The sequence below is a fragment of the Pelophylax lessonae genome (genome assembly GCF_965119305.1).
Source record: "Pelophylax lessonae genome assembly, chromosome: 1".
Taxonomy (NCBI): domain Eukaryota; kingdom Metazoa; phylum Chordata; class Amphibia; order Anura; family Ranidae; genus Pelophylax; species Pelophylax lessonae.
Window position 1 is genome coordinate 189253415 of NC_138768.1, and position 144179 is coordinate 189397593.

Genomic DNA, 144179 nt, shown 5'->3' on the forward strand with positions numbered 1-144179 from the left:
TGGCTAAAGCGATTGGTGTGAAAAAATGTGGTGTAAAATTTTCACTAGTAGGACAGTCGCTATTGGAGTGTTGGACAACAGGCGGCTAATCCGCAACATAAACAAATGCTTGAAACAGACTTACAAAATTACCTTGAAATTAATGACACCAATGAAGTCAACAAATGTACCCTTTGGTCTGCCCATAAGGCATTTATGAGAGGTGTACTGATAAAATTAAGCGCTACAGGGCAAAAACTTAGATCCCAACATTTCAATGATCTGACCGGGAAGTTAAGAGAACTCGAGGAGGCCAACAAACGGAACCCCACCTCTGACAGGTCTAGCAAACTCCTGGTTCTCTGTAATGACCTCAGAGACTTGTTGTTATATGAACATGACAAATCCATCTGGTACTTAAAAGCTTCCAATTATGCCCTCAGCAACAAAGCTGGAGCCTACTGGGCCAACCGCTTAAAAAGGCAAATAACTCCTACCAGAATACCCTTTTTATAAATGCCCCCAGTCGGGCACAAAAATCCATAACCCAACCCATATAGTTGAAACTTTCAAAGACTACTATTCTGCCCTGTACAATCTCAAAAAAAAACAAATACTCACCAACCAACAGCCGATCACATCAATAACTTTCTCGCCAAACTCACTCTTCCAACCCTGTCCCTTGACCAACAACAGACCATTTCCCAACCATTCACAACAGCAGAAATATTAAAAAGGTATCAGTGGATTACCCCACACTAAAGCTCCCGGTATTGATGGATTCCCCAATGACTACTACAAACACTTTTCAACTACCCTCGCCCCATATCTCACGACCATTTTTAATGCAGTTCTAACGGGAGAACAATTCCCGAAAACGAGATGCTCCAGACAGTGATAGTCATCATTCCCAAAATAGATAAAGATACTGCCCAACCAAGTAACTATAGACCAATTTCACTTTTAAATTCAGACTTGAAAATCTTTGCGAAAGCCTTGGCACTTGCTGGACTTACTCCCCTCGCTGATTCATCCCGATTAGGTGGGATTTATAAAAGGATGTCAAGCACCGGATGCCACTAGGCGTATGCTCCACCTCCTCAAACACGTTGAATTACACAATATTCCATCCCTTTACTTAGCCTTGGACACTGAAAAGGCATTCGACCGAGTGCACTGGGGGTACCTTCAGGCTGTCCTGCAGAAATTTGGATTTCAGGGCCCCATACCCACTGCCATCATGGCGCTGTATACACTCCCTTCGGCAAAGGCATATAAGTCAGGTACACTATCCACATCATTTGACATCACAAATGTCACAAGACAAGGGTGTCCTCTATCACCACTTATATTTGCCCTCATGATGGAGCCCCTAGCACACTCGGTTAGATGCTCACCGCACATTACAGGCATTAAAATAGGCCCCATAGACAATAGAATAAGCCTCTTTGCAGATGACGTCATACTTACTCTGTCAAACCCACTAGTATCCATTTTGGAGGTTAAGAAATTGCTAACATTGTTTGGAATGGTATCGTATTACAAAGTCAATGAAACTAAATCCCAAATTTTAGCTTTAAATATCTCCCCCCACTTGCAACATAATATAGAGACTCAAGTCCCTTATCAATGGTCACCTCACCATGTCAAATAGCTAGGTATTCTTATCCCCTCTACTTCCTCCAAACTATTTGCCCTGAACTATAAACCCCTATCAGATACCCTCCCCAAAGAATTGACTAAATTAACGACTACAGAACTCTCAGTGATTGGTAGGATTGCGGCTTTCAAGATGATATTACTCCCCAAAATACTCTTCTTATTCCGCACTATACCCATTCCTGTCCCCCAGTCTTTTCTTTCCAATTTGCAATCCCACCTCATGAAATACATTTGGCAAGGGAAAAAAACCTAGAACCGCAGCTTCAATACTAACTAAACACACCTCCTTTCTGTCCCAAAGATCGTGTGCTGCTACCTGGCTTCCTTACTGGACCAATCCAAATTCTGGTGGAATCCTCAAACCAATAAAATTTGAAGCTGAATCCCTGGCACCTTCCACAACTAGAAATATCTTAATAGCATCACTAACAAAACACGACATCCCCCAGTCCCCTTATCCAGCTATCCAAGCCACTATTCAAACACTTCGCTCTGCATCCAAAGACATAAGTCATGGAAACCATCTCCAAAATATTCTAATCCCAATTCAATATATCCAGATATTCATACCTCACATTAATATCTCCTCTTGGGAAAAGGCAGGCATACAACATATGAAAGACCTGGTGAAGAATGGGAAACTACTTCCCTTCTCCGAAATCCAGCAGAAATATGACATCCCCTCCACGGAATACAATCGCTACATCCAAATTCTTCACTTGTCCAAAAAAAGAATACCCTAACCAGGCATCACTCTGTTGCAACCAGTCTTCACGTTTTACCAAAGTGAGTCAGCAACTGTCAAGGGAATATCCCTATTCTATAGAACTCTGAGTGGCATGTGTAACCTCCGAAAAACCACTACCAATGCAAAATGGAAAAAGAACTGGGAAACACATTCTGTATGGCAAAAAGCCATAAACTAAACATATAAAGCAACACTCTGCTCTGACCACTGGCATTGGACCACAAAGTGCTTCATAGGTGGTATCTCACCCCATACAAGCCCTCCAGAATATATCCCTCGTCCCCTGCATTCTGTTGGCGCCACTGTGGAAAGACTACTCTCAGCTAAAGTAACCATTACAAGAAACTAGAAATCACTACAAAGTCCCAACGTATCAGACATGATTCATGACCTGAATCACATTTGCTCTCTAGAATGCCTATATGCTCTCAGAAACGACAACTATCATAAATTCCTTTCTGCATGGTCACCATGGTTGTCCCACAAATACTACTCTGGCCCCTAACTAAATAACTCTACATTCTTGATTAATAAAATACTGCTTACTCTCTCTGATGTTGCCCTCCCGTTGAATTACTGCAATGTTATCTAGTTGCTGTTCCACATCCCTAGGCTCTGACCTCAACCTTTACCCCCTTACCCTCAGTATTGTAGTTGTTTAGCCGTTAGGGTTTAGCTAAGTCACAGTATACTAATTAGGTAGGAGATGGTACGCACCTGATAGCATTCTCTGTATTTCGTTATCCCAGGTCTATCATTTTCAATCCCAATGTAGCAGACCCCCCCTAGCCAATGTGAGAGACTAGTAAGGGGTTTGCACTTAAGATATGGTTAGATATGACCTTTGTTATTTCACTGATTGTTTCAAGTTACTATCCATCTCGATGCTGTCAATGCTTCTTGTAGCACTGTATACTATGTACTTACTGTATTTATTTGCACTATTGTTGTACACCTGTTCAAAATTCAATACAAATCATTGAAAAGTGAAATTCAGATTTGAAGATTATCAAAGGGCTAAGCTGTTAAACCGCCCCAGGTCATCTAAAAAAAGCGGGGCAAATATCATGGTCAAGTTAAAAAGCTCTAATAAGATCATTAAACAATGCTGCTGGTAAGCAGAAATAGGGTAGAAAAAATATAAACTGAATGAAAAGAGCTAATTACAAATCCAAAATGTACCCCAAACTTACTCTCAGGTCATACAGTCTCTATTAACTCCAGCATGGGAAATGCCCAAATGCTGAATGAGGATCGCTCAATAAATAATGGTAAGTGGCTCCCCACCACAGTTTATCTGCATATATGGAGGCAACAATGGTGAGCATAATCCTGCAGGTCTCGGCCGCAGCCAGAAAGGGCAATGGCGGAACTGGAAGTGACACAGCCATCATGTGTCACACTTGGCAAGAGCCGGAAATGATGCGACTGATCTGCACCAACTCCAGAAGTCCCCACCCTGTTGTGAGCGCAAGCAAAGAAAGGAAGAGGATACCATAGGATGCTCAATCCCCATGTGCTCCACATTGGAGCACAAATAGGGAAGGAGATCCCTAAGAATACAAAATTCTATTCAACTATGGCCAGCTTAAGATGGACCAGGATGCTTTTCACAACTTTCAGATAAATCTAACAAAGAATTGTACGAACAAAACAAAGACTATGTGAACTATACTGTGGCCAGGCATGAATGCCTGAGTACTAATTGATATTCAATCTTGCGTTACTTGTCAGAGTCATGCTGTCACACACACAATCCACCACTCCGGCCAGTGCCATTTCCTGATTCTGTTTGGGAAATGCTTGATTGGGTTTCTGATTTGCTATAAGTTTAATAGATTTTTACAGTAAAGAGCCATAAATTGCATTTGTCTCATATATAACATTTACTAATGGAATTATATTGTGATTAAAATGCAAGGTAATGTTATAATTCTTTAAACTGTTGTACTATTAGGGAAATATATGATGTTCAAACCTCTATCCTATAGATGTCATTATTTTCAGTTGCTTATTGTATAATACTTTTTATGCACTGTTTTCTCCCACTTTCTGTACCTGTTATGATATATTAATGGATGCCTGCACTTGTCAATGAAGCTCACTGTGACTGCTCTTCCCACTGATCCTGGGGCCCTTTACTCTCATTGCGGGGTCCTTTATTAGGGTTCCGCAGCGAGACCCTTTCACAAGTTCTGCAACGGGCCCCCTTCCTGCCATCTTGGGACCTCCCCACGGTGGTGGAATGCCAGGGCCCGGTCTCAAGTGTGACCTTTTTGTGATCCTGGAAGTTCACCCACTGGTGTCAGTAGTTTTTATTTTTTGGTATTTTAATTGTATTATTTTTTATCATTTTATTTTTTTACAATGTCACGGACTATGACTCTGTCCATTCAGAAAAGGAAGGAGCTGGTAAAGCATACAGAGGAACCAATATCCTCCATTTTCCTCCTGCAGCTACAGGAGGAAAAAGGTGGACAGTGATTTCTCTATATGCTGCCCCTGCCGCCCTTCCTATCCAGGTGTACAGGGGAGCCGCACAGGCCCCTTGGAGCATGGGGCCTGGTTGCAATTGCAACCCCTGCAACCCCTATAGTTATGCCCCTGCTTCCTTCCTTAATTGAAAGTGTACTGCTTTAACTGCCATGGAGAAGCATAAATGGTCAGAATATTGAACAAAGTACATTATAGGTCTCTGGATTACAAGACTGGCCAAATATTTTCCCAATTTTTTATTTTTTTAGCAGATAAAACAGTTCATTTGTATATGCCTCTAGGGGTGTAACTAGGGCTTTAAGCATACAACTGCTATTGAGCCCTGTGGCAGAAGTGCTTGTTCATGTCTGAAAAAGGATTGTAATTTTGCTGGCTGAGGGATTGTGAATTGCAGTCTTTTCTTCACATCCATGTCATATTGCTCCAAATGACTGAACCAGTTTAGCTCTGTTTGACTGAGAAGGTCCTCTCATTTGGTGTACAGCCCATATTAACAGCAGAGACTTATGACTAGAAAGCTACATCTTTGAACAGCTATATCTGAGACAGCAGATTGTAGGAATAATTCAGATTGCCTGACTAGAACTTTAGACTGTTTGATTACAGTGGTCACAAGTTTTAATGGATATAAATAGGAACACTCTAGGGGTGTATCATAGGCAGCCTACTTTAAACTACCAATGTTTAGGGGGTGGAAATAGGGGAGCACTGATGAGGTCCTGTAATATTTTTTCCATAGCTATTTACTGTACCTGTTTGACTACATTTATACTTTGCAGTTACATTTTTAAAGGTTGCAATGGGATTCTTTTCATTAATTCTTTATAAATTGGTCTTTGAATCTGTGCTTGCATATTGTCTAGCAACATCCATCATAGAAATTTTGATTACCTGGAGCCAATTCCATATTTTTCCAGGACAGACATAACTACACACTGGAGTAAATAGATCTGCATCGTCCTCTTCTACACAGTTAGGCTCCTTTCAGACGGCCGCTCAGAAGTCACTTTGTTTAGTTAACCATGCCGTTCTATTAAGATGGGAACATTAACTTCATCTGTGGAAAATGTAGAAGGTTTTATTTTCAATAGTCCATTAAGGCAATAGCCTTTATCTGTGACAACCTTAACCCTGTAGGGCAGTAAGGTCACAATGGGTTCATCTGATCCTTTTATCTTCAGCATTCGAAACCAAGTCTGATGTCATCACATCTGCTAAATTACAAGATTGAATTACACAATCACACTTTCCTGTTCACTAGTTCAGTGCACCTGGATTATAACTTGATAGTCTACAGATTTCAGAAATCCTGAAGAGCTCAAATAACATTGTCAGTTATACCAGGCTTTGCTATCCATTGATTAATCTTTGTGATTACCCTTTTTGCACTTCACAGGCACACTGCAAAATATATTTAAAGTATTCATATGTATGAATTTTTGATTCTGTGTTAAATCCCTTTGTTTAAATATGCCTTGTTTTAAGTACTTCAAAAAATAAACAAATTCAGAGGAAAGCTGAACTAAAAAAGTATTAAAAGCTGCCACTGATTATCTTTCTTTATGAAAATACATATTACAAGGCTGCCATGCTCCTTTTGTGGCTTTAGTACTTTTTGACTGAATACAGGCATCTAGCATTTTTAGAAGAAGGTCAGCAATACCAGCTTCTGTTTTTCTGTCAGTATAGGTTCCCTTTAAAAGCATCTAAACTACAACAAAATATTATATGCTGAAATCAAACTCTGAGCATTTTTTAACAGTGCCTCAAGAGCTATAGAATGAAAAAAAAAAAAAAAAAAAAAAAGATATACCGTATTTATTGGCGTATAACACGTGCCGGCGTATAACACGCATCTAAATTTTAGGGCAGAAATTTCAGGAAAAAAGCTGAAATTTAAAATAAACAGCTTTGAACTCAGAACATTTTTTTTTAAATGAAATGTAGTCTTACCAGTGCCCACAAATGCAGCCTCATCAGCGCAGTGGCCTTAAATGCAGCCTTGCCAGTGCAGTGCACATACATGCAGCCTCGCCAGCGCCAGTGCCCATACATGCAGCCTTGCCAGTGCCCATACATGCAGCCTCGTCAACGCCCATAATTGCAGCCGCGCCAGTGCCCATAATTGCAACCTCGCCAGCACCAATGCTCATACATGCAGCCTCGCCAGCGCAGTGCCCATACATGCAGCCTCGCCAGCGCCAGTCCCCATAATTGCAGCCTCACCAGCGCCAGTGCCCATACATGCAGCCTTTGCCAGTGCCCATAATTGCAGCCTCGCCAGTGCCCATACATGCAGCCTTTGCCAGTGCCCATACATGCAGCCTTCGCCAGTGCCCATACATGCAGCCTCGCCACCGCCCAAAATTGTAGCCTCGCCACTATACACATAACTTTTAAAAATCTCCAGAAAGCAGCGCCGAGAGGTAGAAGGGGGCAGGCGGCGCTGAGGAGAAGGAAGGATGTGCTCTCATCGGAAGTCCCAGCGCCTATGATTGACGTCGGCATAGGAGGCGGGACTTCCGATGACAGCGCGTCCTTCCTTCCTTCTCAGCGCCGCCCACCCCCTTCTACCTCACGGCGCTGATTTCTGGACATTTTTTTATATATTGGCGTATAACACGCACAGCTACTTTTTCCTCCATTTTTAGGAGGAAAAAGTGTGTGTTATACGCCGATAAATACGGTATATATATATATATATATATATATATATATATATATATATATATAGATACAAACCCAATTCCAAAAAAGTTGGGACACTGTACAAATTGTGAGTAAAAAAGAAAAGGACTAATTTACAAATCTCATAAACTCATATTTTATTCACAATATAAGATAGATAGCATATCAAATGTTGAAAGTGAGACATTTTGAAATGTTATGCCAAATATTGGCTCATTTTGGATTTAGTGAGAGCTACACATTCCAAAAAAGTTGGGACAGGTAGCAATAAGAGGCCGAAAAAGTTAAATGTACAAATAAGGAACAGCTGGAGGACCAATTTGCAACTTATTAGGGCAATTGGCAACATGACTGGGTATAAAAAGAACCTCTCAGATTGGCAGTGTCTCTCAGAAGTCAAGATGGGCAGAGGATCTCCAATTCCCCCAATGCTGCGGAGAAAAATAGTGGAGCAATATCAGAAAGGAGTTTCTCAGAGAAAAATTGCAAAGAGTTTGAAGTTATCATCATCTACAGTGCATAATATCATCCAAAGATTCAGAGAATCTGGAACAATCTCTGTGCGTAAGGGTCAAGGCCGGAAAATCATACTGGATGCCCGTGATCTTCAGGCCCTTAGACGGCACTGCATCACATACAGGAATGTTACTGTAATGGAAATCACAGCATGGGCTCAGGAATACTTCCATAAAACATTGTCGGTGAACACAATCCACTGTGCCATTCGCCGTTGCCGACTAAAGCTCTATAGGCCAAAAAAGAAGCCATCTCTAAACATGATCCAGAAGCGCAGGCATTTTCTCTGGGCCAAGGCTCATTTAAAATGGACTGTGGCAAAGTGGAAAACTGTTCTGTGGTCAGACGAATCAAAATTTGAAGTTCTTTTTGGAAAACTGGGATGCCATGTCATCTGGACTAAAGAGGACAAGGACAAGCCAAGTTGTTATCAGCGCTCAGTTCAGAAGCCTGCATCTCTGATGGTATGGGGTTGCATGAGTGCGTGTGGCATGGGCAGCTTACACATTTGGAAAGACACCATCAATGCTGAAAGGTATAGCCAAGTTCTAGAACAACATATGCTCTCATCCAGACGTCGTCTCTTTCAGGGAAGACCTTGCATTTTCCAACATAACTATGCCAGATCATATACTGCCTCAATTACAACATCATGGCTGAGTAGAAGAAGGATCTGGGTAGTACTGAAATGGCCAGCCTGCAGTCGAGAACTTTCACACATAGAAAACATTTGGCGCATCATAAAGAGGATGATGGGACAAAGAAGACCTAGGACAGTTGAGCAACTAGAAGCCTGTATTAGACAAGAATGGGACAACATTCCAATTCCTAAACTTGAGCAACTTGGCTCCTCAGTCCCCAGACGTTTGCAGACTGTTATAAAAAGAAGAGGGGATGCAACACAGTGGTAAACATGGCCTTGTCCCAACTTTTTTGAGATGTGTTGATGCCATGAAATTTAAAAACAACTTACTTTTCCCTTAAAATGATAAATTTTCTCAGTTTAAACATTTGATATGTCATCTATGTTGTATTCTGAATAAAATATTGAAATTTGAAACTTCCACATCATTTCATTCTGTTTTAGTCACAATTTGTAAAGCGTCCCAACTTTTTTTGGAATCGGGTTTGTATATATATATATATATATATATATATATATATATATATATCTGACTGCAATATTCCATTTTTTTTTTGCCACTAAATTACTTTGGCCTGGGGCGGAGCTACCAGGGTACCTTGCTCTCACAGTCAGTGCATGACATCAGTGCTGCTCATTGTTACAAGTACTGGAGAAGAGGCAAATAGGAATTGGACACTGTACATCATGGAAAAAAGGAATGTATACCAGCGCTATGGAGTTTTTCCGTATACTGAATCAGGCTTAAAAGGTTTAAAAAGGTGGTGTAAGCTGCCTCCAACCTACCTCTGAGGTAGTAAAATAGAAAGAATTGCAAAAATGTTGGGACCGGCGCTACCACTTATAAAACGTGCATGTGCAAAATAGAAAGTGCATATAGTGCTAAAGGTGCACGCAATGAATATAAATATATATATATATAAAGTGCTACGTGCTGTTTATGGGCTGTGCCTTGTGTACCATACTGTAAACATCATATGTTATGCATATACTTATACAAATAAAGTGCCGAGTGCTGATATTGCCAAAACCCCGTGTAGTGATTAAGAAATCAAACAAAGTATGGTGTCGGTAGGTGATTCACCGAAAACACCGCTGCTTACCACACTCTTTTGGCCGATACCTCGACACTTCTTCGGTCACTAAAATAAAGGATAAGCCTCCATTGCGTAGCATATGTTATGTCCAGACAAACAAACGTAGCATCCACTCACAGTTAGGGAGTTCACTATCAGCTTGGAGAGGTGTTCGCCGGACCGCTTCCGCGTTCCACCGGTGGTTTGAGCCGGTGGAACGCGGAAGCGGTCCGGCGAACACCTCTCCAAGCTGATAGTGAACTCCCTAACTGTGAGTGGATGCTACGTTTGTTTGTCTGGACATAACATATGCTACGCAATGGAGGCTTATCCTTTATTTTAGTGACCGAAGAAGTGTCGAGGTATCGGCCAAAAGAGTGTGGTAAGCAGCGGTGTTTTCGGTGAATCACCTACCGACACCATACTTTGTTTGATTTCTTAATCACTACACGGGGTTTTGGCAATATCAGCACTCGGCACTTTATTTGTATAAGTATATGCATAACATATGATGTTTACAGTATGGTACACAAGGCACAGCCCATAAACAGCACGTAGCACTTTATATATATATATATTTATATTCATTGCGTGCACCTTTAGCACTATATGCACTTTCTATCATGGGATCAAGCTTGAAGACATCCAAAAAAAAAAAAAAAAAAGATAAGTAAGCATGCAAAGTAGGTAAGTATAAAAAAAGGTTTCCAAAAAAAAAAATGCATGCTTGTGAGGGCCTCCGGTGGGAGTGAGGATGACTGGGGGGCAAGGCAGAGTCCAAACCTGTGCTTTAATTTCAACATTTTCTCTGGATCTGTGCAAATTAAACTAACATGTTACAATCCTTTTTAAGCTAGTGAAAGATTTGTGAACTAAAGTAGAAATAAAATTGCTAGGAGGTAGATTTTTTTGGTAGAAGAGACTTTGTATTTGTATCACTACTTTGATTTTTTTTCCCAGTAAACCTTTTTTTGTGTACACATATGTATAATGTAATTCTAGCTCAAATGGGGAAGCATTACATCAAAAGTAACCACCCAATGGTTGAAGAAAATAGATGCTGGTCTGAATTAGGGATGAGTAAACATGGGATGTCCTGGTTTAGTTAATGGGAGGTTTTTAAAATGCATTGTGATTAGTGTTGAGCGAACACGGACTGTATTATTCGTGTTCGTACCGAATAATTGGATTTTTTGTACCCGAACACGGACACGGACACTTTACTGTATGTTCGGGTAAAAATCCGTGTTCGGTCGTTTTATTTCCGGGTTTTGCATGCTTTGGCGCTCTTTTCATGGCGGGCTTTCAACAGCCAATCAACAATCGTTTAACTGGTGTGCCTTAAGCCATCCCAGCCATGCCTGCAAATGTCTTAGTAGCTGTGATTGGCCGTCTGAAGCATGTGACCAAGTCTTTATAAGTTCGAGGCAGCCGCAGCGGCGTCATTATGCTGCTTATATCAGGGACAGAGCACACATCAACGTGCTGGCTGCTGATTAGGGAAAGATAGGCAGGAAAAAACCATTTGTGTCCGGATAGAATTGAGGGACAGGTCGGAGTGTTTAGGCAGGGCGAGTTGTAGGCATTTTAGGGATAGAGTCTGCTGAATTATAGGGTCAGTGTCTTCTACAAACTACAATCGATATTGCTGTGTGGGGGGTGGGGTGAATCTGCACTCAATCCTGATCTACGATCTCTTCTCAATCCTGTTAGGGACAGAGTCTGCTGAATTTTAGGGAAACTGTGTTCTACAAACTACAATCGATATTGCTGTGTGGTGTGGGATTGGAGATAGGCAGGTGTCAGTGATCCACATCCATTTTTCTGTGTGTGAGCTGCAGTGAACACAATCTTTTTGGGCTGCAGTGAACACAATCTTTTTGGGCTGCAGTGAACACAATCTTTTTGGGCTGCAGTGAACACAATCTTTTTGGGCTGCAGTGAACACAATCTTTTTGGGGTGCAGTGAACAAAATCTTTTGGGGTGCAGTGAACACAATCCTTTTTGGTGTGCAGTGAACACAATCTTTGTGGGGTGCAGTGAACAAAATCCTTTGTGGGGTGCAGTGAACACAATCTTTTTGGGGTGCAGTGAACAAAATCCTTTTTGGGGTGCAGTGAACAACATCCTTTTTGGGGTGCAGTGAACACAATCTTTTTGGGGTGCAGTGAACAAAATCCTTTGTGGGGTGCAGTGAACACAATCTTTTTGGGGTGCAGTGAACACAATCTTTTTGGGGTGGAGTGAACAACATCCTTTTTGGGGTGCAGTGAACAAAATCCTTTTTGGGGTGCAGTGAACAAAATCATTTTTGGGGTGCAGTGAACACAATCTTTTTGGGGTGCAGTGAACACAATCTTTGTGGGGTGCAGTGAACACAATCTTTTTGGGGTGGAGTGAACAACATCCTTTTTGGGGTGCAGTGAACAACATCCTTTTTGGGGTGCAGTGAACACAATCTTTTTGGGGTGCAGTGAACACAATCTTTGTGGGGTACAGTGAACAGAATCTTTGTGGGGTGCAGTGAACACAATCTTTGGGGGGTACAGTGAACACAATCTTTTTGGGGTGCAGTGAACACAATCTTTGTGGGGTGCAGTGAACACAATCTTTTTGGGGTGGAGTGAACAAAATCATTTTTGGGGTGCAGTGAACAACATCCTTTTTGGGGTGCAGTGATCAAAATCCTTTTTGGGGTGCAGTGAACACAATCTTTTTGGGGTGCAGTGAACAAAATCCTTTGTGGGGTGCAGTGAACAGAATCTTTGTGGGGTGCAGTGAACACAATCTTTGGGGGGGTACAGTGAACACAATCTTTTTGGGGTGCAGTGAACACAATCTTTGTGGGGTACAGTGAACAGAATCTTTGTGGGGTGCAGTGAACACAATCTTTGGGGGGTACAGTGAACACAATCTTTTTGGGGTGCAGTGAACACAATCTTTGGGGGGTACAGTGAACACAATCTTTTTGGGGTGCAGTGAACACAATCTTTGTGGGGTGCAGTGAACACAATCTTTGGGGGGGTACAGTGAACACAATCTTTTTGGGGTGCAGTGAACAACATCCTTTTAGGGTGCAGTGAACACAATCTTTGTGGGGTGCAGTGAACAACATCCTTTTAGGGTGCAGTGAACACAATCTTTGTGGGGTACAGTGAACAGAATCTTTGTGGGGTGCAGTGAACACAATCTTTGGGGGGTACAGTGAACACAATCTTTGTGAGGTGCAGTGAACACAATCTTTGTGGGGTGCAGTGAACACAATCATTGTGGGGTGCAGTGAACACAATCTCATACTTCTGAAGATTTGAGGGTGCTGCCTGTTCCATACTCCCCCTACTCCTCATCTAGCCTTTTAGGGGTACAAACAATAGTAATTGGGGCCTAGTGTGGTTGTGTACGTGTGATATACATACACTTTTTTTGGATCATATTTTCTATTCCGCTATTTAATCAAAAACCTTTGGGGATCAGTTAAATTGGGGGATAGTCTGTGTTGGTACGTGTGAGAGAGATCCACCTTTCCAAGTTGTTGGGGTTCATCTCATACTTCTGAAGGTTTGAGGGTGCTGCCTGTTCCATACCCCCCCTACTCCTCATCTAGCCTTTTAGGGGTACAAACAATAGTAATTGGGGCCTAGTGTGGTTGTGTACGTGTGATATACATACACTTTTTTTGGATCATATTTTCTATTCCGCTATTTAATCAAAAACCTTTGGGGATCAGTTAAATTGGGGGATAGTCTGTGTTGGTACGTGTGAGAGAGATCCACCTTTCCAAGTTGTTGGGGTTCATCTCATACTTCTGAAGGTTTGAGGGTGCTGCCTGTTCCATACTCCCCCTACTCCTCATCTAGCCTTTTAGGGGTACAAACAATAGTAATTGGGGCCTAGTGTGGTTGTGTACGTGTGATATACATACACTTTTTTTGGATCATATTTTCTATTCCGCTATTTAATCAAAAACCTTTGGGGATCAGTTAAATTGGGGGATAGTCTGTGTTGGTATGTGTGAGAGAGATCCACCTTTCCAAGTTGTTGGGGTTCATCTCATACTTCTGAAGGTTTGAGGGTGCTGCCTGTTCCATACCCCCCCTACTCCTAGCCTTTTAGGGGTACAAACAATAGTAATTGGGGCCTAGTGTGGTTGTGTACGTGTGATATACATACACTTTTTTTGGATCATATTTTCTATTCCGCTATTTAATCAAAAACCTTTGGGGATCAGTTAAATTGGGGGATAGTCTGTGTTGGTACGTGTGAGAGAGATCCACCTTTCCAAGTTGTTGGGGTTCATCTCATACTTCTGAAGGTTTGAGGGTGCTGCCTGTTCCATACTCCCCCTACTCCTCATCTAGCCTTTTAGGGGTACAAACAATAGTAATTGGGGCCCAGTGTGGTTGTGTACGTGTGATATACATACACTTTTTTTGGATCATATTTTCTATTCCGCTATTTAATCAAAAACCTTTGGGGATCAGTTAAATTGGGGGATAGTCTGTGTTGGTACGTGTGAGAGAGATCCACCTTTCCAAGTTGTTGGGGTTCATCTCATACTTCTGAAGGTTTGAGGGTGCTGCCTGTTCCATACCCCCCCTACTCCTCATCTAGCCTTTTAGGGGTACAAACAATAGTAATTGGGGCCTAGTGTGGTTGTGTACGTGTGATATACATACACTTTTTTTGGATCATATTTTCTATTCCGCTATTTAATCAAAAACCTTTGGGGATCAGTTAAATTGGGGGATAGTCTGTGTTGGTACGTGTGAGAGAGATCCACCTTTCCAAGTTGTTGGGGTTCATCTCATACTTCTGAAGGTTTGAGGGTGCTGCCTGTTCCATACTCCCCCTACTCCTCATCTAGCCTTTTAGGGGTACAAACAATAGTAATTGGGGCCTAGTGTGGTTGTGTACGTGTGATATACATACACTTTTTTTGGATCATATTTTCTATTCCGCTATTTAATCAAAAACCTTTGGGGATCAGTTAAATTGGGGGATAGTCTGTGTTGGTACGTGTGAGAGAGATCCACCTTTCCAAGTTGTTGGGGTTCATCTCATACTTCTGAAGGTTTGAGGGTGCTGCCTGTTCCATACTCCCCCTACTCCTAGCCTTTTAGGGGTACAAACAATAGTAATTGGGGCCTAGTGTGGTTGTGTACGTGTGATATACATACACTTTTTTTGGATCATATTTTCTATTCCGCTATTTAATCAAAAACCTTTGGGGATCAGTTAAATTGGGGGATAGTCTGTGTTGGTACGTGTGAGAGAGATCCACCTTTCCAAGTTGTTGGGGTTCATCTCATACTTCTGAAGGTTTGAGGGTGCTGCCTGTTCCATACCCCCCCTACTCCTAGCCTTTTAGGGGTACAAACAATAGTAATTGGGGCCTAGTGTGGTTGTGTACGTGTGATATACATACACTTTTTTTGGATCATATTTTCTATTCCGCTATTTAATCAAAAACCTTTGGGGATCAGTTAAATTGGGGGATAGTCTGTGTTGGTACGTGTGAGAGAGATCCACCTTTCCAAGTTGTTGGGGTTCATCTCATACTTCTGAAGATTTGAGGGTGCTGCCTGTTCCATACCCCCCCTACTCCTCATCTAGCCTTTTAGGGGTACAAACAATAGTAATTGGGGCCTAGTGTGGTTGTGTACGTGTGATATACATACACTTTTTTTGGATCATATTTTCTATTCCGCTATTTAATCAAAAACCTTTGGGGATCAGTTAAATTGGGGGATAGTCTGTGTTGGTACGTGTGAGAGAGATCCACCTTTCCAAGTTGTTGGGGTTCATCTCATACTTCTGAAGGTTTGAGGGTGCTGCCTGTTCCATACCCCCCCTACTCCTAGCCTTTTAGGGGTACAAACAATAGTAATTGGGGCCTAGTGTGGTTGTGTACGTGTGATATACATACACTTTTTTTGGATCATATTTTCTATTCCGCTATTTAATCAAAAACCTTTGGGGATCAGTTAAATTGGGGGATAGTCTGTGTTGGTACGTGTGAGAGAGATCCACCTTTCCAAGTTGTTGGGGTTCATCTCATACTTCTGAAGGTTTGAGGGTGCTGCCTGTTCCATACTCCCCCTACTCCTCATCTAGCCTTTTAGGGGTACAAACAATAGTAATTGGGGCCCAGTGTGGTTGTGTACGTGTGATATACATACACTTTTTTTGGATCATATTTTCTATTCCGCTATTTAATCAAAAACCTTTGGGGATCAGTTAAATTGGGGGATAGTCTGTGTTGGTACGTGTGAGAGAGATCCACCTTTCCAAGTTGTTGGGGTTCATCTCATACTTCTGAAGGTTTGAGGGTGCTGCCTGTTCCATACCCCCCCTACTCCTCATCTAGCCTTTTAGGGGTACAAACAATAGTAATTGGGGCCTAGTGTGGTTGTGTACGTGTGATATACATACACTTTTTTTGGATCATATTTTCTATTCCGCTATTTAATCAAAAACCTTTGGGGATCAGTTAAATTGGGGGATAGTCTGTGTTGGTACGTGTGAGAGAGATCCACCTTTCCAAGTTGTTGGGGTTCATCTCATACTTCTGAAGGTTTGAGGGTGCTGCCTGTTCCATACTCCCCCTACTCCTCATCTAGCCTTTTAGGGGTACAAACAATAGTAATTGGGGCCTAGTGTGGTTGTGTACGTGTGATATACATACACTTTTTTTGGATCATATTTTCTATTCCGCTATTTAATCAAAAACCTTTGGGGATCAGTTAAATTGGGGGATAGTCTGTGTTGGTACGTGTGAGAGAGATCCACCTTTCCAAGTTGTTGGGGTTCATCTCATACTTCTGAAGGTTTGAGGGTGCTGCCTGTTCCATACTCCCCCTACTCCTCATCTAGCCTTTTAGGGGTACAAACAATAGTAATTGGGGCCCAGTGTGGTTGTGTACGTGTGATATACATACACTTTTTTTGGATCATATTTTCTATTCCGCTATTTAATCAAAAACCTTTGGGGATCAGTTAAATTGGGGGATAGTCTGTGTTGGTACGTGTGAGAGAGATCCACCTTTCCAAGTTGTTGGGGTTCATCTCATACTTCTGAAGGTTTGAGGGTGCTGCCTGTTCCATACCCCCCCTACTCCTAGCCTTTTAGGGGTACAAACAATAGTAATTGGGGCCTAGTGTGGTTGTGTACGTGTGATATACATACACTTTTTTTGGATCATATTTTCTATTCCGCTATTTAATCAAAAACCTTTGGGGATCAGTTAAATTGGGGGATAGTCTGTGTTGGTACGTGTGAGAGAGATCCACCTTTCCAAGTTGTTGGGGTTCATCTCATACTTCTGAAGGTTTGAGGGTGCTGCCTGTTCCATACTCCCCCTACTCCTCATCTAGCCTTTTAGGGGTACAAACAATAGTAATTGGGGCCCAGTGTGGTTGTGTACGTGTGATATACATACACTTTTTTTGGATCATATTTTCTATTCCGCTATTTAATCAAAAACCTTTGGGGATCAGTTAAATTGGGGGATAGTCTGTGTTGGTACGTGTGAGAGAGATCCACCTTTCCAAGTTGTTGGGGTTCATCTCATACTTCTGAAGGTTTGAGGGTGCTGCCTGTTCCATACTCCCCCTACTCCTCATCTAGCCTTTTAGGGGTACAAACAATAGTAATTGGGGCCCAGTGTGGTTGTGTACGTGTGATATACATACACTTTTTTTGGATCATATTTTCTATTCCGCTATTTAATCAAAAACCTTTGGGGATCAGTTAAATTGGGGGATAGTCTGTGTTGGTACGTGTGAGAGAGATCCACCTTTCCAAGTTGTTGGGGTTCATCTCATACTTCTGAAGGTTTGAGGGTGCTGCCTGTTCCATACCCCCCCTACTCCTCATCTAGCCTTTTAGGGGTACAAACAATAGTAATTGGGGCCTAGTGTGGTTGTGTACGTGTGATATACATACACTTTTTTTGGATCATATTTTCTATTCCGCTATTTAATCAAAAACCTTTGGGGATCAGTTAAATTGGGGGATAGTCTGTGTTGGTACGTGTGAGAGAGATCCACCTTTCCAAGTTGTTGGGGTTCATCTCATACTTCTGAAGGTTTGAGGGTGCTGCCTGTTCCATACTCCCCCTACTCCTCATCTAGCCTTTTAGGGGTACAAACAATAGTAATTGGGGCCTAGTGTGGTTGTGTACGTGTGATATACATACACTTTTTTGGGATCATATTTTCTATTCCGCTATTTAATCAAAAACCTTTGGGGATCAGTTAAATTGGGGGATAGTCTGTGTTGGTACGTGTGAGAGAGATCCACCTTTCCAAGTTGTTGGGGTTCATCTCATACTTCTGAAGGTTTGAGGGTGCTGCCTGTTCCATACCCCCCCTACTCCTAGCCTTTTAGGGGTACAAACAATAGTAATTGGGGCCTAGTGTGGTTGTGTACGTGTGATATACATACACTTTTTTTGGATCATATTTTCTATTCCGCTATTTAATCAAAAACCTTTGGGGATCAGTTAAATTGGGGGATAGTCTGTGTTGGTACGTGTGAGAGAGATCCACCTTTCCAAGTTGTTGGGGTTCATCTCATACTTCTGAAGGTTTGAGGGTGCTGCCTGTTCCATACTCCCCCTACTCCTCATCTAGCCTTTTAGGGGTACAAACAATAGTAATTGGGGCCCAGTGTGGTTGTGTACGTGTGATATACATACACTTTTTTTGGATCATATTTTCTATTCCGCTATTTAATCAAAAACCTTTGGGGATCAGTTAAATTGGGGGATAGTCTGTGTTGGTACGTGTGAGAGAGATCCACCTTTCCAAGTTGTTGGGGTTCATCTCATACTTCTGAAGGTTTGAGGGTGCTGCCTGTTCCATACCCCCCCTACTCCTCATCTAGCCTTTTAGGGGTACAAACAATAGTAATTGGGGCCTAGTGTGGTTGTGTACGTGTGATATACATACACTTTTTTTGGATCATATTTTCTATTCCGCTATTTAATCAAAAACCTTTGGGGATCAGATAAATTGGGGGATAGTCTGTGTTGGTACGTGTGAGAGAGATCCACCTTTCCAAGTTGTTGGGGTTCATCTCATACTTCTGAAGGTTTGAGGGTGCTGCCTGTTCCATACTCCCCCTACTCCTCATCTAGCCTTTTAGGGGTACAAACAATAGTAATTGGGGCCTAGTGTGGTTGTGTACGTGTGATATACATACACTTTTTTTGGATCATATTTTCTATTCCGCTATTTAATCAAAAACCTTTGGGGATCAGTTAAATTGGGGGATAGTCTGTGTTGGTACGTGTGAGAGAGATCCACCTTTCCAAGTTGTTGGGGTTCATCTCATACTTCTGAAGGTTTGAGGGTGCTGCCTGTTCCATACCCCCCCTACTCCTCATCTAGCCTTTTAGGGGTACAAACAATAGTAATTGGGGCCTAGTGTGGTTGTGTACGTGTGATATACATACACTTTTTTTGGATCATATTTTCTATTCCGCTATTTAATCAAAAACCTTTGGGGATCAGTTAAATTGGGGGATAGTCTGTGTTGGTACGTGTGAGAGAGATCCACCTTTCCAAGTTTTTGGGGTTCATCTCATACTTCTGAAGATTTGAGGGTGCTGCCTGTTCCATACCCCCCCTACTCCTCATCTAGCCTTTTAGGGGTACAAACAATAGTAATTGGGGCCTAGTGTGGTTGTGTACGTGTGATATACATACACTTTTTTTGGATCATATTTTCTATTCCGCTATTTAATCAAAAACCTTTGGGGATCAGTTAAATTGGGGGATAGTCTGTGTTGGTACGTGTGAGAGAGATCCACCTTTCCAAGTTTTTGGGGTTCATCTCATACTTCTGAAGATTTGAGGGTGCTGCCTATTCCATACTCCTCCTCCTACTGCTCAACCATCCTTTTAGGGGTACAAACAATAGTAGTTGGGGCCTAGTGTGGTGGTGTACGTGCGAGATACATACACTTTCTTTTTGATCATATTTTCTATTCCGCTATTCAATTAAAACCTTTGGGGATCAATTCAATTGCGAGATAGTCTGTGTCGGTACGTGTGAGATCCACCTTTCCAAGTTGTTGGGGTTCATCTCATACTTCTGAAGATTTGAGGGTGCTGCCTGTTCCATACTCCTGCTCCTACTGCTCAACCATCCTTTTAGGGGTACAAACAATAGTAATTGGGGCCTAGTGTGGTTGTGTACGTGCGAGATACATACACTTTTTTTGATCATATTTCCTATTCCGCTATTCAATAAAAACCTTTGAGGATCAATTGAATTGCGGGATAGTCTGTGTCGGTACGTGTGAGATCCACCTTTCCAAGTTTTTGGGGTTCATCTCATACTTCTGAAGATTTGAGGGTGCTGCCTGTTCCATACTCCTCCTCCTACTCCTCATCCATCCTTTTAGGGGTACAAACAATAGTAATTGGGGCCTAGTGTGGTTGTGTACGTGCGAGATACATACACTTTTTTTGATCATATTTCCTATTCCGCTATTCAATAAAAACCTTTGAGGATCAATTGAATTGCGGGATAGTCTGTGTCGGTACGTGTGAGATCCACCTTTAAAAGTTTTTGGGGTTCATCTCATACTTCTGAAGATTTGAGGGTGCTGCCTGTTCCATACTCCTCCTCCTACTCCTCATCCATCCTTTTAGGGGTACAAACAATAGTAATTGGGGCCTAGTGTGGTTGTGTACGTGCGAGATACATACACTTTTTTTGATCATATTTCCTATTCCGCTATTCAATAAAAACCTTTGAGGATCAATTGAATTGCGGGATAGTCTGTGTCGGTACGTGTGAGATCCACCTTTCCAAGTTTTTGGGGTTCATCTCATACTTCTGAAGATTTGAGGGTGCTGTCTGTTCCATACTCCTCCTACTCCTCATCCATCCTTTTAGGGGTAGAAACAATAGTAATTGGGGCCTAGTGTGGTTTTGTACGTGCGAGATACATACACTTTTTTGGATCATATTTCCTATTCCGCTATTCAATAAAAACCTTTCTAGGGCAAGATCTTAAATTACAGAAATATGAGGAGACCGTCAAATAAGGGCCGTGGCCTGGGTCGTGGTGCTGCTGGTAGAGCTCCTGTTGCAAGGAGAGGACGTGGTCGATCTGTGCCAGCTACACGCACAAGTGAAACACCTTCCTCAAGTGTGAGTAGGCGACAGAACCTGCATCAGTATTTGGTAGGGCATCAAACGCCCCTAGAAGTGATGAGGCCAGAACAAGTTGAGGCGATAGTAGATTGGTTTGCTGCTGACAGTGCCTCCAGTTCCTTCACATTGTCTCCCACCCAGTCTACTGCAGAAAGGTCAGAGTTGGCACCTGCAGCCAATGTCCAACCGTCTTTCACCTCACCCCCTTGCAAATCAGGCCAGCAGTCTGAGCCCCAAGCCATACAGCAGTCTCTTATTCTTTTTGAGGACTCTGTCAGCAGGGTTTCCCAGGGCCATCCACCTAGCCCTGCCCCAGAAGTGGAAGAGATTGAGTGCAGCGATGCCCAACCACTTATTTCTCAAGATGAGTACATGCAAGGATCATCGCAGCACGTCTCCGATGATGACGAAACGCAGGTGCCAACTGCTGCGGCGTTCAGCATTGTGGAGACCGACAAGGAGGGCAGGGGTGAAGACTGGGTGGAAGATGATGTGGAGGACGATGAGGTCCTCGACCCCACATGGAATGAACGTCATGCAGGTGACCTGAGTAGTTTGGAGGAAGAGGCGGTGGTCGCACAGAGCCACCAGCACAGCAGAAGAGGGAGCAGGGTGCAGAAGCGGAGCGGCCGTGCCCTAGACACTACGCCCGCTACTGCCCAACGCAGCAAGGGAACGAGCGCACCAAAGTCAGCTCAAAGGAGTTCTCTAGCGTGGAAGTTCTTTAGAAAATGTGCTGATGACAGGACACGAGTGGTTTGCACCCTGTGCAATCAGAGCTTGAAGCGAGGCATAAACCTTCTCAACCTGAGCACAACCTGCATGATCAGGCATCTAAGTGCAAAGCACGAGCTGCAGTGGAGTACACACCTTCAAAACCAAGAAACGTCTCTGGCTCATCCTGCTTCCTCTTCTGCTGCAGTCTCGGCCGCTCCAGCCACATCTGTAGTGATACCGGCACCTGCCACCCCGCAAACAGACGATCTGTCAGCAACACCACCACCTGGGTCACCAACAACCATCTCCACAATGTCCCGTGGAAGCGTTCAGCTTTCCATCTCCCAAACACTTGAGAGGAAGAGGAAGTACCCCCCTACCCACCCGCGATCCCTGGCCCTGAATGCCAGCATTTCAAAATTATTGGCCTTTGAAATGCTGTCATTCCGTCTGGTGGAGACGCACAGTTTTAAAAACCTTATGTCGGTGGCTGTCCCACAGTACGTCGTGCCCAGCCGCCACTACTTTTCCAGGCAAGCCATCCCTTCCCTGCACAACCAAGTGGGGGAAAATATCAGGTGTGCACTGCGCAACGCCATCTGTGCCAAGGTCCACCTAACTACGGATACGTGGACCAGTAAGCACGGTCAGGGGCGTTATATCTCCCTAACGGCACACTGGGTAAATGCAGTGGCGGATGGGCCTGAGGCGGATAGCAATTTGGCGCATGTCCTTCCACCACCGAGGATTGCAGGGCGCTTCAGTTTGCCTCCTGTTCCTAACTCCTCCTACTCCGCTTCCTCATCCTCTACCGCCTCCTCATCCGGACAGCGTAACACCTTCACCACCAACTTCAGCACGGCCAGGGGTAAACGACAGCAGGCAGTTTTACAACTTGCCTGTTTGGGGGACAAACCACACACCGCGCAGGAGTTGTGGAGGAGCATGGAACAGCAGACAAATGAGTGGTTGCTGCCAGCGAGCCTCAAGCCCGGCCTGGTGGTGTGCGATAACGGGCGAAATCTCATAGCAGCTCTGGGCCTAGCCGGTTTGACGCACATCCCTTGCCTGGCGCATGTGCTGAATTTGGTGGTGCAGAGGTTCCTTAAAAACTACCCCGATATGTCAGAGCTGCTGCAGAAAGTGCGGGCCGTTTGTGCGCACTTTCGGCGTTCTCACCCTGCTGCTGCTCGCCTGGCAGCGCTGCAGCGTAACTTCGGCCTTCCCGCTCACCGCCTCATATGTGACGTGCCCACAAGGTGGAACTCCACCTTGCACATGCTGGAAAGACTGTGCGAGCAGCAGCAGGCCATAGTGGAGTTTCAGCTGCAGCACGCACGCGTGAGTCGCTCTGCGGAACAGCACCACTTCACCACCAATAACTGGGCCTCCATGCGAGACCTGTGTGCCTTGTTGCGCTGTTTTGAGTACTCCACCAACATGGCCAGTGGCAATGACGCCGTTCTCAGCTTAACTATCCCACTTCTATGCCTCCTTGAAAAAACAATTCGGGCGATGATGGAAGAGGATGTGGCACAGGATGAGGAGGAGGAGGAGGATGAAGAGGTAACATTTCCAAGGCTTTCAGGGCAGTCATTCGCAAGGGGCTCCGAGGGTGGGTTCCTGCACACGCAAACGCCAGGGACGCAATTGTCCAGCAGGGGCACAGTTCTGGAGGATGAGGAGGATGAGGAGGAGGAGGAGCTGGAGGAGGAGATGGAACCATGTTCACAGCAGGGTGGCACCCAGGCCAGCTCATGGCCATCACTGGTGCGTGGCTGGGGGGATACAGAGGACACGGACGATACACCTCCCACAGAGGACAGCCTTTCGTCGCCTCTGGGCAGCCTGGCACACATGAGCGATTACATGCTGCAGTGTCTCCACAACGACCGCCGAGTTGCCCACATTCTAACTTGTGCTGATTACTGGGTGGCCACGCTGCTGGATCCCCGTTACAAGGACAACGTACCGTCCTTAATTCACTCACTGGAGCGCGATCGCAAGATGCGCGAGTACAAGCGCACGCTGGTAGACGCCATGCTGCTGGCATTCCCATCTGACAGCGGGGCCACAGTGGAAGCACAAGGCAGAGGAGGAGGAGGAGGAGGTCGCCAACGCAACCAGGGCACCGCCAGCACCTCAGAAGGCAGGGTTAGCATGGCCGAAATGTGGAAAAGCTTTGTCAGCACGCCACAACAAACAGCAGCACCAGCAGCTCAGATGGAACGTCTTAGCAGGAGGCAGCATTTTACCAACATGGTGGAGCAGTATGTGTGCACACGCCTACATGTAGTGAATGACGGGTCTGCCCCCTTCAACTTCTGGGTCTCCAAATTGGGCACATGGCCTGAGCTTGCCCTTTACGCCTTGGAGGTGCTGGCGTGCCCTGCAGCCAGTGTATTATCTGAACGGGTATTTAGCACGGCTGGGGGCGTTATAACAGACAAGCGCAGCCGCCTGTCCAGAGACAATGTGGACAAGCTCACGTTCATTAAAATGAACCAGGCATGGATCCCACGGGACTTTTCCGTACCTTATGCAGAATAGCAATGGATACCGACCTTACCCACCCATTGTTCCATTTTTGCTCTTTCTCACTCTTTTGGGGTGTACCCTCATTTAAAATTTTTGAAAAGAAGCAGTGTTGGCTACCTCGTCCTCCTCCTCAGGGCCAGATTAATGTAGGGGCTATTGGAGCTGCAGCTCCAGGCCCCTACCTTTTATATAGGCCCCGGGTTGGCCATATTCACTGTTACCGCTCTTCTGTCACTTGTAAACACAGAAGTCTGGCTTCTATGCTCGCTTCCCCAGGCAGCACCCTCAGAACCTCCCCACACAGCGTGAAGGCCGGACAAGGAGGGACAGTTGGCGATGCATGGATGTGTTTATGGGCTTCAGAGACAGCATCCCATGTTGAATTAGGCATGCATGGCTGCACCCTTCCTCCTCTGGGTGCATGGCAAGGCACGGCCCTTAAGGCCCTTCAAAATCCTCAGCACCAAGCCCATGATGCTGTTAATCCGGCCCTGGTCCTCCTCCACCGCCGCTTCCACCTACACCGCCCATAGGTGTGCGCAGCCTATTGCATTAAGGTGTGCACCCCAAAGTTGAAATACACATGCATGTGTTTGCCAGCAGGGAGAGTAATGTATCGGGGCCATGTACCTGTAGGCAAGGAGAAATAGAGCAGAGCAGGTCCCAGGGAGATCTTTCCCATCTCCTCACTGGCAATGCTATGTGCCCTAGGTGATTAGGGTGTGCCCAGGCACACCCAGCACACCCTGTGCGCACGCCTATGTCACCGCCACATCCACCACCACCTCAACCTCCCTCCTACTCCATATGGGCCTCGTCCTTCAGAGATGAAGAAGAACATTGTTTTATTTTTCTGTTTTTTTTTGTTGTTTTAAGTTATTTCCCTATCCACATTTGTTTGCAGAGCACTTGCCATGCTCTTAATTACGTTTTGCTGCCATTTGCAGCACTCTAGCCCTTTCCTTTGGTGTTTTAGAGCCATTTTAGTGCCTTAAAGTTCGGGTCCCCATTGACTTCAATGGGGTTCGGTGTCCGGGAAAAGTTCGGTAAAAGTCCGGGACACGGACCCGGACTTTTTTTTAAAGTTCGGCCGAACCCGTCGAACACGGACATCTAGGTGTCCGCTCAACCCTAATTGTGATGTCTGTGAACCTCAAACTTAGCAGTGAACCCTATTAAAATTTATGGGAGGCAAATCTTGACACTAATTCCTGGTCATTGTCAAGACTAATAGGCAAACTATCATACCAATCTAGATGATCTAGTTTGCATGTAGTAATTAAAATAAAGACAAAAAAAAAACAATAAACATGGGTTCCCCTGAATATTCTAAATAAACCCTTTCCCAGAAGTTGCTGCCCCACCCACCCCTTTGCAAAGCACCCCTAATGTTGAAAGGCAAGTGACCTGGTCTGGTGTAGGAATGGGCAACAATCAATGACTGCTCTCCCTTTCTTTGACATCCAGGCTGCATTTTCTCATTTTTTTAAATTGTGTACTGTTGTACATTTTAAATTGTATGCTTACATTTCTAAACAATATCTGACTCTAGGATTAAAATGTATATTTTTTTTACACCATTATTATACATCACTGTAGGGCTCTAGAGACCTTTTAGCCACGTATAATGTTACTGATAGGGCTGCTGTAATCAGAATGTCCACTTTGACCTACAGATTGAAATTGGTATTTGGGTAAGGCTGTCTGTCCCTATTCTCACTGATGATAAATGTGTCCTGCCACTGGCCATTTTCTATTAAGCTCTTATTAAGAACTGAAAGACTGTATTTGATACAGCAGTGTAAAAGTGACCAGCATCAATACATTTTTAAAAAGTTCACGCCCGCACTATAGCCGAAAGACGGATACACCATGGGCCTAAAATGCTGGAAGGATGTACCTGGATGTCCTCCCGTTCTCGCGCTTATTGCACGCCTTCTTGGGACTTGGCTGATTACAGATCAGAGTAAAGGGCTGATCATGGTCCTTTACCATATGATCAGCTGACAGCTGATCATGTGATGTAAACAGAAGCCAGTCATAGGCTTTTTTTTTCCCTCACGCTGACAGCGTAAGAAAAAGAAAAAAAAACGATCACCGGCATCTGTTAAGGGGACACTGGTCGCCACCATTGCTGTTAACCACTACCCTCCAGTGCCACCTACCAGTTCCCATCAGTACTGCTAATCAGTCCCCAACGATGCCACCTATCAGTGCCCATCAGTGCCACATACAGTCGAAGGAGAGCTAGAGAGCATAAAGAAGAGAAAGAAGGTAGCTAATTGTGGAACATTAGGAGAGGAAGTAGATGTGCAGCTGATCAAATACTGGGGGAAAGAGGAAAAATAGAAAGGAAGCAGAATGACAAATGATTAAGCATGGGAGAGCAGGCAGAGAAGAAGATGATTGTATCATGGTTGAGGAAAAAAGAATGTAGCCAGAGAGAAGGGGAGCACAGAAGGAACTAACTATTAGAAGTTAAGAGGGATAGCAGATTGTTAAGAGGGATAGCAGATTGAGCTGATTACTACTGAGGAGCCCCAGCTATTCTTATACCATAAGGAAAGGACAAAGAGCAGAAGCTGACTACGGATTAGAGAGGGGCAGAGGTAAAGAGGAAATAGCTGAAAAATGGTGGCTATTAGTGGTGAGTAGTGGGGGAACTCTTGAATAGAGAAGAGGGAGGGTTAAAAAAGACAGACCAGATGGTAATCATGGGCCAGGTCAGAGAGCACAACTTGAGAGATGACCATGGCTAAAGAAAAAAAAAAGAAGCAGCAGCTGACAGTGTATCATTGAGTTAAGTTATAGAGGGGTAATTGTGGCTGGGGAGGCAAAATATGAAGTGATCATGGTTGGGACAGGGAAAGATAAGCAGAGCTCGGGAATGGATAAAGAGACATTATTAAGGTAGGGGAATTGGAGCAGGTGGTGATCAGTGTCAGGAGAAGAATTCAAAGCATCTGGGTGATTTCACGCAACTCCACTGTCTTCTCAGTTACAACATGCTGCCTAGATTCAGAAAACCCAGATATTGTTTTGGCTATAAAGGGAACGACTGTGACTTAACCATAGTTGAGATTAATGACCTGGGCTATGAGAGAAACTACTTTGAGAGGAAAGATGTCTGAACTATACCCTGGCTCCAAGTCACCATAAAATGATTGAAAACACAAGAAGTAACAACAACTGTATATGCATGAATGATTAGACAACTTATAGTATAAAAGACATCAAGACTGGGTAGAGATCTTTCTGGATTTTTTATTAAACACTTCTCTCTTCCTGCTCATTAACACATCCTAGTCCTCTCTGTGCCAGCAGTATATATTAAACATATCGTATGTGTTTATTGTTTTTTGTGTGTTAATATAAGCCGGGAAGCTTATTAACACTGAATGGGAGTTTCATTGCAGAGCAATGTTTCTTTGTAAACAGGCAGCTTTAGCTAAGGCAGCTACTTTCTGCTTCTCTGCCTATGACTTGTCCGGGTCCTCAATCACCACTTGGAATGAACAAGTTATGTATATTACTTTCTCCTGTTCACTTGAAAATGTGAGGTTTTCTCCTTTGTTTTTATGGAAAAATTCAGTAGGTATTCTGATTGGCCACTATGGGCAACAACCCCAGTTTTGCGCTAATTTTCCTTTCTCTCGTTATTAATCATCACATCTTTGAATTCTGAGTCTCTCTTTTGCATTTGGGCTGGCTGATAATAATGCTAACATATAATAATGGTGATAGCGTACAAGTAGAGACAATGAGTATTCTCAGCAACTGAATATATTTCTTTTTAGTTGCCTGCCTTCATTTTGTTTCACATGGAAGAGTAAAGTGAAAAGGTAATCCTTGCAACTAATGTGGTGTACTAGAATATGAATACAATATTGATTGCTTTTCTTTTCTGTAACCAAAGCTCATTTCTCTGTAATAGATCAAAAACCGCCGCCTGACCTCTTACGCTCATAGAAAAGTAATTTTTATTCAATTTTTTTTTAAATAATTAGAGAATAAAATATGTAAATCATTTTAAATATCTGTTAACCTTCGCAGTGTGCTTCTTCACTTTAAAATTAAATGTCTGCTTTGTAGTCATTTTGAGCAATAGCACCTTAGGCAGAGAAATCAATGTAATCATTATTTTTAATGGAATTCATTAGTGTCTATGACTGGTTCAACAGACTTATATGTATTATCTGTGTATATAATTAAATGCATAATTTTGAATTTCAAATATGGTATTTTTCATATAGCTGTACTTCTGCGAAGTGCTTAAAAGAAAATAACCAAAAAGTTATATATTTAATTTCTAGTCTATGGCATTTTACTTCTGTCCACCATACTTTGAGCATTAGGGTAAAGTGCTAAAGGTACAGTGGGGAGGAATGTACTTTCCTGCAGCTAAAAATATTGATATCTCTCCATTTTTCTCAAAGAATCCTAGTTTGTCATATAATAGATTGAAACTGGGGATGGGTAAATCTGCTAGGACTTGATTTGCCAAAGGTTTAACGAGGACAATATTGAAAGTACACAAATTATGTAAATAACATACTTATCCTAAATCCATACCCATATGTGGTGATATGGATAGTATGGTTTTTATGGACAGGCAGTGGACACCGGTTGCGCATAATGGCTGTGGAATTTTTTTTGTTTTACAATTTAACTAGCAGCAAAACTCCATTCTCCACACATTTTAGTTTGTTAAAAACCAAACAAGTGTTTTTTTTTTCAGATATCTTTAGCAGTGAAACATCATTTTTCATCAAACAATAATAGACTTGTTTTGACTGGCAGATATAAATTTGCCAGTAGTTTGCAGTGGCTATAGCCCCGTACACACGTACCGAATGTCGGCCGAACGATCGGCCGTCTTTTGTCCGGTGCTGTCCTGTCGGTTGAAAAGTGCTAAAGACTGCACACAAATTTTGTCCGCCAACAACAGCCGACTGCAGAAGTGATGTCATGTGATGGTTAACTTTCCGTGTGTTTTTTCTTCTCTGAGCATGCCCAGTCTTGCTCATCTGCTGTTTGTCGGCCGAATTCTGTACTGACTGGCGAACAATCGGCCGTTCTGGTGTTGGCCAACAAAAATTTTAATGCCTGCACACCAGATTCTGTTTGGCCGAAAAGTCGCAGTCGGTTGTCGGAAGCATCATACTAACAAGCCGACAATCGGCCGATCGTTCGGCGGCCGAATATTTACGGCCGACAATCGCTACGTGTGTACGGGCCTTATCCCTGTTCACTGTGGCTGGCAAATTCTATCAAGTTTTATTAAAAATGAGTCAATAGGTGATATAGAATTGTAAAATTAGGCAACAGCGGGACATTTTTAATGATTGAGAATCAGCCAAAATGTACTAGAAAAAAGTATACAGGTGTTTTACAATAAGAATTTAAAGACTGAAGAGGACACGGCAGTGTAAAATTGGCCAACAGCAGGAGACTTTAATGAGCAAGGCTAAGCTTAAATTTACTGAAGATAAAGAGCATGGGCTGGAGTTTTGCTACCAGTGCTAAGATAATGCAAAGTATACAGCACTGCAAAATGGCCAGCAGAATAACAGTTTTAATTAGCAATAACAGGCCTAATTGGTGTGCTTAATGTTATTGATATAATGAGAGGTGGACAAAAGAAAAATCACTTTAAACATAAAATAAATCAGAAAAAAAAGAGATGAAAACCCCAAAATGCCACCTTTGAAGCAAAAACCGACTTTTTTATCCACTTGACCTCTGGAAGGTTTACCCCCTATGTGACCAGACCATTTTTTGCGATACGGCACTGCATTATTTTAACTGACAATTGCGCGGTCATGCGATGCTGCACCCAAATTAAATTTATGTATTTTTTTCCCCACAAACAGAGCTTTCTTTTGGTGGTTTTTGATCACCACTGGGTTTTTTATGTTTTTATAAACAAAAAATGCCGAAAATTTTGAAAAGAAAAATATATATACATTTTTTACTTTCTTTTTAAACGTTTTTTATTGAAGGCAAAAGAAACATGGTACAGCAATATGCAGTGAAAATAGTAGGTACATGCCTAGATAAAACAAGGCACATTGAGATACAAAACTGCTGTATATAACATACAAACAACATGTAGCAAATGCAATACATATATGGGATCGACCCGGCGTCCCGTCTGGGATGCAATGAGGGTACGCTCAAACTGTAGGTGTGGCCGAGGCCATGCTGCATGGATGGACCCCAACACAGAAGGGGTCCCAACCAAAACCAAGGTATAGCTCTTAAGGGGCCGAGTGTGGGGGGGGGGGCTGGGTTGTCAGGGCTGGAAGGAAAGTTGGGACATTTTTTACTTTCTGCTATGAAACATATCCATTAAAAACATTTAAAAAAAATTCTTCATAAATTTAGGTAAATATGTATTCTGCTACATTGATTGTATATTGATTAGTTTGTGCAAATGTTAGAGCATCTACAAACGACCGGATATTTAATGGAATATTTATTTATTTATTTATTATACTAGTAATGGTGGTGATCAGCTACTTATAGTGGGGCGGCTATATTACGGCAATCTGAAACAAATCACAATTTTTTTGGCTATACAAAAGCAGCTAAAAGTTACTTATCAACTATAAAATAAAATGTAATACAAAAAAGCCCTGTCAATAATCAGAACAAAAAAAGGCAGCACAAAAGATTGATTGATAGTTAGCAAACAGAAATAACGTGCATTTCCCTAACTCACCCTAGTTTCTCCCTTTGCAGTTTATCATCTCCTCTTATGCTTTGACTTCCATAGTTTTCAATTTACTGACATTATGGCTGTTCTGTCCCCCCCCTTTATATTCAGTGTTCTGGCTTAAGCAAACCCCCCTTTTTTTCCCTTCTATCTCTGCTGACCATAATGCAAAGGCAATACAGTGAACAATGATTTAAGAAATTTCTCCCAGGGAAAGTTGCACATAGAATTTCCAGGATTGCAAATCTCGAACCTACAAGATTTGCTCTGAACATGGAATTGGTGAATCTAAAACTCCACCCCTGGTTAAAACGTCATTCTTTTTCCACAGCCCATGGGTCCGAAAATTTAGGAATGGTTTACTAATGAAGATTGAAATCTTTACACAATAAATGGTCTTCAGTTATCCAATCAGGTGCAGATGAAATAAGTAAACAGCAATTTGACTTTCACCTGATTAACTAATTGAAGTTTAATATTCAAACAATTATTGTGTGAAGATTCACTAATTCTTTAGTAAATCTGCCTTTTTGCTTTTGATTTATGACTTACTTATTTTGAAAAGAGCAAAACAATTGAAAATAGCCTTGGCACATCTGACCTATTATTTTGGGAAAAAATGAAGGGGTACCAATATTTATGGCTACAATTATAAGATGATAAGAGATGGATGGTCAAGCTATATTCAAAGTCTTGGCAGGTTGGCTGTGCTGTCATTTTAGGAAGTGCAACTGCAGTGGAAAGTTGTCCTCTCTGCCCTAGTTTTTAGCAGAGTTTGAGGTGTGCATATTGTCACAGCAAAATATGGTGGGGGTTCTTTTGAAATGAATGTTTAAAGTGAACAGCTACTGTAAAAGGGGAGGATCTCAATGCAAGATGGTCTGTGGATATCTATTGTGGGTGCCCTGTACTTGGTCTTTGTTTTGTAGTGTTCAATCAGTAGGGTTATTTACTAGGGTTGCTTAGGTTATTTATTGTATTATTGTATGCTAGAGTTTGACAGCCAAATGTCTTGATTTCAAAGGGAATGGGAGACCTGGAATAGGTAATTGCTGAAAAAGGGGATCCTTTGGTCATGAAAAAACATGTTTTATTTCATTTCTAACTTTTCAAAAAGACTGACAGAGAATGCTAGAATACCTGAGTGAACAGCACATACATTTGCCTTTGAGAATGGAAAATCTATATATTTTTTCTTCAATAGTTACCATTGAATTTATGTCTTCAGTTCTGCATTGCAGAATGAGAAATGGTTGGACTTTGCAAAGAACACATCTATCCCCTATACTACACTACTGGGTCCTCTCTAAGTGACCTATTTCCCTCTAATAAATAAAGTGCCAGCTCTCCATTCTCTCTCTCTATATATATATATATCCCTAACTGCTGGTGGTAGGAAAAAACATAACATCAACAGAAGAGAATCACATTGAATGTCTGGGGTATAAAGTTTGAACAAAATTCTCATACACATTAAAGCTATAATATAGCTCTTATCAACAATATTGTGTGAAGTGACAGATAGGTTGAGAGCCAGGCTTCTAAGAACTCGGGAACAATATTATATCTGCCAACAACTTCTTAGTGATTTCATTTGATGACATTACAGCTCTGTGCACTGCAGTGTTATCAGTCAACTGATGGCCTAGCCAGGTAGGATTTCATTTAATAGTCTTGGGTGAACGGTTTGACCCAAGCATGGGTTTGGGCCAAATATTTTCCTGTTCAATTGTTCGCCGAATTTCAACAGGGTGTTCGCAGGGTGCTCACCTCACCAAATACCCTGCAAAGTTTTGCCTAATCAGGGCGCAGTGTAAGCTGGTTGTTATTGAGCAGGGCCGGGAAGCTGGTCACGGTGTCCTTAATAACTGATGAGTCATCAGCTGTCAATGGGTTTCCCTACTGACAGCTGAATAAAAAAAAAGTGTCGGTTATAAAAAAAAAAAAGGTTTGGGGTCCTCCCCAAAATTCATACCAGACCCTTATCCGGGCATGCTAGGTCAGTGATTGCACAAGAGGGCAGGGGCACCAGGTGACGTTGCCAGGTGGCCCCGCCCTTACCTATAAAAGAACTGTCAAAGCGTGGAGGAGGAATTTGGCGGCTGGCAGCCCAAGAAGGCAAAGCATTTTTTGGGGGGTCGGCGGTGCGGTAGGCGGCTAGATTGACAATGCATTTACATCGAGGGACCCTGTTTTTTTTTTTTTTTAATAAAGGGTTTGTCAAAAACTTGTCTCTTGTTTTTATTTTTTTGTAAACTTTTTTGGTGAATTGGTAGAGATACCAGTTCACATTTGTAGGGGGGGTGGGATCTGGGGGCCCCCTTGTTAAAGGGGGCTTTCATATTCCGATAAGCCCCCCCGTCCTCAGACCCCGACAACCACAGCCCAGGCTTGTCGGTAAGAGACCCTTGTCCCCATCAACTTACAGGCAGACTATGGGAAACCCCTAGGCAGTATATTTAAAGTGGAGTTCTGCCTCCCCCTCCAAAAATTAAGAGTCAGCAGCTACACATACTGTAGCTGATGACTTTTAATATTAGGACACTTACCTGTCCTGGAGTCCAGTGATGTCGGCACTGCAGCCGATGTTTCCATCGGCTGTCGGGTTCTGCCACCGCCATTGCCGGTGAGGGAACCCAACAGTGAAGCCTTGAGGCTTCACGGGCGGGTCCCTACTGTGCATGCGCGAAGCGCACTGCGCATTCCTATTGTCTTGGCGGCGGAGGAGGGGGCTGAACTTCCGAGGGACATATCCCGGAAGTGGGAAAGGGTACCTGTCAAAAACAGGTACCCGTTCCCCCCTCCCCCTGAAAGGTGCCAAATGTGGCACCGGAGGGGGGGGGAGGAAACAAAAGAGAGGAAGTTTTAGGTGGAACTCCGCTTTAAAGGAATTTCCCCCTTTTTATTGTTGCACATTAAACATCATTAAAAGCACTGACAAAATTATCAATTTTAGGAAAAAATGTTTGCATTGATAAATGAACCCCAGGGCTGTACCTGGACCCCCATATCCCTTTTTTGGCCTATTGCTTGAATATAAGCCTTCAAAATGGGCACATTTGGTTTTTCCTGTTCAGCTCCTATAGACTTCAAGAGGGTTCGCTGTTCAGGTTAAAAAATTTCCTCTGTCGGGTTGTTCGCCTCATCTCTATTTACTAAAATATATATTTTCCCCCATGATTCCAGACAGGTTACCACTGTTTGAAAACAAAGCTTTTGTTTGTAAAGCATGACTATGGGGAATTCTTATCCTGCCTGACAATTGTAATTTCTTGAATTTCACCTGACACAGTAGATTCTGGTGTAGCAGGTGAAGCAGAGCTAAGCTGGTACATAATGCAGTTAGAGGCAATCCAAGGTCTCTTTGGCCCAGGATCATAGATAAATCATAGCATAAGCCAGGGTCAGAACACATCACACAGGTTCTTTACACTATACTCCAAGAAAACAGCTAAATACACAGATTACATACATACTGTATATACTGTAGCTGTTTTAGATACCAAAGTTAAATAAACAAAAGTAGACATAAGTGTGATAAATAACACGAGTGGGTTTTACACAGATAAGCAACTCTAAGGTCAACAACAAAGATGGATCACAACAACTTCCGACAACTTGAGCAAGGCAATAGGAGTGACTTTCCCTTACATTTATGCTAAAAAAATAATAATATCCATTATCAGATTACTGTGTGTCAGGAAATTATTACAGTTAATATACATTTCAATGCAGCTAATGCTCATTCCCGTGCAGCTAATGCTCGTGCACATGTACAAGAATACAGAGGAGCTTGGGCTAGCATCCAGCATGCACTGACATGTCAGCGTATTGCCCATGCTCATTGGTGCCAAGTTGCCTATAGGAGACCCTTGTGTGTGCTAATTGCTGGATGTTCTACAGCTTTCCCATGATCCATGTTCCAGTGTTCCTACTTTTGCTAACTGGTCTTTCATTGTTTAGGGCCCAGCTTCTTTCTGACCTTGCTCTAGAAATTGTGGATACCGACCTCAGCTTCCCTCTGACTATTCTTTGACTGCTTCCCTGGTAAAGATCTTGGACTACTACTGGAACTTGCTCTGCTTGCTTCCCTGCTATTGACATCAGCCTGCTACCTGACCATGCTGCTGCCCCTGGCTCGTCTTGACTATGTCTCTAACTGCAGCAATCACCTGCTACCATGCTACCGTCATCCATGCTTCTTTTGAAGCCCTCCCGTCAACTAGGCCTGCAAAAATTGTATGGTGTGTTGGCGCTCAGAGGTAATACCATGGGGTGGCTGCTGCAAGTGAGGTAATGAGGCAAGTGGTGTATCCGGGGTCTGTAAACAGGATACAAGTGAGCATACACAATTACATCATGATTAGTAGGCACAAGGAGGGGATTAAAAGCCCATGTGCTAGTCCCTGGAGGAAGGATTATGGCGGATTATCCTGGGATCCAATGGGGAATGAAGGGGTCCAGGGGAGATCCAGGGATGGATGGATGGATGAGCACTCAGGGCAGCTGACCGGTGGAGTGAAGCCAACTCTGTATAGACAATTAGGAGGAAAGGAAAGTGCCTCTTGAGTGTGGTAAAAGGATTTATTACAATAAAATTAGTAGAAACTCACATAGAGGTTTGTGGATTCGCATGTGTGAACGCCATGCTCCGGGGGCAGATGTAGATGGTTGCGGTTCCTGGTGGTGTCCGACAGCTCCGGAGGACTCGAGAGGCCCGCTCCTATGTCTTCCGGGTGGTCAGCAGCGAGGAAGCTTGTGCATCGGCCGGCGGTAGCGTCTGACGTCACGGAGGTTGGTAAGGGCAGTGTTGGCAGGCTTGGGCTCACTCAACTAGGCCTGCAACCAAGGTATGTAACAGTGTAATGTTTTTCTATGATGTAAATCTCAATCAATAAATCACTTTTGTGATAAAGTATGTACTAATCCTTATTTTAACAGGAAAATAAATAATGATGCACAAATCCTTTTTAAAAAGTTATACTGTATTTCATAAACAAAAAAAAATTGTCAGTGTTTGCATTAGCTCAGTACACAGACACTGCTTTTTCTGCAAGTAGTTTTTTGGTAATGTGTAGTTTTATTATAACACAGGAAATCTGTATTATTCCGAGTCACTTCATCATCAAATGAAGAATTTTATAAAGTACACAGAGGTAAATGGACTGCTTAAAAATACACCTATATACTGTGCATTTTATGTTTTTTCAGCAATTAAATTGGCTGTAAAGAATAGCAAATTAGGTGTGACTTTCAGCAGGTTACTGTTCTTGCACATTGCTGTTCTATACAAATGTTTACACAATTACTTTGGGCCATTCATGAGTATTTATTTCTGTATAATGAGAAACAGCTTAGAAGTAGAATGCCAGGTGTTTTAGTTAACAACTCATTGTGCTAAGAAGCACTTGCATTTACTGTAATTTTCAATATACACTCACCAGCCACTTTATTAGGTACACCTGTTCAATTGCTTGGTAATACAAACTGCTAATCAGCCAATCACATGGCAGCAACTCAATGCATTTAGACACATTGATGTGGTGAAGACGAGTTGCTGAAGTTCAAACCGAGCATCAGAAATGGGAAGAAAGGGGATTAAGGCGACTTTGAATGTGGCATGCTTGTTGGTGCCAGACGGGCTGGTCTAAATATTTCAAAAACTGCTGATTTACTGAGATTTTCACACATAACCATCTCTCAGGTTTACAGAGAATAATCAGAAAAAGAGAAAATATCCAGTAAACGGCAGCTGTGTGGCTGAAAATGCCTTGTTGAGGTCAGAGAAGAATGGGAAGACTGGTTGGAGATGATAGAAAGGCAACATTAACTCAAAGAAGCACTCGTTACAACCAAGGTATGCAGAATACCATCTCTGAATGCACAACACATCAAACCTTGAAGCAGATGGGCTACTGCAGAAGAAAACCACACTGGATTCCACACCTGTCAGCTGAGAACAGGAAACTGAGACTACAATTTGCACAGGCTTACCAAAATTGGGAAATAGAAAAAAAACTTTGCCTGGTCTGATGAGTCTTGATTTCAGCTGTGACATTCAGATGGTAGGGGCAGAATTTGGCATAAACAACATTAAAGCATCTGTCCTACCTTGTATCAACAATTCAGGCTGGTGGTGGTGGTGTAATGGTGTGGGGGATATTTTCTTGGCACACTTTGTGCCCCTTAGTACCAAATGAGCATCATTTGAATGCCACAACCTACCTGAATATATATATAATATATATATTTACTAGGGATAGACCGATATGGTTTTTTTAGGGCCGATACCGATATTTTGGTCACAACATATCGGTATTGGCTGATATGGGCTGATATTTTGTACATTTAAAGTTTTGAAATAAAGACAATTTTTGACACAAATCTGGTACTGAACATGTTAATTTTTGTTTAATGCTTAATGGCTGGCTTGCTGGCACCCTGTGGTAGCTGGCTGGCTGGCTGGCACCCTGTGGTGGGTGGCTGACTTGCTGGCACCCTGTGGTGGGTGGGTGGGTGGGTGGCTGACTGGCTGGCACCCTGTGGTATGTGGGTGGCTGGCTGGCTGGCACCCTGTGGTATGTGGGTGGCTGGCACAGGGCCTGTGTGTGGCTGGCTGGTACAGGGCCTGTGGGCGACTGGCTGGTACAGTGCCTGTGGCTGGCTGGTACAGGGCCTGTGGGTGGCTGGCTGTCTGGCACCCTGTCTGTGAGTGGCTGGCTGTCTGGCACCCTGTGGTGGGTGGCTGGCTACCTGGCACCCTGTGGTGGCTGGCACAGGGGATGTGGGTGGCTGGCTGGTACAGGGCCTGTGGGTGGCTGGCTGGCTGGTACAGGGCCTGTTGGTGGCTGGCTGGCTCGCTGGTACAGTGCCTGTGGCTGGCTGGTACAGGGCCTGTGGATATGGGTGGGTGGGTGGCTGGCTGGCACGGGGCTGCTGTGGGTGGGTGTATGGCTGTGATACACTCCTGCGAGACTATTCCCGACTCCAGACGAGGCTGTCCAAGGCGAGGGAGGCGGCCTAAGAAGGCAGAATGGCGTCACAAAAATATCGGCAATATCGGTCAGTTCCGGGGCCGATACCAATATATCGGGAAAGTGTATATCGGCCCCCTATCCCTAATATTTACTGTGTGTATATATATATATATATATATATATATATATATATATATACAGTATCTCACAAAAGTGAGTACACCCCTCACATTTTTGTAATATTTTATTATATCTTTTCATGTGACAACACTGAAGAAAAGACACTTTGCTACAATGTAAAGTAGTGAGTGTACAGCTTGTATAACAGTGTAAATTTGCTGAAAGTGGAAAAAGGAAGGTACTTGGCGCTGCCACAATGAAGTGATGTAAATAAATAAATGTAGATCAGTGAATGTGAACCACATATACTAATAACTCTATACAGGGGTGACAAGCATGGTATATCTCAAGGGTAAGTATCCTCAATAGCTTCAATAGGAAGTGTGCACCGTTTCCATGATTCCATTAACCCTCATGGCATGTAGCGGTCATAAATACAGTTGGGGGTTCCGATCATAAATGGGGAGGAAAGGCTCAAATAGTTAAGTACTGTATAATGAATTCTTTATTAAAAGTGAAACATTACTCACAATTTAGCGGTGAAAAACAGGCAGATCAGATACAAGTAGCTCGGTACCGTTCCCGGGTTACTTCCGGAACGCGATGCGTTCCAAACGCCGGAAATGCGGTTCACAGGTACAGTAAGCGGAAGTGACGGAAGCACGCTCTACGCGTTTCGTCATTTGATGGCTTCAGGACGAAACGCGTAAAGCGTCCTTCCGTCACTTTCGCTTACTGTACCTGTGAACCGCATTTCTGGCGTTTGGAACGCATCGTATTCCAGAAGTAACCCGGGAGCGTTACTTAGCTACTTGATCTGCCTGTTTTTCACCGCTAAATTGTGAGTAATTTTTCACTTTTAATAAAGAATTCATTATACAGTACTTCACTATTTGAGCCTTTCCTCCCCATTTATGATCAGGACCTTCAACTGTATTTATGACTGCTACATGCCATGAGGGTTAATGGAATCATGGAGACGGTACACACTCCCTATTGAGGCTATTGAGGATACTTACCCTTGAGATATACCACGCTTGTCACCCCTGTAGGGGTACCATTATCTGGTGAGTGTGCAATTCATTGGGGGGACACAAGGATTCACCTGCACGCGTCACCTTATACAGATTTCCACTTTAACCCACAACGGCTTGTGATCGGATGATTGTCATTTTCTTCAGATTATAAACTTTTAATTCTACACGAACTCACCTACTTAGTCACTTTTTCCTTGTATGGGACACTTACCATTTTACGAGTGTCATTGGACTTCACCTGCTTATCATATTTAAATTGCAATTTGCTTCACTCTATCCATTTGTTCGTGATTATTATATTTAGTTTTTCCTTTCTTTGCCCACTATTTTCTTTTGGACTCACCTTATTTAAATCTGTGCACTGTATACCACTCATCACTTTTATGTGATTTATTCACTTTCCTGACACATTCTCTTCATTTTGGGATATCTGGGGACACTTCTACCCCCTCCTCCTTTTTTAAAGGAGCACTGTCACTTTAATTTAGTGCACCAAGTCACTTTATATCACAATTACACTTATTACAGTTGCACTTTACCATATTATTAATTTATTAGATATTTGTTGCACTTTATTTATTAGATTATCTATTTTGTATATGATTTTTCATTTGTGCATTTTTATATATCACACCTCTTGTATTTATTTATATTGCTTCCAGCACCTTATCATTTACATATACCACTCTTTATAGAGTTATTAGTATATGTGGTTCACATTCACTGATCTACATTTATTTATTTACATCACTTCATTGTGGCAGCACCAAGTACCTTCCTTTTTCCACTTTCTACAATTAGTATACTTCTCCTTTAAGAGGCATATACTTTTATTGAAGGTAGGCTGCAGCCACCCACTCCCTATTTTTCCCATTAGCGCGGGTTTTTTTTTTATTTTCAGTGTAAATTTGCTGTCCCCTCAAAATAACTCAACACACAGCCATTAATGTCTAAACCACAGACAACAAAAGTGAGCACATCACTGAGTGACAATGTCCAAATTGGGCTCAATTAGCCATTTTCCCTCCCCGGTGTCATGTGACTCATTAGTTACAAGGTCTCAGGTGTGAACAGGGAGCAGGTGTGTTAAATTTGGGGTTATCGCTCTCACTCTCTCATACTGGTCACTGGAAGTTCAACATGGCACCTCATGGCAAAGAACTCTCTGAGGATCTGAAAAAAAGAATTGTTGCTCTACATAAAGATGGCCGAGGCTATAGGAAGATTACCAAGACCCTGAAAATAAGCTTCAGCACGGTGGCAAGGACCATACAGCTGTTTGACAGGACAGGTTCCACTCAGAACAGGCCTTGCCATGGTCGACCAAAGAAGTTGAGTGCACGTGCTCAGCATCATATCCAGAGGTTGTTTTTGGGAAATATACATACGAGTGCTGCCAGCATTGCTGCAGAGGTTGAAGGGGTGGGGGTGGGGGGAAGCCTGTTAGTGCTCAGACCATATGCCGCACACTGCATCAAATTGGTCTGCATGTCTTCTAAAGATAATGCACAAGAAAGTCCGCAAACAGTTTGCTGAAGACAAGCAGACTAAGGACATGGATTGCTGGAACCATGTCCTGTGGTCTGATGAGACCAAGATAAACGTATTTTGTTCAGATGGTGTCAAGTGTGTGTGGCAGCAACAAGGTGAGGAGTACAAAGACAAGTGTGTCTTGCCTACAGTCAAGCATGGTGGTGGGAGTGTCATGGTCTGGGGCTGCATGAGTGCTGCCAGCACTGGGGAGCTACAGTTCATTGAGGGAACCATGAATAGAATTCATGGTTTTATCTCTGGAATACATCCCCTTCCTTATGCATGCCAAATTTCTGCCAGCTTTGGCAGCTGCAGCTTGACATTGAATGCTATTGCCAAGTCTATCTTCCACTAAGACCCCCAGATCTTTCTCCATTGTTGATACCCCCAGAGCATCTGTAGGGCATCCTCAAACAAGAGGTGGAGGAGCGCAAGGTCTGTAACATCCACCAGCTCCATGATGTCATCATGGAGGAGTGGAAGAGTACTTCAGTAGCAACCTGTGAGGCTCTGGTGAACTTCATGCCCAAGAGGGTTAAGGCAGTGATGGAAAATATTGGTAGCCACAAAAAATATTGACACTTTTGGCCCAATTTGGACATTTTAACTTAGGGGTGTACTCACTTTTGTTGCCAGTGGTTTAGACATTAATGGCTGAGTGTTGAGTTATTTTGAGGGGACAGCAAATTTACACTGTTATACAAGCTATACGCTTACTACTTTACATTGTAGCAAAGTGTAATTTCTTCAGTGTGGTCACATGAAAAGATATAATAAAATATTTAGATACATGTGAGGGGTGTACTCACTTTTGTGAGATACTGTATATATATATATATATATATGTATATATATATATATATATATATATATATATATATATATATATATATATATATATATATATATATATATATATATATATTGGAGGACATCACTAATGTTTAGAATCAGTTATTTGTTGGTGTTTAGTACCTTTTTCTTAACTGCCTAATTTTGTTTTCTGAATGAGCCCAATACAGCCTTTTTAAAACAGAAGATATTCACATGTCCCATTGTATCACATATCTCAAAAATAAGAGGATTATTTCCCATTGCAAGATAATGGGCAGAGTCATGCAAATCATTCCTTTTCTTGCACCATTGGCTAACTTTACATCCAGAACCACTGGTATATGGCACATCTACCACCGAATAATATAAACAATGATTTCAAATTTTTTATAGCTACTTCAGGCTTTTTAGCCATAATCAGTAGAGTGAAAGGAAACAAAAAACTTCTATGGTGTAGGGCTTGGGGACCAAGGAGAAATTATAACTAGTATAAGCCAGAAGGTTCTGGTGAGGAGAGGTTAAAGGAACCAAAATGTCTTTCAATAAGCCTATGCATTGCACAGTAGAGGTTCTGCATGTAGTTAGCCAGAGGGGTAAAAAAGTCACATGGCTATGTCTACTATCCTGAATTTAGAAAGAAAAACATAACCTTTGGGATATGCAATGACTTGAGAAGTGTTGTTTTCTTGTTCTTTTTTGGTATAATTTCTCTTTTTTGAATTAGAAAAGGACCAACTTCATCATACAAGGCTTACAAGGCCTAATTCTTATCTATCACACTGGGCTTTATGTTGTTAATTGCATAATCAGCAATCTATTGTCATATACATGCAGCCACTTTAAACACAGTTGTTATGGTTTCAAACGTGAAGTGTAATCTCTTCATTTCTATAATGAACATCCCTCCCATCCCGTCTTACAAAGCACCAGAATGCTTTTTTGTTTACCAAGTATAAACTTTTTAGCCTGTTCCAACATATTACAGAGGTCTTTTTAGATAACTAGGATTTTGCTATTATAGCAAATTGGAATACTTTTTTTTAATTATATGGGTTTATATGAACTTCTTGAGTACCAGCCTGTAAAAACTCCTTTATTTCCAGGCCAGTTTTCAGTGCTGTAATAGTTTAACTAACAATTACTCTGCCACGTAGCACTTTGCCCAGTTGAACCTTTTTCCTTTTTTGAGGCAGATAAAGCATTTGGTGGAATTTGATAACTCTTTTTTTTTAATTTATATTACATTTTTTATAATATGTATTTTCTGTTCAAATAAAAACATAGAAAATAGTACAGAATTATATACATACCCCCCTCCCCCCCAAGTAGACACCCCAAGACACTCTTGTTTTTGCCACAATTTTTTGGAAATGAAAAAAACACGCTGGCATTGAGTTGGTTAAAAAATTGAGCTTGATAATGGTGCTTTAGCTACAGCAGATCATTAATGTAAAGGTCATACACTTAAATTGAAGGAAGTAAAAGGTTTAATGTACAGATTGCATATAGTGAGAGGATAAATATAAGGGAGTTAATGTGCAGATGTGCAAAATAAGGGAGGTAATGGGGATATTATACAGGACACATACAAAGACAGGATAAGGCTGAGATGTGCAGAAGAGTAGGGTAGTAAAAGGGTTTAAAAACAATCTCACAGCCAAAATATGTGATATGTGATCTTCTACTAATAAATACATTAATTAGTATGACTCCCAACACTAGTGTGTTTACATTTGTAATTGCAATGATTGGTCATCACAGTGATCCCAAGGGACAGAGCAATTCATCAATACAATTCATCAAGGTGGTTAAAGAAAGAAGAAAGTACTAGTAAAAAAAAATGCACAACTTTTATATAAGTAATGCAGCCACATGCGCTTGTCTCAAAATAAAACTGGAAAGTTTTCTGACTACAGGATATAATTTAAGTAAAACTGTCAAGTAACATAGCTGTGTAGTTGTAAACTCAAAATCAAACTTTGCTTTTCAGTTTAGAAGGGTTTTTTTCTCTTTTGCAGTCCAATGCAGACGATAAAAAAGAATCTTTATGACTAAGTTGTTATTGTAACATTAAAGTAAGATCAAGTTGGGTTTGTGCAGGTAGAAATGACCACAATGTCCTTATTTCCATGGGTTGTGATAGCATAGATTCCAAATGACATTGGGCACACTCATACAGAGAACTTTGAAGCAAGGTCATTATCCCTGGAGCGGACCAGCTCTGTCGTATAATGATACTCTGTGGTACCTTTCTGTCTGAGGACTACAAAGGTTGATGTTCAAAACTATCTTGACTTGCATTTTTGCAGGCTCAGATTCAAGGCCATTTAACAATAAAGATACAGGTAACCATAGATATTTTGGGAAATAGGTAACCCATTTTTGAAAAAGAATGCTTGGCTTAAATTAAAGTAGAACTAAGTTCTCCTATTCGCCAAGGATGGTGCCATTGTAAACTCTATTAAGACCTGCAGTTTGGCCTGGTACTGCACACTTGATCAGCTAATGGTTTGGTTATATATTTCCACGCTATGGATGTTGTTAATATATAGCTGCTGACCCCCACTTGGACTATCTGCCATGGTAGTGTCTGATAAGTGAATACGGAAAAAGGACTGGGTATTGGCCCTGCTCTGTTCTACCTCAGACTATTAGTTGGAATTTGTCATACATCATATCTTACCAAGTAATACTTGATTAGATACTTGATTTTATATGACTATAAAAATACAAAAAATCCACATAATTGTATATATATATAGTGAATTTTGTGCAAAAAAGCAAGTGCCCAGTGAAAATAATCAATATTATTACAATATTATTACAAACACATATTGAAATCAATTGTGCCTTTAAATATTAATTGTGCTCATAAAATATTAAGTGACCAATAGCGTACAAAGTGAGCAGTACTACCAATCTTTATATACTGTATATATATACTGTATATATATATATATATATATATATATATATATATGTAGTCCATCCATTAGTACAATATTCCACCCTTCATATATCAGTGTTGTAAGTCCCCGTCTGAGGGCAGAAACTGATGATGTTGCAGCAGGAAAGAGTATATCAGAAGCATACACAGTGCCCGGTGTCTCTACACGTGCCCCCCCTCTTGTTGCCTTACTCACCAGAGATATCTCCCTCAAAAGGGGTATCCAGCCTCCACAGCTCCACCTGGCTGTATAAAGATATCCAGGGCCAACCCCAGGATATTCCTCCTTGGTGTTTCTTACTCTTCACACAGGTTGCAATCGTACATGCAAATGTCAAAAGACAAGCTCCATAGTGTGATACCGTAAAATTAAATTTTATTTGGAAAACTGTATAGCACTTACATTCGGTTTGCAAACATTCAGCGTTGTAAAACCAGGAAGTCTGGGACGTGATGCGCTCCATGGACCTGAAAACCGGAAGTGAGGCAATGACATTGTGGCTCCGCACAGGAGGATGCAAAACAATGGTACACTAAACATATCGCTTAACATGAGCAAATTTAGATGTAGGGTTCAGTTCACAAACATAGAAGCAGGTCCATATATGTACAGTATGTGTAGAAGATAACATAAAAATCTTGAATAAGGTCAATGACCAACTATCCTCCTGAAATCATGTAAATTGTACACAAACGGGTAATGAACAAAATGCATTTCATTCAAAATTACACTTTGCCAGGTTAAAGTTCCAACTATATTCAATGTAGCTCTTAAGTAATAATTGTAGTAAGAAAGGGGGAACACCAGGCATCCCACACTTTATTATATTTTTTGGGGCAACCCCTATTTTCAAAATTAAGCTTTTCATATGGCAATATTTGGTTCACCAGCTTTATCCATTTGTGAACAGAAGGGGGAGTAGATTGAATCCATTTAAGTGCCATAGCATTCTGACATATCTCAGCCACTGTTCCTTATCCAGGACACCCAACAAGCATAACCTTGGGGTACATGGTACAGATACTGATAAAAAAGAGGAGAGAGTGTTAACCACCTGCTACCAATATCTGGAAATAATAGAACACAACCATGCGACATCTGCCAAATAAGCACATGGACAATCACATCTAGTACAATTTGGGGCAGGTATGCAGTGCATGGCATGTAGCCTTGCATGGCATGTAGTTAGGTAGGAATGATAATGCATATAAAGTTATTTGAGTTTATTTTTAACCACTTAACGACTGCCTTCCGCAGATTTACTGCAGCAGGCAGCCGATCCTGGGCAAAGCAACGTAGGTCTATGTCGCTGGCTCTCAGGAGGCATGGGGACAAGGTGCTTTAGGGTGAGGGGCAGAGCCCCTCCTGGCCCAAAGCACACACCCAACCATGTTGAGGGCATGTGGCCTGGTATGGTTCAGGTGGAGCGCTCGCTCGTCCCCCTTTCCTGACCTGCTAGGCTGCATGCCTGGATAAGAGTCTGTTATAGATTTTTTTTTGGGGGGGGGGGCCCATGCGTGTTTTTTTTATTTTGCTTTTAAATAGCTGGATGCTGGCAATTGTAGCTGCAAGTCAATTTAAATGTGATTTGACTTGTTTTTTTTTCTTTAGAAACTTCATTTTTGCTGCAGCATGTTTTATACATGCTACAGATACGCCACTTTGCAGACAGGCTAAGAGGACCCCCGAGGCACTATATTTAAAGGAATTTTTCATTTTATTGTTTTCACTTAAAGTAAAAGGTTTCAACTTTAAGTGAAACAATAAAAAAGAAAAAATAATTTTAATATAATGCCTGGGGGGTCCCCTTAGTCTAACTGTAAAGTGAAGCTATTGTAACATGTAAAGAATATGTTGCAGCAAAAATGAAATTTCTAAAGGAAAAAAATTGCATGAAATTATATTTACATTGCTGGCAATACAATACCATTGCCGGCATTAACAAAATGTTAAGAAAAATGGCGCAGGGTCCCCCTCCAGCCCATACCAGGCCCTTCGAGGAACCCCATGCCAACATTTAAAAAAAAAGGCGTGGGGTCCCCCCAAAAAAAATCTATAACCAACCCTTATCTTAGCATGCAGCCCGGCAGGTCAGAAAAGGAGGGGGGACAAGCGAGCGCCCCCTCCTGAACCATACCAGGCCACATGACCACAGCATGGTGGGTGCTTTTGGGCAAGGGGGCCTCTGCCTCCCACCCCAAAGCATCATCTCCCAATAGTGATGGGGACAAGGGTCTCTTCCCGACAACCTTTGACTGTGGTTGACAGGGGGCTTATTGGAATCTGGAAGCCACCTTTAACAATCCTTCAATAAAAAATATAAAATAAAAAACAATGGCCCCCATCGTAGATCTGTCGTCAATCACGCCGCCGGCCATCCCGAAAAAATAAAATAAAAAAGCTTTCCCCCGACACGGAGTCTCTATGCCTACTGCAGGCTCCTCCGGGTGACAGTTCTTTTTATAGGGAAGCAGCGGGGCTACCTCTTTACATCGGAGAAACAGAGAGTGTAGCCGCTCAGGTGTATGTCAAAAACCGTGTGCAGGTCGGATCCGTAGTCCAGGAGCATATGGAAGTAGAAAAAGTGAGACCGCACTCCAGTAAAGTCGTTTGTTGAGATCAAAAACTGTTTCCTTTATTCCTCAAGTAAAGCAAAAGACAGACAGTGTACCAGCAGACAAGTAGGTTGACGCGTTTCACAACATTCCCAGTCGCTTACTCATAACCACACTGTGAGGTGTGGTTATGAGTAAGCGACTGGGAATGTCGTGAAACGCGTCAACCTACTTGTCTGCTGGTACACTGTCTGTCTTTTGCTTTACTTGAGGAATAAAGGAAACAGTTTTTGATTTCAACAAACGACTTTACTGGAGTGCGGTCTCACTTTTTCTACCTCTTTACATCACCTAGTGGCACTGCCCCCCTTATGACATCAGAGACTCAGCATGCAGTGACGTCAGTGATGTCTGAAGGGGCGGTGCCACCAGTTGACATGGACAGGTGCCCCCCCTTCCCTATGAATGAACTGTCAAACGAAGGAGCCTGCAGTAGGAATAGCACTTCTGTGTCTGTGAGAGGGATTTTTTTTTCTGACACTTTTTTGGTGAATGGGTAAAGATTCCAATAAGCCTGCCGCCTGCAGAGCCCAACAACCACAGCCTAGGGTTGTCAGGAAGGGGCCCTTGTCTTCATCAACATGGGGACAGGGTTCTTTGGGGTGGGGGGTCTCCCTGTAAAAGAAATGTCAAATGGAGCCTGAGAGTTAGCAAAAGTGTTTTTTTTTTTCATGTCGGCGTGCGGCGTGATTGATGATGGATCTAAATCGGGGGGACACTGTTTTTTATTTTTTAATAAAAAATTTGTCAGAAACTGTCTCTGTGTTTTTATTTTTTTACACTTTATGTACCCGATACCCAATCATATTGGGGGGGGGGGGGTGCCGGATCTGTTAAAGGGAGCTTCCAGATTCTGATAAGGCCCCCACCAGCAGATCGCGACAACCAAAGCCCAGGGTTGTCAGGAAGAGGCCCTTCTGCTTTGGGGTGGCCCTGCCCCAAAGCACCCATCCCATCATGTTGAGGGCATGTGGCCTGGTATGGTTCAGGAAGGGGGCTCTCGCTCATCCCCCCCCCTTTCCTGACCTGACGGGATGCATGCTGGGATAAGGGTCTGATATGGATCTTGGGGGGACCCCCACACCGTTTTTTTTTACATTTTGGCATGGGGTTTCCCTTAAAATCCATACCACTCCTGAAAGTCCTGGTATAGACTGAAGGGGGGACCCTATGCAGTTTTTTCAACATTTTTCTATTGCCAGGCATTTTCGGCATTCTTTTCTTTACATTCATCAAGGATGTGGGTGGATCCAGCCCCCCCTCCTATGTGAATGGGTATCAGGTACATCGTACCCCTATCCATTCACCAAAAAAATTGTCAAAAAGTGAGAACCACAGAAAACATGTCCTTTATAAAAAAAAATAAATAAATAAAAAAATAGTATTCCTGGATGTAAATCTATCGTCATTCACGATGCTCGCCAGACCTGAAAAATAGAAAAAATAAAGGCCTCCCACCATCTGCCCACTCTGTTTTGACAGTTCTTATATAGGCAAGGGGCAGAACCACCCGGCTATGTCACCCATGGCACTGCCCCTTCTGATGTCACATGACGTCACGTGATGTTTGTTTTTTTGCAGCAGATTCCCGGCTAGGGAAGAAAGAGAAGTCATCCTCCATGGAGGAGATCCTGCGTTCTATGACACATTTCATATCCTGCCTCAGTAGGCCTATGTCTACTTTAATTTCCTCCATCTTGCCTGTGAGAGAGATATTGCAGGCCATGATGGCATTAGGAAGCTGCACATTTACGTGCTCCAGGGTAAGCTTACCCGATTTTTCAGCTGCCATGGCAACCTTCTGAGCCTCTGAGGTCACAGCACCGCTGCTTCTCGTGTGAGGAGGGAAGCGGGTACCATCTTGCCTATCCATGCGGGTGAATTATTTTAGCCAATCCGCAGTGGTAGACGGCCAATCTCTGCTCATGATTCTTGCCTGGTGATGGTACACCTTGAGGGGCTCAAGTGGTATGCAGGATTACAACAGATTCTGTAGGTGGCTGGCAGAGCTCTCCTCAGACACATCCGGCTATCTTAGCAGTAGCCACGACCCCTGGTTAATGCACATAACAGTGTGAAGATCTTCATAGCACCACTTTTCAAGTTGGGATTATTACACTTTCACTTCAAATGCATTTTTTTGTGATTTTGTTTAACGGTGGCAGTAGCAAAAACGGTTTTTGCTTCTTTAAAATAGATTTGAAGTTATGATTTTCGCAATATATTTATATTTTTTTATATACATTATTGTATCACATTTTTGTTTTTTCACTGTTATTCAAACTCTCTGTAGCACAGGTTTCTAAGCAGAGCTGCACCATATTTTGCACTCCCCAATTGAAGTAAATCAACTTCATAGTGTATTACATTCTGGGAAAATTGTAAAAGACACTTTTACTTTACCACAACAGGAAAAAAGTAGGTGTTCTTTTGTGTGCTTCTTGGCATTGCACCATTTGTGCTGGCCTCTGCCTAGTCGCACAACATTCTCCTGGACACAAAAAGCATTAGACATTTTTTTAATGGGTGGGGGGGGGGTCTGTACAGCAGAAAGAGGGACATTTTGAAAAAAATTCACCTTGTAAACAGGTTCCTTTAAAAAATTGTAGATGTTTAAATAAGACTACCTACAGTATTTGCCTATTACCAAAATGTTTAATTGAGTTAATTCCAACATTTTCATTATTCTTACTTAGGTATGATCTCTGACAACAGATTAAGGTACTTGAGAGACCATCAATACTTGTTAAATTCACAGTGATGATTTTTTCAAGGTAAATCTGCTTTCCATTTGTGCAAAGTATCCTGTAAAAATATGTTATCCTGGCTAATAATTGGGTCTGCAGTCTGTTTTAACTTAAAGCTTAATGTTATCTCCTTTATTACCTTGAAAAGGTGTGCCATTAGTATTATGTTACCAGTGAATACTCACAAAACAGATGTAGCCCACCTGCTGTCAGTCTGTGATTTAGCATGCTCATTTTTACTACAGGTACAGCTTTTAACTAGGTGTCTGTGTTGCTTTTGCGTGTGTTAAAGAATAATTACATCGCAACACCAATAATGAAATATTATGAGTAAAACTTGAATCCAAAGGATTTCTTACTTATCAAATGGCCCTAAGTTGGCTGGCCATTCATATGTGTTTGCTCTATTTCCTAGTTTCATTTGAAGATAATGCTTTATTGTTAGAAATACCTTATCTTTTCCAGACATAAATGTTTTATCTTCTTAAAAAAGTACAAAGAGTGTAGGTGTAAGTTATCCACAGCATGCACTGCAGCTTTCAGCAGCCTAAATTTGATCGGTAGATATATATCACTATATGATACTGCCTTTCCAATTTTGGTAATTAAAGAGTCCCCATTCTCTACCCCATCAAAATAGGGATTTTGAATTTACCTAAAGCTACAACTACAGTGTATTTATGAGATACAACAGATGCTCTTGGGATATTGTTTAGAAGAAAAAGCAGGGTGATTTTTCCAGGACCTAATGTTCTTTGGTAATTGTGCTGTGATAAACCAGTGTCATAGTTCACTACATCTCAACCTTATCCAACATGTGCTAAACAGAAGTCAAATGTGCAAGGAAAAAAAGATCTTCCAAAGGCTTGATCATCCAAAAATGAACAATTAGCTTTTTTTAAATCTTTTTGGAATAACCATACAATACTCGTTCCAAGCCATGATAATCCTAAATCTAGCAGCACTTGTGCTGAATAGCTAAGGATCTTGCTGTATAAGCCTTTCACCAAGGGGACAAAACTAGGGCTTGTTATCATACAAACAACCTTATTCAATAAAAAGCTTTTATTTTAAAGCCCTAATCATAATGTCCTTTAGTATATAGCAGGGGTCCCCAACCCCGGGGCCGTGGAAAAGTACTGGTCCGTGGCCTGTCAAATGCCTCCTGTCCCTTCAGCTACTGCGCATGTCTAAGCTAAGTGAATCAATCAGGGAAAGCGAGCTTGTGGCGTATGTTTCCCTAAAAGCACACACAAATGCTAGGCAACAACTAACAGTGCCGATCCTGCAGCACCACTCAGGGGGATGCGGGATTTCATGGGTGGAATGGTGCCGATCCCCAGGGACACACAGGCAGAGGGGTACTGGACACACAAGCAGGGGCATACAGGACATATTGCTCTCCTATGCTCACCTCTGCTCATACACTGCACAGAAAAAAATGCATCTGGTAGCAGCAAGCGACAAGCTATATCTGGTGGCAGGCAAAGTTGGAAAGCGACGGTGGCAAGTGACACATTGCATCTGTTGGCAGATGAAGTTGGCAAGCGACGGTGGTAAGTGACATGCTGTATCTGGTGCCAGTTGAAGGAGGTAAGTGACACGCTGCATCTGGTGGCAGGCAGAGTTGGCAAGTGATGGTGGTAAGTGACACACTGCATCTGGTGGGAGGCGAAGGTGGCAAGTGAAGGTGAAAAGTAACACGCCGCATCTGGTGGCAGACAAAGTTGGCAAGCGACAGTGGCAAGTGGCACGCTGCATCTGGTGGCAGGCGAATTTGGCAAGCGGCGGTGGCAAGTGACATGCTGCATCCAGTGGCAGGCGAAGTTGGCAAGCGATGGTGGTAATCGACACACTGCATCTGGTGGCAGGCAAAGTTGGCAAGTGAAGGTGGCAAGGGACACACTGCATCTGGTGGCAGACAAAGTTGGCAAGCGATGGTGGCAAGTGACCCCTTGCATCTGGCGGCAGGCAAAGTTGGCAAATGACGGTGGCAAGTGACAAATTGCATCTGTTGGCAGGCGAAATTGGCAAGCAACGGTGGTAAGTGACACGCAGCATCTGGTGGCAGGCAAAGTTGGCAAGCGACGGTGGTAAGTAACACACTACATCGTGTGCCTGACAAAGGAGGCATGTGACATGCTGCATCTGGTGGCAGGCTGAGTTGGCAAGCGATGGTGGTAAGTGACACACTTCATCTGGTGGCAGGTGAATGTTGCAAGGGAAGGTGGCAAGTGACACGCTGCATCTGGTGCAGACGAAGTTGGCAAGCGACAGTAGCAAGTGACATGCTCCATCTGGTGACTGGCAAAGTTGGCAAGCGACGATGGCAAGTGAAATGCTGCATCTGGTGGCCGGAGAAGTTGGCAAGCGACTGTGGTAAGTGACACGCTGCATCTGGTGGCAGGCAAACGTGACAAGTGATGATGGCAAGTGACAAACTGCATCTGGTGGGAGTCGAAGGTGGCAAGTAATGGTGGCCAATGACACTGTACATCTGGTGGCAGGCGACCATGGCAAGTGACATACTCAGGCATTGCACTGATTCTGTATTATGGCAAGTTAAACTATTTCATTATATATGACAATGTATTAATAGAAATAATGCTCTGCAATCATTGATGACCAGTAGGGTTGAGCGGACACCTAGATGTCCGTGTTCGACGGGTTCGGCCGAACTTTAAAAAAAAGTCCGGGTCCGTGTCCCGGACTTTTACCGAACTTTTCCCGGACACCGAACCCCATTGAAGTCAATGGGGACCCGAACCTTAAGGCACTAAAATGGCTCTAAAACACCAAAGGAAAGGGCTAGAGTGCTGCAAATGGCAGCAAAACGTAATTAAGAGCATGGCAAGTGCTCTGCAAACAAATGTGGATAGGGAAATAACTTAAAACAACAAAAAAAAACAGAAAAATAAAACAATGTTCTTCTTCATCTCTGAAGGACGAGGCCCATATGGAGTAGGAGGGAGGTTGAGGTGGTGGTGGATGTGGCGGTGACATAGGCGTGCGCACAGGGTGTGCTGGGTGTGCCTGGGCACACCCTAATCACCTAGGGCACATAGCATTGCCAGTGAGGAGATGGGAAAGATCTCCCTGGGACCTGCTCTGCTCTATTTCTCCTTGCCTACAGGTACATGGCCCCGATACATTACTCTCCCTGCTGGCAAACACATGCATGTGTATTTCAACTTTGGGGTGCACACCTTAATGCAATAGGCTGCGCACACCTATGGGCGGTGTAGGTGGAAGCGGCGGTGGAGGAGGACCAGGGCCGGATTAACAGCATCATGGGCTTGGTGCTGAGGATTTTGAAGGGCCTTAAGGGCCGTGCCTTGCCATGCACCCAGAGGAGGAAGGGTGCAGCCATGCATGCCTAATTCAACATGGGATGCTGTCTCTGAAGCCCATAAACACATCCATGCATCGCCAACTGTCCCTCCTTGTCCGGCCTTCACGCTGTGTGGGGAGGTTCTGAGGGTGCTGCCTGGGGAAGCGAGCATAGAAGCCAGACTTCTGTGTTTACAAGTGACAGAAGAGCGGTAACAGTGAATATGGCCAACCCGGGGCCTATATAAAAGGTAGGGGCCTGGAGCTGCAGCTCCAATAGCCCCTACATTAATCTGGCCCTGAGGAGGAGGACGAGGTAGCCAACACTGCTTCTTTTCAAAAATTTTAAATGAGGGTACACCCCAAAAGAGTGAGAAAGAGCAAAAATGGAACAATAGGTGGGTAAGGTCGGTATCCATTGCTATTCTGCATAAGGTACGGAAAAGTCCCGTGGGATCCATGCCTGGTTCATTTTAATGAACGTGAGCTTGTCCACATTGTCTCTGGACAGGCGGCTGCGCTTGTCTGTTATAACGCCCCCAGCCGTGCTAAATACCCGTTCAGATAATACACTGGCTGCAGGGCACGCCAGCACCTCCAAGGCGTAAAGGGCAAGCTCAGGCCATGTGCCCAATTTGGAGACCCAGAAGTTGAAGGGGGCAGACCCGTCATTCACTACATGTAGGCGTGTGCACACATACTGCTCCACCATGTTGGTAAAATGCTGCCTCCTGCTAAGACGTTCCATCTGAGCTGCTGGTGCTGCTGTTTGTTGTGGCGTGCTGACAAAGCTTTTCCACATTTCGGCCATGCTAACCCTGCCTTCTGAGGTGCTGGCGGTGCCCTGATTGCGTTGGCGACCTCCTCCTCCTCCTCCTCTGCCTTGTGCTTCCACTGTGGCCCCGCTGTCAGATGGGAATGCCAGCAGCAACAACTTGGAAAGGTGGATCTCTCTCACACGTACCAACACAGACTATCCCCCAATTTAACTGATCCCCAAAGGTTTTTGATTAAATAGCGGAATAGAAAATATGATCCAAAAAAAGTGTATGTATATCACACGTACACAACCACACTAGGCCCCAATTACTATTGTTTGTACCCCTAAAAGGCTAGATGAGGAGTAGGGGGGGTATGGAACAGGCAGCACCCTCAAACCTTCAGAAGTATGAGATGAACCCCAACAACTTGGAAAGGTGGATCTCTCTCACACGTACCAACACAGACTATCCCCCAATTTAACTGATCCCCAAAGGTTTTTGATTAAATAGCGGAATAGAAAATATGATCCAAAAAAAGTGTATGTATATCACACGTACACAACCACACTAGGCCCCAATTACTATTGTTTGTACCCCTAAAAGGCTAGATGAGGAGTAGGGGGGTATGGAACAGGCAGCACCCTCAAACCTTCAGAAGTATGAGATGAACAACAACAACTTGGAAAGGTGGATCTCTCTCACACGTACCAACACAGACTATCCCCCAATTTAACTGATCCCCAAAGGTTTTTGATTAAATAGCGGAATAGAAAATATGATCCAAAAAAAGTGTATGTATATCACACGTACACAACCACACTAGGCCCCAATTACTATTGTTTGTACCCCTAAAAGGCTAGATGAGGAGTAGGGGGGGTATGGAACAGGCAGCACCCTCAAACCTTCAGAAGTATGAGATGAACCCCTACAACTTGGAAAGGTGGATCTCTCTCACACGTACCAACACAGACTATCCCCCAATTTAACTGATCCCCAAAGGTTTTTGATTAAATAGCGGAATAGAAAATATGATCCAAAAAAAGTGTATGTATATCACACGTACACAACCACACTAGGCCCCAATTACTATTGTTTGTACCCCTAAAAGGCTAGATGAGGAGTAGGGGGGGTATTGAACAGGCAGCACCCTCAAACCTTCAGAAGTATGAGATGAACCCCAACAACTTGGAAAGGTGGATCTCTCTCACACGTACCAACACAGACTATCCCCCAATTTAACTGATCCCCAAAGGTTTTTGATTAAATAGCGGAATAGAAAATATGATCCAAAAAAAGTGTATGTATATCACACGTACACAACCACACTAGGCCCCAATTACTATTGTTTGTACCCCTAAAAGGCTAGGAGTAGGGGGAGTATGGAACAGGCAGCACCCTCAAACCTTCAGAAGTATGAGATGAACCCCAACAACTTGGAAAGGTGGATCTCTCTCACACGTACCAACACAGACTATCCCCCAATTTAACTGATCCCCAAAGGTTTTTGATTAAATAGCGGAATAGAAAATATGATCCAAAAAAAGTGTATGTATATCACACGTACACAACCACACTGGGCCCCAATTACTATTGTTTGTACCCCTAAAAGGCTAGATGAGGAGTAGGGGGAGTATGGAACAGGCAGCACCCTCAAACCTTCAGAAGTATGAGATGAACCCCAACAACTTGGAAAGGTGGATCTCTCTCACACGTACCAACACAGACTATCCCCCAATTTAACTGATCCCCAAAGGTTTTTGATTAAATAGCGGAATAGAAAATATGATCCAAAAAAAGTGTATGTATATCACACGTACACAACCACACTAGGCCCCAATTACTATTGTTTGTACCCCTAAAAGGCTAGATGAGGAGTAGGGGGGGTATGGAACAGGCAGCACCCTCAAACCTTCAGAAGTATGAGATGAACCCCAACAACTTGGAAAGGTGGATCTCTCTCACACGTACCAACACAGACTATCCCCCAATTTAACTGATCCCCAAAGGTTTTTGATTAAATAGCGGAATAGAAAATATGATCCAAAAAAAGTGTATGTATATCACACGTACACAACCACACTAGGCCCCAATTACTATTGTTTGTACCCCTAAAAGGCTAGATGAGGAGTAGGGGGGGTATGGAACAGGCAGCACCCTCAAACCTTCAGAAGTATGAGATGAACCCCAACAACTTGGAAAGGTGGATCTCTCTCACACGTACCAACACAGACTATCCCCCAATTTAACTGATCCCCAAAGGTTTTTGATTAAATAGCGGAATAGAAAATATGATCCAAAAAAAGTGTATGTATATCACACGTACACAACCACACTGGGCCCCAATTACTATTGTTTGTACCCCTAAAAGGCTAGGAGTAGGGGGAGTATGGAACAGGCAGCACCCTCAAACCTTCAGAAGTATGAGATGAACCCCAACAACTTGGAAAGGTGGATCTCTCTCACACGTACCAACACAGACTATCCCCCAATTTAACTGATCCCCAAAGGTTTTTGATTAAATAGCGGAATAGAAAATATGATCCAAAAAAAGTGTATGTATATCACACGTACACAACCACACTAGGCCCCAATTACTATTGTTTGTACCCCTAAAAGGCTAGATGAGGAGTAGGGGGAGTATGGAACAGGCAGCACCCTCAAACCTTCAGAAGTATGAGATGAACCCCAACAACTTGGAAAGGTGGATCTCTCTCACACGTACCAACACAGACTATCCCCCAATTTAACTGATCCCCAAAGGTTTTTGATTAAATAGCGGAATAGAAAATATGATCCAAAAAAAGTGTATGTATATCACACGTACACAACCACACTGGGCCCCAATTACTATTGTTTGTACCCCTAAAAGGCTAGATGAGGAGTAGGGGGAGTATGGAACAGGCAGCACCCTCAAACCTTCAGAAGTATGAGATGAACCCCAACAACTTGGAAAGGTGGATCTCTCTCACACGTACCAACACAGACTATCCCCCAATTTAACTGATCCCCAAAGGTTTTTGATTAAATAGCGGAATAGAAAATATGATCCAAAAAAAGTGTATGTATATCACACGTACACAACCACACTGGGCCCCAATTACTATTGTTTGTACCCCTAAAAGGCTAGATGAGGAGTAGGGGGAGTATGGAACAGGCAGCACCCTCAAACCTTCAGAAGTATGAGATGAACCCCAACAACTTGGAAAGGTGGATCTCTCTCACACGTACCAACACAGACTATCCCCCAATTTAACTGATCCCCAAAGGTTTTTGATTAAATAGCGGAATAGAAAATATGATCCAAAAAAAGTGTATGTATATCACACGTACACAACCACACTAGGCCCCAATTACTATTGTTTGTACCCCTAAAAGGCTAGATGAGGAGTAGGGGGGGTATGGAACAGGCAGCACCCTCAAACCTTCAGAAGTATGAGATGAACCCCAACAACTTGGAAAGGTGGATCTCTCTCACACGTACCAACACAGACTATCCCCCAATTTAACTGATCCCCAAAGGTTTTTGATTAAATAGCGGAATAGAAAATATGATCCAAAAAAAGTGTATGTATATCACACGTACACAACCACACTAGGCCCCAATTACTATTGTTTGTACCCCTAAAAGGCTAGGAGTAGGGGGAGTATGGAACAGGCAGCACCCTCAAACCTTCAGAAGTATGAGATGAACCCCAACAACTTGGAAAGGTGGATCTCTCTCACACGTACCAACACAGACTATCCCCCAATTTAACTGATCCCCAAAGGTTTTTGATTAAATAGCGGAATAGAAAATATGATCCAAAAAAAGTGTATGTATATCACACGTACACAACCACACTAGGCCCCAATTACTATTGTTTGTACCCCTAAAAGGCTAGATGAGGAGTAGGGGGAGTATGGAACAGGCAGCACCCTCAAATCTTCAGAAGTATGAGATTGTGTTCACTGTACCCCACAAAGATTGAGTTCACTGCACCCCACAATGATTGTGTTCACTGCACCCCACAAAGATTGTGTTCACTGCACCTCACAAAGATTGTGTTCACTGTACCCCCCAAAGATTGTGTTCACTGCACCCCACAAAGATTCTGTTCACTGTACCCCACAAAGATTGTGTTCACTGCACCCTAAAAGGATGTTGTTCACTGCACCCCACAAAGATTGTGTTCACTGCACCCTAAAAGGATGTTGTTCACTGCACCCCAAAAAGATTGTGTTCACTGTACCCCCCCAAAGATTGTGTTCACTGCACCCCACAAAGATTGTGTTCACTGCACCCCAAAAAGATTGTGTTCACTGTACCCCCCAAAGATTGTGTTCACTGCACCCCAAAAAGATTGTGTTCACTGTACCCCCCAAAGATTGTGTTCACTGCACCCCACAAAGATTCTGTTCACTGTACCCCACAAAGATTGTGTTCACTGCACCCCAAAAAGATTGTGTTCACTGTACCCCCCCAAAGATTGTGTTCACTGCACCCCACAAAGATTCTGTTCACTGCACCCCACAAAGGATTTTGTTCACTGCACCCCAAAAAGATTGTGTTCACTGCACCCCAAAAAGGATTTTGATCACTGCACCCCAAAAAGGATGTTGTTCACTGCACCCCAAAAATGATTTTGTTCACTCCACCCCAAAAAGATTGTGTTCACTGCACCCCACAAAGATTGTGTTCACTGCACCCCAAAAAGATTGTGTTCACTGTACCCCCCAAAGATTGTGTTCACTGCACCCCACAAAGATTCTGTTCACTGTACCCCACAAAGATTGTGTTCACTGCACCCCAAAAAAGATTGTGTTCACTGCACCCCAAAAAGGATGTTGTTCACTGCACCCCAAAAAGGATGTTGTTCACTCCACCCCAAAAAGATTGTGTTCACTGCACCCCACAAAGATTGTGTTCACTGCACCCCAAAAAGATTGTGTTCACTGCACCCCAAAAATGATTTTGTTCACTGCACCCCAAAAAGGATGTTGTTCACTCCACCCCAAAAAGATTGTGTTCACTGCACCCCAAAAAGATTGTGTTCACTGCACCCCACAAAGGATTTTGTTCACTGCACCCCAAAAAGATTGTGTTCACTGCACCCCAAAAAGGATGTTGTTCACTGCACCCCAAAAAGGATTTTGTTCACTGCACCCCAAAAAGATTGTGTTCACTGCACCCCACAAAGGATTTTGTTCACTGCACCCCACAAAGATTGTGTTCACTGCACACCAAAAAGGATTGTGTTCACTGCACCCCAAAAAGATTTTGTTCACTGCACCCCAAAAAGATTGTGTTCACTGCAGCCCAAAAAGATTGTGTTCACTGCAGCCCAAAAAGATTGTGTTCACTGCAGCCCAAAAAGATTGTGTTCACTGCAACTCACACACAGAAAAATGGATGTGGATCACTGACACCTGCCTATCTCCAATCCCACACCACACAGCAATATCGATTGTAGTTTGTAGAACACAGTTTCCCTAAAATTCAGCAGACTCTGTCCCTAACAGGATTGAGAAGAGATCGTAGATCAGGATTGAGTGCAGATTCACCCCACCCCCCACACAGCAATATCGATTGTAGTTTGTAGAAGACACTGACCCTATAATTCAGCAGACTCTATCCCTAAAATGCCTACAACTCGCCCTGCCTAAACACTCCGACCTGTCCCTCAATTCTATCCGGACACAAATGGTTTTTTCCTGCCTATCTTTCCCTAATCAGCAGCCAGCACATTGATGTGTGCTCTGTCCCTTAGCTAAGCAGCAGAATGACGCTGCTGCGGCGGCTGCCTCGAACTTATAAAGACTTGGTCACATGCTTCAGACGGCCAATCACAGCTACTAAGACATTTGCAGGCATGGCTGGGATGGCTTAAGGCACACCAGTTAAACGATTGTTGATTGGCTGTTGAAAGCCCGCCATGAAAAGAGCGCCAAAGCATGCAAAACCCGGAAATAAAACGACCGAACACGGATTTTTACCCGAACATACAGTAAAGTGTCCGTGTCCGTGTTCGGGTAAAAAAAATCCAATTATTCGGTACGAACACGAATAATACAGTCCGTGTTCGCTCAACACTAATGACCAGCCATTCCCACGATAACACAGCAATCAATCCCCATAGACACCGAGCACTTATCCCCCCAATCCTCCCTCCCCCCAGTCCTTGGAAAATGTTTCTTTAGTAAAACTGGTCCCAGATGGCAAAAAGGTTGGGGACCACCGGTTTATAGTATTATAGTCTATAGTCTATATAGTATATAGTCTTTTACTGGACTGACTTAAGCATTGACTTTATACTGGTTGATTTGGGTTACTGAAGTTATGAATGCAAACATTTTATTAAATACAGCCTTAAAATGTTTTCAAATGCTAACTAAACCCTTTTCTTGCTAGTAAAGAGAACTTGTTACCATAAGTGCAAAGCTCAAAGTAGTCTTAAAGTATAACTGAAGTTTTTACTGCTGTCTGTGCCCCTGTTAGGGTGATTTTCTCTCTGCAATTGTCCTGATTGACAGTGACACCTAGAACGAAAGTAAAGGTATATCCAAAATTCCTTCCAGGTTTTACCTTCCCCTACTCTATTCAAAACAAACAAAGTTATGGCTTTGGATTTATTTTAACCAATATAGCCCGGGAAGGTTTACCCCTTTTCAGGACCAGACCATTTTTTGTGATACGGCACTGCTTTACTTTAACTCAAAATTGCACAGTTGTGTGACTTTGTGCCCAAATAACATTGATGTGCTTTTTTTCCCCACAAATAGAGCTTTTTTTTTTGGTAGTATTTGATTTTTTGCGCTGTAATTAAAAAAAGTCCGACAATTTTGAAAAAAAAAAAACAAACAAACAAAAAAACATCAGTTTAGTTCAATATGTATTCTGCTACATGTTTTTGATAAATAAAATCCTAATAAGGGTATATTGATTGGTTTGCACAAAAGTTATAGTTTCTACAAACTATGGGATGTTTTTATGGAATTTTTTTTATTATTATTATTTTTTTTTTTTTACTAGTAATGGCGGGGATCAGCGACTTATAGTGGGACTGCAACATTGCGGCAGACAAATCGGACACTAAGTGACACTTTTCGGGGACCAGTGATACAATACAGTGATCAGTGCTAAAAAATATGCACTGTCAGCCATCAGGAGCGACCAAAGGGTTAAATGTGTCCCTAGGGAGTGCTTTCTAACTGTGTGGGGGTGCTTGTACTGTGAGAAGAAAGAGATCTGTGTTCCTGCTTAGCAGAATCACAGGATCTCTGTCTTCCCTGGTCACAGAAGGGCGATCTGCCTTGTTTTCTGCCTCTCCTGGAAATGATCAGTGGGTCCACCGGATCGACTGCTCCGCTGGACTACAGCAATTCTATAATTAAAAACTGGAAAGGCAAAGGGTCATTGTACTATATGCTGCATTTCAAGCAACTTTATTTGATAAGTTTTCTGTTACCTCTTAAAACATTAATATAACCCAGAGCTTTTGTACTAGACATTTTTGTGTAAATGGGCTCTTGATTAAAATGAATATTAATGGGCTAAGAAGAAGCAAATCAACAACTAATTGTGTGGAAAATTGTTCTTTCCTACCTCACATTTAAAATATGCTGGCATATACAAATATTCTGCCATCTCCTTGTTTGTGACAGTCATAGGCTTGCTTACAAAATGGAGAGGCTGCCACCTACTGTACAGAATCTCTTTTCATAGTATTGCATCATTATCCATCCTTGGATTTTGGCATTCAATACAGTACAGAAAGAAAGACATTCTTTGAAATAAAGATATGCAGGAAAATGCTGACCTGCTATACCAGCTGAAGGCAGGGTAAAATAAAATGTTCATATACACACACACATATATATATATATATATATATATATATATATATATATATATATATATATATATATATACATACATACAGTATATGTGTGCCGAAGGCTACTTTACTAGACAGTTCTATTGCATCGACTATATTTAATGGGTAACAAGACTTTGAGGGAAATCTCTATTATATATTACTGTCTTCCTGTTATTGAATAGACTTGGGATATATCCTAATTTGTTTATGTGTCTATAGATACAAGGATAGAATCCTGAAAATAGGGACTTACATGACCTAGAGCTAAAGAGAAGTATTAAGTGGCCAAATGTATAAAGAGTCATTCTCACAGTCAGAGCATAGGCATATCACATCTTTGAGGGTTTATTGATCAATGTTTTCAGTCGTCATTTATACAACGTATACCTAAGATTAATACATTTTTCTAAATAAATCTTATTTAAAAATGTATGAATCTTGGGTAAAAATTGGGTGAATCATTGGTGAATATATTGCTAGACTTATCTTTGAGATAGTCATTTTTTTATTTTATTTTTTGGTCATATATTAATTTGCAATGACCCCTGATTACCCCCCCCCCTTTCCCAAAAAAAAAATAAAAATAAAAAATTGAGCTTAACACCATGACCATTTGGTTTATGTATAAAATTACTTCTAAAGTTTCTATGTTTTATTTAAAGTAACCCTAGTGGTTCAATATAGGAAGAGAAATATATATGAAATGATTTACAACAGTTCATGTAGTTTCTACATATTGAAAATAATCCAATTTTTAATAAATTTAGCCTGTTGTGCATTTTTGTTTAGCACATAGTACTCCCGAGTGCAGTAATAGAATTGTAATCAGCTGTATGAGTGGCAATATATGGGAATTTTGAGAAAGGACCACTTACCTCTCTAAAGTTCTTTCTTATTTCTTATTCTGTGCATGTTTGAGTCTCTTATTTTTATGAATATGTAGTTTTATAGAAATATCTTAAATGTCAATCATGCATTAGCAGCACAGCAAACAACCATATTCATTTCCTTCAAGCACACAAAAACACTCAAAGCATTCTACAAATGTCCATACCTGTGGACTGTGGAGATATGCATATTTATGTGCTTCACTTCAGAAAATCAGAATGGTCTGCAAATGTCCAAACTTTCTTTTAAAAAGTTGCCTGTTGTGGCAGTTTGTATCTGAACCATTACTTTTTTTTTAAATTCAAATAGGTTTTTATTAGAATTTAACATAGAAAAAAAATGATACAACATAACAGTGTAAGATACAGATGTTCCGCCTAGTTGGGGAACGACAGGCTTACATGCAGTACTGTCGGTTTAGAATCTCTGTCCAGATAACAGCCTTGTACCTGTAAAAAAACGATATATATATATATTTTCAAATGTTCAATAGCGGATGTGAGGCAGGGGGGGGGGGTAAGGGAAAGGAGAATTGGGGGAGGCAAGTGGGGAAGAAGAAGGAGGAACTACCGTAACCCTGTGTAGGGGTTGTAAAAAGCATATTCATGAACCATAACTTTTTATTCCAATTATGTTAAAACCGTGGACTGTTAAGCTCTCTAAAAAAGGAAACAAGTTGCAAACTTGACAAATATAGATAACAACCTTTTTAAAGCAGCAACACGGTTCTGCAACATGTTTAAATAGACTTTGAGAGGGTCTATCAATATTCTTCTGTCATCTGAAGTATTTACTTAAATTTAAATTAGGCCCAGCTGACTTATCAAAAGCACCATACTCAAAGTAGCTTAAACATAATTTAAAGTGTTACTAAAGCTAAAAACTTTCCTCACATTAAGGTAAAAAATGTCTTTTGCTCTCTCCCCCCCCCCCCCCTTCCCTGTGTGAATGGGAAGAGAGGGAAGAAGAGATCTAGCACTGGCTGCATCTTTTCTCCCTCTCTTCCCCTTTACACAGGACTTAAGCAGCAGCAGGAGCCATTGTCTTCTGCAAATTAAATGCAGTTAGTAGGAAGTGAGGGCGGGGCTAAGTCCCGCTGTGTGTATATGTAGCGCGGCTCTATAGAAACACAGCTCAGGAATGAGCAGACAACATGGCTTGAATGGCTTGATATGGGAACACAGAAAGAAGAAGAGGAGCCAAGATCACTGGTGAGGGACCCAAGAAGAGCAAGAAGAAGAGGAAGATCGATTCATTGCACAGAGCAGGTGAGTATAGCATGTTTGTTATTTTATTTAAAAAAAACATTTTTTTGTGACTTACCGTAAGTAAAAATTTAGGATAATTGTTTGATGTTTTACAAACATCCTGAACAGTCAAGATGGATGGAACATGTAAACCCAGAATCCTTTTTATTACTACCCCCACATCTCTCACACTCTTAAAACTACTTTTGCATGCTAAAACAATAAATAAGGTTGGATCAAACTTTCTTACCTCATGTGGTTTTGAAAAAACAGGACAAAAAACAGCTGTTGTCGATGACTGAGTGAAGAGTCGGTTGGTTCTTTGGCGTGGAGTGTAAAATCCATTTATTCAAACAAAGAACATTGTCTGAGGGTTGGCCACAAATCTTGCTAATTTCCATTGAGCTGATGTCTCTTGTACTTAATCACCTGGGAAACAGGAAACAAATTACTCATCTTAGGGTGAGATCCAGAAGAAAAATAATGCCCGCTATTTGATTGAAACCAGAAATAAGGTGTTCTTCCAGAGAAGTTGCAGTCCCATTGTGTGGTGTGCATGTTCGAAAAGCCTCACTACAAATACAGTTGTGCTCAGAAGTTTACATACCCTGGCAGTATTTATGATTTCTTGGCCATTTTTCCAAGAATATGAATGATAACACAAAAACTTTTCTTTCCCTCAAGGTTAGTGTTTGGCTGAAGCCATTTATTATCAATCAACCGTGTTTACTCTTTTTAAATCATAATGACAATAGAAACTACCCAAATGACCCTGATCAAAAGTTTACATACCCTGGTGATTTTGGCCTGATAACATGCACACAAGTTGACACAAAGGGGTTTGAATGGCTATTAAAGGTAACCATCCTCACCGGGGATCTGTTTGCTTGTAATTAGTGTGTGTGTATAAAAGGTCAAAGAGTTTCTGGACTCCTGACAGATCTGGATTCTGAGTCATGGGGAAAGCAAAAGAATTGTCAAAGGGTCTCCTTGAAAAGATAGTTGAACTGTATAAAACAGGAAAACAGGAAAGGGATCTAAAAAGATATCCAAGGTATTGAGAATGTTCAAACTCTAATCAAGAAATGGAAAATTAGGGGTTCTGTTGAAACCAAACCACGGTCAGGTAGACCAACTAAAGTTTCAGCCACAACTGCCAGGAAAATTGTTCGGGATGCAAAGAAAAACCCACAAACAACTTCAGGTGAAATACAGGACTCTCTGAAAACATGTGGTGTGGCTGTTTCAAGATGCACAATAAGGAGGCACTTGAGGAAAGATGGGCTGCATGGTCGAGTCGCCAGAAGAAAGCCATTACTACACAAATGCCACAAAGTATTATACTTAGAATATGCCAAACAGCACAGAGACAAGCCTCAAACCTCCTGGCACAAAGTCATTTGGAGTGATGAGACCAAAATTGAGCTTTTTGACTACAACCATAAACGCTACATTTGGAGAGGAGTCAACAAGGCCTATGTACACCATTCCTACTGTGAAACACGGAGGTGGATCACTGATGTTTTGGGGTTGAGGGAGCTACAAAGGCACAGGAAATTTGGTCAGAATTGATGGCAAGATGAATGCAGTATTTTATCAAAAAATACTGGAGGAAAATTTGCATTCATCAGCCCAGAACCTGCGCATAGGACGTATTTGGACATTTCAACATGACAATGATCCTAAACACAAGGCCAAGTCAACCTGTCATTGGCTACAGCAGAAAAAAGTGAAGGTTCTGGAGTGGCCACCTCAGTCTCCTGACCTCAATATCATTGAGCCACTCTGGGGACATCTCAAACATGCAGTTCATGCAAGACAGCCCAAGAATTTACAGGAACTGCAGGCTTTTGCCAGGAAGAATGGGCAGCTTTACCATCTGAGAAGATAAAGAGCCTCATCCACAAATACCACAAAAGACTTAAAGCTGTCATTGATGTTAAAGGGGGCAATATACGGTATTAAGAACTAGGGTATGTAAACTTTTGATCAGGGTCATTTGGGTAGTTTCTGTTTTCATTATGATTTACAAAGAATAAACACAGTTGATTGATAATAAATGGCTTCAGCCAAATACTTACCATGAGTGAAAGAAAAGTTTTTGTGTTATCATTCATATTCTCTGAAAGATGGCCAAGAAATCATAAATTCTGCCAGGGCAAACTTATGAGCACAACTGTATACTGCAGTAAATAGTTAATGTACCTAGTTATAATAATCCTTTTTCTTCTTTGTGTGTTCTATTTTATTTTAAGTTGTGAGTCTGTTTTTAGAATCAAAATTTGATAAATAAGTTGTATTGGAAGTATGAAAAAGGAATCATGAAATATAGGGTTAAAAATACATTTTCTTTAAACATTTAGCAGAATGTATAAAAGGAAAATAATACATATGATCTGAAACTGAAAGTATTGTCAAGAATTTCAAGAAACTATTTTATCTACCCTCCTACTGCACTTCCTGTGTTTTACATGTGTATATATTTTCGAGAATGACATTTATTCTATTTTTTAATTAGTGATGGGATACTTGTAGAAATATCACTCACTGTAGAGATACAAACAGTGTAAAGCTATAAACAGATGTCTAGTAATGAGGTGTGCTTGAAGAGACTTTTCATAAATTGAACCAATTAACACCTTGAGCAATGTCATGCAGTCACACCACCTATGTAATTATTTTAATTATCTACATGTGATCTGTGATAATAATAACTCTAAAGCCAAGTTATTTGCTATTATTTCTAATGGCAATCTAAATTTATGTAAGTCTGAACTGTACACATCTAACCTGGACTGCAATCCATTTCTGCTGTGTGTTGGACAGTCCAAGCGAAGCAATGCCTATTACATTTTTCTGTTTGCGCCGCCCCCAAAAAATTTTGAGCACCAGCCACCACTGTTTGAGACTACTGAGCAGGGGCCACTTATCGATAGGTGGAACTTTCTCAGGGTCCATGTAAATACCATCTTTAGAGGCTTTTTAGCACAGGAAAGGCACCTGAGGCAGACTCAAAAAGCATTTTTTAACCTTGGCATGGATCCCATTTTTATGGAGATGTTGCAAGACTGAACAGACATGGTGCCTGTGTGTGGGCAGGTTAGGGGCAAAAATGAGCATATATTCCAGGTAGATGATAACACACCCATAAGAGGAGATATAGGAAGGTTTGTTGGAAATGTGCTGGAAGACTGCAGGGGCATTACAGTTTAAGGGCCTTTCAAGATACTCATATTTTCCATTCCTGATATTAAATGCAGTCATTCATTTATCTCTATATTTGATATGAAATTGGTTGTATACACTTCATATATCGAATTTAATGCAGACTTGAGCACCACTGAGGTGGTCAAAGAGCTCTGTAATAAGGGTTAATGTTTAATCCAGAGGAATCTATACAGGGGCAGACACAACATCTTTTTTTTTTTTCCAATACATTTTTATTTGAGTTTAAAAAAAAAAAAAAAAAAAGGAAATACAAGCTAAACACTAGTAGGGGGTAGAAGAGAAATGCAAAAATACAAAAGGAGTGAAGTATGACATACAGAAACTAACAGACAAACAAGATCATAAGTCACTGGAGTGTAAATACAACAGATCGCAAAATAAATGAAACAGCAGATTACAATTATCAGAGTAGAAGATAAAATCTTAATGCACAGATAGGTGTAGGAGGCCTATTGGTCCAGTTAGACCAAAGGTCCCATTGAGCACTCTATATTGCAAGAGTCCTTTCATTTGAATAATGAAGAATGACCATATCAATGAGATAAGCTTGGAAGGATTGGGTGTACACAGAGCCTTTCAGTGTCTGTTTTTGACCGGTTTGACCGCATCTCCTCTGGCACAGAATGGAGTAGGAGGGAGAAATCTGGGCTAAATGGTCCGGGGTGAGATACAATCGAAGGCCAATTTTGTGTGCTAGTTCTCAATGTTGTACACAGTGTGTGGCTTTATAAATTGATTGGAAGGCTGTACGCCAATGCGAAGTGGTGAAGATCTAATTTTCCTATTGTAGGAAGCGACACCTTTTTCTTTTTATATGAACAAGTATCCATCCCCAGGAAAAGAAGATTTGCAGATAAAGTCTTTTTTAAGATTCTCTGTTATGTATTCTGACATGTCCTTGGTGTCAGGGAGACTGAAAGGATATAGAGTACCTGTCCTTTTGGGGGAGTAAAGTCAAGGATTGGGTCAATGGCACAATCATATGAACAATGTTGTTGAAACTATATTGTATGGTGCTTGGAAAAAAATTGGTAACCTTTATAGTGAGCTAGAATGAAGGAGGCAACCTCAGAGATGGTAAGAGGGGGGAACTTTGTTGGAAAGCCTTTGGTAAGACACATGGAATTCCAAGAGGTCCTTTAGGAGAGTGACTGAAAGGAGGTTCAATCCAGCACTAAAGAGTGTGGTCAGAGGCAGGGGAGACCCTGGATAAGGTAAGAGATAGATTGCAGCAAAACAAGGAAGTAGATGATGAAGCACACCCACATAAATCAGGGGTCAGGCATACTTTTTGATGAGGGATACAGAAACAAGATGACCAGCTACCCAAATCTAGGAAGGCTTCCCAGGTAACAATGAAATTGTTGAGATGCTGCTGATTGATGGGCTGTGAATGACTGGCTCATTGACTCTCCTGCGAACAGGACCATTCTTGACATTTCCACAACATTCAAAAGAATGTACATACAGTAAATACACTTTAAATTTAAATGATAAGCATTTTGAGAAAACCAAGAAAAGATTACAAATACATTTGCATAACAGCAGCTAATGCCCAATTTTAGGTCGGGAACAGCAGCTTCAGCTGCAATAGTCACCTCCTTTCTAGCACTGGTCCCTATAGACTTACAGGGATGCCCACTAGAGCCCACCAGGGATGCCCACCAGGGATGCCAACCCATGCCACTAGGGATGCCAACCTATGGCCACCAGGGATGCCAATCAGTGCTCATTAAAGATACCAATCAGTGCCTATTAGGGATTCCCATCAGTGCCCATTAGTAATGCCTCTCAGTGCCTCCTCATCAGTGCTGCCTATTAGTGCCATCTATCATTGCCCATCAGTGCCGCCCATCAGTTCCCATCAACACCCATCAGTGCTGCCTATCAGTGCCCATCAATGTTGCATATTGGTGCCACCTACCAGTGCCCATCAGTGCTGCATATCAGTGCCGCCTATCAGTGCTCCCCAGTGCAGCCTCATCAGTGCTCATCAGTGCAGGAGAAAACATACTTATTTACAACATTTTTGACGTAAACAAAGAAAAACATTTTTTTTTTCAAAATTTTCGGTCTTTTTTTTATTTGTTTAGCAAAAAAAGAAAAAAAACAGAGGTGATCAAATACCACCAAAAGAAAGCTCTATTAGTAGGAAAAAAATTTTGTTTGGGTACAGCGTTGCATAACTGCTCAGTTATCATTCAAAATGTGACAGTGCTAAAAAGCTAAAAATTGGCCTGGGCAGGAAGGGGGTGAAAGTGCCCTGTATTGAAGTGGTTAATCTGAAGCAACCAACACTCAGCAAGCTCTAGTACCTCCCCAAACACTGTAGGGGTTTTCCATTTTCTTACTTGCAGGGAAATCACCCAGTGGGGTTTCGGCATCCGCACGGCACCTGCATCTAGCTTGTCCCCATCCAACACTCTGTGGAAGCCATTAGGAGGCAAGCTGTCATTTGTAAACCCAGAAACTATCCTTCTGTGTTTACAAGTGATAGTGGTGAGCAGGAAGCAGAGGGCCTGAACCAGAGGTGGTGGAACTGAGTTCCACCAAGTTCCAGCTGAAAAAAAGCCCTGATCCCCATAAGTACCTTGGAGTAGATGCTGAGAACCACATTCACATTGATTTACTGGATGCCTTTGTCCACATTCTATTTTGTCTTCCTAAAGTCTCCCATTGTACAACACTCACACATGCAAAATTGCTGTGATCAGAAACTACTCCCTTACAGTTCCACTCCTTCTCCCAAATATCCTGGCCACATCCCCACCTACCTCTCTGCTTTGCCAGCCTCTCCTACAACCTGGAGCCCAGGAAGAAGCAGAAGAAGCATGTATTACATGCAGTTTTATTCTTTCTGGGAAATGTAGTTTGCTTTTAAGCAGGAAACTGAATTAAGATGCAATTCAAATGATCAGAAAGGATCAAGCAAAGAGCAGACGCCGCTGATGGTAATGTGGTGAATAAGGGCCAGGGCTTTGGATCTCCTTAAAATCAGATCCCATTATAGTCATTTAGCACCATTGTAAAACACAGATCATCATGCTATTCACATACGTCACTGGAGATAACATACACAAGATAGAAATTGCTTTTAACCTCCTTTTAAAAAATAAAGGAAAGCAATACAATATGACTGTATGTTTTAGAAACAAACTTGCTAAACATACATTCATTTCAGTAAAAGTTGCCATTTATTTTTAGCTGAGCTAATGAATTACTTCTCCAATGTGTGAAAATGCATGATTTAGTTTGTGCTCAGAATTTCTTTATTGTAAAAAAAAGAGGTAGGATTCTGGACAGGTTAAAGGAAAAATAGGATGAAAGTATAAATGTATGATGCTGAATTTTTTCTGATATATATATATATATATATATATATATATATATATATATATGTGTGTGTGTGTGTGTGTGTGTGTGTGTGTGTCAAGTCATATAATGTATTAAGTTGGGTATTGTAAGCAGGGGCGTACCTAGACCATTTGGCACCCGGGGCGGATCCTATATCTGAAACCCCCCCCCCTCGGCGTGCAGGCGACGAACCACACATTGACGTGTCACGTGTAGCGCCTCTATGCACTGCAGCCCATAACCCTAAAGAATCCTCCCCCCGGCGACCAGGCCCCTCCTCTGCAAAAACGGCGCCGATTGACCTGAGGAGCCAGACAGAAATACATGTAACTGGCAGTGACACACTTACTGTGTGCTACTGCCAGTGGTGTCACTAGGGTTGGTGTCACCTGGTGCAGTAAACCATGGTGTCATTCCCCTCCAAAAACATTATTTTCCTGTTTTATGAAAGCACGCCAAAGATGCAACATGCGGGACTTTTGGTGCGCTTTCAGAAAATGCAGAAAAAAAAACGCACAACCTAAAAAATCTATAGGACTGCAGTAATAACTGCGAGTAAAATGTAGGAAGACCCCCTTTACATTACAAAGCCCTCGTACCCCTGGACCCCTTTACATTACACAACCCCCGTACCCCTGGACCCCTTTACATTACACAGCCCCTGGATCCCTTTACATTACACAGCCCCCCCATTGGAACCCTTTACATTACATAGCCCCCATCCCCCAATGGAACCCTTTACATTACGCAGCTCCCACCCCCCCATGGAACCCTTTACATTACACAGCCCCCCCATTAGAACCCTTTACATTACATAGCCCCTGCCCCCCTCAATAGAGCCCTTTACATTATACAGCCCCCCCAATAGAACCCCTTTATATTACACAATCCCCCAATAGAACCCCTTTACAATACAAAGCCCCCGCCAATAGAACCCCTTTACAATACAACCCCCCCAATAGAACCCCTCTACAATACAAACCCCCCAATAGAACCCCTCTACAATACAATCCCCCCCAATAGAACCCCTCTACAATACAACCCCCCCCCAATAGTACCCCTCTACAATACAAACCCCCCCAATAGAACCCCTTTACAATACAACCCCCCCAATAGAACCCCTCTACAATACAAACCCCCCCAATAGAACCCCTTTACAATACAAACCCCCAATAGAACCCTTCTACAATGCAGACCCCCTCGATTAGAACCACTTTACAATACAAGCCCCCCCAATAGAACCCCTTTACAATACTAACCCCCCAAATTGAACCCTTTTACAATACAAGCCCCCCCAATAGAACCCCTTTACAATACAAGCCCCCCCAATAGAACCCCTTTACAAAACCTCCCCCCCAATAGAACCCCTCTACAATACAAACCCCTCCCAATAGAACCCCTTTACAATACAAGCCCCCCAAAAGAACCCCTTTACAAACCCCCCCAATAGAACCCCTCTACCGTGCAGACCCCCCCCCCCCATAGAACCACTTTACAATACAAGCGCCCCTCCTCCTCCTACCTTATTTGTAGGAGAGCAAAGGAGGAGGAACTGTTTAAAGCAGAGAATGGGCGAGAGAGAGACTCACTGTCACACTCACGAGCCCTGAATACACAGCGGTTAGCAGGAACTTCCGAAGTTAACTGTGCTAGTTAATGAGCAGGTGATTGGTTGCTAGGTGGTCCTAGCAACCAATCACCTTCTCATTAACTAGCACAGTTAACTCCGCCAGCGCCCGCTTTGTATTCAGGACTCGCGAGTAATGGTGAGTCTCTCTCTCGCCCATTCTCTGCTTTAAACAGTTCCTCCTCCTCCGCGCTCCTGTGTCTGTGAGCGGCGGAGGAAGTCCGGCGGCTGGCCCCTGGTGTTACTCTGGTGCTCCCTGACACCCCCCTAATGTGTGGCACCCGGGGAGGACCGCCCCCCGCCCCCCGTTGGTACGCCCCTGATTGTAAGAATGCATTTTCTTATGGTTAGTAATAATAGATTTTATAGGACCTTCTGCATGAGTATAATCCCATTTTGACTGCATGTAGAAAAACCTTGCCAATATTTAGATTCAAAAACCACTGAAAAGTCTGAAAAGGCTGGTTATGTTCACTTTCTGTAATCCCTTCTCATACTTACCTCCACCAAGTTGAAGTTGGGGGTGTGTTCTGTGTTAGGAAGGCCATTATTCAAAACAAGCCAACCTAAAATAAACCAACCTAACATAAACCTCTTCCCTATTTCAACTCCAAGCCTGACTATACTTGTGTATTAAGGACAATATTGTATATAATGTTTTTCCGGCATGAACTGTAATTACTATTTTGTAGTACACTTTTTTCAATATTTCTGCATAATTTAATTTAAAAGTATAATCATCTGTTGGGGAAACAAATAAGTTATGCAAATATTATTCAGAACTGGGTTCAATCACAGCTAACAGAGAAAATTCCAGCAGTAAATTACAAAGCTAAATAGTCCATTTGTGACAAGCAACAGTACATCCACCATAATAAAGAATAGATATCAAAATTACTGACAGTTATAACAAAAAGCTGATAAGTAAAATACAAACACTATTAAATTCTTACAGTATAAAATCAGAGATCAGGCAGAAAGGTAAACAATTGATGTCATGAAAAAAGGATGAAAAACTAAAATCTGCTGTCACTTTATATTTTAGATTTTGCATTTTTAAAGCGGTAGTATCCCGATTTTTGACACTTTTACCTACAGGTAAGCCTATAATAAGGCTTACCTGTAAGTACAAATAATATCTCCTAAACCAGCATGGTTTAGGAGATATTTACAGTGCATGCAGCCGCTCTCGCGAGCGGCGCATGCGCTCTGAAGGTCCGGGGGGACCTTCAATTAATTTGCCGGGAGCTTGCCGGAAAATCACTCCCGTGCGCATGCGGAAAATCACTCATCGCGGCTCCGGCCAATCATCGCGCCGGAGCCGTCTCTTCCATCCAATCACCGCGCCGGAGCCGCCGAACCAGGAAGAGACGGCGAGGGATCATGGCAGCGCCCGCAGCGATGTCCAGGGGTCCGTGTCGGGGGGCTTCGTTCTAAGGTAAGTTACACATAATGGGCTAGTATGCTAAGCATACTAGCCCATTATGCCTTTGTCTTGCAGGTTTTTTTTTTTTTTTTCCTTCTAGGGTTTACAACCGCTTTAATTTGCAACAGTGTGAGAATAGTGCAAAAAAAAAAAAATATATATATATACTGGGCCCTCATCCAAGCATGCAGCCTGGAAAGCCAGGAAAAGAGGGGGTGAATATGTGACCCTCTCCCTCCTGAAACATAACAACATAACATGGCCTCAAAATGGGCAGAGTATCTTGCCAGGGTGGATCCCCCTGACAAACCACATTTTCCTTATGTTGATGAGGATAAAGGACTCTTCCCCCCAACCCTGGCCCAGTGGTTGTGGGAGTCCGCGAGTAGAAGGCTTATCAGAATCTGGAAGCCCACTTTAAAAATAAGGGGTCCCCAGATACCCTGCTCTACAGAAGTGGGTGCAAAGCACTCATCCTCACTCACAAAATAAACTGTAAGTAGTAAATAAACACACCAAAGTTTTTAACACCTTCTTTAATAAAAATATATGTATATATCCCTTAATACAAATCTATCGTCAATCACCCGGGAGTCCCCTCCACTTTGTTTACATTCTGCATCAGTGACTGGTAGCTGTCATTTATGGAGAGCAGTCATTGTATCAGTTGTCGATGGGTTTTTTCTTTCAGCTGATTGGCAGGTGTCGTTTATCATGATTGACATGGATCTACATCACTGGATGAAGTGACTGAAAATTGATTCACATTGTGGGGCATTTTTTGTTTTTTAATAAATGATTAGTCAAAAAGTCTGAGCTTTTGTTTACTATTTACACTTTTTGTTAATCCAACCTGAAGTATGGAAATTGGGGGATTGCCAATGACTTTTTTGGTTTCTTTTTTATGTGGGGCCCCCCTTAACATCCATACCTTCATCAGTGCCATCCCCAATTAACATCTATATGAGACTCCCAGCTAGGATAAGGGTCTGGTATAGATGAAGGGAATATCCATCCACTTTGTTTAGTAACAGAACAAAGAACAGAACAAAGCATCTGGGAAGTGTCATTTACCAGCAACTTAAACTGCATTGTAAATCACTTTGTAAAAGTCAGTTTCACTGAAGAGGGTTGTATACATCATACACAGGGATGAGCTTCGAGTTCGACTCGAACATTGGCTGCTCGCCCATTCGTCGAATGGCGAACAAATGGGCTTCTTCGCGGGAACTTTGACAGTGGCAGTGCATTATGTGATTGGCCAAAGCATTGACTCTGACCTCTATTTCCACTTATAAATCACCCACTGGCCAAAAGATTTGAACCCACAACCATCTCAATTGCAAGCTTGGTATTCTGCCACCTACACCACTGTCAAGCCTGCTTAAGATGAGCACACTCTCCCTGCCTAACTAATTAACTAACTTCTATCTCACCCACTGTGTGTTGGGTGAGATAGAAGTTAGTTTGTTAGGCAGGGAGAGTGTATTCAGCCTAAGCAGGCTTGACGGTGGCATAGGTGGTAGAATACCAGGCTTGCAAATGCGAGGTTGTGGGTTTAAATCCCTTATTAGAGCATACAGCCTGGACAAGTCTTTTATTAAAAAATAAAAAAAATAGTGTCCCCCAATGATCAGTCCCCACCCGCAACTGAAAAATAGAAAAAAAAAAAGAAGAAGCTACTGCCTTTTCGGACGCTTCCCACGCTAATGAGCTGTTTGAGTTTGACAGCTCTTTTATAGGGATCTGATGTCACAAGCCGCCCCATAATGCACTGCTCAGGTGCAGTGAATAAATTACATGATGTAATAAAGGACTTGTCCAAAACTGGCTTTTGTCTTTATTTTTTTGTACACTTTTTTGGTGATTGGATAGGGGTATGATGTACCCAATATCAATTCACATAGGTGGGAGATGGGATCTGGGGGCCCCCTTGTTAAAGGGGGTTTCCAGATTCCAATAAGCCTCCCCCCCACAGACCCCCCCAACCACAGCCCATGGTTGTCAGTAAGAGACCCCTGTCCCCATCAAAGCACCCACCCCCCATGTTGAGGGTATGTGGCCTGGTATGGTTCAGGGGGGGGGCGCTCGCTTGCCCCCATCCTGGCCAGCCAGGCTGTGTGCTCGGATAAGGGTCTGGTATGGATTTTAGGGGGAACCCCATGCCGTTTTTTTTTTTTTTTTTGCTGCATTTTTTTCATTTTTTTATCTGTATTGCCGGGAGCCAACAATACATTACAGCCGCGAGCAAGTTTAAATTACATTTTTTCCTTTAGAAATGTCAGTATTGCTGCAGCAGGCTACATACATCACACAAATGTGCCACTTTACAGGCACATTAAGGGGGCCCCCCCAGGCACGATATTTAAAGTAATTTTTCATTTTTTTTGTTTCACTTTAAGCATTATTAAAATCACTGCTCCTGTGAAAATGATCGTTTTAAAAAAATTTTTTTTGCATTGATTCATGTCCTCCAGGGCAGTACCCAGATCCCCATACACTTTTTCAGGCCAATAACTTGCATTTAAGCCTTTAAAATTAGGACTTTTGATTTTTCATGTTCGTGTGCCATAAAACATGATCCTTTAGATGGGGCCGGGCCAGGCAGAATTGCGAAGAGGCTGGATGGTGCTGTCCTGTATTACTTATACAGACACCAACAGTGGTACCAGGAAGTGCCTGTAAGCAGCCAAATTTGGCTCCACAGACACACCGTTGTTGGCGAATCAGAGGAGGATTGCTGAATGTTTGGTCTAGACTGCGGTTTCTAATCAGACATTTAGCAATTCTTATAAAGCATAATATAAAAGTTTTATTTTTTATTCATATAATTAAAAGGTATTTTGTTTGTTTTTACATAGAATTCTAATTTAAAGTGTAACTCCACTTTTGTGGGGAAAAAAATAGCAAATAAAGAAAAAACAATATAGCGTATAGAAGTATGACACAAATCATATTGTAATTGAATGTTATAAAAACTACCTTTCCTTTTCAATCTGCAGCTGTTGTAATTTTCTGTAAATGCAATGCAATATGGCTACCTGGAGCTGTTCTGTACACAGATCACACCCCAGAAACATAATTTCCTGCTTATGTGATTGGCTCACCAATTTTCCCAGAAGTCTGCCTAAGATACAAATCAGATTTCTGGCATCCCCTGCAACAAAAATGTTTTTTTTGGTGAGATACTTCCAACAGGAACACATCTAAAGGGATGCGGGCCCAGCAGCTTTCCTCATTAGTGCTCTGCAAACTGCCACAGCTGGTTGATAATTTTGAAACCACTCCCATTAGACCCACTCAGCACAGGAGAACAGAGGAACAAACATGGATTTCTTCAGAATAACAAAAGGTAGGAATTTGCAACAAAGTTTGTTAAAATCTGTGTAGTGTAAATAGATCACCCAGAGGGGAATGTTTTTTTTCACAAAAAAAGTGGAGCTACGCTTTAAGGACATCTCCCAGGCATGCAATTTAAGGGAGCATGGGGTCATCAACAAGAACGAATACATATACTTATTTGTTTTCCAAAAATACCTGTAATTTATACCCTTCCCAAAATTCATGAAGGCCTAAAAAAGACCAATAGTATCAGGGATAGAGATGTCAGGATTTACTGTAGCAGCAGCTAGGGACACCAGACACATATAGCTACACATGGAAACTGAGACCAAACAATGTAGATATCCTTAACCACTTGCCGACCGCCGCATGACTATCTACGTCGGCGGTCAGCCCCTCACAGGCAAACTAACGTAGGGCTACGTTGCTTGCTTGTGAGGGTCTAGGGAGCGAGCGCGCGCCCCCGGGGGCGCGCTCCCGCTCCCGCATGGTCACGGACCCCCCCGCGCGTGTGACCAGCGGACCCGATGTCCGCCGGTCACTCGGCGATCGGCGGGGGAGAGGGAGAATGTCAGGCAGCTTGTGTAAACAAACTGCCTGTCATTCTCCTCGCTGCAAAGACACTGATAAAACGGATCTGGTATGTAGATCCGTTGATCAGTGTCCTTACAGCTAGAGCCACAGCCAATCACAGTAGAAACCACGCCCCTAGGGACACACACAGCCCCTCCCTTCCAAATAAAGTTAACCCCTTCACTACCAGTGTATTTTTACAGTAACAGTGCATATGTATAGCACTGATTACTGTAGAAATGTCACTGGTAACCCCAAAAGTGTCAAAAATGTCAGTCAAGGGTCCGATCTGTCCGCCGCAATGTCGCAGTACCGCAAAAAAAATCGCAGATCGCCGCCATTACGCGTTAAAAAAAAAACAACAAAAATGACAAAAATCTTTCCCTTTGTTAGTAAACGCGATAACTTTTGCGCAAACCAATCAAAATACGCTTTTTGCGATTTTTTTTACCAAACATAGGTAGCATAAAACAAATTGGCCGAAAATTTTTAAAAATTTTGATTTTTACATTTTTTTTGGGGGGGAATTTCATATAAAAAAATGTGAAAAATATTGCTATTTTTGCAAAATTGACGCTCTTTTTTTGTTTATAGTGCGTGATCAAAAAATCACACAGGTGATCAAATACCACCAAAAGAAAGCTCTGTTTGTGGGAAAAAAAGGACGTCAAATTCGTTTAGGTACAGCGTCGCACGACCGCGCAATTGTGCGTTAAATTCACGCAGTGCCGAATCGCAAAATACCCCCTGGTCGGAATGGGGGTAAAATCTTCCGGGGCTTAAGTGGTTAAAGAGAGATTTATTTACAGTGAATACGCACAAACAAGCATACACAGCAAACAGTGAACAGTAACTCCAGCAAACAAGAACCAACCCCAAAGACAAAAATAACTAATGGACCTAACAATTATCTACAAATATCTACAATATAAGGGACAAGGGTAGCAGAGAAGCAAGGAAGATGGGAAACAATACTGGGTACAAGAGCAAGGCAGCAGGGTAGGGTGCTGGATAGATCAGGATCTCATGAACAAGGCTCTGGCAACAAGGAGGCAATCAGAATAGTAAGGCACTTGGGAAAGGGAGGAGCAGCCTTAAATAGCCACTTGGCAGCTGAACACAGGTGTAAGTGATCATAACAGCCTACTGGCTTCTGGGAGACACTTGCTGGTGGACACTAGAACCACAGCAATCAGCCCAGAGCAGCACAGTGTCACCAGCAGGTGAACTCAATCCTAACAGATCCCCCCCCTTTAGGGAAGGCCTCTGGATTCTCCATAGTGCCTCACCACTGGGGTCTGCAAGCTGACTGGTTACCCCACCACCAGGGTCAAAAGGCTGGCTGGGATAGATCAGGATCTCAGAAACAAGGTTCTGACAACAAGGAGGCATTCAGAATAGTGATGCACTGGGGAAAAGGAGGAGCCGCAGCCTTAAATAGCCACCTGGCAGCTGAACACGGCTGTAAGTGATCATAACAGCCTGATGACTTCTGGGAGACACCTGCTGGTGGACATTGGAACTGCAGAAATCAGCCCAGAGCAGCACAGTGCCACCAGCAGATGAACTCAATCCTAATAGGAGAGTGTAACAAAGAAGATATCAGAGTATATTGATATATGCATACAGCCATATGTCACAAAGCTACCTTCATACATAAAGGACATATTTTAAGAAAAGGATAGAATGGAAGGATGGTGATTTCATTACTAATGTTGTGAAATCCTTATATACTATAATAGAGCATAAAAAAGGATTGGAGGCATTAACATATATTTTAGACCTGGACCAACATGTAGATGAAAAGAAGAAAAATGTTTTTTTTTTTTTGGGTGTCGTTATATTGATGACTGTATTGCCATTTGGAGAGGGTCGGAGTACTCCTTAAACGTTTTTTTGACTCAGTTAAATAATCAAGAATGGAATTTGGAGTTTAGCAATGTGTATAGCCTGGAGGAAGTGTATTTTTGGACCTCAAAATTATAGTGAAAAATACCTAATTAAAGACTTAAATATTCCATAACCCTACAGATTGGTATGGTTTGTTGAATGTTGTCATTTAAAAAGGGGGATTGATAATATCCCAGAAGGGCAAATTCTACATTTAAAACAGAACTGCACTGACTTAGGGACGTTCAAACTACAAGGTAAAGAGATGTCGAGAAAATTCTTAGAGAAAGGATACTATGAAAAGTTGCGAAGAAAGCCTTCAGGGAGGCAACAGAGAGAAATATACAGGAAGTACTGAAAGAAAGGGGAACAAGAGAACAAGCCATAGACAACATTTATTACAGACTATGAAAAAGGAATTGAGAATATGAATAAAATAATCCCCAAAAATTGTCATATTTTACAAGGAGATGACGTTTTGAATAAGGTGTTCATAAACAAACAACAATTCATCTATAGAAAAAAGGGAACAATTAGACTACAGGTTGTAAAATGTTACGTGAAGGGTGAACACATTCTAAGAAATTGTTTTGGAAATTTTTTTTTTTTTTTTTTTTTTTTTTGTGGAAGATGTCAAGCATGCAGGAGTAATCATAAACCAGGAATGTCCATAATGAGATTCCAATCCATCAGCACTAGGAAAAAATACCAGATAGAACAATGTCTCACATGCAGTATAAAAATGGTAGTGTATGTGTTTGAATGCAGCTCACCTATGCAATATCACAGATAGCAAGGATAACAGGGCTAGCCCAAGACATTGTGCTGCCTGGGTCCAAGAATGAAATGCTGCCCCCCCTCACCCCCCAAAAAAATTCATGCCCTCAAAAAGGCCCCCACATTCTATAGGACTATGAAAGCAGTCAGAGGGGTGTGAGTGTGTACGGAGTGACAGCAGGAGCAGGACAGAGCAGTAGACACTGGGTAGATGAGCGCACCAGGCTTTCTCCTGTCTATAGTGTCACAGTGCCCTGCAGTGCTGCGGGCATGGTACAGGAGAATGCAGTGCTGCGGGCATGTACAGGAGAATACAGTGCTGCGGGCATAATACAGAAGACAGAAGAATGCAGGGCTGTGGGCATGGTACAGGAGAATGCAGGGCTGCGGGCATGGTACAGAAGAATGCAGGGCTGCGGGCATGGTATAGGAGAATACAGCGTTGCGGGCATTGTACAGGAGAATGTGGGGCTGTGGGCATGGTATAGGAGAATGCGGGGCTGCGGGCATGGTACAGAAGAATGCAGGGCTGTGGGCATGGTACAGAAGAATGCAGGGCTGTAGGCATGGTACAGGAGAATGCAGGGCTGCGGGCATGGTACAGGAGAATGCCGAGCTGCGGGCATGGTACAGGAGAATGCGGGGGGCTGCAGGCATGGTACAGGAGAATACGGGGCTGCGGGCATGGTACAGGAGAATGCGGGGCTGCGGGCATGGTACAGGAGAATGCAGGGCTGCGGGCATGGTACAGGAGAATGCGGGGCTGCAGGCATGGTACAGGAGAATGCAGGGCTGCAGGCATGGTACAGGAGAATGCGGGGCTGTGGGCATGGTACAGGAGAATGTGGGGCTGCGGGCATGGTACAGGAGAATGTGGGGCTGTGGGCATGGTACAGGAGAATGCAGGGCTGCGGGCATGGAACAGGAGCATGCAGGGCTGCGGGCATGGTGCATGAGAATGCAGGGGTGTGGGCATGGTACAGAAGAATACGGAGCTGCGGGCATGGTGCAGGAGAATGCGGGGCTGCAGGCATGGTGCAAGTGAATGCAGTGCTGTGGGCATGGTAGATGAGAATGTGGGTCTGCGGGCATGGTGAAAGAGAATGCAGTGCTGCGGGCATGGTAGAGGAGAATGCGGGGGCTGCGGGCATGGTACAAAAGAATGCAGGGCTGCGGGCATACTACAGGTGATGCATTGCTGCGGTCATGTACCATGCCCACAGCACTGCATCTTCGGTAGTATTCCCACAGACCCGCATAATGGCAGGTAGTGTGGCTGTGGAGCAGTCTCACTTACCTGTTCCTAAAGGCGCCTTAGGATTTAAAAATGGTGCCGCCTGGCGCCAACACGTCACCGCGCATGCGCCGACGCCGCTCGGGAAAGCTCATGTTCGGCTATTCCTGGAAATAGCCGAATGTTTAGGGGCTTTCCCGAGCGGCGGCGATGGCGGTGCATGCGCAGTGTGCATGTCAGGCCGGCCGCGGACCTATTTTTTTTTACTCGAGTATGAGCCGAAGAAGAGAAGAGGAGGCCAGGGGCCGCCCCTCTCTAAGTGCCGCCTGGGTCCCGTGGTCCTACTGGGTCCCATGTTAGGGCCGGTGTTCCGTGAAAAAACCATACCCGTGAGAAAACCATACCCCTCGTCACTTCCGGAGGGTATGGTTTTCTCACAGTAGTGTTTTTAACGTTATACTTGCCGCGATTACATTAAAACAGCTCCTCTGCAACATTGCTCATCCCCGCTCCTTCCCCTGTCACTTCCCTCATCTCGGCTAATTAATATAAAAGCGGCTCACGGAGCAGACATATCTCATGTCATACACCCGCTGCCGATTTCATATTTATTAGCCGACATAAGGGAAGTGACAGGGATACCAGCGGGGATGAGCAATGTTGCAGAGGAGCTTTTTATTGTAATCGCGGCAAGTATTACGTTAAACACATACTCCGTATTATTTCCATCCCCTCCGAGCATGCGTACTTCTGATCTTCTCTGCTGTTCCTTGAAGTTTCCGGGGCTCTGAGCATGCGCACTGCTGCGCTGCTCAGCAGTTTCAGACCGGAAGTGACGAGGGTATGGTTTCTCCACGGGGTATGGTTTTTTAACGTTACACCGGCCCTGATAACATGCCACAAATTTGAGTTGTAACAGAGTTGTAACAGAGTTGTAAGTCTGTTAACTTGCTGCACAATTTCACTGGCAAGTTGTACACTTGTAGAGCACTTGAAGGTTCTGTTGACACTTTTTCAATTTGTAGCAAATTTGCATGGCAAGTCTCTAGCAAGAGCAAACTTTCAGTGGTGAGTCTACAGCAAGAGCTCTGCAAGTCTACAGCATGAAAATTCAGCCACAGTGACCCCTGTGGTGGGATGACTATTGCACAACATAACTGAACCAGAACTTTCAGCAGACTTGCAGAATATTTGCAAAGAAATTTGATCTGGAGTCATGCAATGCAGACTGACTGCAATTGTGCTACAAACTTGTGAAGCCTGGCAAGTCTAGCAATAGCTTAGCAAGTAATTTTCCAACTTGCAGCTCAATTGTTTGCTATCTGGGATGTTGGCAGAACAAAGAGGGAGCTGCATATAAGGATAGAAGAACATATAGCAAACATTAAGAAAGTTTTAAAACAATGCAAAGCATCTGCTCATTTTGCTGAAAAACATGTGTGCAATCCCAAGCATTTGAAATTTTTTACCATAGAACAAATCAAGGGACACTGGAGAGGGGGGTAACATAGTTTGGACATTATAACAAAAAGAAGGTCAGTGGATCTATAAAATGCAGGTTCTGAAAACAAAAGGATTAAATGTAGATTTTGACCTGAAGTGCTTTCTATGAAAAGAAGGTGATCCCAGTGGGTGATAGAAGGAGGAAGACAGCAGCTGTAGAGCATAGATTACTGGTTTTCTGAAGAAAGACACAGGAGGTGTCTGAAACACATCTAATTAAAGTGATTGTATGTTTGTTTGTTTTTTTGTTAAAAATAACAAACATGTTATACAGTACTTACCTCCTCTGTGTAGTTGGTTTTGCACAGAGCAGCCTGGATCCTCCTCTTCTCGGTCCCTCTATTGTTCTCCTGGCCCCTCCCTCCTATTGAGTGCCCCCACAGCAAATATGTCTCTATGGGGGCACCCAAGCCGAGCCACAGCTCCATGTGACTTATCAGACACGGGTCCCGGTCACGCCCCCCTCTCTACTCATTGGCTCACTGACTTTGATTGACAGTAGCCGGAGTTAATGGTGCCCCACTGCTGTCTCAGCCAATGAGGAGGGATAGTCCTGGGCACTCCTGTAACAATGCTGGATCGAGATGGGGCTCAGGTAAGTATTAGGGGGGCTGAGGGGGGTGCTGCACACAGAAGGCTTTTTATCTTAAAGTGGAGTTCCGGTCATAAAAACATTTTTTACATAAAAATACCACCCTAATCCTAAGCTATAGCCAATTACACTAACACTAACCCCATATTACAGTACAGTACAGTTATGGAATAAAGATACATTTTTACCTTTAAAATTGATTGCAGAGCACGGCCATCTCCAGTGTGGGCATCTGAAGCCGCTGTGTTTCCCACACTGTGTCCCTCTTCCTGGTTCCTGGCTGCACAGAATGCTGATCGCAATCTCGCGCATGTGCTGTAGATTGCGATCAGCAATCAGAATAGCGGCCAGCCATTCCCATTGCATCCTGGGATTGATGATGCTCATCTTCCAGGATGCAATGCAAAGGAGAAAGTGATGTCGGGGGCCGCGGCCGCATAAGGAAGTAGAGGAAGGAAGGTAAGTTAGTTTTCATTAAAAACAAGGTAAGTGAAACAAAAAAAATAATTAATTATCCAATTCTTTTTCAGGTTTTTTTACTCTAACTGATGCTGCAAAGTGAATTTTTAGGGTGGAACTCCGCTTTAATGCATAGAATAAATTAAGATAAAAAAAACCTTCTGATTTTACAACCACTTTAATTATCTATGCTTCTTGAAAAGGGTGTACACAATAGTATTTGTGCTCAAGATTTTTATAATAAGTCTAAACAGACTACATTTTTTTAGCTACTTTTTATGGTATTTTTATATGTAAGTGTTTTATGGCATACTCTGACTCTATTTATGTTTTTGAAAACAATGTCATTCTGTAAAACTCTCTGGGAACCAATGCAAGGTCTGAGGTGACATTGTAGCCGGAAGGAGGGGATCTGAATGGATAAAGTCCGCACACAGTGTGGCAGGTTGATATGCCAATGAAATAAAAAGGAAAATGTCAGTGTAATTTTAAATAAAGATTGATGTGTTTTTTTTTTTTTTTTTACATATTACACAAGGAGAAGTGTAATTTTTCCTTTTCTTCTAAGCCTACAGGGAGAGCCTGGAGGAGCGTTGGAGACCCGAATATACAAAAGCAGACCGAAAACCGATCTGGAGAGGAAAGAGTGGATGGACCTGCATTCTGTGAGTGCATTTACAAAGTTTAAAGATGTTTTTTTTTTTTATACAGTAAACCCCCGCTCCATTGCGGTTCAGTTTTTGCGGTCCCGGTATATTGCGTTTTTTTTTTGTAATGTTATTTTACTATATAAATCATTAAAAATTTAATATTTTTGTGTTTTCCATTGCTCTTGCTATGTCTCTCAGTATCTTTTATGTGTTTAAATGAGTTTCTATTGTTTTAAAAGCGTGTTTAAAGACCTTAAAATGCTTTTACACGTACAGTGACAGTAAAAAAAACATGCCCACAATGCATTTTAATAGGGTTTTTCTATTTCGCGGATTTTTACTTTTCGCGGCTGGGTCCGGAACGTAACCCCCGCAATGGAGGGGGGTTTACTGTAATACACAAGGTGAAGCGCCTTTTTTTCTAACCTTTGAACTCATTAAGAGAACAGGGAGGAGAGTTGAGAGCCCTAAGTAGACAAAAAAGTATCTGGACAAGAAAAGGGAGTTTCTACCTTCGCTGAGAAACAACCTAGAATGAATTAGGAGACAAATTGAGAGGAGAGACAAAGGCACACTGGAACAGAGAACTGCAAACCACAGCACAAACCTTAACTGAGATCATTTGTTTTATGGTGTTATGATTGAATGGTGACTTTATTTCTCCAACTGAATTGCAGCAGCCACTTTTGAAAAAGACTGCATTTACAAGGACTAGAAAAAAAGAGGTATTTTTTTGCAGGAGCTGTTTTTTTTGCATTTGACCACAGAAATCAGAGAGCAGGAGAAATGATTGTTTAACCGCTTCTGCACTGCCCCACGTACATAAACTGCGGCAGGGCGGCCATGCAGCATGAAATCATGTACCCGGACGTCATTTTTTGTTCCGAGTCTGGGGCACGCATGCACTCCGCCAGTGACCCACTTCTGCTGTGATTGGACATAGCTCGAGCCAATCAGTGGGTCCAGAAGACCTGATGTTCGCCAGCACCTGGCGATCATTCCCAAGAGTGGCAGAACAGCAGTCTGCCTATGTAAACAAGGCAGATTGCCGTTCTGTCAAGGGGAAGATGGAGATCCTGTGTTCCTGCTAAGCAGGTTCATGGATCCCTGTCTTTCCTCAGTCAAAGCACCCCTCACACAGTTAGCAAGCACTCCCGGGGAACAAATTTAACTTTTTAAACACCCCTGATGTTAACCCCTTCCCTGTCAGTATCATTAGTACAGTGAAAGTGCATTTTTTTAGCATTGATAACTGTATTGGTGTCACTGGTCCCCAAAAAGTGTCACTTAGTGTCAGATTTGTCCGCTGCAATGTTGCAGTCCCACTAAAAATCACTGATCGCCGCCATTATTAGTAAAAAAAAAAAAAAAAAAAAAAACTTCCATAAATCTATATCATAGTTTGTAGACACTATAACTTTTGCGCAAACCAATCAATATACGCTTATTAGAAATTTTTTTTTTTTACCAAAAACTTTCACAGAATACATATTGACCTAAACTGGTGAAGAAATTAGATTTTTTCCATTTTCTTTTATTGGGTATGTTTTATAGCAGAAAGTGTTTTTTTTTTTTCTAAAATTGTTTCTGTTTATAGCGCAAAATATAAAAACCACAGAAAGAAAGCTCTATTTGTGGGAAAACAAAGGATATCAATTTTATTTTGGTATAGCATCCCACAACTATGCAGTTGTCAGTTAAAGTAATAAATGGGGGAGCAAGAAAATATTGCGCTACCTAATGAGTGAAAAAGCAGCTAGCACCAATCACTAGACAAAAAAGTGACCAATAATACAAAAATAGAAAGAAATGTGCAGCGCTGGTATTGATGAATATGTATAAACAAATAATACATAAAAGTCCTAACATAAAAAGTCCATCAAAGAAATCCCAAGTGAATAATTGTGATGAAATAAGTCCAACAAAGGATAATGTGATCTTAATGTGCAGCAAATCCCAACACCAATGAAGATAAGTGGATTGCGCTCACCAGATGGATGGGACCCAGATACCATATAGCATATGGGTCATACAGGCTTAAGGGGATATTTGTAGAATGTCCCACCTGGATTCACCGACCTCAATTCCATATGGATTCCATATAGATCAGCAACGAGTATGGATACTCCAGATCTCAACTCCAACACGGTTATAGATAAAAACCAAAGGGGGGACAGACATAGTGTAATACTGCTAAAATCAATTTATTAAAAAATAAAGCCGATACACTTACAAACATCCATAAATAAAATGCATGTTAGGTATACATAGTAGGGCTGACTGAAGTTCTCTTAACGCGTTTCCGCATAGATGCCTTTCTCAAAAGATCAAAAGTAACAGTTACAAAAGTAACACAGTGCCATATCGAAAAAAATGGCCTAGTTATTAAGGGGGGGGGGGTAAACCTTCCGGGGCTGAAGTGGTTAACCTATGTGTTTTTTTGTGAGGATAGTATGTGCACAATCAGAATACACAATACTTTGTGCAACATAAGAGAGGTGTTTGCTAAAGCTATAGGTGGTATAACTATTAGTTTGTGAGTATAGAAATCTGAGCGATCAGTGCTGTGTAAAGGATAAGGGGGGGGATTGCTAAGACTAAAATTGTTGTGTGTATGTGAATTTGGGAGTAAAGCATCAGGAGAGCAGTGCAGCATTTGTAGCAATCCCTAAGGGTATGCACTGACAGCTAAATAATAATAGTTGTTTGTATGCAATTTAAGGGAATTTAAAATTTTAATGTTTTTCTCCCTTAATGACCAGGCCATTTTTTGCGATTCGGCACTGCGTTATTTTAACTGACAATTGCGTGGTCATGCGGCGCTGTACCCAAATAAAATGAATGTCCTTAAAATATAAATAGAGCTTTCTTTTGGTGATTTTTGATCACTTCTGCAATTTTTATTTTTTTGCACTATAAACAAAAAAAAAAGAGCAACAATTCCGAAAATGAAAAAAAAATATTTTTCACTTTCTGCTATATAACATTCCGAATAAAAATAAAATGTAAAAATCAAATTTTTCATCATTTTAGGCCAGTTGTATTTTGCTACATATGTTTGGTAAAAAAAAAAATCCCATTAAGCGTATTTCGATTGGCTTGCGCAAATGTTATCGCATCTATAAACTAGGGGAAAGATTTATGTAATTTTTATTTATTTATTTATTTTTACCAGTAATGGCAGCGATCAGCGATTTTTAACGGGACTGCGACATTGTAGCAGACATATCAGCCACCTAACTGACATTTTTGACACTTTTGGGAGGACCAGTGACATCACTACAGTAATCAGTGCTAAAAATATGCACTGTTACTATAAAAATGACACTTGCAGGGAAGGGGTTAACCTAGGGGTGATCAAAGGGTTCACCCTTTGGGGGTGGGCTTATGGAATCAACACAGGGGCCTGTGTTCCTAAATAGGAGGAACAAAGGAGCCCTGTGGTGAATGCTGACAGAACGTCGGTCTGCTGTGTTTACACCAGCAGACCACCGCTCTGTCTCCACAGGGAGCGATTGAGGGTGCCCAGCGGCAATCGTGGCCACCGACCCCGTGGATCAGCTTTCCCCGCTGGCGAATGGCGTTCGCCCCCACGATCGCTTCCGCTAAGCGACGTACGGGTACGGCATTTCATGGGAACCTGCGGACCTGCCGCCAAGTGATTAAATAAACACACGCAATGATAGTCTTTTATTTAAAAAAAATGCCTCATGGTGTAAATCAAATGTCAATCATGTCATCCAACAATGTAGATACATTGTCAATCAAGATGAATGCCAATCACTCAGACCTGCAGACAAAAAAAGAAAATTCTCCATTCGGCAGCTGAACGGGCTGGGGATAAGTCATTGGTTGCTAGGATGTAGGAGGCTGCCAATGTCCTAGCAGCCAATGAGGGCCTTGAGTGGGAAGCTTTCACATTTAGTGGTTGTGGTAATACCGCCACTAAATGGATGACTTCCTGCTCAGCCAGAGGTTGATTTGGCAGGTAGGTGAACAGGGATTTAGTTCAAACAGTCAGAGTTCACAGTTAACCGTGTCGACTCGTACGCAAACCTAATCCCTAACTGTAATCCAGATATTGGGATATAGTGCTTGAGCTGGGGTCAGTCACTGACTGGTCTTGTTGCTGCCCCTAATTTTGACATTATCATCCACCTGCAGTCTTCTGGAGATTGAGAGCACCCGGATGGACATCCAATGGAAAGTGTCAATGTTGTCCAGGTAAAGATACAGGCACCCAATGAAGGACCCTCCGTCACTGCAGTCCAGAAATAGAAGATATAGGACCTGGCAAGTCACAGTGAATAAAATAATTGGGGATAGGGGTTCAGAGTGTGACCAGTAATCAATTTGAAGAAAGCTATACTCTTTAAAAGGACAATTATACAAAGTGTGTCTCCGATCCAGCGATTTTTATCATAGCCTTGGCTGTTTGGGGACTCTCCCTCCTCATTAGCTGAGTGAGGGCCCATTGGCTCCCACTGCTGTCAAGTACAGCCAGTGAGCCAATATGGAGAGAGCGGGGGGCTAAGCTGTGGCTCTATTTTTTTTTTTTTGACACATAGAGCAACGGCTTGGGAGAAAGCATGCAGTGGTGCCCCAAGAACAAGTGGCTTTCTATGGGGGCCTCAAGAAGGAGGGGCCAAGAGCACCAGCGGGGGACCCAAAATAGGAGGATTGGAACTGTTCTGTGCAAAACCACTACACAGAGTAGGTGAGTATACCATGTTTATTATTTTTTTTAAAAAAGCAACAAAGTTTTAATACCACTTTAAATGACTAGAGTAGGCTGTATCAAATAAATAATAGACAACCATACAATGTAAATAAAAATAAGACATGTAGACAGTGATTGCAGTAGATATAAAGTATAAAAAATAATAAAAATGGACAGAAATGCAAGTCCCAGCTCATACAGAAATGTTCTATTAGTATTTGTAAAAATGTAGGTAAATTCAACTAGATAATGGAGCAAAGGATCATGTCACAGTTTATCTGCAGAAACATTTTACAGGATCCAGCTGACATGGGACATTCTTCATTACAGGTAAGTTACCGCACTAAAGCTATAAATATTTTTTTTTTTTTTTAATGGCTAAACTTGAGCAGTACAGTAGACCAATAGTACTCATGACCATTTCCCATTTTACCAATGGTGGCTTAAAAAAAAAAAATATTACAGATTACTGTTACTGGTATTAATGTTATCTTGCCTGCCTATCCTCTTACAACTTCAAGCTTTTCATTTCTAGCCACAGCCAGAGCACCAAGCTATCATCCCAGCAGGGATGCCTAGGGTTGAACGTGGTGAGTTTTGTATTGCAGCAATCAACAATGTTCCAGGTCACCACCATAACAATAACTTCCACTAAACCTGTGTGAGCTAGCAACAGTGGATCCTAATTACTAGCCACACTAGTCCTGGTGCCACCAGACCAGTGTAAGCCAGCAACAGTGTTTCTGAGCACTGCCACACCATTACTAGTGTTGCCAGACCAGTGGAGCAAGCAGCAGTGTTCTTGATTGTCTCCACACCATGCCAGTGTTTCCATACTAGTGCAGTCAGCAATAGTGTTTCTGAATGCCAACATACCAGCTCCAATGAGGTGTTACAACATCAGCCATAGAAATTAGGGCCTATCCCAGAGGCACTTTAAAGTATTTTGTGGCTACCCTCTACTTAGGCAGTGTCTGCCATCCTCCTATTTACAGCTGCATCAGGTTTTCAGGTTAAAAAAATATATATACCCATTTGATTTTTTTATTTGATTTTCACTGAAGAATTATTCAACTGAACTATGGAGTAATGTAACCGGTATGCCCAACAGTTTATTGCTAGTAATTCTTCTTCCTTCTATGCCTGATCATTTCTCAGTTTCTCAATTATTAATCGTTCTCAGCTTTACACAAACATGGAAATAACTAAAAATAAGAATGAACTGGGATCCTATTATTCCACACCCAAATGCACCCTATTCTGTTATATACTTAGTTATGAAAAAAAAAATATTAAAAATAATAATGAGATTTTTTGTATTTCTATGATAGTTCCCCGTGTGCCACAAATTTTTTCCCCATAATTTTAACAAAAATAACTACATCGATGAGTCTCTCAAACATTTCAGACATCAAACAGTATGCCCCAGTAAACATGCCAGGTAAAATATTTTGTAAACAGTGAGAGGGGGCCACAGGGTACACATATGAATTCCCCATTAATGAAGGAATAACTCTGGAGCCCCCTTGGGTGCCCAACTTGTATGGGCAGTAGCCACTTTTAAGACACCTTTTTCTCTAACAAACTGTAGTTTGTGGTACAATATGGCCAAATCACAAAGGCTTGTCACCACAAGGCAGAAAAGGGGGAAGTCACAAGAATTTGGAATAAATTAACAAAATTAAGGTAAGTGGGATGTTTATGTCCTTTCATCCATCGACCAAGGTACCTCAGTACAAACTTAGGGATGGTTAGGTCTAAAAAAACTCTTTGCATCCAAGACTTATAAATATGGGAGGCATTAATTTCAATGACTTGAAGATGAAGCCCTACCTGGCAACCTGTAGATCTGTTTACTGGTACAAGAAATTGTCCATTTACTTATTTTCGTTGGCCATGTATCATTTATTTGTCATCTGTAGGTCTGCAGGAAGACCTGGCTCCTTCTTAAAATATCAAGAAATAAATGCAACAGCCCTAATTTACCAGGAAGGCCTTGCACTTGAAAGCATTTGATCTGATGTAGTCAGCAGGCTGTATGAGAGACACTTCCCTGATTGTCTTGCTTCTACCTAAACAGACAAAAGACCCCCATAAAATACTGTCTATGCACCAAAGATGGAAACAAATGACAATGTTATTATTGTCCCTACTTTCCCTCACAATCTTCTTCATAAAGGACTAATTCTATTGCTACCATACCTCATTACAATATTAATAAAGGTGTAGTGAAAGTGTTTTCCATGTACCTAACTAGCTGCCATTGGCTTTTATCTGATCTCCTGTGTACTGACCACCTGCTTGTTTCCTCAATCACATTTCTGCCTCCCAACTGGACCCACCAATCTTTTTTTTTTCAATAAGAAGCTTTATTGATATTAATCATGCAAACATTAGCAACAGTACCAATCTTTTATTACCCGTAAAGAGAATGGGTGTTGGCGCTGCTAGGCAATATATATAAAGTATGTGCAATAATTAAATAAGTGCAGGTGCTAAATACAGGTGCCTAAACAGTGTGAACATCCAACGGCATTAAACAATATGTGCAATAGACGTGTGTTAAACCAAACTGATCCGTGCTTAAAAGAACAGTCCATTAATTAGTCCAAATTTTACAGCTCTCTTTGCTGGTCCTTCAGGTGGTGTCATTATAAACCACAGTGTTTCTTAATACTGCAGTAAAGGATCTGTGTACCTGCATTCAGTGTGACTGGTGTCTCCACTTGTGCCCCCTCCTGCTATTGCACTTACCAGACGTCTTTCCCCTTTCAACAGGGGTATCCAGCTTTTACAGCTATACCTGTCTGTATATCTCTGGCAAACTTTCCTTCTAGTCCTCAGCGGTATCAATAGTACATCCATTCTCCTCCTCCCAGTTACTGGACGCTCCAGCTGTCTCTGCACTCGGTGTATGGTGATCCCAGGGGGGCGGTGCTGTACGGGCAGATTCTCAGGAGGACACAAGCTCTCCTCCAAGGCTGATCTTTTGCCTGCATAATGACCACATCCCTGTCAGCACCTGACCCTGGCCTGTTTATCTACCATGTTTCTGTCTGCTGCCTACACTGATCCTTACCTGAATACTGACTACATCTCTGCCTACCACCTGAAGTGAATTTGGCATATTTATTGACCATGTTGCTGCCTGCCTCCTGGTCTGATCCTTTACCTGTATTCTGACCATGGCTCTGCCTACCACTTGAACTGACCCTGGTCTATTAAAGTGGTAGTAAACAGCCCCTTCCTACCTTTACCTACAGGTAAACTTTGAATAAAGCTTACCTGTAGGTAAAATGAATATCTCCTAAATGTGCACAACTGACTTTAGGAGATATTTGCATGTTTTGCAGCCAGTGACGTCACCATGCGCACTGTGCTCTTAATAGAGCTCTCTGTCATGACCATGCAGGGGTGATGTCATCACAACTCAGCCATTCAAATGTGCAGAGCGCAAAAAACCTGGAAGGAAGACCGGTAAATATGAAGGCCATGTGACAGCGTGTCGTTGTTGGGCTTAGTTTTAGAGGTATTGTGCTAGTTTGTGATGCATACTAGTAAATTATGACAATAACTTGCGGGTGAACCATATTTTTTTGGTATTTTTTATGACTTTACCACAGCTTTGATCAAACCACATTTCTGCCTAACACCTTACGGGTCACATCTCTACTTGCCATCTGTACTGACCCTGGCCTATTTGTCAAGCACATTTCTCCCTTCCACCTTGACTGATATTTTCCTAGTTTGCTGATCATGTCTCTGTCTTTCACCTGTACTGACCCATCTGCATGTGACACTGACTACATTCCTGTGAAACACCAGTTCCAGCCATCCTCTGAGAACAACTGTTTCCATGAAACCACAGGTACTCTGTTCAGCCTTCTGTACTTGCTATAGCCACTGAGCATTGTGTATAACTATACACACCAGTAGGTCAGGCCTGCATGGCTTATGGGAGCCAGGACTGCTATAGGTGCAGCTATACGAAACTATATTCCCTCATCACTGGCATAAAGGGGATCTTAACAATACAGTGTTTTTGATACAATGTTGGGTGATTTTTCAAATATACAATGTAATGCCAGGTACTTAATTAGTCCAAAAAGTCTCACACATGTGATATCTCTATATTCAAGACTAGTACCAGAATTTTGTGGGTGTTTCTTTTGTGCTCCAGGGACTTCAACAATGTGACAGTATCCAGGAAATTAGAAGCATCATTTATGAGCTTGAAAGCCTGAAGGTACTCCCTGGCTTTTGAGCTATAAAATATTTTAATTGACACTTTTTTTGTAATTTGTATTTTCACAAAGCCTTATGAGAAAAAAAAGACATTTTCAAAAGGCTCCTTATGCTTCCTAAAATATTTTGTATGTGTTTCTACTGTTCTGGAACTGTGGAACTCCAGGGCCTCAAAAAATGTAAGTCAGGAAATTAGATGCATAACATCCCTTGAAATCTTTAAGTTACGTCTTGGATTTTGGGCCCCCTATACAGCTGGGCCCCAAAAACGTCTTACACATGTGGTATCCCCATACTCACTAAGTATCAGAGTGTGTTTTGGGGTTTAATTATAAGTAAGGCCATGCTTTGTGTTAAAAATATCTTATTAAAGTGGACCTTCAGTCATTTTTTTTATCTTTCCTTCAATTAAACCTTCTGCCCTTGCTGTGTTGTCATTGGAAATCAAAACTGTAATTTGGTGGTAGTAAATACCTTCCTCAGTGTACTTCCCCTTTTATTGCTATCAGCTTGTTTACTTTTTTCCTCACTCACTCTCACTGGCAGGGCAGGGAGAGGAAGAGAAGGGGGGTGGGGAGTAGGGATGATTGAACGGTTCGGGTCGACCATCGGTTCGACCCGAACATTGACTGTTCGAGGTTCGGCCGAATTTAGAAATTTTTGCTGAAAAAGTTCGGAATTTGGCAACCAGAACCGACCAAAATGCAACGGGCCAGGAAATGGGCTTTAAAAGCCTGTGATTGGACCAGAACCATTAGTAAAAGCCAATTGAGGGGGCAGGAGAATGCTAGGAATGTGATTGGAGTGACTAGGGGGTCCCTAGGCCAATCATTAGTGAATACGCCCCGCAGTATATAAGATAGCCCCCGCCAAATTCCTAGCATTGTAATACAGGGACATGGAAGAGAGTGGAAGCAGTTCTGTTAATTTTACTTTAAAAGTGTCATTTAGCAATTATTAGTGTGAGGAAAGGGATTTTTAGTGTAGTTGGGTGCTCTTTTACACTTTAGTTAGATGCAAACATTTAGTTTCTGTAGGGAAAGTGTTAAGTGCCAGGGTGACCGTAATGTAGTGTAGGGTGAACTGATACTGACTGCTATGGCAGGGTGACCAAACCCTTCCATATCAGGGTGACCGCTATAGAGAAAAGATAGTTTCTCTTAAGTCACATTCGGTGCACTAATATGGCTTCTCGCCTGTCAGCCTGCTTTTTGGCTGCAGGCGTTTATAGGGATTTTTTAAGGACAAGTTTGGAGTCAGGCATGACATCTAAACTTGTGTATTGGGGTATATATACACACACACATGTCTGTATATATACACCTGCACATATATAGGTGTGAAAGGAGCAGAAAACACTACTTGCGCTAATGAAATAATTAATACCAATATAGTTATGCTCCTATCACACCTATATATGTGTATGTGTAAAATACATATAAGTGTGTGTGTATATATATACCCCTATACAGAAGTTCAGATGTTTTGCCTGCCTCCAAAGAACCCAAAAAAATGCCCAGGTGTGTTGTTGCAGCCATTTTTTAAGGGTTTTTGGAGGCAGGCAAAACATCTGAACTTGTATATAGTGGTATATATACACACATACTTATATGTATTTTACACTTACACATATATAGGTGTTATAGGAGCGGAGCCATATTAGTGTTAATTATTTCATTAGCGCAAGCATATATTTCTGCTACTATCACACCTATATATGTCTAGGTGTATATATACATATAAGTATGTGTGTATATATACCCGTATACACAAGTTCAGATGTTTTGCCTGCTTCCAAAGACACCCAAAAAATGGCCAAAAAAATGCTAGCGCCCAAAAAAAAAAAAAGTGTGTTGTTGCAGGCATTTTTTTGGGGTTTTTGGAGGCAGGCAAAACATCTGAACTTGTGTATAGTGGTATATATACACACATAGTTATATGTATTTTACACTTACACATATATAGGTGTTATAGGAGCGGAGCCATATTAGTGTTAATTATTTCATTAGCGCAAGCATATATTTCTGCTACTATCACACCTATATATGTCTAGGTGTATATATACATATAAGTATGTGTGTATATATACCCCTATACACAAGTTCAGATGTATTGCCTGCCTCAAAAGACCCCAAAAAATGCCCAAAAAAACGCCTGCTACTAAACCGGCAAGGTGTGAAAATAGCAAAGCCATATCCCTGTTCTATAAGTGACATAATAAAAATGATCTTTTTTTATGGTTCTGGACATGCTACAGAGCTGAAACTTCACAGGTACACTTTTTAGACCCCCCAATATACTAAATCCAAAGACATTTTTTTTTTTAATTTTTTTTTTTTAATTTTTTCAATAATTGTCTCTCTATCAAAAATGAAAATGTTTAAGAACTTTTTTTGTGTGATTAATAGTCCCTGGGGTATGACCCAGAACCCTAGGCACTTTTTAGGGGCATTTATTGGGTTTTAGGGCTTCAAAATGGGGTTTTTTGATTACCGAAGTTCGGGTCCCATTGATTTCAAAGGGGTTCTGAAATCCGGGCCGAACTTTTGGGAAGTTCGGATGTTCTGGCCGAACCAAACTTTTGAAAAGTTCGATCATCCCTAGTGGGGAGTAACAGGAGAGCCAAGGATGGCTGCACATTATACACGTTACTGGGGGAGGAGGGAGGGAAGAGCAGCACACTACATTACTTCGGAGGGGGAGGCAGCAGTATGTCCACCTATATACTACACTGCCCAGGCCAGTCTGCACAATCCCCCCTGGATAAGTTCACACTCCTTATCTTAGCTGCATAGGAGATTCTTTCTTAAGTCTCCTGGTGGTTATAATTACATCATGGCCCCGCTCCAGACAGCTTTCTGCGGTTCTCTGACACAGAGGATTTGTGTGTGTGAAAATATTCTGTGACAAGACTCAGCTGCAGCAGCTGAGGCTTGTCTCCTCAAAGTTTGAAATTTGAGTAAGAAAGAAATACAGTTACATCATGGTAAAATGTAAAAACTTTTGTTTGCTGCTTTTCTATTTGAACAAGCATAGTATGGACACTTTCCTCGGCTGTTTCTTCGCTCCATGTTGTTTATTCATTGCTATAACAGGGCATGAACTTCCGCAGAAGCTGCCATTCCTATGGCAACTAATCAATAACATTGTGCTCCCACAGTTTCCTTACTGAACGAGACTGAATTTCATGCTGGGTAGCCAGCAGCACAGAAACCCAGGAAGTGGTAAGGCAGCAGCTTGGGCTGCCCACAGTTAAAATTGCTGCAGCCAGTCTTTGTGGTGGAAGATTTCTGCAGCATATTTGGCAAGTAGAGATTCACAATACATTTAAAATAATATGCAAAGTGGTTAGAGGAAACTTGCAGAATGGCAAAGATATTTTTATTACAACTTATGTTAGAAGACTGCAGTTCTTTAACATTTAACCACTTCAGCCCCGGAAGGTTTTACCACTTAATGACAAAGCCATTTTTTTGTGATACAGCACTGCGTTACTTTAACTGGCAATTGCACAGACGTGCAACGCTGTACCCAAATAAAATGTATGTCCCTTTTTCCCCAAATAGAGCTTTCTTTTTGTGGTATTTGATCAGGTCTGGGTTTTTTTTTTACTTTATGATATAAAACATACCCAATACAAAAATAAGCGTATATTGATTGGTTTGTGCAAAAGTTATAGCGTCTAAAAACTATGGGATAGATTTTTGGAATTTTTACTGCAATTGTGGTGAACAAATCTGACACTAAGTGACACTTTTTGGGAACCAGTGACACCAATACAGTGATCAGTGCTACAAAACGCACTGTCACTGTGAAAATGACACTGGCAGGGAAGGGGTTAACAACAGAGGTGATCAAAGGGTAAGTGTGGTCCTAGGAAGTGCTTTCTAACTGTGTCTGGGATGTTCTAACTTGAGGAAGACAGAGATCTTAGTTTCTGTTTAGCAGAAACACAAGATCTCCATCTTCCTCTGTGACAGAATGGCCTATGTAAACAAGGCAGACCGTTGTTCTGCCTCTCCTCCGAATGATCGATGGTTCCTGACGGACATTGTGTCCGCCAGACCCGCTGATTGGCTCTCACTGTGTCCAATCACAGCAGGATCAGGGCGCCGGCAGCGCGCGCCCCAGATCACGAGCCGACGTACAGGTACATCGGTTCACGCAGGAGGGCTGCCCTGCCACAGTATATCTGTGTGGGGCGGTCCTCAAGTGGTTAACTTTGTGTAAAAAAAAAAAAACATTCTTTCTACATTTTATAAAGATTTATGGCAAAAATATTCAAAAGACTCATGATGCCTCTTAGAAAATACCTTGGGGTCTCTATTCAAAATGTGGGTGTTTCTACTGTCCTGACACTGCAGGACCTCCAAAAATGCAATAGATAGTTAGGAAAATTAGCTACACAAAGTCTGTAGGTTCTCCTTAGACTTTGGGCTCCTCACTGTGGCTAGGCTACAAAGAAGTCTCACATATCTCGAGTGCATGTAGCACTTTATTTCATTGTATTGCACTATGTATGCCCTTTTTATTTTTCTAAATAAAGTTTAATATTGTGAAAAAAAAAAAAAAAACATATCTCTTATCTCTATATTATTTAAGAGGAGTAGCAAAAAATGTTTTTGGGGTGTAATTCTCAGTATTTTCCATCCTGTGCAAAAGAAATATCTTATTAACCACTTGCTTACCGCAATTTTCATTCAAAGCATGACAGTGCTGAAATCTTAAAATTGGCCTGGGCAGGAGGGGGCTGAAAGTGTTTGGTATTGACGTGGTTAAATGCCATCACAAAATATCTGTCTCAAAAAATATCTAAAATGTATTTGGGTACAGTGTTGGGACTTATCGTCAGTCAAAGTATTGCAGTGCTGAAAAATGGCCTGGGCAAGAAAGAGGGTTGACATTTCGCTTTTCAAGTGGTTATGATTTGAATTTATTTACACATTTGCATAGTTGTTGACATTACAATGTTTAATTATCTGTCTGTTAAAATGCTTGTTTTTCTTCAAGTAGAGAGAAGGAATTACTTTCCTAGCTGCAAGAACAGACTGTGCTGATCGGCAGATCTCCCAGAATGGGCTCTAAACATAAAACATAACTGTTCCTGTCAGCTCAATGTCAACCATATCTCTTTTCTTACAAAAGAAGAGCATTTAGTCTGTGCTGTTACAGTCAAGAGCATGCTGTATTAAATAGATTACTGTTTCGGAGTCCATTAATGTTTTGTAACCAACAGTTTGTGCTTGGGGTGAGTGCCAGCCATATAAAAGTGTCAGAACTTGTTAGGTTTACAACAGGAAATCAAAATCAAATTAGGGAATAATAAACATATTTTAATTATGGTTCATGAATGTAATTCTGCCTGACTTTAGGAATTTCAAAATGTAAACAATTTTGAGCAAATATAGGTATATGAAGCTCCCTTGACTTTATTTTAAATAGTTTTAGATAAATGAATAACAGGTCACAGACACTTACTCTGGCTAACTAATCAAAGGACAATGAATTTAGGTTACCATAACATTTATTTACTTGTGGCTGTGAGTCTTAAATTAATTAAAACTGACCTTGTTGCTGACCCTGCTGGTTGACCCAGCCTGTACAACGCATGCAGTCTTTTGGCCGGGTCAAGCAAGCAAGGATAGCTAAAATGCAAGATGGAATGACACTTTTTCTAAGAAAATGGAATGATAAGAGTTAGGCTACATTCACACCTGAGCGCGTATTTACCGCGATTTTACCGCGATTTTTACAGCGATTTTACAGCGATTTTTACCGCAATTTACAGGCGTTTTTACAGGCGTTTTTTGTGCAGGCGTTTTTAGATTGAATAGAAACCAATGGAAAACGCCTATAATCTGCCCAAAAAGAAGCTCATGTACTTTTTTGAGCATTGGGCGTTTTGCTTACAGCGTCAAAACGCTCAGATGTGAACAGGGGCCATTGAAATGAATAGGATTTGTCTTGTTGGGCATTTTGAGAGCTGATCCTAGAGCAGAAAAACTCCCCAAAAACGCCCCAAAATGCCTACATGTGAACGGAGCCTTAGGGTCAAACAGAAGTTTTCCAAAATCCCACATAAGTCGAAAAAAGTTTTCTTTATAATATATCACAGGACACAGAGAGGGCTATGATCATAAATACCTGTCCCATAGGATTGCACTTGAGGGGAGAGAGAAAAAGAAACAACTGAAAAAGGGAGACACATAAGCAACCGAAAGGCCCAAAAAAAACTACTCTGCAGCCCACAAAGCACTGCGGCCAAACGCTATAGCCCCAGCATTCCTTAAGTCCACTTGGTATAATCTTGTAAAGCTATGTACTGAAGACCCATTTGCAGCCTTGCAGACTTGAGCCAATGATGTCTGATGCCGGAAAGCCCAAGTGGTGCCCACACTATGCTACCCAAGCCATATGCTTGGGTAATAAGTAGACAAATCTGCTGCAAAATAGTCTACTTAGAAGCTGCTTGACCCTTTCTAGGATCCTCAGGCAGAATGAATAATGAATCCAACTGTGTGATTGCTGCAGACATCTTATATAAAGCTTGACAGCCTGAACCACATTTAATGTGTGCAGGGCTTTCTTCAACGGTGATTGAGGAATGGGATAAAAAGAAAGCATGACAATATCCACATTAAAATGAAAACCATGAAACCATCTTCTGCAAGAATGATGAATGAGGATGCAGTATCACATTGTCATGGAGAACTAAAAAAGGCTCCCTACAGGAAAGAGCCACCAATTTCGACAATGGTCATTGTCACAAAAAAAAAACAAAAACACCTTCTGAGTCAATAGGACTGACATAATTTCCCGAACTGGTTCAAAAGGTGCTTTCTGCAAAACAAAGAAGACCAAGTTCAAGTCCCATGGACACAGGGGAGACTTAACAGGCAGAACCATATGGGTTACGCCCCTGCACAAAAGTGCGTATCAATGATTGCGAGGCAAATGATTTCTGGAAAAAAATTTCTAAGGCAGATATCTGGCTTTAATGGTGCTTAATGTCCACCCCCGATTGGATAAAAGCCAAAATGGACCAATCATGTGGGCATACTCCACTTTTTCAAAAACTTCTCCTCCATAGGATAAAGGAGGTAGAATCTTTTTGGCAGCACAAATACCCCATCAAAGAGATCCTATTCAGCATACAACAACTCTTCACAGAGAGGATGCAAAAGAAAAGCCTGTGACGTCTAAGGAAGACGCAAAGACCCTTAAAGAGGAACACTTGATTGATGAGGATCCCTCAAACCACCCCAAAGAAAAATTGTACTAATACTTTCTGAGCCTGAAAGACCGAGAATCCCTGTGATCCTTAGGCTCGGATTCCTTAGAGGTAGAGTCTACCATCTGACCCTCATTAAGTTTTACTTCGACCACCTCATCAGTGTCCACCTATTGCTGCTCTACCTCTAGATGAGGCTTGGGTAAAGGAGACCTCTCCCATTTCCTACCACCCTGTGCCACGAAGGTATTCATACCTGCAATTTTACCTTCTAGGCCTACCAAAGCAGCCATCAAGTCATCCTTTATGACATAAGCCGAGTTTGATGCCCCTGCGGTTACTACAATACCAGATAGACGCAGTGACTCAGAAGCACCTATGACCTCTGGTCTTTTGGGGGCTAGTGTCCTCAGGAGATGACAGTGGCACAACTGCACCTTTCACCAAATCATTTGGTGGAGAGGGGATTATGGTGTGGGGTTGTTTTTTTCGGTGGTTGGGTTGGTCCCTTAGTTCCAGTGAAGAGAAATCTTAAGTTGTTAGTATACTAAGACATTTTGGACAATTTGATGCTCCCAACTTTGTGGAAATAGTTTGGGGAAGACCCCTTCCTGTTTTAACATGTCTGCACACAAGTGCACAAAGCAAGGTCCATAAAGACACCGATGAGTGAGCGTTGGGTGGAGGAACTTGACTGTCCTGCACAGAGTCCTGATCTCAACCTGATAGAACACCTTTGGGATGAATTAGAGTGGAGACTGCGAGCCAGGCCTTCTCGTCCAACATCAGTGCCTGACCTCACAAAAGTGCTTCTGGAAGAATGGTAAAACATTCCCATAGACACACTCCTAAACCTTGTGGACAGCTTTCCCAGAAGAGTTGAAGTTGTTATAGCTGCAAAGGGTGGGCAAACTAAATATTGAACCCTACAGACTAAGACTGGGATGCCATTAAAGTTATGTGCGTGTAAAGGCAGGTGTCCAAATACTTTTGACAATATAGTGTATATGAAGATAATTCAAATATCTCTAAATGGATTTCCAACTGTAAAGTAACACGTTTTGAGACATCTATGAATTTCCTTGTGACCGATACACTATCTTTTTGGCACACTTTTTGGTTATAATGACATTGATTCTTGGTGTGATCCCAGTTTACATTTTTGTCTCTCCTTTTGCCAATTTGTATTTCTATCAGTATGATTACCCAGCATTTGACCCCTTGGTTATTCTTGCATAAATTTTTGAGAGGATTCAATTACTGGTCCACTAAAATATATCATACCAGTAGTATAGGTGATATGGGTGAAACAGGGATCTATAGCCTAAACTAGTGCCCCTTACAACCAAGAGAATCAGTCAATGGCCAGCCATATGTTTATTAAATTTTGATCATATACTGTATATTTGCATTAGTTTACTTTTACTATTAGTATAGGTAAAACTTTTCATTCATAAATTACACATAAACAGATTCCAGTTTTGAAGAACCAAAGTTGTAACCTTTATTAATTTTTATCTGTACAATATAATCAGACAGGTTATGGTTACAGTCTAAATGGCTCCCAAACCACTAAACCTTTGGGGTTGATTTGCTAAAGGCAAATAGGCTGTTCACTTTGCTAAAGTATATTACACTTTGCATGGGAATTTCCCCAAGATCTTAGTAGATAATGTGAAGTTCTGCTGACTTCCTTCATCAAATCATTTTCAAGCTATTTTGTTCCTTGCAGGGGATTCTTTGCAATGTGAAATCACATTGCTTCCATGTACTGCAATAAAAATGGCTAACAAACCTTAACAGTTCCATCCAGTCGTAATAAATATATTAGGCTGTATCTATGATATAAACCAGTGTTTCTGTATTCATGATTGGCAAAGTTGCAAAGGGGAATGATTTGCATGGCTCCATCCACTATCCTAAAATAGGGAATACATTTCCTTATATTTGGGATCTGAGATGGAATGAGACATGTAAATAACCCGCAGTTCTAAAAGGCTTCATTGTGCTTCATGGTAAATTCAGCTATATAATTAGTCCAATTCTCTATATGAATTCTATATCTATCAATTTGCATTTTAGACTTATTTTGGATGGACTAACCTTGAGAAAAGCCTCAAGATTGATATTGTTTTGTTCTATATACTGTTTCCTTGAAAGGAAGTCTTTGAGTATCACTGCCATGTAGAGTGCCACATTTCACAACTGTATGTGACCTTTGCTGATAGTGAGGTCATATCCTTATGGATCCTAATGGATCCTTAGCTATGACAGTCATTGAATGTAGAAAGTAACTGTTCAACTAGCTTCACTTTGATAATATTCTCTGATGTTAGGCACATAAAAGTCTTTCCCAAAATGGGTGTAAACTCCTTGTTCTTGATATATTATAAATGCATACACAATGTCAAATATGATGATCTGTCATCTATTACTGTTTTTCCTTTCCTTATCGCCTTTGATTCAGTCTTGTGTTCTTCTGTCATCGCTGCAACAAATAATGCATTTCTACAGCAGTAGACTGTGGTTAAAGGAAATGACGCTTTTTATTGTACAAAATGTAGTGGAAATATCACATATCTGCAGTTTTCAGTGAAGGACAATCAACAAAAGAGGCTATAATCCTTTATTGCTAAAGACACTCTATATAAAGATATGTTATTTATTATATAAGAACAGCAATGTTTACTCTAGATGTCCTAATCATATATAACTTTGTTATGAGCAATCATTTCTACTGATATCTAGCATCTCTTAACAAAATACTGGAAGGAGAAAACACATCTGAACAAATATCTATCTCTTAAACTAGTTCCTTTCAGTATGGTAAGTGATCACAGTGATTACACTTTATGTTAAGGCTCCTTGGCATATTTTGAACGGGGCAGTAACAAACCTACCATACTGGAAGACATTTTTTTAAAGGTAGATTGTCATGGTTAATTGGAAGTTTGGCTGTTGTGGGAGAACTAAAAGAATGCTTACAGTATATAAGGAATACTTTGTTTATATGTATGAGTTATCATAAAGAAAGTTTATATAGCTGTCTTTTGGGGGATAATATTATGAAAAATGTCCCTTCCCAAACAGGCTATTGAGCTAAACCTGTAGGTAAATAAGAGAACCAGAACATCCGCTGAGTGGAAGAATGGGTTTGATAAAGTTGGCAGTGTCTCCACCCAGGACAGGGCCTCTGTGAGAAGAGGGATTTCTCTTCCTGGGAAGTTAAACAGTAATTTAATCAAAGTAATTGGAAACAGAGGAACTCCTGCAACCAGCACATAACATTAAAGAGGAAGTAAACCCTCCTCTACAACTTGTACCTATAGGTAAGCCTATGTTAAGGCTTACCTATAGGTACTGTAAATATCTCCTAAACATGCAGCGTTTAGGAGATATTTACCTTACATGCAGCCACTCCCTAGGAGCCATGTGCTCCTAGGGAGTGATTTCTAACTGTGTGGGGAATGTATGCACTAGAGGAAAACAGAGATCCGTGTTTCTGTCCAGGGGCCTGACCTAGGGGATACTAGGCAGGTATTGTGAGTCATCTGTAAAGAGACAACCCAAATTCATCTAGTGGCAAGTTGAATCTACAGCCTGGCTGAATTTTCAGACAGGAGTCCTCATCCATTGTGAATAGATGAGATGAAAATTCATCCATCCCTATTTAAAGTAAAACACCAAAAACAACTACTTACCCTAGACTGTTCATTGATTGAGCCAAGAAGTAACGTATTAATCTGTGAATGCCAGTGTTGCTAACAGTAACCCAGGGGGACCCGAGAGTGTATTATCCAACAGTCCTCAAGGGGGCAGTGCTACATAGATGGCAAGGGGAACCAACGCAAGAAACCAGTAAGGGCCCCCCCATAAAATACATGACAGGCCCTTATGCAGTAAAGGGGGTTGAGCATGCACTTCTCTCCTGAGCTATACCAAGACACATGCCCTCAAAATGGAGGGGACCCAAAACATCTTATCCCCATATTGATGAAGAACGTTTATGGGCCTCTTCACCACAAACATGGCCCAGTGGTTTTGGGGGTTTGCAGGTGGGCATCACAGATACTGTCTCCTCCTATCAATGCATTGGGGTACAAACCCCAACTTATTTACTTAAAGAAAAGTAAATAATGACACTTACGTAAATGGTTTTTGACAAGTCCTTATATAAACTAAAGTGTCCTATGATGTGCATCTATTATCAGACACATTTTCTAGTGATGCAGAACCCCATCAATCAACACAAAAGTTTCCCAGCACCTGGCAAAAGAAAAACACATACAATTTCTACTATATATGATGTTTGGCTCCCACTGAATAGGCTAAGAGTTCCATATTTGGATGAATGCCACAGCAGCCAAAGTTCGGTCCAAATACAACCTCGAGCTCAAAATGTATTTTTTTCCAAAAAAGAATTGAAAGAATTGAAAGAAATAAGTATATTGTTATTGTGACTTAATTTAGTTTTTATTACATTTTAATAATGCTATTCTGCAAAAGCATTAGGGCTGGATGTACATTTTCACATACAATCTTAAGCAGACATTCTTACATAACTAAAATAAAAGTCCATGTGCAGTTCTGTAAGTAAAATCGTATTAGTCCATAATCATTGAAGAGAACGAAGAGACAAGATCCCAACACCAGCTTCAGTGTGAAAATGTAGCACACCACACCACAGTGCCAACCAAATCTCCTTACCAGAGCCAAAGAAGATAATAAGCATATAGGAAATACACCATGATCGGCATCAATGATTAGATGGGCAGACTCACATCAACTACTTGCACTGGGCAGAACTCAATCCGAGTTAAACCTTCATGCAGACCCCACTGTTGCACTGAATGCATCATTGTACAAACTCACACACAGGGGTGATGACACGAGAAAGAATTGATAAAGCAGCACATAGTGAAGGTCCGTAAAACTATTTATTGAACTGGTACTTACAAAGATAAATCAAATAACAGCTTCAAAGTATACATGAAAGGTTGTCGCGGCTCATAGCATACTTGTGTCTCAGTGTCCCAGCTGGCGCGTTCCTTACAATCAGATTTCTTCAGAGGCATGGCAGAAGAGGCAGGACCTCAAAACTGGTTAGCCAATATTGTGGACGTTTCATCTAGGATGTGATACTTTGGACATTTATTATTAATGTGATATGCCTTTGTTAAGTGTTTTTTTTGCCACGCCTCTGAAGAAATCCAATTGGATGGAAACGTGTCATCTGGGACGCTGAGACACAAGTAGGCCATGAGCTGCGGCAAACTTTCATATATACTTTGAAGCTGTTATTCGATTTATCTTTGTAAGTACCAGTTCAATAAATGTGTGCTAGTTCTACAGAACTTCACTATGTACTTCTTTAGCATTTCTTTCTGGTATCATCACCCCTGTGTGTGAGTTTACACAACGATACATTCAGCGCAACAGTGGGGTCTGCAGGAAGGTTTACCTCGGATTGAGTCCTGACCAGTGCAAGTGGTTGATGTAAGTCCGCCCATCTGATCATCAATGCTGATCATGGTGTATTTCCTATATGCTTATTATCTTCTTTGGCTCTGGTAAGGAGATTTGGTTGGCACTGTGGTGTGGTGTGCTACTTTTTCACACTGAAGCTGGTGTTGGGATCTCGTCTCTTCATTCTCTTCAATGATTATGGACTAATATGTTTTTACTTATAGCGCTGCATGTGGACTTTTATTTATCTGTTCTTTTGCAATCAACAACATTTATGCAATCTGCTAATGTGTTCATTCACTTAGTTTATGTTTTAAGCGCAGATATTCCCACTTTTTTTTATTTATTCTTAAATAACTGACGTTTAAGTAAGTAGTTTCTTGTGAACGAAGGTGTAAAACCTGCAGAAATCTACAGAAGACTTCAAGCACAGTGCTGTGATGAGACGCACATCCGCAGTAAGACATTTGAATGATGTAAACATTTCAAAGATGGCCATATGCCAGTCAGTGACGATCCCGGTGTTACGTTAAAAAACCCTACCTCGTGAAAATTCCCTACCCTTGTCACTTTCTGTTCACATACGTCATGGAACAGCTGAGCAGCTTACCGATGCGCATGCCCACAGCTCCAGAGGGTAGCACGTACGTCATTGAACAGCTGAGCAGCTTATCAGTGCGCATGCTCACAGCTCCAGAGGGTAGGGAATTCTCACGGGGTAGGGTTTTTTAACGTTACAACGCATCAGCTGTTGCCGCGGGTACATTAAATCATCTCCACTGCCACATTAAATCATCTCCGCTCCTACCCCTGTGACTTCCCTCATCTCGGCTACTAAATGTAAAGCGGCGGCGGGTCTCTGCAAATATAAATCACGGAGCCGAGATCTCCCTGATTTATATTTTCATACACCCGCCGCTTTTACATTTAGTAGCCGAGTGGGGGTAGGAGCGGAGATGATTTAATGTGGCAGCGGAGATGATTTAATGTACCCGTGGCAACAGCTGATGCGTTGTAACATTAAAAAACCCTACCCCTTGAGAATTCCCTACCCTCCGGAGCTGTGAGCATGCGCACTGGTAAGCTGCTCAGCTGTTCAATGACGTAGGTGCACCGGAAGTGACGAATGTAGGGAATTTTCACGGGTAGGGTTTTTTCACAGAACAGCTTTCCAGGCAGTAGTTAAACACTGGAATAAGTGTATAAATGTAACAGGGGGATATGTCAAAAAATAAATGCAGTTTCCACTCCTTGAAATTTGTTCTTTTATTATAGAAACTCAAAAGTCCCAGTTTGACTTGAACGCCCCTTGTATAATTAACAAATTCCTATGATGTAGGAATTTTTGGTTGATGAGACATGCAAGCCTCTTCTGTTAAATAGGTGTGCCATAACCTTCAAGTCTGCTGTGAATACTTGCAGATTATGGCAAAAGCTCACCCCCACCAACAAAGTTTATTTCCACTTTGGAAGGGGAGGATGTGAGGGAGCACAATGCCACCCTGGTAGAGTGCACAGTGAATTCCAGCATCTCTGAGGGGCCAAGACCATGCTCAACAGTGCAAATGATATTTTTTAAACTGCTGACCTGTAACCATGCTAAGAGTGTCTGTTGGGGAGATTTCACAGAAATGTCATAGCAGGCTGTACATAGGGGAACATTTTATTTAATTTTAAGCAGGCACTGTCCAGGCCAGTCAAGTTCCTCCTCCCCAAACTCACTCATCCATGTCCTTATGGACCTTGTACACTGGTGTGCTGTCATGTTGGAAAAGGAACCCGATACTGAACCCTACCCTACCAACTAAGACTGGAATGCCATTAAAGTTCACGTGGGTGTAAAGACAGGCGACCCAATACTTTTGGTGTTATATATATATATATATATATATATATATATATATATATATATATATATATAATGTAGGGACTCGAGTCAAGTGTATAGCTTTAATGACACTACTCTATTTTTCTTGACTTGCCCATTTTTATTTAAAAGAAAGTTCAGCAAACACACACGCAGGGGTATTTAGCATTTCAGTCTTGCTTCAAAAATAAACAATATTCAGCCCTTCTGACTTGTAAACGCAGCATTCCTGCTCTGGCCTTTCCCTTTAGGCCTTGGTCTGTCTCCCACAGACTGGACGCTCAGCAACTCAGTGCATACAGCAAACAGTCTTGTGCTGCACCTCTCTCCTAGTTGGAGCCTTCCTTACTCCTGGGACAGACCCCCTGTCTGTTTTGGTGGAGCCCAGAACCCTAGTCAGTACATTACTTAAAGCCCAGAACCATGGACTGGTCATTACCTAAAGGCCAGAACACAGCTGACCAATTAGTGTACTGGTTGTTCACTAGACCTGGACCCCTGGCAGGGTACCGCCCTGCTACAATATATATATATATATATTGTAGCAGAGCGTCCCAGAGAGAGCTGGGAAAAGTCCTGTTCGGGGTTTATACATCCCCCAGGCATCTCTCATACACCTTTAGGTATCTCTGATCCGTGATCCAGTTCAGATCTTGGTTCTTTCCCCCAGGTCAATTTAAACTCACCTGAGACAGCCAGCCAGTGCTCTCTCAGCCTGGGAAATCAGACAAGGTTTGTCTATGAGAGCAGAAGGTTGGTAAAACTGTCAAAGTGTGTCTGTGGAAGCTGAGAAGCTGTAGGCTTGCTCAGCCTGTTAGTGCCCTAATATGTACTGTAGCTTCTGCTACATACATAACTATATTTTTAATAGTTTAGCCTGCTGAATGTGTATACAGTAAGCTTTGGCTACTTACAGAACATCCCTGTGCTGTAATACTCTATGTACCCCGCTGAGACAATCACGGCAAGCTGTGTATTCTATTATTGCATACAAAGCCTGCTCGGATTGACAAAGGTTGTATAAGCCCGCCTCTCTGACTCAGCCAATCCGAGCAGGCTTTGTAGGCATTAATAGAAAACACTGCTTGCTGTGATTGGCTCAGCACGGTACATAGAGTATTACAGCACAGGGACCTTCTGTAAGTTGCCAAAGGTACTGTATACACATCCAGCGGGCTAACATTTTTAATAGGGATGTTCTGTAACTAGCTGAAGCTGCAGTACCTGGCGTATAAGACGACCCCCGATTTTTGGTGTATCTTTTTTATTATAAAAAAAGTCATCTTATACGCTGGAAAATACGTTACACCAAATTGCATCGTTCCCCGCGGGTACCCGGGGGTCTCCGCAAAATGTTTTGACTGCCCACTCCCGCCCACAGCAGACGTAAAACCGCCCGCTCCCGCAAGATTTGCATTGGATCCCATGGGAGCCCAAACCCAATGCAGCCCTCTACTACAAATTCCCCAACTTGTCACAATATATAGAAGAAGATGGCAAAGTAAACAATCAGCAGAGCAGGGTTTTTGTTATTTACTCATCTGTAATTAGAAGTATAATTATAGGATATAAAACAGCTCCTAGAATGGTTTGGGGACATAAAAGCTAGGCCATATAATGCTGGTTGCAGAAAACCGAAAGTCATCAGAAATAACAATTATGTATCTTGTTGGCTCTGACGTTTTGACCAGCAAGAGTAAAGACCAGATATCTAGGCTAGAATTATGACCATGTCAAGCAATGTCCCATTATATATCATGTAAATTGTGAACATTAATTAATAATGTGTCAAGATGGTGTTTAGAATGATGACCAAGAGAGATTTATAAATATGGAATAAAGAACAAGGACAAAATATCAGATTCACTGACATCAGCGGTATATAGAGATTAATCATTCAATATTTTATGACTGACATCTATCTAGCATCTGCCAACACGAATTTGTGTTCACTACATAAGAAGTTCCATTAATAGTAAATAAGCTTATACAAATTCTTTAACCACATAATGACCGCTCACATTGCTGCTACTGCGGCAATGTGGCTCGTTATCGTCCAGCGACGTAGAACTACGTCACTGGACTCCTCCCCTTGTGGGCGGCGCGCACGCGCCCCTGGAGGCTCGCTCCCGCTGTGTTCAGTCACAGCGGGAGTCGGGCCAGGGGAGGAGCAGCGGCGATCCCCGATCGTCTGGGAATCGAGTGTGGAGATCCACCCGCTTGTGTAAACAAAGCGGGCGGATCTCCTAAGTGACAGATTGCAGGGTTCAGCATAGCTGAACATGTCACCTCCCCCCACACATGTCAGTAAGCACCAGGCATACATTAACCCCTCCCTCTCCAATAAAATTAACCCCTTCCCTGCCAGTGTCATTTTTACAGTAACAGTGCATATGTATAGCACTGATTACTGTAGTAATGTCACTGGTACCCCCAAAAGTGTCAAAAATGTCAGTCAGGGGTCCGATCTGTCCGCCGCAATGTCGCAGTCCCGCAAAAAAAAATTGCAGATCGCCGCCATTACTTGTTAAAAAAAAAAACACCCAAAATCACAGAAATCTTTCCCTTAGTTAGTAAACGCAATAACTTTTGCGCAAACCAATAAAAATACGCTTACTGCAATTTTTTTTTACCAAAAATATGTAGCAGAAAACAAATTGGCCAAAAATTATAAAAAATTTTGATTTTTACATTTTTTTGGGGGGAATTTCATATAAAAAAATGTGAAAAATATTGTTATTTTTTCAAAATTTTCGCTCTTTTTTTGTTTATAGCGCAAAAAGTAAAAATTGCACAGGTGATCAAATACCACCAAAAGAAAGCTCTGTTTGCGGGAAAAAAAGGACGTAAATTTTGTTTGGGTGCAGCGTTGCATGACCGCGCAATTGTCAGTTAAAGCCGCACAGTGCCGAATCGCAAAAGTGGCCTGGACGTAAGACAGCAAAATCCTCCGTTGGTAAAGTGATTAAAGGTTGTAAATTCTTTAGAACTAGATATATGATTGTTTCTGAGATTATTATATCCTTGATTGGTATGCCCTTTTTATGATACCGTATTCTATATGTAGATCTTAGGTCCTTAAAGTGGAACCTTAGTCAGAAAATGAAGTCCTGCTAGATCACTTCATGCTGGCCCCTTTTGCAGGTATAGCTATGTAAAACATTAAAAATAATGTCTATACTTTTTAAAATCCAGTAATACACTGTTTCACTCTTCTCTGCACATGCTCAGTTGCTCTCCCATTTTAGGCATTTTTAGGCACTGCTGAGTTTGTAGAGGCAGATCTGCTGACAGTCTTAAAGCAGAATGAAACCCTCCTATCCTTTACAGCCAAGGACGCTGCTTCTGTTTAAACTGCAACTGACATGGGGCTACACATGTGATCAGTGATGACACCAGCCATTTGATGGTTTAACAGTTTGGTTGAGAACACAAGCGAATGTGACAGTTAGCAATCCCGGCATTCCAGGAAAGTAACTGTTTTTTGAAACTGTTAAATGAATGGGTTTAGTTCAACTTTATGGTTTACTGCTGTTTGGGGGCTCTGAGTTTCAGCAAAATGGCAGCCTCCAGCAAGAGGCAAGCTGTTATGGATAAAGTTTCGCTTTATATTGCTGGTATACTGATATACGTCAGATGTCCATGAGATATGATAGGAAGTTTTGATGTGCTGCAAAAAAATGTGATATGTAAATAAATAATTAATTATTTAATTGAACAGATACCTTGTTTTTTTCATGAAAACACTGAAATTATAAGCCTAACATCTTGCCTGTGATTCATTTGCAAACGTTCTGCCACTTGTCAAAGCACATCAAATATATATTTCAGAAAAATATTATTATTTCCAGCCTTTTTCTGCCATATGTATTCCAATATAAAAAATCTCTAACTGTATTAGAAGCATTTGTTTTGTTAATGTTCAAAAATTAGTATCAGCAGGCTGTCTTGCAAGAAAGTTATGCATCTGTCATTTTAAACTACACCATTCTTAAAACATCCACCCAGTGCTGATGGACATATGGGTCAGTATTACCACAACAGGTGTCCACATGCTCATAGTCCTAGCAGCCTATTTTTACTTGACTACTATTATCTGGGTAGAAGACATGCACTTTTAAAACCATCCTGGACTGCACAACCAAAGTGTGCTAGCTAGGGAATTAAAGGGATTGTACAGTCTCAAAGGTTTTTACCTTAATGCGTTCTATTTTCTATTTATATCATCTCATCTTTTCTTACCTGAGCCCATTCGTACCAGTGCCGTGTACGAGCCGGGCGGCTCCAGCCACTGGCTCTCATCTTATTGGACAGATTGATAGTAGCGGGAGCCATTGGCTCCCACTGCTGTCAATCAAATCAAGTGACATGGGAGCAGGGGGCCAGCTGAGTCCTGCTGTCCTTGTCAATGGATGCAGCAGCAGGACTCAGGAGCGTGCCCGCACAGGTGCCCCCAGGAAAAGGGACTCACCAATGGAAGGGGCCCTTTTCTATCTATACTTGATCAACAATTTGGAGAATCATTATGATTTTCCTGCAGTATGTTACTTTCCTGTCCATTATTAAATTTTGGTGTATTTCAGTATTATTACTGCAAATAGTTTTGTTGTATAGAGCTGCCTCGGGTGTTAAATATGCAAATTATTCCACATTTGTTATTCTTTTATTTCTTTTTATATCCACAACCTAATGTTTACACTGATATCCAGTAAGCTGTAGATATAGTAATTATTAAAAGGCGTTTCCTGAGACCTGAAAGTTATTTCAAGGTGAAGAAAAACAAAATATTTACATGGGTTAATTCATTTTGTTAATTCTGAACACAATTAAAAATTAGATGACACATCAATTGTCGGTCTCTCTTTTTTTTTCTAATTCTAACAGATAGGCTTTGATTTATTTTGTAATAGAAATAACATGATCATCTATAATGTAGAGAGTCTGACATACTATTAGCTGGAAGCTGGGGCGGAGAAAAATGAAAAGCCTTTTAGGATGGTGTTACTGCTTAGGAATTCAGCAAAGTACTTTGAAATAATGTTATGAGAGGCTGCTTGATATTTATGCTTTCTAAATTTTCCAGGCTGAATTAAAGCTCCTTATGAAAATGCTGAAGTCATTTGTAAACAACTTGCACTTTTTCATCTAATATAAAGCCTGCTGTGTGCAAAATTATATATGATAATGATTTTACTATATGGAAATAATATGAAAGGTAAAATTGCAAAATAAAAGAAGGTAAACTGCCTCAAATGCCATAAAGTGCTGCTTACGCTGAGCCATATTTCTTTCCAAGAATTCTTTAGCTTTATGGCTATATGTAGCAGCAATCTGATGTGTGGCTGACAATAAAAGCTGTATAAATATCTCATTCCATCAGTGTTTTTACATCAGCAAAATCCTTCTTCAAATATAAGTAATCATTTACTGTAATAGCTTTACAGAGAGATGTTAAAACTTGCCAGAGCAGATCTCAGTTTGTTACATTCAGTTAAACTGATTGAACGTTCATCTCATGATCTATTTCTTTTTAATCTTTGAACAGTTTTGGAATGCTGCCTTTTTTCATTAAAACGGAGGTTGTTGACCGAAACCAATGCACAGGAATAGGAATCAAAGATGCCCACGTCCTTTTTGTAGGCCAAAGGATTGATATCATTTGAGTTTTATCTAACCAGGAGGGCCAAGGAGTGGCTACATCCGTGCGCTCACTGTAGTTTAATAAGTAAAGCACTCTCTATTTGAAACAAAAGAACGTTATTGTACTTCAACTCTGTTTCTGTTCTTTGTAACATTAGGAAAATGACTGCTGGGAGAACTGTAAAAGACATTTTGTGTTTCCCAAAGTAACCTATATGATTCCAGCTTGCACAGGTAATTTACTTGCCTTGACCTTAGTGAACTGGGAGCCATGTGAACCCCTCAATTGTCAATGCAACGTGAAGTTAATGTAAAAATATGCTGAAATGCACTTGAAAATTCTATATTTAATTTAAAGCCCCCCTTTTCCTTCTTGTTACCCTATTAAAAAGTCTCCTTTCTTTACCCATGTGACATGGGATATCCTCATTATTCAAAAACCTTAAAGGCTAAAAAATCTGAGACAGCGACATGCAATTAGTGTAAATATACCAAACACTCACATAAATAGCATAAAAAATATTGCAACGCTAAGTACATGAAAACAGAAATAGGAAATATAATGAATATGATATAATGAAAATTTAATTAAATTAAGTGTACATGAAAAATGTTCCAGTGAACCAAGATGTGAGACTGTAAAAGTGCCAGGTTCCAAAAATAATTATTGTAAAAATAAGTCGCGCTATGATATGATCAATGGAGATATAAAGTCCATACAGTCCAAACATAAAGTAAAGATGTAATCCGGAACCAGGAACCCCAAAGGGTATAAGCTTACCAGATTGAGGTAAGGTAAAGGCGGTTTCTTTGGATAAACTTGTCACCTTGATAGTAGATCCAGGTCCACGTGAACAGTTAGCTCAATGGTCACAGGATCATGGAAGTAAAGGTAAAAGCGCAATAGCGTAAAACCTTACAAACTAATTTGATTAAACACCCCAGTGTTCGTGAAAAATGAATTCTATTGTGTAAAAGAATAAACCTCCACTAAAAAAATTGATCACTGATGACAATGAATAATAAAAAAAACATGCAAAAATGATGGGTACCCCTTACCAGAGGTGATAGAGATATAAACCAAATTTATAAACGTGCTATAGCTGAAGTCGCCTCTTACCAGACAACTTTAAAAGGAAGGCAAAAAGTGTGAAATTTGCGTGTTGAACCACCACCTTTTATGGCTAGATTCGCCTCTTACCATATGGAATAAGGATTAAAGCAAAACGTGCAGATCACAATTCAGTGTGAACCCGGAGCCAATAATAAGATAAACCAATAGGGGTCGCCTCTTACCAAATACAAATATTGTTGAGCATGTATGGTGATCAAGCATCCAAGGACCCGACTCTCAAACTGGGGTGCTGATTTCCTCAAATGGCGGAGGTATTGTTCAACCATGCGTAGGGAACAGTCAGTAGACACCGTGTCTGATCAGTGGCAAGGTTGGAGCGATGATCGGCAATGCTTGTGCTTGATGCGTTTCTTGAGCCAGGGAACAAATGATGGCGCTGTGGCGATACCGACTTGAAGAGTTCAGAGCTGCTTTTGCAGTCAAACAGTCCCAACGTTTGAAGAGGGTAGCTTCCCCTGGCAATAGGCTCCCAGTCAGCACACTGACATGCACCTTCTCGGCTGTACAAAAGTCCACATTCACCATCCACAGTCTCCTCTATGCTCCACCACAAGACGTCTACTAGGAGCGGCCTCCTAGTAGACGTCTTGTGACGAAACCGGTAGGGCGGAGTCAGCGACGTCTAACGTCATTTCCGGCACCCGGAGCCAGAGCCGTGGAACGCGGAAGCTTCCCGGCCACACTACACTGATCGCGGACAGCCTCGAATCTCCCTGTGAGTCTCTACACTTTTTTTATCATGTTGTTTGGATATGATACCTAGGGGTCTCCTTTCTTCTTTCTGAGGAATCACGCAGACCCACCAGGAAGTCAGAGGGGACAGCGGAACCCATATATACGGTACCCTCCTGCAACTGATATCAGGTCATATAGCAGGGTGCGACACCTAGCGGTCACGCAGGTTGTTGCAACCCGTATTCAATTCATTTATCCTATTCATCTTACACCTATTAATTTCAGTATACATTTTTTTCGTTTGCTCACAGCAGCATTTACTTCTTTTCTCTTCACTAAACACCATCACCTTTGGTTCATAGTGAGGATAGATATATGTTTCACCTGGTCTTTTTTTAAATAAAATTCACTAATTTATTTCAGCCTTGTGTCTCTCCTTTCTTTGCACTAGCACTTATGCACTTTATCACCAATAATTTAAGATACAAGGCATTTATATAATCTATTTTTATTGATTTTTACACAATATTTTTATACAGCATTTTATAAGATTGCACTTTAAAATTTATTTATCTATTTATTCACGGCACACATTAAGTGGTATCACCATTCACGCTAAGCAAATATAATATTGCTATTTCTTGAAAAACGGTAGCGCCGTTCACAACCCCACTTGCACTATTTTATTTCCAACCCAACTTGTTGGGTTTGGTTGTTGGCAGCTTACACCATCTGTTTCTGCATTCACCTTATTAATCCATAGCGCTGGTCACCTTTGTTTTAATTACACTGCTCGATTAATTCTGCCTTACTTCCTGGTCAGACTTTAGGTTATGACACAGGAAGGAGTTGAGCAGTTGAGGGTAGATGATGTAGGGCGTGTGATAATGAGGTCCGCCGGTCAACTCCTTCCTTTGTCATGACCTAAGGTCTGACCAGGAAGTAAGGCAGAAGTAATCGAGCAGTGTGTTTAACCACTTCTGGACCGAGCCCATTTCTGACACATGTTGTTTACAAGTTAAAATCTGTATTTTTTGCTAGAAAATTACTTAGAACCCCCCAAATATTATATTTTTTTTTTTTAGCAAAGACTCTGGAGAATAATATGGTGGTCATTGCAATATTTTTTGTCACGCAGTATTTGCACAGTGGTCCTTCAAATGCCATTTTTTTGGGGTGAAAAAATACATTTCATTGCATTTAAAGTTAGCCCATTTTTTTTAATATATTGTGAAAGATGATGTCACGCTGAGTAAAAAGATACCTAACATGTTACGGTATAAAATTGTGCACACCCTCAGAATAGCGACAAACCACGGTCAATAAAAATCTCCATACGCGACGCTTTAAAATGTGTTAAAGTTTACGAGTTTAGAGTTGCAGAGTAGCGATCGCGGAGATACCTCACATGTGTGGCTTGAGCAGCGCTTTCATTTGCGGGCGCGACTTCCGTATACATTTTCTTTCATGTGCAAACTCACAGCGATGGGGGCGCTTTAAAAAAAAAATAATTTTCCTATTTATTTTTATTTTTCTAATTTAACACAGGTTTTTTTTAAAAAAAAAATCTGTTCACATTTATTGCTGTCATAAGCAATGTAATCATCCCTTGTGACAGCAATAAGCAGTGAGAGGTACTCTTTATGGAAGAATCGGGGGTCTAAAAGACCCCAGACCCCTCCACTGCACTTCAAATTTAATGTACTCAAAAAGCCAAAAACTGCATTTTTGAATACTGTCACTTTTTTTAATCGGCGCCTTTAGCAGCCGAGTAACCTTGACATGACGTCATGAACGCTGCTTCTGGGTTACATCATCGGAGACCCGATTGAGGCCAAATCCAGCTTCGTTCGGGACTTCAAACAGCCGGCGGAGGTGCCGGCTGATTGCTCAGGTCTCCCGGTGGGAAGACCACCTCCCGAGCCGCATCGGCTATTACCACTTGAAAGATAACCGCTGGCTCTAAAAAATGGTACCTGGATGATGCCTCTAGCTGCAGGCATCACCCCGGTACAACCACTTTTTGCAGCTGACGTAGATCTACGTGAGTTTGCGGGAAGTGGTAAACAGCTATGAAGAGAGTGAGGTAAGCATGTGCAGAATTCATGAAAAGCTGTTTTATTTTTGCAAAAAATGTAAATTAATGCTATATTGATACATAGGATAGCTGGAATTTAGAAAAAAAAATCTTAGCCTTTAAAGAGTTAAAGTAAAGGGAAAACACACACACACAAAGTTTACGTTGAAATGTTATTAAACCCAAAACCAAAATGTAACATAGGTAGGTGCTAGGAAAACACATTTGGTTGCTCTGTTCTGCTTATCAGGAGAGCCAGATCTGTTAGTTTAGTCTGCCACATGTTTCCAGGTGTGATTTATTGGGTGTAAGGGAGTCTACCCACTGTATCCAATAAGGGAGCTTGTTGGACAGTGGAGGAAACCTAACCAGTAGCACATCAGTTTTTATGGCTGTCTCAGTGGGTGCAATGCATCCTGGGATTGGTTATAAATCCGGAGGGAGCATGTGACAGGGCGTCTTTTGGTGGGAGCAAAGTCCCAAGAGGAGGTAGACGGCTGTCTCTCCTCCTGCTGATGTGAGGAAGGTGGTTCAGGCGGTTGGCCTGTTGAACCAGGTGTGGAGCTGGGCTGCAGAGGATCCAGTGTGCTGACCAGTGGAGCTGTTGGGCAGAAGACTTTGGGAAAAACAGTATAGTGAGTACTGAGGGATCTGCTCAAGGGTCTGCTAGGAGAGGAGACCACTCCAGAGAAGTCAGGGGATCAAGGAGCCAGCTCACACAGATTGTTACAGGAAAGGGGGTGCCAAATAGTTTACCCTGAAGATTAGGGACAAAGGGGGTGCCAGAAAGGGCCCTGAAGTTGTTCAGCAGTACAAACCAAAGCCACTGGACTACTTCTTGTCTGAGGTAAAACATTGGAAAAATGCCAGACTGTTCTGTTGTTGCTAATGGTAACCCAGGGGAACCCACACACAGCAGCTCCCATTGGAGTAGTGCTACAATAATATATAGCAGCTTATCAATCCTTAGTTGTCTTTTTTAGTCTTTTTCTCTCTGTCTTCACATGGTGATTTGGCTAGTAACACACCTCCTGTATTAGAGCGCCCCCACTCTAGATGAAGTAGCACAGGGGGGCATCTTTGGACAGCAGCATTGCCAGCCTGGGGGGAGGGGTTGTTAGATGTACTAGCAAATTTAGAATTAACAAACACTAACAAATTGAAGCTCCACTACTGCTAACACTCTTTAAGCAGTTATTGCAAACAGTTTTCTTTTTTTTCCTTTTAGGATACAGGTTTTACATAAATAAACAAAAAACTGATCATTGTAAGCCCCATTGTCAGTGGTGATAAATAGTTTGTATCAATGCTCTTACTGTTCTGTTGAAGAAAAAATACAGACTTACTGGCAGTATTGCCAGTTGGAAATAAAAGAAATAAACCCTAAAAAAGAAAATGGATGCAGCCATCATATTTAAGAATTGGTAAGCTGCATTATAATAAATGTTTGCTTTTGCACTTAATATTGCTATTAGGGGCAATCCAGCTCCAAAAACACTTAAATTACAATAAAGTTTATTAACTAAAATACCTAGTGCTTTGGATTTTGGGTGATCCCTACACTATTCTGTTTGAACATTTGCATTACGAAAAAATTGGTTTTGTTTTGTTTAGATTTGTTAATCTAGTTATTTAGTTTAGTTAAATTTGGGTGATTCATTCAATTTGTATTCAAAATGCATGTTCAGAATTCGTATTCGGAATTCGTTCTATGTATTTTTTAAATTTCTTCTAATTTATATTTTTTTCTCAATTCAAAACATTTGAATGGATAAAATTTGAATCGTGGAACAGAAACATTTTGATTTATTTTCCATTCGAATGCAGCAGCCGAGTAATCAAACATCTGATTGTTATTTCTAAACATTGAACTTGTTTGTATTATTAATATGTTTATTCAAAATATCCGAAGTGTCCTAATTAGTAAAAGTAGTATCTTTCTTTCAACATTTTACTATGTACTATACTGTGCAGAAGTTTTAGCCAGCTAAGAAAAAAATATGTCAAGTACAAATGCTTTTAAATATTAATATTTTACTGGCTTCTTTTTATCAATATTTCAGTTGCAAATTGAACGAACAAAAGAAAAATCTTCATCAAATGATTACAATGACTCTTTAAATCACTTTTGGCTTAAAGAGGTTGTAAACTCTTTTTTTATTTTCTTTTTTCTTACTTACCCTGCAAGAGAAACACATAATGAGCTAGTATGCGATGCATACTAGCTCGTTATGAAATACTTACCTTAGAACGAGCCCCCGCCGTGCCGTCCGCTTAGCTGGATGACGGGCGACATGTCTAGTCGCCCGTCTTCCGGGATCGCGGCATCCGGCCATCTGATTGGCCGGAGCCACGGTGACGTCACTCCCGCGCACGCGCGCGGGAGCCGACAGTCACGGCACGGAGTTCTGAAGGAACGGCACGAGCGGCCGTTCCTTCAGTGCGCCTGCGCCAGTGACGTCACTGGATGCTTCTAAGGTAAATATCTCCTAAACGGTACATGTTTAGGAGATATTTACAGTACCTATAGGTAAGCCTTATTATAGGCTTACCTATAGGTACAAGTTGTAGAGGAGGGTTTACTTCCTCTTTAACAAAAACAGCATTATTTTGAAATGATACACTAATAACACACACAGTCTTTGATTTCAACAATATGTTTTTAGTTCGAATTCGATGTAAAATTGGAAACAAATTTCAATTTGAATTTCAGAAACTCAGACAAATTTAGTTTCATTATTCTGAGAATTGGGTAAAATTTGTTTGCACTGTAATTCGGAGATTCGGATATATCCGAATCTCTGAATAACGAAAAATGAATCTAAATATTTATTCGGAATAAAAAATGTACTACACATTTCTAATTCTGTTACTATAAATTTAGGTCTGATTATTTAATTAGGCACACGTAAGGTATAATTCCAAAGACAAAAGTAACTTCCCAATCAGCTGCAAAAAGTAAAGCTCGTGGCAGTGTGGTTCCAGGTTCTAGGTTTCAGTGTCTATGTCAGGTTTAGATCATGCTGCCAGGAACTAGAGCATCCCATTATCTGCTTTTACAAGTAAGCAAGTTTATGCTGCCTTTCCACTCACCCACACTTCCCATATATTATATTATCTAGTAGTACATGATATTAGGTCAAACATTCTTTCTTTGCATTTCTTTGCAAGATACACATCCTACTGTGCCTATGAATATATATTGTCTTGACGTTGTAGCGGGAACTGTATGCTTTGCATTGTAATGAGCATATGTTGGCTATATATATAAAGCAATTTTTCATACTTTTTAAATTTGACATAGATTTGAAGATTACAGTCAAAACATTTTAGATACAAAGCTAAGAATAAAGGGAGATATCGCTCATAAACAATTCCAAATGTCTAAATACAGGGAAAATATATTTTAAAAGATATCCTGTACAACACAAACACCAGAAACAGTGAGGGAAGACTCTAAAAACAAGGAAGTTATTTAAAATTACCTCAACATTTATGGTTGCATTCATTCTGAAATAATGAAGGCTTTAAATCTTCACAAGCTTATTGTGAATGATCCTGGTAGTCAGCCTTTGAGTATATAGGCCTCATGGAAAGAAATATTAGGGGTCTCAATCTAATGATTATCATTATGCTGCAGGCAGACCTTGTCAGAGACAGAGAAGACTCAATGTTATGCACATTTGAATACAGATGCACAATTTACATTTGTTGGACAGTGGAGGAAACCTAACCAGTAGCACACCAGTTTCATAGTGCATTATGCCATTTGCTCTGGTTTTTCCTCACTATATCCCAGCTGACATGATGTAATGAGGTTACTAACTGACCATGTCCATATCATACCGTAGGAATTCTTGTCATAATCTAGATCTTCAAAGGGACCCTGGTGATTAGTAGTGGAAAGCTGCCCACACCTGACAGAACATAACAGAGGGACAACTTTATAACAAGCTTGCATTTGTAAACCCATGTTTTACAAAGGTATTGACAGAAAAGTTAATAATATGCAGAAACATCAATAATGCAGACATATTTTTAAAAACTACCACCTACTATTACTAAAAGGGGATAAAAAGACAAAAATGACTATTTTACAGTTGAAAAACACAGAAATTGAAAAGATTGAACAACCAAAGTCAGTTAGCCTGTAAGTATGTAACAGTACCTCATACACCTGTCTCAGCAGTGCTATTTTTTTTTTTTTTAAACACTTTGCAGCGGAAGTTAAAGTGGAACTTTATGGCAGGATGAAATTACTTGTTTTCCAGGGCAGGTTACTTGTTTTCCAGTAAAACTGAATTTTTCAATGTGGGTTATTCACAGATTCTAATCCTTAAAGTGTATCTAGTATAATCAAAAATTTTGGAAGGTATCAAACCCCAGTCAAGTTTTTAATGCTCTTTGTGTCTTTGCTATAAGGATTTATCCTCTCTATTTGCTCTGGTGACCATCTTCACAATGACAGAAAATGATGGAAAATCCCAAAAAGTGGTGAAGGAAAATCTTCCAATAAGGATACTTGTACATGGGACAACTGTCTGAGAGAGTGATTTTTATTCACTTTAGAGAGTTTTTTTTTTCACTTCCTGTTGTGTCTTCAGGGCAGGAAGTGGAAAGACAATCTCCCCAATGGGACACAGACATCAAAATAATGAGCTGATTTAAGATTTAAATGTTTTGGCTACATATAGACTTTAGGGTATCCATACACTATTTCTGACTAGGTCTATAATGGACTTGGCCATGCAGATTTATGGCAAACCAATACCTAAAATACAAGCTTGTGGTGCCCCATTTGGCATGATACTGGGGTCTCTTTGAATAGTTGTAGAAAAAAACAGAGAATCCTGGGTACAGAGGAGAATAACATCCATTCCATGCTCAATGATGCCCAAACAACCTTTCTCAATATATGGTCCTCTTGGAAAGACCATCATCAACTTCCCTTAGGGAGTGCTTCCCTAATATTCACTCTGGTACTTTGCAGACACTATGGGGTTATTTTAATTAAACAGGAAAGTACAAGATCTGGTGCATGGTGGCCAATCAGCATATAACTTTAACTTGTTTAGTTAAGCTTTGACAAAGAAACCTGGAAGCTGATTGATTTATATGTAGATCTGTACAGAATTTTTAATTCTCCAGTTTTGGTAAATCCTACCCCTATGTGAAGCTTGTGTGGGTCTTCACCCTCCCACCCCACTCCTGGTCAAATTTCCTCTACCCACAAGCCTAACATCATCTTCACCCCTTGCTTTCTTAGCCTCCCTGTGGTCTTTTCTGTTATGTCTACTCTCCCACCTCTACCCCCTTCTATTTTATCTTTGTTCATATCATGAAGGTGTCGCACACTGTTCTGCTTTTCTTTCTTATAACTAATGTTTCTCTAATAAGTGCATATTTGTTTCCCTTGTTATAATGCTCACATGGTATTGATTTCAAACATCTAAGAGTTTTTGATCATTTTCCTTACCACTTTAACCTGTAGACCATGACATACTTGTTTTCATTAATGGGCATCTTTATGTACACCTTCCTAAAAACCCATTTGATCTATTTGTATTGTCACATTTCTTTAAAATGCAATAAAGATTTTGTGAAAGAAAAAAAAAAAGTATAAATACTGTATACACTAAAATTGGCTTCACAAGTTATTATCCTTGGTCTAAAATTGTCTAAAGCTTAGCCTAAACCTACTAGGCCCACATAAAATGGAAATGTATTCATGCTCTTTTAATAATATGTTGCTCAAACAGTGGCGGGTTTAGAGTAATGGAACTCGCAAGATAGCATAGTAGTTAGCTTCAATTACTGTTGATAGCAGATATACATAGCATTATTTGTTCATGAGGATGTATTACAATAATCATACAACGGATGTAGACAATTAGTCACATAATTAATCGAAAATTGAACACTATCTTTTGTAAATAAACCAGTGATGTCCCCCATAGTCCCTGGCAGGTTTGTTAACAAGTAGCAGCCATATAAAGGAAGAATTGGCTTGAGTGGGCTATCTTGGTGGGGAAAGATTAATGGGTGGCAGGTAATTATGGGAGCAGGTCATTAGGAATAATGACGAATCACAACACCAGATGATGTAACTGACGCTGAATATACAATGTTAGATATTATTTTTAGGAAAGCATTTTATCACAGTGTCTGTGTTTTAATCTACTTGTAATTTTTTTTGGAATGGTGGGTATTAATGGGTACTCATTCTCCTAGAGGGGAAGCCAGAAGTTTGCCTTCCCATTGAAGGCATTGGGCCTGGTATGGTTTAGGACGCAGGAGGGAGGGCCATATTAGCTGTATGGTATATTTAGGGGGAACCAGACTCAGTTTTTTCCATTTGTAAATGTCACTTTCAAAGAATTAAAACATACTGTTCTGTAAAAACTTTAACCACTTTACCTCCGGAGGATTTTGCTGTCTTACGTCTGGGCCACTTTTTGCGATTTGGCACTGTGCGATCTTAACTGACAATTGCGCGGTCATGCAACACCGTACCCAAATTAAATTTACGTCCCTTTTTCCCCACAAACAGAGCTTTCTTTTGGTGGTATTTGATCACCTGTGCAATTTTTACTTACTATAAACAAAAAAAGCGACAATATTTTTCACATTTTTTTATATGAAATCCCCCCCCCCAAAAAAAATGTAAAAATCTAATTCTTTTATCATTTTAGGCCAATTTGTTTTCTGCTCCATATTTTTGGTAAAAAAAATCGCAATAAGCGTATTTTGATTGGTTTGCGCAAAAGTTATTGCGTTTACTAACTAAGGGAAAGATTTCTGTCGTTTTTGGTGTTTTTTTTTAACGAGTAATGGTGGCGATCTGCGATTTTTTTTGCGGAACTGTGACATTGCGGCGGACTGATCGGACCCTTGACTGACATTTTTGACACTTTTGGGGGTACCAGTGACATTACTACAGTAATCAGTGCTATAAATATGCACTGTTACTGTAAAAATGACACTGGCAGGGAAGGGGGTTAATTTTATTGGAGAGGGAGGGGTTAATGTATGCCTGGTGCTTACTGCCATGTGTGGGGGGAGGTGACTGAGTGACACAGGGACAGATCGCAGGTTCAGCTATGCTGAACCCTGCAATCTGACCCTGCCTGTCACTTAGGAGATCCACCCGCTTTGTTTACACAAACGGGCGGATCTCCACACTCGATTCCCCGACAATCGGGGAAGAGCAGCGGTGATCACCGCCGCTCCTCCCCTGGCCCGACTCCCGCTGTGACTGAATACAGCGGGGCGCGCCGCCTCTCTCGGCGGCGCGCGCCGCCGAGAGAGGGGAATTTCTGGCGACGTAGGTAGAGCCACTTTGCCGCAGTAGAGCTCTAGTGAGCAGCGGTAAAGTGGTTAAAAGCACCCCCCCAAGCATGGTATTTAAACATTTTTCAATGTTGTCCTTAAAAAAAACCTGACCTTGCTTAACAATATTTATTTATTTATTTTGCTTTGGTACATTTCACTGGCACATGTAGTTTGAAAAAAAGGCCAGAACAAATATTACAAGATTTGCTTCCCATTTGCTTCCCCCTTCAATATGATTTTCTGCAGTTCAGGTTTCAAAGACTTTCCATTGGGTTTGCTGAACTTCTACCAAGCTGATTTTTTTTGTTTGCTCATTCCTGATAACTTCCAGGTCCATGCAGTATTCAACTGATGTTCTCTTTGCTTGTGCAAGGTGACTGATCATGTGTCCACTCCCTCCTATATTTTTCTACAGGCAGCCTGTAGAGATTGGACCTGCTGAGTTCCTCCTACAGCTATGCTTTCTGCATTGGCTATGTGCTATACAAAGATGATGTCACCAATACTTTTTCAGGGTTATAATTTTGGTGCATACAAAGTGGATTTAAATTGTTTGTGGCTTTTGAGGAATATAACAAAATGTAAATGTGTTTTTGCATTGAGTTTAACTTTAAATATTACCCATCTTCTGCAAACTCCCACAGGGGGAGAGTAGAAGCAACCAGGGACATTTTGAAAGGACATATGCCTATGTGTAGTTCCAGGGGTCTACAAAGTTCAGAGGAAGCCTGCATGTTGCCCACTTACTTCAGAGGATTTCCTTAAAGATGAATCTTTGCTGATGTAGAGCACATGTAGGAGTTCTTTGACAATGTATTCCAGGAAAGGACACCAGCAGCTCATGCATACCAATATAGAGGGTTTTGTATTTTAAATTAAGCTCTTGCTGGTGTCACCTTACCCTAACCAGGTAGATAAGGTGTAACTTAAAGTAAACCTGTCATTCCTAACAAATAGTAAACCTGACATGAAAGCATGAAAGTTTGGCATCCAGATTGCCTATACATAGATTGTTTTTAGGTCCCTAGGGACTATTTTAGGCTTGGAAAAACAGAGTTTGGATCTGCCACATAGAATATAGTTAAGTAGCCTCCATCCCTATAATGTATGCAAAAAAGGAAAAAAAACAGAGTAACGGGACTTTGAATGAGGCATGAACTAAAGAAAAGGAATATTTATTCTATAAGACATACAGTAATACAGTTCAGATATTTTGGTAGACAATTAATGTTGAACAGTATACAATTCATATTGGGAATATAAATACAATAAAATGGGATCTCACATAGGGTCTTTGAAAATTATTTTCAATATGGAAACACTGTAAATATCAATTCATAGATGATTATAATAAGAGAATAAATAAATATATAAAATAATAAAATAAATTATTGCATCCGAGTTTTTGTGTAATCTTGACGCGTTTCTTGGACCTCCGTCCATTCATCAGGAGTATTGGATGCTGATAAAGTATCTAAAGAAGAGGAAAGGGATTTAGACATTATTGCAACAGAACATATGTAATGAAAATATCATTTTAGGAATCTGTACGAAACCTTATATCTTAATCATCTCAAGGTCAATGAGGCACAAGAGAAATGAAACCCAGCCTGGGAGGGGAAGTGACGGAATCAGAGGCATAATCTCCCCCGGGGCTGAGGTGCAGAGAAAGCCAAGCGTGAACGGGGATGATGGAACCACAGTCAAGGCAGAAATAACGCAACTCCAAAGTCTGGTGTTGATAGTACCAATGGGGTACCTTTGGTTCAGTGATAATCTAGAAAAGGGCATACATATAATCAAATATAATAAGTGTGTTTCCAATGGACTATCAATGTATTAGAATACCGTTGAAGACAAATAGACTGATCCAAAGAGAAGCACCCAGAAAATGTGTGTTGGACAAATCATATGAAGAGTGATAATAGAAAATGGAGACAGAAGAGACTATTTGATATCTATATCTTTCTTAGTATTTGTGATTTCATTATTGATTATATATATTTGTATAGTCCATCCAGAGTGGGTTTTCAGTGTGGCATGGGAGGCTTCTCTTTCCGGGGCTGCGATGGGTAGCTGGAGCTCCTCCCCCTTATTTGTCTCTGCTACTGCATCCAATTTGGGGGTCGGGTGTCTCCATATCCATCGGCACCATGTAGGGCTGTCGGGCTTGTGACGGCCAATTGGTGCGTCACCGCCGTGATTTTTTCCCCTCCCTTTCCATCTCCGCCCTGGATGGTCTGACGCCACCCACTTCCGGTCTAATTGACCGGATGTGGGAGGGCAGATTTCCGTCCTTTATTGGCGGCTTCACATGGCGTTGGTGCAGATTCTTCCTGCGCTTCGGGGCATAAGGCTGGGTTGTCATTAGCTCTCCCTTCTACCACTTCGTTTCACAGAGGGATTCTTCTTTTTTCCTACAGGCACTTTTTTCTATGGTATGCGTTCAACCTTATTCTATTACTCTGCAACTCAGCCCCTGGGGAGATTATGCCTCTGATGCCATCACTTCCCCTCCCAGGCAGGGTTTCATTTCTCTTGTGCCTCATTGACCTTGAGATGATTAAGGTATAAGGTTTCCTACAGATTCCTAGAATTATATTTTCATTACATATGTTCTGGTGCAATAATGTATAAATCCCTTTCCTCTTCTTTAGATACTTTATCAGCATCCAATACTCCTGATGAATGGACGGAGGTCCAAGAAACGCGTCGAGATTACACAAAAACTCGGATGCAATAATTTATTTTATTATTTTATATATTTATTTATTCTCTTATTATAATCATCTATGAATTGATATTTACAGTGTTTCCATATTGAAATTAATTTTCAAAGACCCTATGTGAGATCCCATTTTATTGTATTTATATTCCCAATATGAATTGTATACTGTTCAACATTAATTGTCTATCAAAATATATGAACTGTATTACTGTATGTCTTATAGAATAAATATTCCTTTTCTTTATTTCATGCCTCATTCAAAGTCCTGTTACTCTGGTTCTTTCCTTTTTTGCAGACTATTTTAGGCTTAAAGGGTCTTAATGGGTGTGCCTCTAAATACAATGCAAAGCCCCTCCACCCCGGAGCTTTTACTTTGGAACTGGAAGAGACTATTTTAATTCAGAATGCAATATGTTTTGGGGTTAACAGGGCACTGAGAAAGATACAAAAGCTACATGCAGCACAGCAACTTGTGCCTGCTTTTGAGAAATCAATACAGATTTACAACCTATCAGGCATATATATTTTTGCTTCAGACAGGCAACTTGGAACTGAGTGGGCAACAGAAACAGTATTGTTTCATGCTGTGTAACCTGTGTTTTCGGTGCTTTATTGTATCAATATTCTTGGGTGATCTCTACAAGCACAGCAAGCTTAATATTAAGCAATCACTCATAAACTGTATTGCTTCAAAATGGTTAGTTCTTGTAATTGGAAAGAGAGTATAAAGTGTTTACACACTGAGCCCATTACAAAGTTATTTTGTTTATTGATAAACAATCTTTAATTAAGAAATAAATAGTTGCACATAAAAAAACATCATCTAATTACTATGACATAACCAGGTTGTTCATCAGGGGCTCGTTTTGTGAAACAGAGATTAGTTTTCTTAATTAAAGTGCACATGCTGTACAAGGCTAATAATGACATATCATAATTTGGGGAAAAAAGGACTCTAGTGGCATTTTCATTTATTGTTAAGAAGCGTAAGATAAATGAACTTGCATTGAACGTAGTGTTATGTAGATGTTAGATGTGAAAAAAGAAAACCTTTTTATGTGCTGCTACTAATAATACTATTACTAAATGCAGGGTCATCACTACCATAAAGTAGGGTGAGGTTCTAATCTCACACATGATCTGTTATGCGCAACAAACAGAAAAATTAATGTGAACCTGTCATTTGTCAATGCAGGATCAGGCAACAGGCTCATGTAACTGCCACCCTCCCAAGATACAAATTCCTATTTACAACCAATGGAGTCACCACATACTGCTTCCTACACTGAAATATCCAGTACTTCTTTCCAGCCAAACATCAAAAGTGGACAAAGAAAAGGTGCATGTCATTCGCTAATCTTTTACAATTTAGACTCATACTATCATTAGGAAACTAAAAGTAAAAAAAATACATTTTGGTAATACTTTTATTTAAATCTCCAGATCTTGAGCAGAAAGCTAAATGTACTCATGAGTTATGAATACTGAATTTTTTATTTTTAAATGGTTGCACCCAAGTGAAATTTTCATTTTACTGTAACAATGATTAAATGTAATTGAAGATGATTTAGAGTGATCAATAAATGGGGGCAATCATGTGCATTCAGTTAGGCATATTCAAATGACGTTACTGATAACATTACAAGGTGTTTTAAATATTGTTGGGGTAATTTGTTTACATTTTGTGTAAGCTGGTAAAAAATGTTTTATTAATATAATTACTGTACAAATTGAAGCATGGAGTTTTTGTATACATTTAAATGTGATTTTAGATGTATAACTCAATGAACACATTAAAAATATAATTGAGTAATTAAATTTTAGCTTTGCTTTGTTTTGAGTAACATGTACAGGTTTGATTCTGAAAAAAAAGTCAGTTTATTGGAGGATAGGGTCTATACATAGTAATATAAGATACCTGTTGTTTTGTTTGTTATGTGCTTAAATTCAATAAAAATTATTTACATAAAAATTGGCAGGGCCATTAGTGATGGTCAGCAGTAGTTTTTTTTCCCCCCAGTGTTGAAGGGATTATAGTGAAAAGTAATGTTTTAAGCTGTTTTTGTTCTTTTCTGGTCATCCAATGAAAAAAATACAAAAATAGAAAATGTTTTCTTTGTATTGCACGTCAAGGCTCATTTTTGTGTGCATACTTAGTAATCATTGATGCATTTCTGGAATTTTTACACCTTTGATTTTCTCAAGGAAAATGTTTTTGTGCTGTACATCATTCCATGTCTGACAAAGCATGGGTGTCTGTCAGTCAATAATATCAACAGAAAGATAAAGAGAAACTTGTAATTACAGGCTAAACTATTGTTGACAATACCTGCTCTGTTCTCTAATGGTTCAATAACTCTATTAGCTATGCCACATTCCTATATACTGAAGGATCTTAACATCAGTTGTCATTAAAATGGTTCAAGGAAACTAGAGTAGACAGGTCTGGTAAGCAAAAAGCCAGATCACACAAAAAAATATACATACATAGTACATGAACTACTATTTTCATGGCCCTGGATCTGTGAAAAACATTTAACCTGTTGCCAACCGACCCACGTACATTTACTGCAGGGCAGGGGCAGCTCTGCACAAAATCACGTACCTGTACGTCATTCGCGCTCGTGGGCAGGGGGCGTGTGTGCCTGCTGGCCTGGTGCTGCTCTGATTTGGTTAAGAACTGATGTAATCTTCAGATCCAGGCCAATGATTTATGGCCTGGACCTGCTGATTGGTTCTGACGAATCACAGAACTGCATGTGCCTGTGTTTACAAAACACAGACACAGGAAGTGAGGGCCTCTTCTCTCAAGGAGCCCTTTTTGAGAGAGAGAAGAGACAACATCTACTGTGAGTAAAAGCACTACACTGACATCAGATCACACAGTTAGACCCATTTAACCCCTTGTTCATCCCCCCAGTTAACCCTTTCACTCCCTGTCATTAGGTACAGTGAACTGATGTTTTACTGATCACTGTATTAATGTCACTGATGACAATAGATATCATTAGCATCAGTTAGCATCAGCCCCAGATAGCGTCTTTTTGCCTACCACATATTCCCTAATAAAGTTTTAACCCCCTGATTGCCTCCCAGTTAACGCTTGCACTGCCCTGTCACGTTATCATTAGTACAATGCACAGATCTTTTTTTCTGAGCACTGTATTAATGTCACGGGTGACAACAGATAGCATTCCACGTCAGTTAGCGTCAATCCCAGACATCGTCAGATTTCCCGCCACATATTCATTATCACATATAACCCTTTGATTGCCAGTACCACTAACACAGACACACTATACACCACCATTATTAGTATAGTCTGAACTGATTAATATCTTTAATCAGATCAGAACTATATTAGCATCCCTAATAGTATAGTGTTCCCCAAAAATGCAACATTAGCAGGACCAGCCCCAACACCTGCCAGCACCTGCATTTAGCCCCTCCCCCCAAACATGTGCAGTGTCAATAGATCACTGTAACTTCTGATACACAGCACAACAAACTGCAGCGTTAGCAGATTTAGGCCTGATCTCTGCTAATGCTAGTAGGTAAATTTTATTTGTAGCAGTTCAAACAGTCCTTGATAACCAGGTGTTTTTTTTAACCGTGAGTCACACTAGGTCCCTTTAAATTTAGTAGTCAAAATGTCAAACGAAAGGTACTAGAGGCCTACAGGATACTAAGCATGAGAGATGAGAGCGATGGGGAGTCCTCACTGTCAGAATCAGGCTTAGTATATGAACCTGTAGAGAAGAGCGGCACCCTGACAGATAGCTCTGATGGCTGAGTGGAGGTCTCTGCTAAAGTCACGCGTACCCAACTCCGTTCCTTGGTTGCTGAGGTACTACAATCGCATGATGATGGGGATTTTTTTTGGTGCCTCAAACCAATAAGATTGGGACTTTATGGGCAAGTGGGCGAGAGTACAGGTATATGAATATACAGTATATACAAAAAGGTTTAAATAAGTAAATGATAGTAGAAGGTAAAAAATTAAGTAGTAATTTATTAACAAATGGTTAAATATTATTCCAAATATGTTGATAACATGGTGGTGAACAATGTGCTTGGGGAAGAACCCAAGTGTGAGGAAATAAAAAAGAGGTTGATTCTGAAAGAATCAGTGGCAATGGTGACATTTTGTAGGGATTTTTTGGCTGTTTTCCAGTAGGTTTTAAAGGGATGCTTGTCCTCCCAAAAAAATCCCAATTGCTGACGCGTTTTGGCTCTATTATGGGCCTTTTTCAAAGCGTGAGTCACTCTGTACTTGATCTATAGAAAATAATACATAGGTTTCTTTAGGTCCTTGTTAATGTCATCAAGTGTGCTCAAAGTAAAAAAAGCCAGTTTTTTACATATATGAGTGTAGGTAGCAGTTCCTGCGCAGGGCTCCCCTGTCCTAGTCGCAGTCACAGCGAGATCGTGTTCTGCATATAGCCTAGGATGGTAGAGAAGGAAGTTTTGTGGAAATATGGGCCTTTAAAGCACATTGTGTCCGATTCATATAGAGAAATTGTGGCCACTTACAGTTTGGTGGGCTGAAGGGGTTAAGAATGTTCCTCGACGGAGGGTAGGTCTTTTTCCTTTTCCTTTTTCCTCTATCTTGGCCAGAATCTTGGTCTATTTTAATGTAGTATATATATGATGTCACTGATTAATCCAGGTGACTGATATAGCTTATAACTTGTAGCTTTTTTGCTTTTTAGTGACTATGATTCCGGATCAGTAGGGTGATTTTGTGCTTAAAACAGTAATTAGTGACTTAGGTGCCCGATTTTATTGATGGATAAGGAGAACCCACAGTCTCTCACCTCACGTGAGATACAATGAGCGCTCCCGAAAGGGAGGACCCACCCACGGGGAACTTGATTGGAGACGGATGGAACAGCCTGATGCTGGACATCCAGAAGAGTTTTCAAGGTCACGAGCAGCAGGAATCGGATGTTCTAGCCTTATTCAGCACACTAAAAAGACAACATGAACGAAAGTCAGCCTTATTTTGGCACATAAAAAGCTTCGAAAGATATGTTACGGAAAATATAAACCCAGTTGGTCTCAGAATTCAGATATTCCCAACAATGGACAATATCACGACGATGATGAAGAAGGAATGGGAAGAGATCCTCAACGAGTGCTCAAAAAAACTCATGATTCTTCTTCAAACCGAATATCTTAGACAAATGAAAAATCTGGATGTAGAAATAAAACAGATCTATGAGAAACTCAATCCCCTGAGAAACGCATCACTATACAGTGAACAGGAGAGGAAATTAAAAGAACACATTGAAGAGTTCAGCAAGGAACTGCTAAAGAAAAAAGAATGAAAATATTGGAGAGACAAGAACGCCTTCTCACAAAATCGAGCCTACAGATGGGCAAACAATAGACAGACCAGGAGAACCACATACAGAATAGCCAGAAATACCGGCCCACAATACTCTTCAGATTCCTCTGCCTATACGTCGTGACCTGAACAACAACACGTCTGACGAAGGGGCCAAAACAAACCCCCTGAGAACCCACAACCAACAGAAGACAATGATGAACTACAAGCATTAAAGAACAACGAATCCATCACAATTAAACCCTCCGATAAGGGGGGGAACATTGTGTTAATGGACAATGATGACTACAAAACCATGTGCCAGAGGATTTTGGATAATACAAGATGCTACAAAAAGATTATGCCCATCATGTTAGAGACATATAAAGAGGATTTTTACAAAAAAATAGATGGAGCCCGTAACCAAGGAATGATCTCAGAAACACTCTGGCAGTATGTGAGAACTGCTAAAGAAAAAAGAATGAAAATATTGGAGAGACAAGAACGCCTTCTCACAAAATCGAGCCTACAGATGGGCAAACAATAGACAGACCAGGAGAACCACATACAGAATAGCCAGAAATACCGGCCCACAATACTCTTCAGATTCCTCTGCCTATACGTCGTGACCTGAACAACAACACGTCTGACGAAGGGGCCAAAACAAACCCCCTGAGAACCCACAACCAACAGAAGACAATGATGATCAGTCCTCGCAAGATGCAGAGGAGCCACATACTTCAGAAATCAACCCATTCCCAGATGAAGGTGCCACTGCTCCGAAAAAATACCCAAAAATGTTTACTAGATCCCAACAACCTAAAGACGATAACCCAAAAACACAGAGGCCTTTTTTAGGAACAAAACAGAAAACAAAACAACTGAACAAATAACACAAAATGAAGATACTGACCATGAAGGACTGACAATCATCAACTTGTCGACACACATTCTAACTAAATCAGAGAGGGAAGTACTTTCTCTAGGACTTTCCTTCTGCCCAAACAGAGGGACTGACATATTTGAAATAATTAAAGACGTCAACTTATTTGCGAGAAATTTACTCCTAAAGGTCAAATACAACAAAAAAACAACAACTGCTGAAATACCACCTACAAGTCTAACAGCAGCCGAATTTAGGGCCATAAGAGATCTCAATCTCCTACTCGAAGAAGGAGCGATTGATGATTGGATAGATGAGGACACACACATCGGAAGTGAAGACGAGGAGGTGGAAGAACCACAAGGAGCAAAATGCCCCACATTTAAGAAAAAATCTCACATCTTTCCTTCCTTGAATGAGAACCCCTCCATTGCCCTCTTTGTTAGGGAAACCACAAAAGATCTTGAGAAACTAAAAGGGAACAAGATAACACAAAACCTCACAAAAAAACAAAAAACTGCCCTACAAGCATTAAAGAACAACGAATCCATCACAATTAAACCCTCCGATAAGGGGGGGAACATTGTGTTAATGGACAATGATGACTACAAAACCATGTGCCAGAGGATTTTGGATAATACAAGATGCTACAAAAAGATTATGCCCATCATGTTAGAGACATATAAAGAGGATTTTTACAAAAAAATAGATGGAGCCCGTAACCAAGGAATGATCTCAGAAACACTCTGGCAGTATGTGAGGACGAAACACGCTAGAACTCCAACCTTTTATGCTCTACCGAAAATCCATAAGGATAGAAACAACCCCCAGGTAGACCCATTATATCGGGAAATGGCAATTTAACGGAAAACACCAGCAAAGTCATAGACACATATCTAAGACCTCATGTAACCAAACTTCCTTCATACACCAGAGACACAGGACATCTCCTTCAGATCCTGGACGGTATCACCATACCAGATGATGCATTCCTCATCACCATAGACGTTGAAGCGCTCTACAATAATATCCCGCACAAAAAAGGAATGGAAGTCATCAGACGAACCTTAGAAGAACAGAGTGGACATGATACCAAATTTAATGCCTTCACAATCATGATGCTGGATTACATCCTTAATAATAACTTCTTTGTATTCAACGGTACATACTATTTGCAGACGTGTGGTGTCGCAATAGGCACAAGCTGTGCCCCATCCTATGCCAATACATACCTTGGAGCATGGGAACAGGAATTTTTAGCCAATGAGGAGAACAGCGTCTTTGCCAACAATATCATTGTCTGGCAAAGATTTATTGATGACATATTCATAATCTGGACAGGCCCCGAGAATATGATACAAGAATGCCTTCAAGCTATGAATAAAAATACGTACAATATGTTCTTCACTATCAATTAGTACATATGTAGTTCATGTGGAGTGGTCCCTAGCGTGCCACATCCCGGGTACAGAATCAAAAACAAAGGGGTTCCCCTGTGGGTGGGACTTTAAAGGCACTGATATTTCAGAAATTACACATAGGTAAGAATACAAAAATGTAGCTTTATTGAAATTGTTTATACAAAATATATAAAAGATAAAAGCAGAGGCAAGCAAAATTATACATCACATTACAGGGTTAAACATCCACCATAGGACCCCCATGTAAACACCCGACGCGTTTCGGAGAAACACTCCTTCTTCAGGGGTGCCTTGGGAGGGTGGTCTGTAAACAATCAGTGTAGATGTACATATTATACATAATTGCAAAGTCAATCTGGCAAGAAGAAGTAATAATCAAGTCAAAAAAGTTGCACTTACATGTTTCACTGTAATGGTTGAAGAAAGAGTGCCTGCCTGCAAGGCTAAAAACAGAACATCGACAATGCCAGCGTGGGTCTATGGTAAGCCGATTAAATTTGATGGAGTTGGTTTCATACAGAAGGAGAATTTTTTAATTTGTAGAATTGAAATTAAATCAAGGTTGCTTGCTACCAGACGACTATGTGGGTCTGGGTGGGGACAGCTGAGATCCCAAAAAAGAGGCAATCCTGCTGGGCAAAAAGCCGAAATAGAGAAGAAAAAAAGAAAAGAAGTATATGGTAAATAGTGTGTCATGTGAACAAGTCAGGGGACACACAAGACACCTAGGGGTTAATCTCACCAGAGAGCTGCTACCCATATAAGAGCTACAGGCTCTCTGAGGTGAGGGAATCACCCTGGAGGCTCCAATGCTCATAGATATATAATATAGATTAATTATTGAGTAATTTAATAAAGAGAGGGGGGGGGGGGGGGGGTTTAGTTCTTTTTTCTCTAAATGAACATTGTAACTACTTAAGAGCAGAGGAGCCAACAAAAATGGAGATCCCAAAAACAACAGTCAAAAAAGGGTAAAATATGTTTAAGAAGTATAGAAATACCTTTTCAAATCCAATCTTGGCAGAATGAATGCAATGTCAGGATAGATGTTGCTCCACGCTCGGCAAAGGAACATATGAGTCCGACGCCGAGCGTGGAGTATAAATGAGGAGTTGCTAATCAGCTGAGAGCAGTCTCAGCTGGGCGGCTATTGCGTCCAGCTGACTGCCAAAGGGATCTCCCGGGTCACATGGGCCAGCGCCGCCCCCAGCCGGAAGGAGTCCGGCGGAAGTGATGGCAAGTCAACACCGCCGGAAATGATCCGGCGGAAGTGACGTCGGCCCATGCGTCCCACCGACACGGTACAGACTTCCGCCAACGTTGAATACGTCAGGCGGAGTCCATTGGGCATGCGCAATGGGAATGTCCCATGAGCCAGGTGTGCAAGGCTGCTGCCCCCATTGGCGAACGCCACGAATGGCGTTCGCCTTACCGTGCCGGGCTGTACCCATAGCAATCGCAGAAGATAGTTATTTTCTGCGCAACAAACTTGATAAGAATAAAAAATCATGTCAAAAGTGTATGTTATCTGTATACCAAAGGCAACATATTGGTTCAAAATACATCTCTGTATGGATTTATAGCCATTTAAACAGAGAAAGAAAGAAGAAAAAAATTGGCAACCATAATTGCAACCCAAGGGCAAGTCGATGTTCATGTGTACAAAGCAAGACAAATGCTTAATACAATAATGTAATCACAAAGGCTAACTGTAGGAAAAGAAAAGGAAAAAGAGGAAGGGGGGAGGGAAAAAGGAAAGAGGGGAAAGGGAAAGAAACTAATAAATAAATAAAATGGGTATACAAGCAGCATATTTCTATACAAGGAGTCTATTGTAACAAAGACAGAGCCGGGGATTTCCTCCAAGAGGCAAGTGCTAGATCGAGATGTGTTCCCCAGGAGGCATAAGAGAGATTATTTATCTCTCCATGCCTCCTGAGGTGAATCCCTCAAGAAATGGCTTGAACGAAATCATCTCGTTCAAGCCAGGAGGTTCTGTTGCCCTCAGGCGGTAAATCCACCGCAGTTCAAGTTGGAGGAGGGTCTTATTCCAATCCCCTCCTCTTGGACTGGGGTGGACTCTATCCAGGATCAGAAACTTTATTTTTGGAAAAATCCCTGCATGAACTAAACTGGTATGTCGGCCTAGTGGGAGATCCGGATTGCAAGTTTGCATGCTTTTTATGTGTCTGTTAGCCCTTTTGGTGAAATCTAGCTTTGTTTTGCCAACATAAAAACAGCCGCACCCACAGAGGAGTAAATAAACCACCCCGTGGGTGCGGCAGTTGGCAAAGTGCTGGGGTATAAATGTTTGCCCATTCGGTAGAATGGGATTCTTTTTGGTCAGCATAAATTTGCAATATTTACAGGCACCGCATATAAAGGTGCCTTTGGCCTTGCAGGGATCTCTCCCATTTTGAGCTGTGTATTCGCTACGTACCAATTGATCTTTTAGAGCGGGAGCTTTTTTGAAAGTAATTTGGGGAGCAGGGGGAACATGTTTGCCCACGATGGGATCGAGGGACAACAGGTGCCAATACTTCCCCACGATTCTCCTGACCTCAGTATGTTGTTCTGAATATTTCATGATTACTCTCAGTGTTTGGTCAACTGGTCTGGCTGTGTTTGTGGCTATTAATGAGGATCTATCTTTCATCAGGGCCTTTCTATAAGCCTTCTTTAAGGTGGTAGGGGGGTATCCTCTAGTCAAAAGTCTCTGTCTCAAATCGTCAGCTGCCTTCTGGAAACTGATGAGGTCTTTACAATTGCGTCTAGCGCGAAGGTACTGTCCGTATGGAATGGATTGCACCAATGTAGATGGATGAAAGCTAGAGGCATGGAGGATGGTGTTACCAGCAGTGGGCTTACGATAAAGCCCACTGTGGAGAACACCATCCTCCCCCCTAGTCACTGTGACATCAAGAAACGTGACACAAGAAATGTCATATTGCATTGTAAAAGTTAAGTTAAAGTCGTTTTTGTTAATTCGGTCCATAAATGCATTCAAAAGTTCAGGGGGTCCATGCCAAAGCATGAACACGTCATCGATGTATCGGACCCACAATCTGATGTGGTCCGTGTACATCGAGAGCATGTCATCATTCAGAAGAGCTTGTTCCCACTCCCCCAGGTACAGATTGGCGTAGGATGGGGCACAACATGTGCCCATCGCTACGCCCTGCACCTGGAGGTAGTGGGAACCATCAAATGTAAAGACATTGTGAGATAATATGAACTGTAACATGGACAGAATAAACTCTCCGTACGCATCCAAAATTTGGTTTTCTATTAGTGTGTGTCTAATTGCCGAAAGGCCACGATCGTGAGGAATAGAGCTATAAAGTGCCTCAACGTCAATTGTGACTAGGAGACACTCATCTGGAATCCATATGTTTTCAATTCTTTGTAAAAAGTGTATCGTGTCGCGTACATGGGATGGTAGTTGTGTGACCAGTGGTTTCAAGAAAGAGTCAATAAGCCTGCTAGCGTTATCTGTTATAGAGCCTCGCCCCGAAATAATGGGGCGCCCTGGTGGATTAGTGGCGTCCTTGTGTATTTTGGGGAGGGCATAAAAGGTCGGGGTAATTGGAAAGGTTGTGCGTATGAATTCCCATGTATGTTTGGGAATGACTTCGTTCAAATAAGCAGTGTCAACCAATTTGTAAAACTCGAGCTGATACTTATTGTTAATATCAGCTGGAATTTTACGATACCAGTTATGATTCTTCAGAATCTTTTGGCACATAGTCACATAGTGAACATTTTTCATAATCACCACGTTGCCCCCCTTGTCAGCCTGCTTATTAGTAATCGAGTGGTTGGTTTTTAGGCTTTCAATGGCCTGTCTTTGATTGAATGTTATATTTGTTTTTGTAGGTTTTTTGATGTTGAGTTTATCAACATCTTTAGTTACCAAGCTGACAAAGGCGGCAACGTGGGGATTGGAGATGCACGGAAATTTATCTGATTTTTTCCTCAATTTAAGATTATCTTTTTTATGTATGGATTTTTCGGAATCTAAATCTGTCAAAAGAGAGGGCAAGTCGACTCTGTCAATGAGATCCTCATTTTCCTCCAAGAGAGAGATTAGTGTTTCTAATATAGGGTCTTTGTCAGAACGTGTAGTCTTGGATGAATTCTCTTTGTCGAAAAGAATTTTAAAATTCAATTTCCGAGCAAAGAGATTTATGTCTTTGATAAGGTCAAATTTGTCTAGCTTTCTACTCGGACAAAAGCTTAGACCTTTTTTGAGAACATCAATCTCATCTTGAGACAAACGGTAATCTGAAAGATTAATGACTGAAAGATCAGTGTGTGAAGTTTTAGAAGTAGGTGCCTCTGGGGGGGGTGAGGGGGGTGGTGCTACGGTTGAATTTAAAGGGGAGTGGTGGGAGTGAAGGTTGGTGCTTGTGCATGAATAAGCTCTAAAAAAGTGGTGTCTTGCAAATTAATTGTGGAAGCTAATGAAGCAGGTGCTGAATTCAAATTGGAAAGTGATGTTTTGGTGTTAGATTTTGTGCCTTCTTGAGGTGTGTCAGCGTTGTAATCTGATCTCTGTGTCGTGGGTTTGAATAAAGATATGTTTGATCCTGTGTCGTGTAGGACGTTTGTTTTTTTAGAAGATTGTTTTAGGAACAATGTTCACTATGTGACTATGTGCCAAAAGATTCTGAAGAATCATAACTGGTATCGTAAAATTCCAGCTGATATTAACAATAAGTATCAGCTCGAGTTTTACAAATTGGTTGACACTGCTTATTTGAACGAAGTCATTCCCAAACATACATGGGAATTCATACGCACAACCTTTCCAATTACCCCGACCTTTTATGCCCTCCCCAAAATACACAAGGACGCCACTAATCCACCAGGGCGCCCCATTATTTCGGGGCGAGGCTCTATAACAGATAACGCTAGCAGGCTTATTGACTCTTTCTTGAAACCACTGGTCACACAACTACCATCCCATGTACGCGACACGATACACTTTTTACAAAGAATTGAAAACATATGGATTCCAGATGAGTGTCTCCTAGTCACAATTGACGTTGAGGCACTTTATAGCTCTATTCCTCACGATCGTGGCCTTTCGGCAATTAGACACACACTAATAGAAAACCAAATTTTGGATGCGTACGGAGAGTTTATTCTGTCCATGTTACAGTTCATATTATCTCACAATGTCTTTACATTTGATGGTTCCCACTACCTCCAGGTGCAGGGCGTAGCGATGGGCACATGTTGTGCCCCATCCTACGCCAATCTGTACCTGGGGGAGTGGGAACAAGCTCTTCTGAATGATGACATGCTCTCGATGTACACGGACCACATCAGATTGTGGGTCCGATACATCGATGACGTGTTCATGCTTTGGCATGGACCCCCTGAACTTTTGAATGCATTTATGGACCGAATTAACAAAAACGACTTTAACTTAACTTTTACAATGCAATATGACATTTCTTGTGTCACGTTTCTTGATGTCACAGTGACTAGGGGGGAGGATGGTGTTCTCCACAGTGGGCTTTATCGTAAGCCCACTGCTGGTAACACCATCCTCCATGCCTCTAGCTTTCATCCATCTACATTGGTGCAATCCATTCCATACGGACAGTACCTTCGCGCTAGACGCAATTGTAAAGACCTCATCAGTTTCCAGAAGGCAGCTGACGATTTGAGACAGAGACTTTTGACTAGAGGATACCCCCCTACCACCTTAAAGAAGGCTTATAGAAAGGCCCTGATGAAAGATAGAACCTCATTAATAGCCACAAACACAGCCAGACCAGTTGACCAAACACTGAGAGTAATCATGAAATATTCAGAACAACATACTGAGGTCAGGAGAATCGTGGGGAAGTATTGGCACCTGTTGTCCCTCGATCCCATCGTGGGCAAACATGTTCCCCCTGCTCCCCAAATTACTTTCAAAAAAGCTCCCGCTCTAAAAGATCAATTGGTACGTAGCGAATACACAGCTCAAAATGGGAGAGATCCCTGCAAGGCCAAAGGCACCTTTATATGCGGTGCCTGTAAATATTGCAAATTTATGCTGACCAAAAAGAATCCCATTCTACCGAATGGGCAAACATTTATACCCCAGCACTTTGCCAACTGCCGCACCCACGGGGTGGTTTATTTACTCCTCTGTGGGTGCGGCTGTTTTTATGTTGGCAAAACAAAGCTAGATTTCACCAAAAGGGCTAACAGACACATAAAAAGCATGCAAACTTGCAATCCGGATCTCCCACTAGGCCGACATACCAGTTTAGTTCATGCAGGGATTTTTCCAAAAATAAAGTTTCTGATCCTGGATAGAGTCCACCCCAGTCCAAGAGGAGGGGATTGGAATAAGACCCTCCTCCAACTTGAACTGCGGTGGATTTACCGCCTGAGGGCAACAGAACCTCCTGGCTTGAACGAGATGATTTTGTTCAAGCCATTTCTTGAGGGATTCACCTCAGGAGGCATGGAGAGATAAATAATCTCTCTTATGCCTCCTGGGGAACACATCTCGATCTAGCACTTGCCTCTTGGAGGAAATCCCCGGCTCTGTCTTTGTTACAATAGACTCCTTGTATAGAAATATGCTGCTTGTATACCCATTTTATTTATTTATTAGTTTCTTTCCCTTTCCCCTCTTTCCTTTTTCCCTCCCCCCTTCCTCTTTTTCCTTTTCTTTTCCTACAGTTAGCCTTTGTGATTACATTATTGTATTAAGCATTTGTCTTGCTTTGTACACATGAACATCGACTTGCCCTTGGGTTGCAATTATGGTTGCCAATTTTTTTCTTCTTTCTTTCTCTGTTTAAATGGCTATAAATCCATACAGAGATGTATTTTGAACCAATATGTTGCCTTTGGTATACAGATAACATACACTTTTGACATGATTTTTTATTCTTATCAAGTTTGTTGCGCAGAAAATAACTATCTTCTGCGATTGCTATGGGTACAGCCCGGCACGGTAAGGCGAACGCCATTCGTGGCGTTCGCCAATGGGGGCAGCAGCCTTGCACACCTGGCTCATGGGACATTCCCATTGCGCATGCCCAATGGACTCCGCCTGACGTATTCAACGTTGGCGGAAGTCTGTACCGTGTCGGTGGGACGCATGGGCCGACGTCACTTCCGCCGGATCATTTCCGGCGGTGTTGACTTGCCATCACTTCCGCCGGACTCCTTCCGGCTGGGGGCGGCGCTGGCCCATGTGACCCGGGAGATCCCTTTGGCAGTCAGCTGGACGCAATAGCCGCCCAGCTGAGACTGCTCTCAGCTGATTAGCAACTCCTCATTTATACTCCACGCTCGGCGTCGGACTCATATGTTCCTTTGCCGAGCGTGGAGCAACATCTATCCTGACATTGCATTCATTCTGCCAAGATTGGATTTGAAAAGGTATTTCTATACTTCTTAAACATATTTTACCCTTTTTTGACTGTTGTTTTTGGGATCTCCATTTTTGTTGGCTCCTCTGCTCTTAAGTAGTTACAATGTTCATTTAGAGAAAAAAGAACTAAAACCCCCCCCCCCCTCTCTTTATTAAATTACTCAATAATTAATCTATATTATATATCTATGAGCATTGGAGCCTCCAGGGTGATTCCCTCACCTCAGAGAGCCTGTAGCTCTTATATGGGTAGCAGCTCTCTGGTGAGATTAACCCCTAGGTGTCTTGTGTGTCCCCTGACTTGTTCACATGACACACTATTTACCATATACTTCTTTTCTTTTTTTCTTCTCTATTTCGGCTTTTTGCCCAGCAGGATTGCCTCTTTTTTGGGATCTCAGCTGTCCCCACCCAGACCCACATAGTCGTCTGGTAGCAAGCAACCTTGATTTAATTTCAATTCTACAAATTAAAAAATTCTCCTTCTGTATGAAACCAACTCCATCGAATTTAATCGGCTTACCATAGACCCACGCTGGCATTGTCGATGTTCTGTTTTTAGCCTTGCAGGCAGGCACTCTTTCTTCAACCATTACAGTGAAACATGTAAGTGCAACTTTTTTGACTTGATTATTACTTCTTCTTGCCAGATTGACTTTGCAATTATGTATAATATGTACATCTACACTGATTGTTTACAGACCACCCTCCCAAGGCACCCCTGAAGAAGGAGTGTTTCTCCGAAACGCGTCGGGTGTTTACATGGGGGTCCTATGGTGGATGTTTAACCCTGTAATGTGATGTATAATTTTGCTTGCCTCTGCTTTTATCTTTTATATATTTTGTATAAACAATTTCAATAAAGCTACATTTTTGTATTCTTACCTATGTGTAATTTCTGAAATATCAGTGCCTTTAAAGTCCCACCCACAGGGGAACCCCTTTGTTTTTGATTCACTATCAATTATGACAAAGAAAAAATACCCTTTCTAGACACATGGATCATCAAAGACAAAGACGGACTTCTCAAAACAACTCTATTTCGGAAAGAAACGGCAGGTAATTCCATATTACATGCATCCAGCTTCCACCCCTCCCCACTCAAAAATGCAATCCCATACAGTCAGTTTCTTAGGCTAAGAAGAAACTGTACCACCGAACAAGATTTTCAGAAGGAAGCCAATTCCCTGACTGCCAGATTGATGAAGAGGGCATACACTAAGTCGACCCTACGAAAAGCTTTCAATAGGGTTAAACAACAAGAAAGACACGACATCCTTTTCGAAAAGAAAAAGAGACAGACGCCTGACGAACCAGAAAACCAAACCAGGGTCATCATGAGATTCACGAATGACCACCCGCAAATAAGGAACATCATAGCCAAACACTGGCCGATTTTAAAGGAGGATACTACAATAAAACCATTTATACCAGAAAATCCTCAGATTACATACAAAAAAGCCGGATCCATGAAACAATCGCTCACTCATAGTGAGTATAAAGAAACAAGAAAGGACCCTTGCAAACAAAAAGGCACATT